This window comes from Podarcis tiliguerta (genome assembly GCF_965153285.1).
Source record: "Podarcis tiliguerta genome assembly, chromosome: 9".
NCBI lineage: Eukaryota > Metazoa > Chordata > Lepidosauria > Squamata > Lacertidae > Podarcis > Podarcis tiliguerta.
Genome location: NC_139542.1, coordinates 25,299,252 through 25,422,326, shown reverse-complemented (window position 1 = coordinate 25,422,326; position 123,075 = coordinate 25,299,252). Strand labels below are relative to the sequence as shown.

Genomic DNA, 123,075 nt, shown 5'->3' with positions numbered 1-123,075 from the left:
TGCTAATTTCATCTTGAACATAGAAAGGAGTATCCTTGCAAGAAGTCTGTTCCTGTTGTTTTCACTATTAGCTGCCTCCCTTAATAAGTAGTTATTCCTTATTGAAGTAAACTAATTGATTTTGTTTTGCATTGTTTTATTGATCTTGTAATGCACCTCATCAACTGAGTCATGTTCTGGTGGAATGGTAGGATAAAAATATTTTCAATTAATATTGATAGTCAAATCTCATTCCTTTGACATTTTTCCAGAAGGGTCTTCCATCTATTTGGTCAACAGAATGTCCAGTTTTGGAACAGGTGTTTGAACCCCTTGTTTTTCTTCATTGGAATAATATTTTCTAGCTGATTTGAATGTTATTCTTCAACAACATTGAAAGCAGACTCTGAATATTGAATTTGTATTAGAGCTTACGGACCTGAACTATGGATGGTGAACTGCATCCTTGCTGAGAAGATTATATGATAAAGACTTCTGTGATAAAACAGCTGTCAACATGAAGCATATCCGTGATTGATCATAATTGTGGGCCTCGGCTGACCAAAAGCATTTTGTATTACTCATCCATCAATTGCCTCCAAAACAAGCTTTTATATATCTAATCATATCCAGCCTTCTGCTAGATCAAAATCTACTTCTTGTTGTTGTCTTTTTCAGAGGAATGCTGGACTAGTCATTCCCTTCCTTCCTAGAAGAAAATCAGTTCTGTATTACTGCCATTCTTTAAATGAGTCATCCTTCAGTGTCCAGGAATCAGCTCTTTTACACTAAGTTGCTGCATCACACACAGTCATTCATTATAGGTTTATTCCTACAAATGATGCACCAATACAATGGTGTTGTATTGGAGCATCAATAGCAGGTCTGATCCTCTTCTCTATAGATGTATACCAGGAATGGATCTGATTCACATGCCTACTGCCTGGGCTCAGGATTGTTTCTAATGATTTGCTCATATACGATGGAATAGCCAAGTAGGGTGGGTGTTTTTTAAAAAAAGAATAATTAAATTGTGTCCTGAATATCAGCAATCTAATATCTTCATATCCCCCTTTTCTAACTTTTCCCCCAAAGGACTCTCCACCAGCTTTTGCCTTTTTCCTCAGCTGATAATGGTGTGAAAAAGTTGGGAAAGGATAGCGATCAGTATGATGTCGGAAAGCAGAATAAAAACTGATTAATATGCCACTGAGTTTTGGGTAAAACAGAATCAGGAATAAAGGCCAGGAGTACTAAACTAGGAGGAAGCACTTGGGGTTGTGTCCAACTGACAGTAGAACCACTGAAATTAATGGAGCTAAGTTAGTCATTAATTTCAGTTAATGTACTCTGAGTAAAACTTTACTATTTTGTTTCCTTTTTGTACCCCATCTGGCAATAATATCTTTCATGACAAAAGTAGTATAGTGGGACAGGATTAATCACAACGAGAACTTCAGTAAACTAACCAAGACAATCCAGATCTGGAATGAAAAGTTGGTGACTCAAAGATTCCGGTTAGGCCTTCCAGGGCCAAGAAAATGCAGGGGCTAAGTTATGGGATAGAATGTAGACCATGAAAACTTGCCAGAGTGTGCTTCGTTGTGCTATTTCATCACTATTGAATATGTACAAATACTTGCCAGATGCTAGAGAGTGGGCAGTTCCTGGCACGAAAGGTACTGAAGGGAAAAGGCCAAACAGAGAGGAAGCAGCTAACCTCAGGCGTCTTCCACAGCTAATGGGAGGAAAACATGTACATACAATAAAAGAAATAATGAAAATCTGAAGGAACTGATGCATAAAAAAGTAAAAATGAAGACAAACGCCTGGTTTCATTGCCTGCTCCTTGGGCTTCTTTATGCATAGAAAATTTGTTGTATATACAGAGCATATGCACCTCAAAGGGTGTGTAATGAGATCACCCTGATATATCCAGGCTTGCCAATTGTCCCACCCTCAGCAGGCTGCAACATACTGGGCTGAGTACTTAGCAACTCAGGTTTATCAAGCTTGGGCCGGCTCCTAAATTGGCAATGGTTTTTTGTGTGGCTCCTGCCATGTTTACAAGCAGCCACTGTCTTCTAAGCTCTATCTCTCCTTTCAACCTACTTCAGTCTCAGTGAGGCTTTCAGACTCTTGGTCTCTGAATATGGTTTTGGACCAAAGAGAGTGAACAAGTAGAGGCTTAATTCAGACATGGAGATGCTGTGGATGGAGAAACCAACCTGGTTGCAACCAGCCTTAGATAGGGTTGAACTCTCCATGAAGGACCACATAGAGAGTTTAGATCTCTTGGACTTTGCTATAACTGTGGAAGCTTAAGAAGCAGTGGTGGCCAGTGGCTTAGGCTGGTACACCACCGGCAACTAGATTTAACCTGCTTGGTTGAGGTAAAGGTAAAGGGACCCCTGACCATTAGGTCCAGTCGCGGACGACTCTGGGGTTGCGGCGCTCATCTCACTTTATTGGCTGAGGGAGCTGGTGTACAGCTTCCGGGTCATGCGGCCAGCATGACTAAGCCACTTCTGGCGAACCAGAGCAGCGCACGGAAATGCCGTTTACCTTCCCGCCGGAGCGGTACCTATTTATCTACTTGCACTTTGATGTGCTTTCGAACTGCTAGGTTGGCAGGAGCAGGGACCAAACAACGGGAACTCACCCCGTCACAGGGATTCGAACCACCGACCTTCTGATCGGCAAGCCCTAGGCTCTGTGGTTTAACCCACAGTGCCACGTGCGTCCCATGCTTGGTTGAGGTGCTTGTGCTTAATCTTGAGTTTCTGAAAAATAGGTCTAAACACCTAAATCACTTGTAGTGATACTGGACTGAGCCACTAGAGGGAGAGGGAGATGCAGGAACCTTTTAACTTCTTTCCCCTGTGTCATTTGCCAGGATACAATAAACTGATCGTAAAATTGTTTTGCCACCAGCACCACCAAAGAACCCAAGTGGGAGGAGAGGGAGATGGAAAGATTTGGCTGTGCCACTGAAACAGTAAAAAACCCAGATGAACACTTGTGGATATATAGGCCTCAGCAGTAAACTTTGCATAGCCACAATTTAGGGACATGTAAACTGCCTTTCTGCTAGTACAATATCCAAAGCAGTACATAATTCAAATGAAGAATTGCTTCTAGTTTGTTATTCAAAGTTGTATCTTTGTTGGAGCTTCAAAAAGTAGCTTCCATTTAGGGGAAAACTCTACTCTCCTGATGCATTGGAGTCAATGGAATGATTTTGCACAAGGCCACAAATGAATTTAGCTCTTAGTTCCTAAAGTAATGAAAGAAGTTTAATTCACTAAATGGGGGGTTTTTTTGTTACTTTTTTTGTGTGTGCTACATTTGCTTCATTTCGGGGAAGTAACAGGCACGAGGTATGTGGTCACATATTATCTATCACACTGGGTGTCTGAATTACTTCTTTACCATGAATTGCTATGTAGCTTTGTGCAAATGTTGGGACATGGATGGTGCTGTGGGTTAAATCACAGAGCCTAGGACTTGCCAATCAGAAGGTTGGCGGTTCGAATCCCCACGACAGGGTGAGCTCCCTCGGTCCCTGCTCCTGCCAACCTAGCAGTTCGAAAGCATGTCCAAGTGCAAGTAAATAAATAGGTACCACTCTGGCGGGAAGGTAAACAGCGTTTCTGTGCGCTGCTCTGGTTCGCCAGAAGCGGCTTAGTCATGGTGGCCACATGACCCGGAAGCTGTACGCCTGCTCCCTCGGCCAATAAAGCGAGATGAGCGCCACAACCTCAGAGTCGGCCACAACTGGACCTAATAGTCAGGGGTCCCTTTACGCAAATGTATTGATAATTTTTGACATGTCTTGATCTGCAGTACCTGTGCAACAGTACAGAAAAGCAGGGGAGCTGTGTATTTCAATGCATTATGTAGATCTATATCTCCATGATGCCATCTATTCTGAGCTTCTGTGCAGGAGAGAGGCAAACAAGCCTTCATGATTTATGTTGTACCAAAAGCATCAATGATATATTCAATTTGGCTCAAAGCCCACCCTTTTTGCCACTGTTTAGTCAAAGCCCTAAATGTCCAGGCTACAAGGAAATTCAGCTCAAAAATTAAATATCAGCTAACCTTTATGGAACAATTCTTTTTCTCTCTATAAGACCTCACTGCTGCAACCACTGGAAAAAGTGGCCCGACAATGTATCATTCTGGCATATCCTAGACAAGAGTCAGCAGCACTCTTGGTCGTTCCAAAATTTGTCAATGCTGTGCGTGCAGAGAATGTGTCTTGGTTTCTCTTAAGATTTAAGTGTAGCTCAGCTGACAGAGACTCTTTCTAGCAAGTCTGATGCCTGTTTGGCCAGGAAATAAAAAACAGCATTACCCACCACTGCCATGGCCAAATGGAATCTTAAATTTTGTTTGCGTGTGCGCGCTTTGTAGGGAGATACAAAATAGTAAAAATAGTAACTTACCGTGTCAGCATAAGTATTCATGCATTCCAACCACCTTATTTTGAAGTCAAGAATTAAAAAATATCTAGTTGCATCTAATACAAACAAGAGCCTGAGACTTTCCCAAATCCCAGCAACAGCAAAATCACCAACTAAAACTTGCCCCATGGAGATCAACACAGAAACCTTACCAAGAACATTTCCAGCACTTCTGCAATATGCTCCAGTTGGCTTTCTCTAGTATATCCTCAATAAGTTAACAGCTTCAAAGGAAGAACAGCCAGCAAGGCCTCTCTCCACCTGTGTCCTCCTTGTACACATCTAGTACAGTAAGATCCCATTTCTAATTATCCTATCTTATACTAAATGGTAGGATAATTAGAAATGGGATCTGACGCGGGTGGCGCTGTGGGTAAAAGCCTCAGCACCTAGGGCTTGCCAATCGAAAGGTTGGCGGTTCGAATCCCCGCGGCGGGGTGCGCTCCCGTTGTTCGGTCCCAGCGCCTGCCAACCTAGCAGTTCGAAAGCATTCCCAGGTGCAAGTAGATAAATAGGGACCGCTTACTAGCGGGAAGGTAAACGGTGTTTCCGTGTGCGGCTCTGGCTCGCCAGAGCAGCGATGTCACGCTGGCCACGTGACCCGGAAATGTCTCCGGACAGCGCTGGCCCCCGGCCTCTTGAGTGAGATGGGCGCACAACCCTAGAGTCTGTCAAGACTGGCCCGTACGGGCAGGGGTACCTTTACCTTTTTATACTAAATGGTAATTCTTAAATAGTAGCATTATAATTATAACTATTATTTTAATTGCATTTATATCCCACCTTTTCTTCCAAGGAGTTTAAGGCTGTATACAGCGTTCTTCTACCCCTTCTTGTTGAATCCCACACAAGAAGTCTGTGAGGTAGGTTAGGCTGAGAGGCAGTGACCGGCCTAAGGTCACCTTGTGGTTTTAGTTGGATTAATACATGGTCTTCCAGGTCCTCATCCAAAGCACTAAGCACTATGCTACACTGGCTCTCTGGACCATGTAACTTAACATTCATTTCTGTTTTCCAGGACGTCAGCTACAGCGGGGATATTATGAGAGCACGTTCAGTTATAAAACTTGCTAAGTGTTTATGCTGCACCCCTCCCCTTCATTTGCCCCTATCCACATCAAACCTAAATTAAAGAAAAATTAAAACAGTACTGAAATATTTTAACAGTGGCTTGGAAAAGGAAACTGCATTGGCACTGTGCGCTGCCTTAAAAAAAGAATGTTTTCTACAAGCCTATAAATCGCAGGGCACTTTGGCAAAGCAACTCCTACATGTCTGCTCAATTTTGTTCCTCCTACAGTACACCAGCAACTCTTGACTAACAAAGGAAAAAGTGAGAGCCAAGGGCTTGGGTGTGTGGGGTAGTTTAAAATAAAATAATTGCAACAGTGCCAGCTGTGCAGAGGAAGGTTTTTTTTTTTTTTAAAAAAATCCAATGCATTAGACCCCAGTCTCTGTTTCTAAATTGCCTTTTGGAGACCTCTTCTTCTTTTTCAGTTATAGTGTGTAATGGTAACTTTATGAGAATTGGCATCCATTTAGAACATTTGTCTTAGTTTATTTTTACATTTCAACCAGTTCCTAAACAACTATTTGTACCCCATAATAAATTCTTTTGAGCAAAATCAGAGAGATGATGCAGCCTATTTCCTGTGCTCCCATTTACACTGAAAAGTAAGAGCAAGAAAGGATTTAATAAAATGTTCTGAGAGTACAAGAGGCAAAGACATTGCTTTCATTTACAATGCTAAGATGTACCGGTAGATTGGCTCTCTCAGGTCTACAATAAGGATTCTTTGGGTCTGGAGAAAGAAGCCTCACCCATCTTAGGAAGCGTGCAACACAGCAAATTAATCTGTACAGGACTGTATAAATTCAGCAAATTAAGTTTAATATAAAATGGTCCCCATCAGTTTAAATGTACAATTCTATTTTTACCTTAAGTTTATTATTCTACTTTACTTCCACACCCACAGATTCAGCTCTTTTTTCGCATTCTGCATAGGAGGGCTTGCAAAACTTGCTGCTAACGAAGAAATTACCTAATTTTGAAAGCAAGAGCGGTCTCATTTCTACAAGTCATTATGAAAGTGTCAGAACTCTCATTCTTTATTTCAACAATAGATACCAATTAATGATGAAGATTTAGCCTTTTTATTTGGATCATACTTACACCTCAGTTTTTAAAAATGCATTGTACAAAAAACCTGGGACAAATACATATAAAAGCTTGCTTAATACATTCTAAAACAAGGCCAAGTAGCAATTCAAATGACTGTATTAACAGGAATGCACAGTGTCTTTATTTGTGTCCCTTAATATTACGAAGCAAAGAGATCATTTCTTCAGAAGAACAGTTTAATTTCTTTTCTAAACAGCAATTCATACAAGTAAATTAGATGAATTTAGTCGTCATCAGAGAAATGGATATGCTTGCTTATCTCTTGTGTCTTCGCTAGCCTCATTTTTTCAGCTTTTGCAATCAGCTGTAGAGGAAAAAAAGACCAAGAAGCATTTTCTAATTACACTGTATTGTCATTTTAATTTATCATGTGTCAGAGAAGATGAGGATTAACACTGAAACCAACATTTGCAACTATAACCTTCATAAAACAAACGTAGAACCCTGCTGATACTGGAAAGGACTGAGCAAATGTTAAGAAATTTTTAATTCCCTTTATTTCAATGGAAGACATTTAAATTGTTGAGAGCCATAGATCTTATCTTTGACAACACCATCCTCATGGTTCCTCTTCAGAATTGTAACATTTAATTAGCAAGGTACTTCTCTAATGCAAAAACACAGTGGGGCTATTCAGCCATTAATCCTGTAACCTTAAAATATTTGCTCTTTAAATAAATAATAATACTTTGGTGGAAAATGTTAATTTGAATGTTTGAAATCCTACAGCATATCTTTAAAAAGAAGACACAGATTCTTAAAACATCTTATTACAACCAATTGCAACAGGTGAAGGTAGAATGCAATGAAATAACACTTTAAGGAAAAGCACCACTATTCTTAGAAAAACAAGATGACTGACATCCAATCTCTGAAGATGGTTTGGAAACTTCAACTGGTCCAAAATGTGGCATCCTGATGGGGATGAGGCAGGGAGCATTGGTGACACCATTGCTATGCAAGCTTTACTGATTACCAGTGCGTTTTCCTACCAGCCCCAGCCAGAACCACCACGGGTCAAAGATAACGGAAGTTGGAGTCCAATGGATGGAGGGCCACATGTTCCCCACCTATGGGCTATGCATACAAAGTTTACAATTTATGCCAATGTGGTCTGAGCGTGCATTGATGTAAAATACAAGCAAAGAAGATGACTGATAAGCTTTGTGAACAACATGGGATAAAGAAGGCACAGTAGGCCAAATCATGCCTCACACAGTTCTCCAACTAACAAGAGAGCAGTGTGTTTTGCTCGCAGCTGGAGTCAGGTCCCAGGTAACTAGGCGATTTAATAGTTTCAAAAATGGGGGACTAGCTAGCGTGTTTCTCTTTGTCCCAGCAATCCTGCATTGATAGCTGCACACACTTTTGGGGTGGTTGGTGCATTCCAATGGTGGGTGAAGCCAAAGACAAAAGTGGATGGAGCAATATAGGAAACTGACATTTATACAGTTGGCTACATTTCCACCACACAGAGTTTACTATATCCTCTATTGCTCTTCCCCCAAGCAAACCAAGGGAAGTTATCACCATTGAAATGACATTTGGAGTTCTGAGAAACAAGATTTTGCAGAACACGTTTCCATGGAAAAGTGCTCACATTTTTTCTTTTTTTGTATGATCTAGGCAATATTTCTTCTAGTGCAAACTCTCAATATAAAGGATTTCATGGATGTACCATAAGACCTAGACATGTTCAATTTACTTAAATGCAGCAGTGCAAGTTCTTGCCCATAATTAAATCAGTCCAAATTCGACCTTTATAAAATTTGATTTTAGGAAAGGAGAACCCCACCATCTGACCTCAAAATCATTGTACAGCATGCAACACTGCTGTAAATCAAGTAAGGTTGTTTCAAGAGTTTCTGTTAAATAGGCATATATTGGCAAGAAAAGGCTCAGGTTGGCAGAATAGGATTGATGCTCTTCAGAACCCTTCCAGTGCTACAGTAGCGCTAATGCCACATTAGGGAAGGAGTATCTAGAAAGGAGGAGCAACTCATGAAGTTCAAGAAACACTAAATTAAGGTATTTAGCTTTTAAACATTCACCTGCTTTATTTGTATTTGCATTACAGTGACGCAAAGTCCCAAGATCGGCTAGAACATTAATAATATCAATATACAAAATCAAACTCCTAAAAAGCTCCTCCAAATCTATCCAATACCAGCATTATTTATTAAATGTCTGCTATGTTAACATTTAAATGGTTGTTTATAAGCTATGAAACGGATGTTTCTTAGAGATGCAAGATGACAGAAGAGGGTGATAGGAAAATGGCAGCTAGCTGCTGCTGCAGCTGTTATCTGCCATTTAACAGTTTGTTTTGATAATACTGCTTGTGTAAATTAATCTGCAGTTCTTTGCTTAAGGAACTCTCAAGGATTCTGGTAGAAAGTACCAGGAGGTTAAGGCTATTCACAGTATTACATACTGGGACACATGAATGGTTAAAACTTTACTTATGGAAAGAGGGTACAGATAAAATAATAATTTCTATTGTGTCTTAAAGTTATTGGGAGATATGGGTTCAGATGAGATGTATGGATTTTGTACTGTTGCTTTCAAGATTATATTCAAATGCATAACAAAAACCCTGCTTTTAAATAAGTTATGAGATTTCTTTGGAAACTGTTCAATATTCTCAAATTATTGGAACTCCACCTTATTTTCCAACTGCCAAGCATGCATTTGCACTGAAATAAGGAAGGACACAGTAACTGGAGGCAGGCAAAACACTATTTCTCTTCTATACAAAATGTAGCAGACAGAAACAAAGGCTCCATTTCCTTGGGGTAAATCCAGGATTTGAGTTCATGAAAAGGAAGATGCTAATTTACAAGGCTTTACACCAACCATTAACACTCAAGTGGTTAATGGTTATGCAAAAAATTAAAGGGTAATTAACACCACAATGTTTCCTAGAGAATTTTAGTTGCATATATTCAAAAAGGTTAAAGCAATGTGAAACAATAAGATTCAAGACTTATCAGATCACTGGGCTCTAATAATGTGTACAGTCTTAAATGTTCTGATTCTAACTTTTAAAATCTATAAAGTATTCTTAACAGAAAATTGTTCTAGAAATTACGTTTTCATGAGTAAAATACATTAGTGATTTGTTAAAGAATCACGTGGTTAAAAATTAGCAAGAAACAGTATCATTAGAAGTTTCTCTTTTAAAGAACTTGTTACTTGATTCAGACAACTCCTTAACATTTTATCAGTCTTGTGTTTAACTTCTTGTAAGCCCTGCAATAAAAGCTTTTCCAACCCATCTCCAATATTTGGGAGTCACTAAACTAATGGAGTCCTGCCAACCTAGCAGTTCGAAAGCATGTCAAAGTGCAAACAGATAAATAGGTACCGCTCCGGCAGGAAGGTAAAAGGCGTTTCCGTGCACTGCTCTGGTTCGCCAGAAGCGGCTTAGTCATGCTGGCGCCATGACCCAGAAGCTGTATGCTGGCTCCCTCGGCCAGTAAAGCGACATGAGCACCGCAACCCCAGAGTCGTCTGCGACTGGACCTAATGGTCATGGGTCCCTTTACCTTTAACCTAATGGAAGCTCATTAAGAGTAATTTAGTATCAAAGCCCAGAAATAGAAGAGCTACCTTAAGGTGTATGAATAAGAAAATGCTTGTTAACCTGATCTGATATAGTCTTCTGGAGTCAATGGAGTGATGTTTACAAGTAAAGTTTTTCACAGCTACACCACTAGCCTTTGATGGAGATGAAAATGAACAGACATCATATGAAATACATGCAGCTTCCTTATACCAAGTGAGATCAATGGTCCATTTAGCTGAGAACAATCTATTCTCAGTGGCAAAAGTTACTCAGTACCTTTATATTTTATGTTTAAGGCATTTTATACAGTTCTTAATATTTAGCTAAGTGCTTTCAGAAGTCATTTAACATGAGTCCTTACACAAGTTTACCGGATACTCTACCACTGAGCCCTTCCCCTTGAATATAATCAAGCCATTTTTTATTAAGTAAAACCATTTTTTCATCTACTCCCATGCTCTCTATACAGACTGCCAGTAGCTTTCAAAGATCACAGCTCCATTTCTAGTTTCAAAAAACTGAATCCGAGACCTTATCCATATAAAACAAGTTAAGTTTTATAAATCTGAGTTAAGATGCTTGCCCACAAAATCCAGAGTTCTGAATTGGTTATCTTACCTTCTCTGTACCCCGCTTCTTTTCTCTTGGTTGATTAAGTTTAGCCTGACGGTCCACCAAGATCTTCTGCCAGTATCGTTGTTCATGATCCCCTGAATAAAAGAATGTTGTAACTGTGTGTTATATCTGTATGAAGGAAGATGTTTTGGTTTCCTCCGCTATATCAGTACAACAACCTTTCTACAACTTTATAAAACAATTGTTAACTTTTAACAGTTTATTTCTTAAATGGAATACACGTTAATGCAGGTGTAGGGAAGACTTTGGCCTTTTAGATGTTGCTGAACTACAACTCCCATCATCCCTAGTCATTAGCTATGCTTGATAGGACTGATGGAAGTTGTAGTTCAGGAACATCAGGCGGGCCAAAGGTTTTCCACACTTGCTTTAATGCAAAGAAAAACATTCTTGTGAAGACAAAAGATGCATAATTTTATGTCTCAGCTTTCTATCAATGAGAATTTTAAAATATATTTTTTAAAAAAAATTAAAAGGAAAAGAGACACCACCAGCAGAACTTTATGACATTCACTTCTTATCACATTCTCACTCCTTATAATCTGAACAGAGTAGAGGAGGATGCAGAATAAGGGAAACCACGTCCTGCTGATGATATACCATATCCTGTTTAACACACACTGGCCTCAATCCAGCTGTTTGCAAACACAATAGTAGGTTTTTGTCCATGCTCACAGACTGAAAAGCTCCTTCAAGGACTGGGACTTCACAAAATGTCTGTCCTGCTGAAGACAGGAAATGCACTGACGTGATATCACGGGTGTGTGCTCAGTGGGCAAAGCCCAACCCATGTTTCCAGTCTTCAGTAGTAAAAAGGCAACAAAAAGGTGGTGTGTGTCCACCACCTCTGGAGAAGTAAAGTCATGATGTGATGTGTAACCTTATTGGGCTTTTTCACCAGATGGAAATTCATAATTTCTTACCCAGCCACTTATATAGGCAGAAAAAATTGGTTCCAAAATTGTATGGCCCTAGCTATGTTTAGAATACTTTTTTTTGGGGGGGGGGGATTCAGGATACAAATCACAATTTCAACAAATCTTGAAATAGTCATAAAACTGATGTGGCATGTACAAACCCAGTGAATTTCAACAATAAATCTTACCTGAAAGGACCTCAAGTTTCCAATTGTGTTTCGTCTGTAGTTCTTTATGTGATTTTAATAAAGTTTGTGCATCTTCAGGAGTTTTAAGCCGCACATGACACTCTGTGTCACCTTCCAGCAAGTCAACATAAGCAACATTAGCTAATGTTGCTAATATATCCTGTGGCAACACAAGCAAGACAAGCCATTAGAATTAAGGCTTTTATCTACTTACCACGGTGGGGAGCATTTTTTCCCTACATTTTCACAGGGCTCATATACCACACTCGTAAGGAAATACATCTCTACTATTAACTGTTTTCACTTATTATCACTGATGTGTCACGAACAAAGAAATATCTTTCCTAATGCATTTATCTGGAAGCACCATTCATGAGCCATGAAAGGGAGGGTGGGTTGACAATTACACTTAACCACAGAATGGTGATTGCAAAAAAATGCAAAGAGAAAAGAGAAAAATCTGTCATGCTAGTGCCACATGGTCTAGATATCTTCTACCAATCCAGCTCTAATACTCTACACACTCTGGTTTACAGCTCTGAACCTATAAAGCATGCTATAATTCACCAATAGAAGTGGATACAATAAAGAGTATCCTCTTATCTCTAGCTATGACCATATTGCTGTCATGAGCAATCTCAGACAGACATTTAATATTTAGAAGCCAATGTCAAGTTTGCCTTGCTAATAGCCAAGATGATAAACCTGAAGTTACAAAACAACAAGGTTAGGTTAGGGCTTTATCTTTCTCAAAGACGTATCTCAGTGCTGTCTCAGAGAAATCATTAAATCATCATAAAACTTAACAATAATGAAAGAACTTCACATACATTATCTTGTTTCAAGCCATGCAACAGTTATGTAAATATAGGTCAGTATTATCATTCTCATGCTGCAGACTACAGGGTAGAGGGATGGGACTGAGACTATGCTATTTGCTTTAAGCAATCTAATGAGTTCACAGCAGAGGAAATATCTGAACTGGAGACTTCTGCAGCTCAACTTTAAACTGCTGTTCCACACCAGCTGTCTATACTGGACTATAACAAGAAGCACTCACAAGTTTGTGAAGTTCATTACAAGTATGAACAAGGTCAATGTTTAAATTTTAAGGGGCAGAATTAAAATACTACTGTACACGCAACATGATAGCCAGGATGGAATGTCAGTTTAAACAAGTTTTAAATAAATTGCTGTTTGTTTGGGCTTCACTCCTCCTCTGCTCCTTTCAATGTGCTGAGGAAGAAACAAACCAAAGATTGGCTTTATGATACCTGTGAACCCGCACTTGTGGTTTGTTTCCCCATCAGCAAATCATAAAATCATAGCATCACAACTATAGAGTTGGAAGGTACCATGAGAGTCATCTAGTCCAACCCCTGCAATGCAGGAATATTTTTTGCTCAATCTGGGGCTCAGACACACAACCCTGAGATTAAGAGTCTCATGCTATACTGACTGAACTATAGAGGCTTGGTGGGGAAGCCATACCAATAGAAACAACTTTTACAGATAAACTCTTTCCTCAACCAAAATAGTTTGAAATCTTTTTTGCTCTGATGTAGATTTTCTCAGCCTGGTTCTTCAATTAAACAATCCTTTAGCAAGTATTATAAGGCATGTGCACACCTAGCTGGCGATCAGAATTATGAACAAAGGAAACTGACTTATACAGAGGCATACCACTAGTATATCTAGCTCAGAACTGTCTGCACCAGGGGTAGTCAACTTTCCACATGTTGTTGGACTCTAGCTTAAGGTTACCAGATGTCCCCGTTTCCCAGGGACAGTCCGTGGATTTACCCTCCATACAAAATCCTATCGTTCCTACTGAAGTTGAAAAGTGTCCCCGGATTCACTGAAAAAAATCTGGTAACCTTACTCTAGCTCCCATCAGTTCTAGCCAGCATGGCCAGTGGTCAGGGATTATGGGAGCTGTAGGGCAGCAACAACAGGTAACTGATTGGCAGCAGCTCTCCAGGGTTTCAGAAGGGGGTCTCATCCAGTTCTACCTGCACATATTGGAGATTGAACCTATGACCTTTTGCGTGCTAGGCAGATGCTGTGCAACTGAGTTACCTTGACCTTTTGAAATGCTATTCCATATTCAAAAGATTTCAAAGCAAATTACATAGCCTTTACCCCGAGGCTATAGAGGCATTACCTTGATGTGCTTCCTGCCTGGCAAGGGCTCAGCACTAATGATCTTCACTATTACGCCACCCTCAAACTGGGGGCCCATTGTGTGAACCTTTTCAACAGGAGCTGAACCATCCTGGGAAGCTGCTCATTTGAAAAAGAAGAGAGCATTCATCAAAATTTCACTTGTAACAATTTACCACTGGACAAATTCAAAATAGCACAATACCTCTCTTGGTATATTTTTTATATTGGATATATTACTAGGAATATTTCTATAAGAAGCAAAGGCAGTCCAAGAGAAAAGAATGTGAGACAGATCTAAGTAGCAGTCAAGTGTTATTTTCAAAACATATTTTTTAAAAATAAGTTATAGTATAACATGATACCTGCAACATCTAGCAACAATTAATTGAAGCCTGCACTTTCTATCTGGAAACAGAGTCTAAACAAAACTCTAAACTCTAAACTAAACAACTTTTGGTTGTTTCCCCCTCTGTTCCTCATCCCCTCCTTTGTGAAATATTTAGGTCGATGAAAAGTTCTGGGAAAACTCATCAGCTATTTTCTGACATTTTTGGTTGGTTCTAATGAAGCTGGATTTTGGAGAAACAGATAAGATTTTCTTAATATATATATATTATATATCTTAACATATATAGATCACTGTTGGTGGCATCAAAATATGCCTCAACATGACAAGTAAAGGCCCTGCAGTTTAAGTTATAAGCATGAGCAGTATATAAATAGTACCATTAATTCTAGTTATCAGCACATACAAAGCCAAACAACTACTTTAAGGTTGTATATTCACAACCTGATTGTTGTGCTCTTGTGAAGTTAACACTCTCATCTTGTACTGCATATATGGGCAATGAACATTAATTAAAACAATATGATTAACTTACTTTGCAAAGCAACATTAGGCAATCTTTCTGAATGCTAAGTGAATTTAGATAGATTTGATTCTTCTAAATCAGTGGGCAATGAATAAAGAAACTATTCACAAAGTTGGTACAGAAATGGGTTGTTACAGCGAAGCATAGCACAAATTTTATTTAGTTCTCAATATTTTTTTTGATAATTACAGTAATATTGACTACTTTGATTTCTTCAACAAAACCAGTGAAAAAAACTATGAGACCTCTGGCTTGTATCCAAAGTTGGCCCTACTTAGAGCAGACCCACTGAAATTAATGAAACCAAGTTAGTCATTTAAATGGGTATATACTGAGTGGTGCTGGACCCTAACTACACAGCATACAGAAACCTAATGCCAGAAAATTCATTTACTGATATGCAACCTCTTGGTTCTAAAGCCCAAAGGTTGATCTTGGATGCTGAACACTAGTTTATTCTTCAGTTTTTGTAACATTTCACAAGTTCTCCTGTATACATACAAATCGGTGCAACTGGTTAAAGAAAATCAATTTTGCATGATGAGAACTAGAGAAATTTTCAAGATCTGAAATTTCCCCCCTCTTAATGTCCTTTCTGCTTCCAAGAAAACACTACATACTTCTTAATATCCAAATATCCAATCACTAAACTACAATTAGCATGTCATTTCTTCTGTTAAGGATAAGCACAAGCTATGAAGAACCTCACAATTTTCTTTACATTTTCCATTTCTTGCTGCAGGCTGGTTAGGTATACAGGCATCTGTTTCCATTTCTCCAGCAGTCAACGTTTTTATTTGGGCCATTGCTTTTTTCAAAGAGGACATACTGGCTTTCTGTAGTGTCAAGTATTCTTGCTTCAGCTGCATCCATTCATTTCTAAAGTGATTAGAAAAGAGACTGGTGGATCATGCTTTTTAAAAACCACAATAACAAATCTGAACATGAGTTACTGGGTAACACAAGTGGTGAGAGTGCTGTTGCACTCCTGTCAAAAGGACATGAAAAGAGCCAAACTACAGTAGTCCAGCATTCTGTTCTCACAGTAGTCCACTAAATGCTAAGACAGAATACAGCAACCATGGCTAGTAGCATGTGGGTTTACCATAGGCATCTGGTTCACCACTGTGAGAACCGGATGCTGGACAAGATGGGACTTTTGTCTGACTCTTCTAGGGTTGTGCGCCCATCTCACTCAAGAGGCCGGCAGCCGGCGCTGTCCGAAGACACTTCCGGGTCACGTGGCCAGCATGACGAAGCTGAACTGGTGAGCCAGCACCAGTGCCGCACACGGAAACACCGTTTACCTTCCCACTATAAAGCGGTACCTATTTATCTACTTGGACTTAGGGGTGCTTTCGAACTGCTAGGTGGGCAGGAGCTGGGACCGAACGAGAGGAGTTCACCCTGCCTAGGCACTGAGGTTTTACCCACAGCGCCACCCGCGTCCCCCTTCTTAAGATTAGCAGTTACTAATAAATTATTAGCAGCCACTAGATAGTCCATGACATAATGATCAATTTCCAGTGGATCCATTAGCGATTGATTCCTAAAAGTATGGCAAAGACCGCTAGACTAGACCTTGGCCTAAACTTAAGTTCTTAAGCGACAGTACATACTCAGGATCAATACACAGAGTTTAATTATGCATTACCTTTATTAATCCTCAATATGCAATCTTACTTTGTACATTTCTACATTAAAAGACACCAGTGTATCACAGATTAATACCAAAAATGTAAAAGTAAATCACAAAGACTGGTCAACCTGCCTCTGCTAACCAGTTGAGTATTTTTTAAAAAAGGTAAGAAAAACTAGTTAGAATGTTCCCAAATCTATGGAGATAGGAACATTTCTACTGTTCAAATGCAGCTGAGAGGAAAGCCCAGCATGGAACCAAATTATATATTTACATTCATTTAACATGGAGATGTTTCTTCAAACAGCTAGAGCCTTGCTGATAAAAACACAATGGGGATAGTACAATTGAGAGAATGATTCATTGTTAACCTAATCTGTGCTATCAAATAAGCAGATATGGGTTTTATTTTGTTTTTTAAAAAGATGGTATCTTGGGGTAATAGTGTTAATCCTTGATGATGACACCAGGAGGGCAGGATGAGAGAGGAAGAAAAATAAAGATTCTGACCCATCTAGGAACATACATTCTCTGAGAGAGGGCTTTAAATAACAAATGATCTACCTAATGACTCTGAGATAAAGGCTCAATGGTACCCTTTACTAAAGTATGGAATAAATAGAAGCTTGGCCAACACTTTATTAAAGGAAGCTGAAAAGGAAAAAAAACACCAAAGCGAATGAGCAAGGTAAGTAAGCAAAATGGGAAGTATTTTTCTCAAATATGTTTATATTAAAACTAAATAATTTGCTATATTTAATGCTTTGGATAGCAAAAGGTGCTGCTTTATGTGGAACCCTTCTACTTTAACATGGAGGTGCTTTCTGTGTGTACAAAAAAAGGTAAGTGCTTCCATGTTTTGGCAGAGGTGAGTCCAACTCCACCATGAGTTGTTTGTAACTTGAGTGTTCTTGTATTGTTCAATTCAACATCATGGAAAGAACCACTGCCAGACATTTGTTTACTTGACTGCAATATCTGCTATATTCTAATCCATGTTCCAGCAAGGTGTGCAGAATCTCTGTAACAGGATATTCTAGAGAAAACTTGCTTTACCTGCCCTGCTTTCAAGATGCTCTCTGCTCCTGTAGAAAAGCATGTTTTGCTACACTGACTGAAATAGAAAACAGAAGTCTGTGCACACTTACATGCACACTTACTTGGAAGCAAATCTCATTTATCTCAGTGGGTCGAACTTCCAAGCAAATGCAGTTAGAACTGCAGCCTGAAGCAGGCAACAAACTACACAGTATGTAGTCCCTGATGAAGGAAGGTTCTAAGAAGAATTCTGTAATTGTGCTGGTAAGCTTTTGTTTGTTCAAAAAAGTCACATCTGACAGTGATTCAGTCAGTATGCTAAAAGAACTGTACTGAATTTAAAACTAGGTAATTGTGAATTGTTTGCTTCAGCTTTTTATGTATAGTCTTTATAATTTTGATAATTTTATAACTTATTTTGTGTTTTAAGATTGTTGAACAATGCTCTTGAGCTCTATGGATTATGGATATAATTTCAAAATAAAGCTGCTTGATTTATTTTTTTAAAGCAATGACGTCTATCTTCTTTCACAGGAAAAATTCTCACCTAATGTAAGGGACTACCCACTACTTTAATGTGGAAGTACTTGTTTTATTCCTTTAAAAAAGTGCTTTCATATTTTAGTGATGGCAAATCCTATTTAATCATCTTACTCAACATTACTCAATTATTTAATCACCTTACTCAACATTACTCAATTATTTACTAGCAAAAAATCCAAAAATATGGAATTACATTTATTGCATGTGGAACTTCTTCAAATAGGGTTACCAGTTCAATCGTCATACTGAAGGATTTTCTGTATTTTAACATGGAGGTATTTGCTGGCTATTTTTAAAGTAAGTGCTTCTATGTTTTAGTACTGCACGATTCCACAATCAGAAAATATATTAATTTCCCTCTAGTGAAAAGAAGGTATAGGGATTAACTGGCAAGACGTCAAACAGTAAGTCATTTTACTGGCATAAATGTCAACAGGTCTATTGGTCAAAAGGAAAAAGTAGGTATTTTCTATGTGTGATGTGTTCATTGCTGTAACCCTTTACCGTTGCTGACATGCAACTCTGTTGTGTGAAATCTGGAATTGCACTTTAGCAATGGTGATGGACTATGAGCCATGCGGATAAGGGCTATGTACAGACAATGCTTTCTTAAACATGTGGAATATTAAGTTACAAAGTTGTTTGTATTAATGCATATACAGTGGTACCTCAGGTTACATACGCTTCAGGTTACAGACTCCACTAACCCAGAAATAGTGCTTCAGGTTAAGAACTTTGCTTCAGGATGAAAACAAAAATCATGCTCTGGCGGCGCAGCGACAGCAGGAGCCCCATTAGTTAAAGTGGTGCTTCAGGTTAAGAACAGTTTCAGGTTAAGAACGGACCTCCGGAATGTATTAAGTACTTAACCCGAGGTACCACTGTAAGAGTTAATACAGAAGTGGCCATTGCTCCTATGAAGCTTTGGTATGAATAAAGAAGTATTTACTTTTGATATCGACTTCATTCACCTATATTTTACTCTTTTTTAAAATGTGCTTTTGCAACATGTATAATAAGAACGACTGCTCTAAAACTGCATAAAGTTTTATTATCAACTTCTGAAGAGTCATAACCTGGCCAAAGCTTAGAACATTGGCATCTCTTTGATTTCAACAGGAACAAATTATCATATTTAATTTATATTGCTGTATAACTGTTGAACTGGCTGAATGTGCCTGAGAATTTTTCCTCTCACTTGGATACAGCTATTTTAAAAAGGTGTGGCACAGAATGAAGAAAACATTCAAATTCTTCCATCTATGGTCAGTACCTTTTTAAGTATCTTTCACTGGCCCACAAACTGTTTTAAAATCTCTACTGGAACAAACTTTGAAGTAAAGGCCATCTAATCTTTTAGGCTCAATCCTTTGCTCAAAATGATTTCTTTGAAATTGTTAGCAAAGGATCTGGTGTACATCCTGGACCCTCCATTTGATAGTATATATGTAAGAGCCACTCACATGTACACAGATTTTAAATGTACACAGAAGGCGAATGACAAAGTAAGCATTTCAAAAGGATAAAAAGGTTCAATAAACTTGCTTTAAAACATGAAATTCTTTTTTTAAAGAGAACAAGCCATTTCATCTATCCACAATGCAATGCAAATATCAATTTCACAGTGATATAATAGGTAAAATTGATTTGTTTTACAAATGTAAAACAAGTTGCATCAGCAGAGGAGTTTTTATTTACCGTAACAGGCTAGTTTGTGTGCTTCAATAAGACAAAATATAAGCTGCAGCAGCAACACTCCTGAACTGAAACAAGTTGAATGGAAACACATAAGCAGCACTATTGACAGGTCAAAATTACGTAATATTTTTTCTCATGGGCGGTTGGTACCTAAGAACACTAAAACACAGTTCTTGTGTAGACTACTTCATATCTGGGAAGTAGCCAAACAGCAGCTTCTGGATCACAAGCAGCCCAACACTGTATTTTACTGTCAATACAGTAAGACTCAAAAATGCTTTAACATACTTTGAAAGGACTCTCAGTGGGATGACCTCTTCTCCCATCTTGTGTCTCTCTTTATGTTTCTTTTTATGTTTCCTTTTAGATTTTGAAAGAGATGTATCTTTCTTATCACCAACCTCTCTCTCCTCTTCAGTGGAAATTTCTAAGTGGAAAAGCAAAAAGAAATAGCTAACAAGCAAAGAACGGCTAGTTATAAATACTTTAGTGCCTTTCTTCCAAGGGTTTGATTCTGGGTCACTTTAGCAAACAGTCTAGCAAACTGACTACTATACTATACTATACTGACTCTACTTTGAACTGAAGAAAGAAGTTCATAGAATAACTGAGTTGGAAAGGGACCCCATGTCATTTAGTCTAACTCCGAAGGAATCTCTGAAAAATTACCCCCAAACTTCTGTTTAAATACCTCCAATGGAGGAGAGGCTATTACCTTCTGAGGTAGTCCATTCCACTTAACAACTCTTAACAGCTCTTAAGTGGCAGAAAGTTTTCCCCAATGTTTACTGGGAATCTTCTTCCTTGTAATTTGAAGCCATTGATTCGAGCCACCCCCTGGAGCAGAAGAAAACAAGTTTGCTCCATCTTCTACATGACAGCCCTTCAGATATTTGAAGATGGTTACCTCTGTCTTCTCTTCTCTAGACTAAGCATACTCAATTCTCTCACCCCATTCCCCAAATGGCTTAATTTCCAGGCCCCCTTATCTTGGTTGCCCTCCTACAATACTGTGTATATGTTTAAATATTACTTTACAGCATTATTAAATTTCTATCCCATCTTTCCTCCCAAAGGAGCCTAGGGCAACAAGCAAAACAAATAAAAAATACAGGATTTTGTTTTTCTCTCACACCTAAAACAGGCATATCTTCACAGCTAAAAATTTCAAGGGTTTCAGGAACAGAACATTTCAGCCATTAAATGCCTGGGTAAACCAGAATGTTTTTAAATTCTTCATAAATTTTAGAAGACAAGTACCTCGCCAGGAAAAGCACCACTACTCCTACCAAGAAGTACCTGCAAGTTATTTATTTATGAAAATATTTGTAATGTATTCATAAAAAATATCAATTAAGTTTGCAACATCCATCCGTGTATACAATAAAAACCGTGTAAAGCATCAACATCAACAAAGCATCACCCAGTGGCAGCCCTACCAACAGAGTCTTGCCTGCCACTCATAGGGTTCCAGATGGCCAAAATTGGGAGACACTTCTTTATAGACTTTTTGTAGGCATCTTCTATATGCCTACATGTCTACCACAATTTCCATTTGAGGTAGAAACACAGAAGGAACAGCATTTCTCCAGCTGTTCTCTCCATAGTTCATGGAATATTATGGTTTTTTGTATAAACTGCTTAGAGGTTTATTACAATCATGGCATATATAAGTTGCAAAATACAAATAAAACAAATCATAGATGTGCAAGCTGGTCTTGCATCTTAAGTAGTAATAAATCCTTGTTCACCCCACTTTAGCTTTTAATACATTGCTAACAATGGCAGGTAAGCAACAATGTCCAACTTTTACAACGCCCTTATTTTCATCTAATCTGACCACTTGAATAAGCATCTTTTTACTTGTCTGCTACTTATCCAAATATAGTTCTTCTGTTAAAATTAATTATTTCCTGGTGTCTGAATTTACTCTCTCCTCAGGTTTTAAGCTGAATTACATTTACACCACCAAGCTTATATTATCCAAAATCTCTGTACTTGGTCAGATATTTCAGTGAAATTTAAAAACAGATTATCTGCCTCTTACCTTTGGGATCCTCTGGTCCCTCTGTAGATTCCTCTTTTGTAGAATGAGCATCTTTCTGAAATGTTTTCTTTGCCTTTACAACTGACACCTCTCCATCCCCAGAGTGGCATCGTTTCCGCTTTCCTGGTCTACTTTCTCCTGAACCTGAGCTTTCCATTCTATCAAACTTCCTTTTCTCTTTCTTTGAATACGGCCGTTGGACTTCTGATGCTTCCATTTCAGAGCTCTCAGACGTTGTCCTGTGTCTCTTTGACCTACTTGTGTGTTCTGTAGTAATGCCCACATTTAATTCTTTTGCTTCTGCAGTTGGTTGCTGGGTACTCTCCTTCTTTGTTTTGGATTTTTTCTTCTTTTTCTTCTTCTTTTCTTCTATATAAAGTGAATAATATCTGTCTTGACATTCTGTATTTCAATTATTACAAATTTATCCCACTTTGCTTCCAGGGAACTCAGCATAGTATAGAGGACTACCTTTTATTTTCTGTCCCACAACATTTCAGGCTCACCCTGTGAGTTCTGTTAGGCAGAAAGATTGACTGGCCTAAATAACCCAAAATATCACAAGGTATATCACACTTATTTAACTCCAGGAGTCAGCACAATCCCAGTTTAGCAAAATCAGAGTTTGAGACTAAGTGTCATGGTTTTTGTTTTAGAAGGAGTGCTGAACAAGAGCAACTAAATAAAATAAGATATTTTCATGAAAGACTTGATACTATAAACCCACAAAGAAAGGGTCTGGTAACATCTTAAATAACTAAATAACCACTTCATGCATTTGATGAAGTGGGCTGTAGCCCACGAAAGCTTATGTCATTATAACTTTGTTGGTTTTGCTACAATTGACCAAGATAGCTTCACCTGAAAATTGTCACAATAATCCTATTTACCCTGAATATTTTCATGGCTGTAATCCAGAAATCATCCAAATCAGCCTGGCTGTATTTAATTTTTAGTTCACTAGTTTCAATGGGATTAAGCAGGTTTAACTATCCTCTACCAATCCACTATTGATATTCAATGGGCCCCCTTTAAAGACTTAAGTAAAAGTTACGATACCTTTCAAAATGAATCCAGTTGAACAGAAAAAAATTATTTATATTGATAACTGGAAAGTAGCGTAAAATAAAAAGGAGTGGAGCATGGGCGTAGCCAGGGGGGGCAGGGAGGGGCAGCTGCCCCCCATCAATAAAAATCAATATAAATACATAGCTGAGGTTCCCCACCTCCTGCCTGCTCCCCTTTACAAAAATCCTGGCTATGCCCATGGATTGGAGTACATTGGGCCATACAATGTTAACAGAAGATAAAGTAAAATATAAAGACTTGATGGACAAAAATAAAGCTATCACCTTTCAACTCACCAACTACATTGGAATCACTTGATGGTAATGCAGGTACGACCTTGTTTTTAACTGTTTTGGGAAACATCCCGGGCTTTCTTGGTGCATCTTCTGGAGGATTATTCAAGTACTTAAATTCAAAAATTAGAGAATGTAAGTTAACTGTTAATAGTTATTTTTCCACAGACACCCCTCTATATACCTTTGTATCTATAATTTGTTGCATGAAAGATATGAATTGGTTACTTTTGGTTGAAAGAAGATCATGAAGAGATGCAGGGAAGTAGCTCAGTCAGTAGAGCACGAGACTCTTAATCTGCGGGTTGTCGGTTTGAGCCCCACATCTGGCCGAAAGATTCTTGCATTGCAGGGGGTTGGACTAGAAGATCCTTGTGATCCCTTCCAACTCTACTATGATTCTAAGTTGTGGGTTTAAGCTGATTTATATTTAAATAACCACTTTCTGGCACAGATATGTACTGAATTAAAGAATAAATATAAAGGGCAATCTATGCAGGAAGTGCTTACTGCCATGAAAGTATGCATAGGACTTTAACCTAAGATACAAGTATATTCTATGTACTGCTCTTTGTCAACTATTAGCATGGTGAAGTTTAGCATTTCAAAAGAATGTGTCGTATAGCCCACTAAATTTGGTGGGACTTAGCTTTGAGTATATATGGATAGGGTTGGACAGAAAGTTAATTTTAACAATGAATTTTGCATGCTGGCCTTATAGTAAAATGAAGGTGACAGAATATAGTTGCCAATGGGAAGGAACCAGAAACTATGTAATACAAGAAAACATAATCTGCCTGATGAAGTATAAATTAGTATTTTAATGAAGTTTACATTCTTTGCCAGGACATTTTAAATCCACCGCCAGGGTAAGAAACTTGCTGTTTTTGTTAATTTCACTAATTAAAGATAAGACACATTAATATATATGTCTTTGTAAAGTTTTCAGAAATTACAGATGAGTTCAGATAATTTTGTATTTCTAAATTCTCAGTGTAGAGAGCCCGTAACATATTCTCTGAAGTTAAATAGCTATAACCACACAAGGAGTTAAAAAGTAAAATATAGGAATACAGAAGTTGAAACTGTATATAGACATGAAGCTAAATAGTAACACAGCAAACCATTATTTCAAGTTGTTCACAACTGACCTCAATTGCCTTTTCTGCCTGTTCCTTTGTTTCAAATTCAACAAATGCAAATCCCTTTGGGTCTCCGGTAGTCTTATAGCGAGGGATACTGATATAAACCACGTTGCCACATTTCCCAAATACCCTTTCAATCCAACTATGATTGACATTTTTCGGAAGTAATTCCTACAGCAAAAGCGAAAAGCAAATTATGGGTATATATATTCATGCTACTGAATGTAATAAAAGAACCATTACTTTAACTGTATGCATTAATGTCCGATTAACACAATTTGAGTGAACCACGAAAGAACTTTGGGAGGTAATTCATTCCAGTCCTGTTCAGAGTAGACACACTGAAGTTAATAAACATGACTATTTTCATAGGCCCATTTTAGGTTGCTAAGGCTGTCTTTTTTATTGTAAAGAGTAGTTAAGACTCTGACATTTGGAGAGCAGCACTCACAGGAAAGACAGGCTCTCTTCACATGTCAGCTAACATTGGAGGTCCCCATCCTTATGGTGCACAATTATCAAACTATTATTATACGTACAAGAGGGTGAACTGAGAAAGAGCTACAGACAACAAAAGTGAATTATCATTGCTCAAAGCTCCTTCTAGGAAATAAGGTTATGAAAATTGTAAGTACCTGCATAAAAGTTTAAATTAAGCCTTAGAAACCCACATGCAACAACATGATAGGCAGCACACAGATTGGTTCCATCCAAAAGACCTTGTCCTATATACCAGGATTAAAGAACCATGTTCAAGGCTTTTAACACTATGCATTCTTCATAGCTGCAGATCAAAAGAAGTAATTTAACATAATGGATTTTGCATGGTTTCACATTACTATATGCTTAACATCAAAATGGAAAAAGACTACAGGTTGCATTCTTTTGGGGGGTAATTGATTCTACAGATTTTTTTTTTAGTGGCTGTGTTTTTCATAAGCTATTTTGCTTCCATAATTTTTTTTAATTGGACACTAAATAAATGGATATCCACAAATCAAATTAGTTTCCAAGTAAACCATGTTGTAATTGAATCTTAACAAAAGAATAATTCTTTGATTAGCAGACTTGTATAAGACTTTTCTTTTGTATGTGTAATACAGAAAAGTCTCAAAAAAAGGTTGCAGTGGTCAGGAAGAGGTGATTCTCAGCTGCATAGTGCTTTGAAGGTTAAAAGCAACTGACAGCCAGTGAAGTAGGACAACCATGTTATATCTTCACACCTTACTGTTCTTCTTAGCTATCAGCTGGTATATTCTGAACAAACTGATAGTCTTCAAAAGCGGTCCCACGTACAACATAATGCAGTAATCCAATCTACATGTTACTATAGTGCACATAACTGAACAAAGGTATCCTGGTCCAAAATAAGCTTGCAGCTTGGCCAAGACAAGCTAGGTCCAATTTTGACCTGGACACACCACACACTATGCACTAGAGCTGAATGACCGCAACAGAGAACTAGCTCTACTCATGGAGGCTTCTCATGCAATTTAAATTGTGCTGGAGAAGGTGAGCCAACACCTTGTTCTTGCCCTCACATGAGAAATGTAAAGGGGCGCACACATCTGCATAGAGCTTTAAACATTTATTTTTTTAAAATCCAGCAACCTGTTTCAGTGTAAGAGTTACCACATTTGCATGGACTCTTATTCATTTGATAGGTGGAAATAGATTTTTATGCACCAAGACCTGTTCCTCCCCCCCAACAAAATAAGTTGGGCAAACCATGTACATAAAAGCTGAATGCACCAACTGGCAGAAACAAGGAGCTTTGGATCAAAACTACAAAAGTATCAAAAACCGTGACAAACAATTGACGATATTTCATTAGCCTCTGCTAAGGAGAAACTGCAGAGAAAAAGCTAAATGAAAAACATGAAGTTCAATTTAGACAAGCAAGAGAGTTCATAATTATTTAGATATATCTTACCACATATACTGTACGACTATCCACATCTTTAGGCTGCTCACCCAGTGGCTGCCGTCTTCTGATTCTAATTCCTTCTAAATCCAACTACAAGACACAAACCAATTGGGAAAGTCAGTTCCTCCTAAATCCAACTATAAGAAACAAAGCAATTAGGGAACTCTTTCCCTCAATATTTGTTTGCACTCAGACTGACACAAAAACCAAAAGACAAGGTTTTATACTTACCTCTACCACAGATGAACTTTTAACTGCACGTGCTATCAATTTTCTGTCAGTGGTTAGCTTTTTCATTTTGTTAAAAGAAACCAGAAGTGATATGTCAACATCTAGAAATAAACACATTGCAATTAGAATCATAAGAACTGTAGATTTGGAAAGGACACCAAGGGTCATCTAGTCCAACCTTCGGCAATGCAGGAATAAGGTAGGACATCCTGCATCTGATATCCCACCCTCTACTGTGATATGTAACCCTCTCCATCCCCACACGACTTCCACTGCTTCCCTTGTACTTGACATTTTCTACTATATGATACTTTTCAATGCTCGTTTCCACAAACTTACAGATAATGATAGTGGGAGTAGTCACCAAAATCCCTTTAAGAACCCACAGCAGAATATTTATTGCACACTGGTTCTCTGAAGCACTTCTATAGATGCACATAAAAACATTTGACAAAATTAAAGCAAAGTCTGCATAATAAATAGTGTAGACAATTTTGGTTCTCAGCAGCAAGAAGCATATAAACCAAATAAGATTCTCTTCCCAGGTGTTACATGATAGCAAGGTGTTTTATTTCTAAATTAATTAACTCACAACCATCTCTTGATTTTTCTATTTGTTCTCGAAGAAATCTGTCCTTGTGAAGATTGACATCGCCAAACCAGAAGTCTACTTGCTTTGCTATATCTGAAAGCACCTGTTTAACTCTAGACCTTTTCTTTTTTTCACGTTCCTTTCTTTGTTCAGTGGTTTCTTTTTCCATGGCTTTACTTCTTACAGTTTCAGTTTCCATTTCTGTCACCCTTTCACCTGAAAATGAAAATGAAATTATTATTATTTCTAGTCATGGGATTATACTGTGATCGTTTGAACCTTTATAACATTAAGCTCTGTAAAACAATGTTAAATGGGAAAGTTTTATAGAATTCTTAGCCTGCTTTCCTCATACAACAAATGTGAAGTATGTGAATGCATTACTGTACTCTTTTTATTGAATCAGAAGCTTAGTAGAAACATTTTCTCCTCTACTTAGAAGGTGGTACTCTAAACACATTGGGAACTAGACAATCCACCAAAGTGGTTTTAAACTGTTCTTGTGTTATTATGTTATGTCTTAATGTTGCTGTAACCTGCCCTGGGACCTTACCATAAAGGGAAGAAAATAAATAAATGTTAACCATTTCTCATTCAATAATTCTTTAAAGCTTTATTTTTATTTTTTAAATTCCTTAATTTTGTTTACAAATGCAACCCTTGCACAGAAACATCAGTAGTATTGGTTGCTTCCATATTATGGCCCTTTTGCACCACTGAGGCACTGCTTTCTGAAATCAGCTTAAAGCAAAATTAATAGCAGTGGTCAAGATAGCACTTAATAATATAAAGATCCTTCTAATGGTTACTCAGGTCAGTTCCACTCAAAAAAGGTTCTCTGCAAGTTTTGTCATAAGAGAGAGAAAAAGAGAAATTAAAGACCTTCATCACAAGAGACGACTTTAAAAAGTAATCTATAGTACAATCTGGTATATGTCTATTCAGAAGAAAGCTTCATTCATCATTTTAAGGCAATGGAGTATATGATTGCAGCTATAAGAGAGGATATTCAAAGAGAAGTAACAGGCTGTTCATCAAGTAGAGGAGAAAAAAATTGCACTCTGCTTCTTATGTGCACAATGTCTTAACAAAAATACAACAGCTATAATAGCTACTTCATGCAATAATCATTCTGACAAAAGCCCCTGCATCTTAAAATGCAGCAATATCTTGATGAGAGACCCTACAGACTACAACATGAGTACTTCTACATGGAAGAGGAGTGAAGCTCTTTTTCTGCTATGAGCTGACTATTCAAGATGATTAAGGTCAACATGTTTCCAATTATAGTTTCCAGTGATAAATGAGATCATGCTGTGTTTACTAGGGCAGAAATGCAACATAGGTACAACTCTCCCACTAAGATCTTTGGCTTACCAAAATGTCAGTACTGGATTTAACCACATAATGAACATAGGAAATTTATTCTAAAAACAGAAGGTACTGACCACCATACATAGGGCTAATTCAAACTTAATCACAGATGTGTAAGAACCACAATATAGGCAACATCTACATGTCATATTTCTTGGAAACTATAATACTGCAATACTGGAAACTGTTCTCTTGCAGTTATGAAAGCTTTAATAAACGATTACGACAAATTCATAGGTTAATCTATTCATGTCTGAAAGTAGGATGCAGCTTTTATGTTAAACAAAGTATTCTTTGATAATAAATTGCTGGATACAATAAGTCAGGATATGTGCATTGCTATCATGCCTTGTTTGTGAGTGTCTAAAGATATTTGGATGGTGATTTCTGGATAAAGAATGCTGACAACAAATCAGACCCTGGAATGATTCACCAAGGCAATTTCCTATTGTTGAGCAAATAATTAAGGCAAAAGGCCACTGCACAATTAGTAGTCTAGCTTCAAAGAGAATCATTAAAGCAGCTATGCAAATAGATGTCAATTTTACAGTTTGTATTCTTTTTCTAACCTCTGCCCCAAGAACACTTAGGTTCAATTCAGATGCACCATCCAACCATGATTTATCATTTGGCCTTGCACATACCTTCAGTCCTCTTAGGAGCAGTTTCCCTCCTTCACTTACTGGTACTATTCACTAACTATCGTTTTCTGTGACATCCAAATGGGTGAAGACAGTTTTACTGCATTAGAAAAACACTTCCATCTTTCCAGGATACTATCAATTTGCTCACAATATTTCATCCACATAAACATTGGTTAGCAATAATCCTTCTTGAAGTGAACCTGAGATCTTATGTTGTGTGCTCTGAATTACAGGCTTACTGTGGAACTTGGGAATGCTTCTAGGCCAGTCAATTATACTGATTCTGATACAAACTTTCCAGCTGATGACCTACTGTCATACTGTAACAGGCAAGTGTTGTTTCTTATGCACATTTCCCAACATGTCTCCTCCTCGAGATACACACCAGGTTGAAGAGAGTTCCTCATACCCCAAAATGATTAAATGTAGTGCTTATTCTGGTTTCAGTGGAATAATTCTAATCTTTGTTAGTAGCTTCCTCACCTAGATCTCACAGTTTATTTGTGTACCACATAAGCACAATTAGTCTTGCTCAGACATGCTCTCCCCACCCCCACACATTTCAAAAGTACATTTTTTTTCAATACTCCACAAAACAGAAAAATACAAAAGCAGTTATCCAACCCCCACATCCACATTGCCACATGCCAGGTAGGGCACTGGTGAGCAGTTAAATCAACTTTGGTTTCAATTTTCCCTGCCTTCGGATTGCACTCCTAATGGGTAACAAGAAATGCTACAAACCCCACGCACATTTACTCAGGAGTTAAGCCGCACAGGACAGAGCAGCATTTATTTCTGAGCAAACATGCGTACGGCTGTGTTATACATGATTTTTTTTTTCGGGGGGGGGGGGCTCTCCGGATGTAGAAACGTTGAGACTGCTGTTTCCCAGTGAGCCAGATGATTTTAAAAGCATCTGATTTAGTCTGGGCAGAGTCAGGTTCAGATTCCCACTCACTGGATAATCTTAAAAATCTTACTAGCCGAGAGTCTACCTCACAGGGTTGTTTGTGAGGACAAAACAGTGGCTGTACCATATACCGTACACCCGAGCTCCTTGGAGAAAAAGCAGAATATAGTTAACAGCTCTTTAATCAGTATTGTATTAGCATACTGTATATCATTAACTCTGCGCTTCACAAGGCGAGAGAAGGGCGACGAGGAGACCAGCAAAGCACCTGAGTGACGCGCCCGCCTCGCGTCTCCTCAGCTTTAAGAACGACCGCGAGACACATTCCCGCCGCCCCGCCCGTGACGCAGCACTCGCTGAAAGTTATTCCTCAGAGCGGCACAGCCGAGGCAAGCGCGGACGTCACTGCAACGACCCGAGTCCTTTTAAGACGAGGAAGAACGGTTCACGCGACTCCAGTTTTAACCCGCCTCTTTAGCGCTCAACCCGCTTCGGGACTGACCTGATACCCCGAGACAGGGTGAAAGATGCGGGTCAACGTCACGGACACGAGGGACAAACACCGCTTCTAAGGCCTGGAAGAGCGGCGCTCCTCTACCTTCCACGCCCCCCCCCTTCCTCTGTCACGCTGTACTGTTAAATTCTCGCGCGATGCGCGGCAGTCCTCGGCCTTCTCCGGCCCTATTGGTTACCAGGAGCTCGCTTCTGCGCAGGCGCGCGCGCGATACTTACGCATAGAGATAAGAAGTGTAGACTGACACCAAGCCTCCAAGAAATAAAAAAATAAAAAAGGTCCTTTACGTTTCCCTTTGGGAGCAAAAGTAGTACTGTTCTGTCCATAGGCATCTCCATAGTACCGACCCTATACAATTCCAATACAAATTACAGCGCAAAACCTTTCATGGAGACCATTTGGTTTTACGTTCAGAATACTGCAGAGTGAATGCTGTTTTTGTCTCGCCGCATAATCCTACACAAATTCATATTAGGTCGACGCCGCTCAATACCTTCCTAGCAGTGGAAGTGCTCAGAGGTACTCATCCCGAGAGCCACAATCCTATGCACGTTTTACTCAGAAGCAAGCTCCTCTCAGTTCAGCGGGGCTCCTCCCACAGTTTAAAACCTCGCTTTGCCGCGTGGATCTTATCACCTATTTCTCTTCCCTTCTGGGGGTGGGGCAAAGCGACGTTTCCTAAGGCGCCCGCTCTATCCGCGCCGACTCTATGATGCACGCTTCGCCATTGGCTGACGGCATTGGAGACGCTCCTCGGCGTTAGGCTCTCTCGGCTGACCCTCGCGTCGCGCAGAGAGGGCGTCATCGTCGTCAGCTGGCGGAGCGGGAAACTTCAGAAACTGGAAGAAACTGCGTCGGGTGTGGGCGGGAGAGAGAGAGCGAGGCCGAAGCGCGCGACTGCGGTCAGGGCTCGCGAGTGAGTCGCTCTCTTTTCTGAAGTCAGCCGGGCTCGGAAGCCGAGCCTTCGGTTCGTTCGTTCACCTTTTGTCGAGGGTGGCCGGGATGGGACAGCGACTTCGGGGGGCGGGCGGGCGAGATTTATTTATTGAATTTATATACAGTACCACCCTATACCCGGAGGTTTCGGGGCGGTTCACAGAACAAAATCAAAATATAAAACCACAAAATATATAATCAAAATAAAAACAGCAACAACCCAATAACCCCGCTCGCCAAGAAATGCCACCTTTTTAAAAGACATAGGATGTCAAGATTACTCGTCCTAACCTACCTCACAGGATTGTTGTGAGGAGAGAGAGAGGAAGGAAGAGCGTAGGGGGAGAGAATGACTTATGCTTCCTTGAATTCACTGGAGGAAAGCTGGGATGTAGATGTAATAATAAAATAATAAACGAAATGGCAGATGTGGCACAGTGCTGCAACTGTGAAGCCCCCGCTGTGACAGTGTTGTCACTTGCTCACTAGGATGGGGTGGGATGAGGCAGAGTGGCAGCAAGGCCTGAGAAAAGCACTGGGATAGTGCTACTCTTTCCTCGCACTGCCCCATCTCTTTCCCTTATTAAATATATTTTTCAACTGCTTGAGCGTTTTTAAAACAGTTTCAAAACAAAAATGAGTATTGGAGAAGGGTGGGCAGAAGGTTGGCTGTGATCTAAAGTATTGGTAGATATCTGGGCGATTTGAAGTAGATTGGTAAGATTTCCTAATGCTTATTGTTCGGCAGTAGCAACAACAAAACGATCCTCCCTCCCCAATTATACTAATGAAATGACAAAAGTACTGCAAACTCCACCCAGTTTGTCAGAACAAATTATGTGTTTAGAGTTCCAGAATTCTAAGTGTATGTATTTTGCACCTGTCTCTCCCTGATGGATCCCAGAGTCCTTTATTTTCTACTGGTACATCCTGCAATCTGTTGATCCCTGTTTTAGAGGAGATAAGTGTGTGATACATTGATTTCAGCAAGGTTCAGGACTTTGCCGTGCTCTCTCACTTCCCTTGTCCCCCCCCCAAACTTTTTGCCTGCTGCTGATAGTCCTTGTTTGGGGGGGGGGGCTGGGCAGAATGGGACAACTGGTTAATTCATTGTCCGAAAGACAGGTGCAGACTGTATACATTAATGGTATCAGTGCTGAATGACTTTTTTAAAATAAATGATATTTCTCATTAGAAATGATTATTCCCATTTTAGATTTGTGGTCAATGAACTCAACTAGTTAGCAGATTAATCAAGATATCATTTTATAGATTTAATGTTTTTTAAGAGAAACGTACTGTATTGAAATGTGAGACACCTTGTGGTAGTTTTATGAAATTGAGGCTAACTGAAAGAAAACACTGCTTTAGATTACTGTAGAATCTTTAAAATCAGCAAAGCTCAACATTAATTTTTAAACTAAGGGTCTGTTGTTGATACAGCTGATGAATGTCTCTCATGTTTAACTACTAAGGTATAAGTCATTTACAAACTAAACTGGAACTAAGCTCCATTGAAAAATGGACATATATAGGATTACACTGAGAAGACATAAATGAGATTGGATTTTAAATCACTTTTTTAACTTCAAGGAATTTGGATTGCAGTTAAGGAATGAGTTATAGTGTCTGTGGTTTCTGGACATTAAGTTTAATTGCTTTAAACAGGATATTATTTCTTTCAGATGGTATGAAATTTGGAAGTGCAAGCTAGCTGTGATGGCTTCTCAGGAATTTACTGTGAGTTTCTGATATTTCAACAGTATATTATATATAACAATATTCCACATACATCAGGATGACATGGCATTTTATAAACAATAAAACATCTCTGTCACTCCATTCAGCCCCAGAAAAGCCCTCTAAGATGGCTCACAATCATCAATTAAAAATATAATACGATGAAATATAATAAAAATAATTTTGAAAAGTCGCTGAAACGTTTGTTTATATATCAAAACAGGTTTTATACACACACCAAAAGACCAAAAAATCTAAAGTGTGGCAAGACGGAATTTTGAAGTCCCCTCTAGGGGGCAATAAGGTAAAATATTGATTAATGAAGTATTATACTGATACCATCTGTGGGTGTTACTGTTTTGTTGCTCAATGAAGTACCATTCTTCTATTTTTCTTTCTGTTGTGATACAGGCAACTCTATGTGATGACAAAGGACAGGTTTTGGATAGCATATTTGTGAAGTTCCAGGTACATGCTTTTTATTTTCCTTAATTTTTTTTTACTTAATTAGCAATTCTGGAAGACAGGTTACTTGTTTAGTTGATCCAAACTCTGCTGGCTTATCTTGCTCACATTTGTTGAGGCCCATGGAAGGGAAAGAAGAAAGCCAGCAGGGTTTTAAGTGCCTGCTGTTGCTGTCCAAAGTGCCAGGAAAAAACACAGCATTTTTTTTGCAGTCATCTTCCTGGTGCTTTGCACAGCAGCAACAGGTACTGATATCCTTTTACACCCTTCCTCCTTAGGGATAGGTGTGGGTGGGGATGAAGCTTTCTTTTTCTCCATTGTTGAGGATGAAGGAAGAAATGAAAGCTTCAAACCTTCAATTTGGTATATATACACATTGTGTTGTATTAATGCATTATGTGTTGCATTCAGTATGCATTCATATATACTCACTACTACATATTTTTCTCTTTAGGTAAAGCCGGGAGATGATTTAGAAAGTGAGAAATATCTAATCACGGTTGAAGCTGAGAAAACTTCTGAAACTGGTTTTAGTGATCAGCCAAAGAACACAGAAGTACCAGTGCTAATAAGAAATCATTTGAAGTCTTCTGCCTCTTCATCTCTGCGTCTGCCAGTTGGCCTAAAACGAAAACATACTGTATGTCATTCTTTCTCCCTCTCCTTTTTACTCACACAATGTAGAAGGAAGCCTTTTGAATAAGTGAGAGAGATAGAGATCTATAGCTAGTTAGATTTTTTTTGGGGGGGGGGGAGCAAAAAAACCTCTGATTTTTTACTATTTGAACTGCATGTGACAGTTTCATAGATGATCATTTTTATCCCTAGCCTCTTAAGTACAAAGAGTGTTATAATATAAGGTGTTCCAAGTCACTTACTGTATTGCTCCTTGGCTAACAGTGGTACCTTGGGTTAAGAACTTAATTTGTTCTGGAGGTCCGTTCTTAACCTGAAACTGTTCTTAACCTGAGGTACCACTTTAGCTAATGGGGCCTCCCACTGCCGCTGCACCTCCGCCACACAATTTCTGTTCTCGTCCTGAAGCAAAGTTCTTAACTCAAGGTACTATTTCTGGGTTAGGGGAGTCTGTAACCTGAAGCATATGTAACCTGAAGCATCTGTAACCCAAGGTACCACTGTAGATCTAATGCATAATCAGGCGAGTGAAACACAGTAAATGGCAGTAAATTGTGCAAGGGGATCCATCAGCTATAGAGCAGGAAGTGCTTTGTGGACACTGATTAATCGAGTGGGGTGACCATGCTCACTGCTGGCTGAAGGTTAATCTTGGGGGAATGTGCCTCTTGGTTGTAAAATCCATACAATACATGGAACTTCACATCATTGTTTCATGGTGCTCAGGTGGGGGCCCTCTTTACTATTAAGGAGATTGTAAAAGCTACTTTATTCTACTTAGATGTATTCAGTTTTTGTTACATAAGAAACACACGCTTTTCAGTCTTTTTAGTTTAGCGATTCCGTAAAATATTGCATAATAAATACAGAAATATAGTACATATTTCTACTTCTTAATTCTAAGACTTCAATTGTTAAACTTCCCACAAACTGAAAATCTTTTCTTCTTAGGGTTTCCAAGGGCCACGGCAGGTGGAAAAGAAAATGACAACAATGGAAGTATCTGCAGCAGTAGCATCACCTTCATCCAAGGATCCTCATTCATCCTTCCCTTCTCAGTTCTATGCCAGTTCCCCTTTATTTTCTGTCCCCTACAATACGAAGTTACACTCAGAATTGAATCAGAACGCTTTCAAAGTGAATGGCTCAGATGCTGATTCTGTCACTCCACCCGCTTTTACTCATAAAGTGGTACAAAGTAGAATCCATAGTACTGATGGTGAAGGTGGTGAATATTTGAAGCCAGGATTTCAACTGGATAACGGAATGGCCAAATCAATCTACCATGCAAGTAACAGTGTGGCAGTTTTGCAGAATGCCAGGAGTAAAGCACAAATCTTAGCAATTCTGAGCGGGGGACAAAAACATTCTAAAGTTTCAGAGGATGAAACTAATATATCATTGGGAAATCAATCACCAGCATTGATGAAATCAGAATTCCATCAGGAAGGCTCACTTTTATCTGAATCATCAAGAAGCACAGAGTCTTTCTGCAAAGAAAAGATGGCATCTCTTTTGAGCTCTGCAAACAACACAACCAAAGAAACCATTAAATACATAGCACCACTGCATTTCTCAGAAAAAAATGTAAAAACAAAAAGCCGATGGGATGTATATTTGCCATTGCCTTTAGCCGAAAAGTCTCCTGACAAAGTTGAGGGAGAATACAATGATAAGAATGCTAGCGATCTTCAGGACTTGAAGGAAGATGGCACTGATAATAGGAGCCAATACACTGAGGACCATAAAAAAAATCTAGAAGTGCCTGTTTCCTTGAAAATCAATATGTCTCCTGTCAGTAATAGTTCTGTCAAACACCAACCACATAGTATTGTACCAGCTGAATCAATCGTGTGGAAAGAGAATTGCACAGTTTTATCATCTGTTGGTAGTATGAATTACTCAGATTGTAATGCTGATAAACTCTCCACATCCAATAAATGCACAGAGATTGATAATTTGGATCAGCCACAAAATGAATCTCATCCAGTAATATGTTCTGAACGTTTCTCAAATAATTCTGCAGATGGAGAGTTTGGTGACACAGAAAAGCAGTTTATAGAGGTTAACTTCAATCTGTTGGATACACTAGAGTTTAGTGACACAGAGGATGGAAAACTTCATACCAACCACACATTTTCACAAGGTTCAGCATGCTTTAAAGAGGAAACTGAAGCACCATTTGAGACTGGTGTTCAAGTGAACAGTAACATAAAAACTTGTAGTAGTCAAGGGGAAGATAATGTGCAGCCCACATTTCTGCAAGATGGAGGGGTGAATTGTGTCTCAGAATGCCAGTCACTGCAAGTTTGTGATGAAATCTCTGAGGAACCTAACAAGAAGGAGGAAAATAGTGCAACTCTTCCATTTCTTAAAAAGCTGCCACATTCAGAGGCTATAATTGTTGATGAAAGGGTAGAGACAAATGCAATAAATATCCAAAATATATGTAATCACAGAGATCTTGGTACAGACTTGTTAATGGTGAATGATATGGACTGTGATGTGAATGATAGTGAATATCATAATCCAACAACTCGTCTTGGAAAAGGGAATGTTCCTGCTATTTTACATGGTTGCCTCATGGACAAAAGTAATGAAGAAGGTATTGAGGTTGAAGCAGGTAATTCCCAACCTAGTTCCTTAGGTATTTGTCATAACAACATAAAACAGAGCAACCATTTGCTAGTTCTCACTGAAAAATACAATATTTCTCATGGTTCCCCTCAGTATATTTCAGACAAAAATGATGCTGCTTCAGAAAAAAATCTGGATTTAAGGCAACTCCCTCATCCCTTAACTTGTGAGACTTCAGATGAATCACAAACGGATCAAAATGAAAATGCAGTTAATAAATTGGATTTTTTTAACAAGTTCAGTAAATATGATGGAAAGGATTCTATTTGTGTTGAATCTTCACTTGACTCTTCAAGCCTTCCCCAGCTGGTAAATGGTTTCAGCCTGTTAAAATCACTTACAGAACATAGCACAGCCTTAGAAAGCCTGCAAATGATAGAGGAAAGTACTTCTTTGCTACCGAGGGAGAGACTAAGAAAAAAACAAAAGCCAACAGGACCTGAAGGTTATTAGCTTCTATTATATTTTTTTTAGAATTTTGTTTTGAAATATTGATTGCACTTTTCTACTGGTTTTCTTAGTTCATTTTTCTAGTATGGAAATGTATGGAGAGCTAATTCATTGTCAAAAGCAGTTTTGTTCTGCATGTGAAACAGTCTCCTTGATTATCCTGAAATAAAAGAGATAATACCTTACTTTAGAATAGGGATGGGGAATCTGTAGCCCTCCAGATGTTGTTGGACTTCCAACTCCCATCATCCCTCCACAGAGCATTCCTAAGGAAATGTCTTGTCCATGGTGAGATCATGTTTTGCTATACCCAAGGTTTGTTATTGGCTTTCCAATAGGAGTTTGGGTGAAGCAAACCACAATCCACTTTGGACATAATGGTAAGCTAGGGATCATTGTTTGGTTTTTTTCATGTGCTTGTGGGGAGGAGCAAAACAACCAAGTCCAGCAACTTCATGGTAAACAGATATGGTTTACGGTAACATCAAAACAAGACCAGTGGATTTCTTTGCAGCATGTTTGTCACTGATGTGGCTAATAATGCTAAAGTAAAATATGTGTAGTTAGCACCTAACATTCCTATAAGCAATAACATTGACTTTGAAAACATCACTCAACTTGAATGCAAGATAGATCTTCAATTTTTTTTATCACTGAACTAGCTTCATGACTGAGGCTTATTGTGCTTTTCTTTCTTTTGTAGCTATGCAACAGTTTCCTGAAGTTCCCTTTTCTGAAGATGTGCAGATAACATCTTGCCTGCATTCTGCTTCTCCTAAAATGGTAACCTTTTTGGACTTTGTAATTCATCACTAATAGCTTTTATGTAAATATCCCATTACACAAGCTGAAGGCCCATCTACTTGTATGTATTTTCCACCTCACTGTCGTCTTCTGTGTTCCTATCAGCCACCCCCTCTGAACGCCTGAAAACTGGCTGCAGAGAGATAGAGGCCCTCGACAGCAAGTTTTGTGAGAAATTGCCAACACTACTGCACACACATTACTGCATAAAAATAAAAATAATAGTAATCATCATCATAAATTGTGGGTATTGGAAAAAACGTATTTCATTTGATAAGTTCACTGCATCATCGTGTTAAAGAAAATTTTGAGATGAGATGGTTTGTGGGAGAGGATTGCAGTAGGTAAAGGACAAGATAGAACATTTGCTCTACTCCAGTATGGAAATTCATTTTTCCTACACAAATGTAAAATAGATTTGTGGGGCTTTTGCTCAGATATAGTTGGTTTAAGAAACCATAAATTGTATTGCCTCTCTGCCTTCTGAAGGCAATGAGCTGGTTGTATTATATCACTGCATTACAAAATGAGACTGTGCTAAGTACAGAATGGTGCATCCTTCTCTTGACCCATTTCTGATCATTTCCAGGATACTTCCTCAAACACTGATGCAGAGAAGCCCACAGCAGCTACAGTAAACATGCTACATGACCAGGTTCCTTTTGAAGTGGCTGACAATCAAACGAAGGTATAGCTTACAAAGAGATGACTTGGAAAACCTCCCACAGCCAACACCTCCAAAACTTTGACTGCCTCCATGCACCTCAGGACCTTCTCAGACTACTTTTGAAACTGGAATTTTTAAACAGCAGTTTGTAATATGACCTGGAGGGCCAGGTGTTCAGCAATAAGAAGTAAAAAGTTCCACAGTCTGTGCAAGCTCTTCAGCACACCTAAACAAGCTTTTGGATCCTGGGTACTAACTCTTCATTGACAGCATTAAAGTTGCCATCTCATCTCTTTATTTTATCATTGAAGGCTAATTTTCAGTGGTATAATGAATAAGTATTCTTAGGATGTCCTCCTAACCTCTGATGTTGATGGCTGAGGTTTGCTTAGAATAGTTGTTAGGCTTCTCTCATCCAGCAGAGATGAGTAGAAAGCCCTGGGGTGGGGCTGGAATATGGATCTGTTGAGTGGCCCAAAACCCAGGCTTGTTGGCTCCTGGCTGGCATTCCAAAAATGTGTGACAATCCACCTCCCACCTTCTACCCTGGCAGGCCCAAGCAACAAATGCTTTGTGCTAAATTGTAGTTCTTTGTTCTCCTATGATTTCCTTTTATTAATCTATCTCTTAAATATATGTAGCTAGTTGAATTTCAAGGGTACCAAGTGAGAGGATCTGCAGCTAGTGAGATAATGATGAGAGTACCCTCTTCACATCTTAGATGGGATCCACAGGCTGATATGACAGAATTTGAACTTGCTACAAAGGATGGCTGTTTTTTCTCAGCCCAAGAACTAGGCAGCCCTGTGCTGCCTGGCTTTATTCAGGTAAACTGTAGAATGCTTTTTATAGAAAGCTTTATTTAATCAATGAACATATGGCAAAAATGTGAAATAATTTATTAAGTGATCATAAACGTGTTTTAAAAGACTACATGAAAGTTGCAAATAAGGACCTCAGTTGGCCCATTCCTGACATAAATCTGTCAATGACTTCTCTGAAAACGCGTTCCTATACTTAATTCCCTTGGTCCTTCTGGTGCATTAAACATCTTCCTTAATATGTACGTGGTGCCACCTTTTAATCCCTCTTCAAAATTCACTGTTTCTGCAAACCCTTGTTTAGTCTGAATTTTCATGGGGTAGTCAAAAACAATTACGTGTAGCTGTACCTGCTCACATCTGTCATTTCCTAGGCTTCTTTCTCTCTTCATTTTGTTATTTTTCCCTGTGTTGATTTCAGATTTTCTCCTGTTTTGGGGAGTAAGGACCCTGCTTTCTTTTTTTTTCTTTTCTTTTTTCTTTCTTTTGCTTGAAACTCTGTAAAGCATTGTTTGAAATTTCTGTTGCATGACCAGAAGCCTGTTCATGTGATGTTTGGGTATCATTCATTATCATTGTTTTGTTTTTGTTTTTTTTGTAATTAAAAGTAATGTGAAAGATCTAAGTGCATTCAACTGGGTGTGCTTGATTTTTTAGCTTTACAATTGTTTCTCTGCCGTCTTCACAGCCTCCTGACGGCCACTTTTCCCCAAATTCAAGCAGTGAAAAGGCAGTGATAGAAGCAGAAGAAAACGATTTCCTGGTGACAAGGGTATCTCCAGATTTACCTATAGACAATGCAAAAAGCTTTTTCCGTAAGAATGTTTTGTTTGTTATTGTTGTAAATAATGGTTGTGCCAGCAAACATAGCAAGGGGGGAAAGTATGCACCTTTGTGCAAAAGTTGGCTTGCAAGTGTTGAATACCAGAGTGATAGATTTCAGATTCTTATAGCCTTGCAATGAGATAATATGTACATTCTGAGCATTCTCAGCCTGCTTTGATTACATGTACATATTGTAAGCTTATAGACAATGGGATTTGTTTTTCTGACTTAGAATTGTTATTGGAACAAATGAATTGGGCTCTGCCTCCCCACCCCCCATGAGTGGAAGAGATCCTTCTGCTCATAGAAGGACATATTTTGTGAGTTCCATTCTTCTTCTATGAACAGATGCTTCTTTCATTCATTGAGTTTAAGATTAGGATCCAACCAGTGTTTTCCCCATACCTCAATTATTTTCTCCAGTACAAAACCGTTAACAAGTGAGAATCTAAAACATAGTGTTCTGGTGTACCCCCAGCTCATAACAAGAGTGCTCCTGTTTAGGATCTCAGCTACCCTAGGAAAGGAGTCCTTTATGAGTTGGTGAAAGGAGGAAGGAGACTCCTTTCCCCCATCCTATCCTTCTGAAACCTTCCCCTGTTGTTGTTGTATATCACTGAATGGCACTGGCTGAGGTCTGACTATCAGCACTGAGCTGTCCCAGGTAGAATACAGTCGTACCTTGGAAGCCGAACGCCTTGGCTCCCAAACAAATCGGCTCCAGAATGATCAAAACCTGGAAGTGACTGTTTTGAACTATTTTCAAAAGCTGAACGTCCAGCACAGCTTCTGATTGGCCGCAGGACATTTCTGCAGCCAATCAGAAGCTGCGCTTTGGTTTTTGAACGGTTCCAGGAGTCGAATGGACTCCTGGAATGCATTCTGTTCAAAAACCAAGGTACCACTGTAATTAAGATACACATTACTATCCACATCAAGAACCTTTTCTCAGTTAACTGGCTATGCTAGATTTGTCTTAATCTTTTAAGTAAGAAATGCAAATGCAGCCAAAATCTTTGCTGTAGAAAAGTCAAGATTTAAGGAAATCGGAGTAGAGCACTCAGGAAACTTGGAGAGAAGACATTGTTTTGAATATTGACACTTTCTAAAACTCTCTGCTTCATAGAGATGGAAGAGTCCAGCTGCCCAGAAGATGATGATACATCTATACTCCTACTGCCCCTTAGAGCACGAACTCCAGTTGTGACTGTACCTGTAGATGGAGAAGTTCCTGACTTAGTTTATTCCAGTGGAAAGACATGTGAGCGAGGCCAGCAGTCCTTTGGTTTCTCAGGAATAAGCATGTATGGCAAGTCAAAAATATTAGGGCCTGAGGACAGGATGTGTGAAACCTTTGTACATGAAAAGTGTAGAGAAGAAAGACATGGGGCGATCACACAGTCTGCATTCCCTAATGTATCAGAACAAAAGAGACAAAGCAAGTGGCAGAAGTACCAAAACACAACTCATAGTGACTTGAGAACTCAAAACAGCAGCGAAGTGGTCATGACTGATGACATCCGAGCTGAGAGTGCCTTTGGAATGCCACTGCATGACATAGGAGAGGGTTGGAGTCATGCCATCAATGAAAGCCCTCCAGACTTTGGGCATCCGCAGATGCTGAAAAGCATGCTTTGTAAACAGCAGCGAAACTTTAGCAGCCAAGATTCTGTTTCAGAAGGACAGAAACTTTCTCTGCACTTAAATCAGAATTTTTCCACTGAGGAAGGACTAAAGGTGCTAGGTCAGCTGAATTGCCACAGTTCAACCAGACACACCAAGGTATATAACTGTTCACAAAAGTCTCAGGAATAGATTTTGCCAAAGCAGTTTCCAATAATAGTTGTGAATATTTGATAGTTTAGTCATATGTTCATCTATAAAGTGGTTTGTTTGTTTTTTACATGTTCAAGTAGCATTTATGGCTCAATTTGAAATATTATATAAAGGAAATCAACCCTGATCTTGCATTTTTTTGTCTACATCAAAAAATATTTCACTATAGAACATCAGGTTCCTGACAATGCTTCTCTTACAAAGTCCTTGACCACCCACAGAAGTGGCCCAGTGAAGGTGGGAGTTATATGTCCTTGTACTGCATTATAGTCCTTAGGGTTGCTGCTTTTCTTGATTGCAGAAATGTAAAAGGGGCTTGCAAGCATCCTCTTCCTCTTGTTCCTGCTCAGTGTTTTGACTCAGCAGTGCAGCAAAGAACTGGACTGTCTCCCCTTGTATATGCATTGTCATGTAGTGCTGCAACCAGAGCAATCTCACAAAAGTCCCCTTTGCTATTCACAAGATATCCTGCAGGTGGTGATGTATTTGAAGAGAGCTGAAAACCTGTTGCCATAGCAGTAGTTTTCCCACAGCTATGGTACAAGTCTTTGCTCACCCAATCACTAACTGTGGCTCTGAGAAATGGAGAAGTAAATAGGCAGAAAGAATGCAAACATGAGTATAAAAATCCCCATGATTGCAGTTTGTGGGATATTTAATGTCAGTGTGGAATAAGAGGGTGGTCAGTGCTCTAATTCTAATATGATATGCCTGAATATATGTTACCCATGTATTAAATCAGATGGAAAGGAAATATAATTTTACATGCATACCTTTTATTTATATTTCAGAACACCTGTGAATTGTTCTTTCCCAGTATAGAAATGGTGAACTCTACCAATGTTCCTAAGAGACAGATGTATATCCCAGCTGAGTTTCAGTCTCCTGCACATTATAAGCAGGTTTTTACTTCTGCTTTGATGGGTATGACTAACACCTTTAATTTCCACATTGCAGTACATTCACTGATGGTTGTTCTTAGGGGGCAACAAAATCTGAGATAAAATATTGAGTGAGTGTCCTCATAACAGTTTTTTCAACAGTTGCCACAGGGATTTGGCCTTCAAACCCACATTCTCAGCCAGCTCTGTGGTTGCCTGTGCAGTCTAAATTGCACCATCTCAGAAAATCTCATCTGTGCATTGTTTTCATTTTTGGTTAAAAGCACTCAAAGGGTCTCTGTATTTTAATGGAGAAGCAATGCTGGAGAAGCGGATGTTTAACTGCTTTGTTCCATACCACTTTCCCAATCTAAATTGCTTCTTGCAAGCTGCATTTCTCTCTCTCTCTTCCCACCCCCACCAACCAAGATTAACAAAGTTTTAGGGGACCAATTTAGAATGGGTAGGAGGATTAAATTTCCCATAATTGCTGTTCACCCCAACATTTAAGTGCAAATTTGATTATAAGTGCAAATAAGACCACCAGGAGTTCTAACTATGGTTCCTCAGCATAATACGTAGTTTTCCTTGGGAAAAACAAATGGCATACCAAAAGATACATGACTGAAGCAAGGAGTTCATAATATACAGTATGTTACATATGAAGTACGAATGAGAAAAAATTATAAAAGCCACAAACCCATGGATAAGCAGAATGCAGGACTTTGGCTATATTTAGATGTTTCATTGCCAGTGTTCTGGGAGTAGTTGAACTGCAGTTGCTGAGCTTGGAAAACCTTCAAAACATTTGCTATTGTTTAAAGTATTGAACCTAAAATTGTGGGAAACGTATTTGATTCTTCCTCTAAGTCAGCAATCACTATACGGTCAAATAATTCCAGGGTGTTTCAGCCACTGCCTGAAGACAATTCGCAAGTTGTTATTTCTGGGGAGCCACTTTGTGGTAACTATTTAATGACTTCATTTATGAATTGCTTCCTATGCAACGTTCTGAAGTGATTTATCCATAAAAACATCAACAAAAAACACATTTAAAAACAAGATCAAGTGCAAAACAGGTATAAACTGGGGGCAAAACTCTCCAATTAAAAGGCTTATTGTAAAGGGAATGTCTTCAGTAGGCACCTGTTTCTCATGTAATGGGAGTTCCAAATGGTTGGTGCTGCCACACTAAGGCCCAATTCCTACAGAGTATAGAATTGGCTTCCTGGTTGGGTACATAAGGGGTGAGATGGTCTTTTAGGTACACTGGTCCCAAAGTGTGTATGACTTTCTACCAGTCCCTTGAACTTAGCCCACTGACTAACTGGAAGCTAGTACAATTCTTCCAGGTGTGGTGTAATATGATGGTGATATTCTGCCCCAGTTAGCAGCCAAGCCACTGCATTTTGCACTAGCTGCAGCTTCTTGAGCCAATCCCACAGGTAGTTCCACATGGCACATTTCAGTAATCCAAACTGGTGGTTACCAAAGCCTAGGTTTTAAAAGTGATTCCATTACCTTTAAAGAGTCGCAATGAGAAACTGGTTAGATTTCTGGAGGAGCTCAAATTAACAATATTTGACACACAAAGGAGTTGTATTTACAGTTAATAGGTTTTCCCCACTACACTGAACTTTTTTTTTAAAAAAAATACTTTTTATTGTTTCTATTTTGTGTAAAGAACATTTAAACATATTGCTGTTTGAGCTGTCGCAAAAACTACACCGAGCTCTGGAAAAAGTAGATATATCCTTCTATACCTCAGTGAAAAGAGGGCAAGGACAAGAGAATTCAGCCCCACTCTGCAACCACAAGATGGCGAGTAAACTTGTTATGGTTAAAAAGGAAGGTCGAAATAAGGTAAGTTTCTTGTGTAATCTCAAGTGTACTCTACAGAAATATTACAATACATGCTGAAGGTCATTTCATACATAAGTCCATAGATTTATATATTTTTGTAAAACTGAATGGTTAGAATATCTAAATTGCTGCATATAGAATTGTGTTTAATGAATGAGCTTACATTTTTATCATATACATCAATATTATTAAAAATGATTAATTACTATGACAGTGGGGGGGGGGTGGACATCATAATAATGAGATGCTGTAGTACCCCACTCATGCTAATTTATTGGGATTGAGGTCCCCCTGATTTCAATGCAACATGTTTCAGAATAAATGGATTCAGGGCACAACTAGATGTAATAATGGGTTGCATTACTATTTTTGTTTATTTAGCTGCTAAGCATATGCTATGTTAGTTTTCAATAGTGTGATTGTTTTTTTTCCAGGTGTTGTCCAAAAAGTGGGGGGCTATTTCAGGATCTGTTAATCTTGGGAGTGTTCTTAGTCATTGATCAATGCATCTAGAACTTAACGGGATATGACTTTTCAAGAGTACTATCCACCCAATGTCAAGCTCTTTTAAGGCTCATTTATGTCAAGGGGAATTGGGAATGCGTTTCAAGATGTGAGAACTGTAAAGTGCCTAACTTTGGCTGAATCGTGGATAAGGGATAAAACTGCAGAAAGTTACTGACATAGGCAAGTGGGCTAATGATCTGTATTGCCCAAATTCTAAGCCTTAAAAAATGATAGGCAAAACGACTAAATGACGAAACAACATACCGTAAGTTTTACCAGGTACAGGGGAATCCCCACTTGAATGCAATCAGCATGTGCTCTCCCACTTGCACGCATGCCAAGAACAGTGCTGAAAAGGGGCAGGCGCGGAACAGGGGAATTTCCACTTACACATGCCCTGATACGGAACCCCCGAATAAGTGGGGATCCCCCTCTACCCCACAGGGGAGCTGCAGAAAGAATATGGTTGGTCAAGGGAGCCATGGACTACCAAAGGTTGAAAACCTCTGCCAGAACTGTAGACACAGAAGTGCTAAACAGAAACAACGCAACAAAGGCAGACAATTTCAGATCATGGGTGCCACCATAGGGAATAGCTTTCCTGTGGTTACTGATCTTGCTGTTGAGGAACCATGGCTCTATGAAGCTTAGTTTTCCCTAACTTTCACAACCTTTTTCAGAAGTGAAGTTTAATACTTTTAACGAGCTGGTGTAGGGTGGTCAGCCTGTTCCATATAACTTAGCTTTTGGGCTTTCATTTTGTTCTAGGGCCGCCTTTTCTACGCCTGTGATGCTCCTAAAGGTAATCGATGCAATTTTTTTAAGTGGCTAGAGGATGTACACCCTGGACAGAAGGAAAGTAGGCCTGGTGTTGTACTTCACGACACAAAGAGTATTGGAACCTACCTCAGGAGTCAAAATGTTTCCCTCTATGAAGAATGCCAGCTTCTGATGAGGTATGTTAACTAAACATGAGTATTACTGCCTGGCTCAGTAGAAATTGAGCTACTGGTCTGACATCCATTAGAGAAAGGTAATAATCAAAAATGTTCTCTGCTACTTCAGACTTGACCTTTTCACATTATTTTGCAAAAGTGTCTGTATAAAAAAAAGCCCCAGTATTACCTGAGAGTATCAGGGCAGGTAGCGTGGAGACCCAGTGAGATCAAGGCAATGGCACAGATTCATAGAGCTACTTTACCTCAGCTTTAATATTTGTTATGCAGCATAGTGTTCAAGAAATTCTTCCCTGAAACAACTTGAGTGTATGAAACTGTTTGGATACTTTTAAATCATCATTTCTTAATATTAATGAAGAGTTTAATAGTTATTTAATCAATATTGCATGTGGTATGTGTGGTTGTTCACATAATTTAGTTTTTTTTTTACTCTGCTGCAGTCTTCTGGTAAATCAGTACTTGTGTCAAATCTAAAGGCAGCCCAGAAATCATAATGTCTTATTCAGTATATTTCTCTCTCTTTTTTTTAATAGGAAAGCCTTTGATATTCAAAGGAAACAATTTGGTAAACTGAAGAAATTCAATATTGCAAATGCGAACCTTGATTGCGATTCTAAGAGCAAATTATATCTTAAGCTGAACCAAAAGGAGCACTCATCTGCATACAGCAAAGGTGGGTGGACTCTTGTCATCTTACTGTAACAGAGCAAAACGTAACTAAAACCATTGATATCACACATAGGAGCCTCAGTTATTTTGAAGTATATTCACATTAAGATTTGTCTTTGGAAATACTGCATATGTGTGTATATGTGTACATATATCCATTTTCAGGGTGTTGACTTGCATAGAGGAAAGGATTTCCATTTCCAGTGTGGCCTGATTTATATAGCTCATACATAGTTTTCTGTTCAAAGGCATTGCACCCTGACCTTTATGCTATACGTTGCTTCTGTCTAGTGAAATGAACTCATTTAGGAAAGTGGTGCCTGAGACTGTATAGGCAGTCCTCTCTCTAGTTCTAGTGACCAAACAAGATTAAATGGTAATATGTCTTGCTAATTAAGTTTGAACAGCGTTGTTTCCTTTTTTAAAAGACACATGATTCTCACGCAAATGGATGCAGCTTTCAAAGGAATACCATATCAATTTCATGACACAGCACCTGTGATGAAAGAAATACTAATTAATCTTAGTATAAGATGTAAGAGAATACATGAGAACACTTACTACTGACTGTGTCAGAAAAGTGAGATATGTGAAGACTACTTGTAGCTCCTCGATACTTTGGTTACTAATAGATTTTGTAGCTTCAATCCACGGTTAGCATAGCACATCTTCAGTTGCAGTCTTTTTTTTTTTTTTCTTGCAGGGGTTGGGGAGGGACCACTATTCTAGATATATCAAATAATTGATAAGGCTGTCACTTTGTTAGAATTAATCCTGGTATCCTGGAATTGTCCTTTTGTTTGTGCCTTAATTGGTTAAAAAGTGGGTTATTGCTACAAGTGGATAATCTACATATCAATTCAATTTCATTTTATAAATTAACCTGTGTAGGCAGTTGTCATAACTCCCCACCCCCATTAGTGCAAGATTGAAGTGCCACGCAGAACAAAAATTAAAACAAACCTTGGGGGAAAGCTCTACAAACTTAAATAGAAATCTTGAGACTACGTTAATACTTAATATGAAAATAGATATACTGTACAATCTATGTTTCTATTCAGAAGTAACCCCCATTCGTTCAATAGGATACATAGGATACCTAGTATTGCAGCCAAAATTTACCTGACACTGTTTAGTTAAAGAAGGCAAAGCACACAAGACTCCTCTGGAACAAGCAGAATTGGAAATAAAAAATAAGATGGGACATAACTTATTTTCTGCAAAAGACTTAGTCCAGATTTGATTTTGTCCATTCAGAAGCTGGTGATTTGATGCAACTGATAAAACTCATTTACTCATTGACAGATGATCTTTGGGTTGTTTCCAAGACTTTGACCTTTGCACCCTTGGATACTTTCATTGCAAGCAGTGTTTTCTACGGACCATCCTCTAGCAGTGAATTGGAGTTGGTACCTCTCAAAGGTTACAGTCCCTCAAACTGGCGCTCAAATAGTAAGTACACCCAACTCTTAATATGCTATGAAACTGAATTATCAATTTCTCAAACTTTTGGTATGCAAAAGGGAAAAAAGCCCAAGAGAAATGATGGCAAGATGAAAGATCTAATAGGCATGAAGGAAATGCCCAGAACAATTTTTTAATTGCCATAGAGATGTGATGCTAAAAGTGAAATAATGTTAATTTGAAAAGCTTATTAAATGGTATTCATATATTTGGCCCTTGAAAGTTGAGTAATGTTTTCATTTATTTAACTAATCCTAAAGTGAGATATCTGGTAGCTTGGGGAGAGGAGGAAAGCAGGGGTGGAGATAGTGTAATAATGAATTGGGTAGAAACACAATTGATTACCTTTCATGGAGGATCACAGACATGGCTGAAAGTGTATGGACAACATACATAGTGACAGATATAAGAAACAGGGGAACTAAGTACAGTGGTACCTAGGTTTTCGAACATAATCCATTCCGGAAGATCATTTGACTTCTGAAGTGTTCTAAAACCAAGGTGCAAAGGGTGGCCGGCAAATTCCATGGAGAAAATTGAAAATAACTCAGCAGAAGCTGTTTGACTTCCGAGGTGCATTCGAAAACGGAAGCATTTACTTCCGGGTTTTTGGCGTTCAAAAACCGAAATGTTAGGCTTCTGAGACGCTCAATGGGTAGTATCTGATGCATCACAATGCAACATATGAACCCTCCTATATGGGTTCATATTAGTAGTGAGTGGAGCTATAACAGGCAGAGAAATGCAGAAATGTAAAAGAATTTATTTAAGTCTTGCAACAGAGATGGTATGAAACAAATTAAAGCCTTGTTTTAAAACACAGTGAAAAATCATACTCTATTTGGAGTGTACATATTATAATTACCTTATCAAAATAGAATACCTTACATTGGTGTGAAGGGGAGCTTTTTCTAGTACAATACAGTGGTACCTCGGGTTACATACGCTTCAGGTTACATACGCTTCAGGTTACAGACTCCGCTAACCCAGAAATAGTGCTTCAGGTTAAGAACTTTGCTTCAGGATGAGAACACAAATCGTGCTCCGTCGGCACGGCAGCAGCAGCAGGAGGCTCCATTAGCTAAAGTGGTGCTTCAGGTTAAGAACAGTTTCAGGTTAAGAACGGACCTCCGGAACGAATTAAATACTTAACCTGAGGTACCACTGTAGTAGGTACAAAGAGTTGAATCTATATTGAGATCACAGTGGTGGTCAAAGGGTTGAATCCCCATGCCCTTTCTCCAGCCAGGGCCCTTAATCCAGATTAGTCCCCCTATGTCTGCTATTTACTTTGGGGGGGGAGGGGGCAAACAGTCATGCAAGTGTTAATTTTCTGTAGCCAAGTACATTTAGTTACTCTTCTTCCTTGTAACATTTCTTCTTCTTCAGTGATTGTTCATGCTTTGCTAGTTTGCAACGCTAGTACTGAGCTTACAACTTTGAGAAATATAGAAGAAAACATCAGTTCAGGCACTTTACCAATAATGGAGCATCTGCTAACAAAGTAGGTAGCTTTACTATCTATATTTCAATTCAGTTTTTATAAACTGTAGATTGTACTATCATTTGAAATAGGTGGGAAAGGATAATGTTTTATGCTGCATAGAATGAACATTGCAAACTAATTTCTCTTTGGAAATATACAAGATAAGACTGTGCAGATACTATTAACAGCATATGTTTGCACTCACTGTGTTCTGGCAATTTTCTGAAAACTAAGAAAACTTTCAAAAACCAAAGTGGAATGTATTTGTTTTAGTAATTTAAGCACCTGTAGGTGAATTGTCGTAGCTGCAAGATTCTGTATATTTAAAATCAGACAAAGTAGGCGATGATGATATTGTTTTGGTTAAGTATGACTTTTAAGAGGAGCACAATTTCCACTGCTCATCTGTGTGCATGTTCAAACCCCCCTCAAAAAAGTATTGAATTGAGGTGGGGGTGGGGACTGAAAAGCTGGCAAGCTATTTAGATAAAAAGTAAAACAACTTGAAATGTGTGAATGTAGAGTCATAAAGATCGTAATTTATTTTAAAAATGGATGCAGATTCATACATTTAGTGATGTAAATAAATTTCATTTAAAACCTTATAGCTTAGTGATATTCAGACACATTGAAATAACTTAAATCTATTGAGTGGGTCTACTCAGAGTATAACTAATGTTGGACACTGCCTTTTCACTCTCTCCTGATTTAAATCCTTTAATTAACACAGGTGTGATTTAATTATATGACAATTTGCCTCTAAATGTACCCAATATTGTACTTTTTAGGTCTTTTAAAGCTTCTAGTAGCCGAGTCAACAAGCAAAAATTTAAACCACCTGCCTTAAACACAAATACAATAACTACGGGAGCCCTGAGTCCAGAAACTATTATAAATCTGGCAAACAATATGATTCAGACATTTCATCTGAATAAAGATCAGGCTACGGCACTGATTCAGATAGGTGCCATGATGACATTGCAAGGAATCGATACAGAAACTGGGAAACGGCAAGCCCTTCCAATAACAATCATACACGGTAAACTGTTTTATGCGAACTTAAATAGCTTGCTTCTACAGTTCTGTCTTTATTTCAAACATTTATTGGACTACCCTCACTTTGCCGGCAACTCCTCATTGCACCACCAAACAAGTGGTCAAGTGTGCCTCCAGCAAGAGCCCATGTTCAGCAGCCCATGGAAAGTCCTGAAAGAGGGTGCTGTGGAGAGGAGGAGGGCTTGAGCTGGCCTGGGGTCTACTGTTACTGCTTGATGATATTGGACCCAATTTGGATCTGATGGCTCCATTGCATTGGCTCCAGTGTTGCCCAACGCTTCTCCTACCCCACCCTTCCACCCAGTGTGAGCAGATGGACTGCAAGGACCCATCACCCTGTTAAGTCCTGCCAGTCCTCGGTGGGGATTTACATTGTAGCACCGTAGCTAAACTACTGCATAAATTTGGGCACTCCAGAATCATTGCTGGCCCCATGGCAGAAAAACATTCCATGCTCCTTAAGTTAAGGATGCTCTACTTGCTGTTGTTATTATTTTTAATAATCTACTTCCACACACGTCTAAAGGTGATATGCAAGTTATAACAAAACTTAGGAGAGAGTTTTGTCTCAACTTGCCACTATCACAGCACACTCAGATGATTTTGTTAGTGAACTTTCAACTGTGGTACCCATTACTCTTTTTGTTTAGTTAGTTACATCTATGCATATGTGGTTAAGAATATTTTATATGTTATTTTGCATTTACTTGGGCTGAATCTCTGATTTCTCTACATACAGGTGTGTTTGGATCTGGAAAAAGTTATTTGCTGGCCATTGTTATCTTATTCTTAGTACAGATCTTTGAAACCGGTGAAGGAACTGATGGCAAAAAGTCGGTGCCATGGAAAGTACTGCTCTCTTCTTCCACAAATGTTGCTGTGGACAGGGTACTGCTTTGGTAAGTACATACTGTTCTGCATAGGACATGTTTTGTTTTTCTCTTGCTGCTTCAATAATTTGCTTGCATTGTTAACTCATAAACTCTGCCACCTTCCCTGGATCCTTCAAAGTAGCACAATGTGTCTTCCACTTTCCTTGTTAGAGATGTTGTATAGAAGGCACTTCCAAACTAACTTTCGAAAGCAACCTTTTGTAGAGTTATGAAAAGAATACCACTTTTCACTGTATGAATGGTGTATCCATATTGCCTTGTATTTTTTTAAAGCTACATGCAGATTTTGGGGGTGTACAGGGCGGGGGGAGAAGCCCGGTTGCACCAATGGGAGTCCTTCTACTGGCTCCTCCTTGTGCTTCAGGTTAGTCTGTCTTTGTCCCTGAAGCAGTCATTTGGCTCCTCACCAGAATTGCTACCATTGGTAGAGACTTTCTCCAAAAGCATTGGCATTCTCCAAGTTTGCATATGAACATTTTCCTGTTTTAAAACTGGTGGGTAAAGAATAAAGAATGTGGAAAGATGAAATTAAAATAAAGGTGCTAGAATTCATTATAATAAATGTTAGTTCGTGTCTTTTTCCTTCCCCCACAGCCTCCTAGATCTTGGATTTGAAGAATTTATTAGAGTGGGAAGTATTAGAAAAATTGCTAAGCCAATTCTTCCTCACAGGTAACATGCCTAAAATCTTCAGCCTGTTTGTTGTTATTTAATAGAACATTTTGTGTGACATATATCATTTGAAAGTGAATGAAATACCACATACACTGAAAACTTGAATTAAGTCAAATTCCCCAGCTGTAATTTTGCTTGTGTGAGAGAAACAATAGAAGCAAAGTAAGTTACTCATTTAAAACTTGGGCGCTGTAGTTGGTCTGCCACTTAGCCACAGGCAAGACATTTCCAGGCCAGTATATTGTGTGTTTTTGATAGTAAGTTCCACTCAGTTCCTTGGAGTTGTTGGTAAATAAGTATGCATATGGCTGCAATGGTAATCTGACTGAGGCTTGGTTTGCCCTCTTCACGGGACCCCTGTTGAATTGTGTTTTCTACTAGTTGGCTTGTAGCCAAGCAGGGTTTGCGTAGAGACCCCAGTTGTATGACCAGTTCTGCCTCGTGGAACCTATACAAGCAGTGGCCACAATTTGTGTGATCTTTCCAAGGCACCACGAGTATACAAAATCATATTGATTAAGCTATCGGCTTCACACAGGTTTAGTCAATCAACACTTCCATGTAGCCCTGTGCCCTCTTACCAGTGGCCATGTGGGACCATCAGGAATCTAAACCAGACTTACATCTTCCTGACATTTAAAATGGGAGTAGTACTTACTCCATACATTCCCACACATACACTGCATTGGTCGTCAGAGCTTCTTCTCCATGTGCTCCCAAGCAGCTCTCTGAAGTAAGGCAGGTGGTGATGAAAGGGAATATCTTTTTGGTAATGACACTCCATCTTTGGAATTCTCAACTCAGAGTAGTTCATCTGATGCCTTTCTTCTTTGTCTTTGTACCAGACAGATAGTTTTTTTTTTAATTTTCCCCAAAGGGCCTACTTTTTCATCCTGTGTTTTTAATCTTCTGCCAGTTTTACATCTTGCTGTGCTGTACTGCTGTTTTGTCATCTTGATTTTTTGTTTTAATTATGTCAATTGTTTCAGTTTTTATAAGTCATTCTGAAAGCAGCTGTTGATAGGGAAATGTATACATATTTAAATAAAAAAGATGTTGCTGGATTGTTATCACTACAGAATGTTTGAATGGTCCTCCATATAAAAGAGTCCCTGCAGATACAAAGATTTTTTTCTGGCAATCCCTGACTTGCTAAATTTTGGGTGCAAAGGAGGTGGGTTTTTTTTGTTTGTTTTCTGTAAACATGAGGGAGCATTGAAACATTTGGTCCCTTTTTGTATCATTTGCAAAATAAAGCAAAGTACAGGATCTGCACATGGCGTCTTTTGTTACTATCTTAAGGAACCTATTTCTAGATTTCATCACCAAACTACATGGAAAACAGAAGGGTGTCTTTTACATATGTTTCTTACTATGACTACATTGTTTTCATTCAATATTATTATCTACAATTGAACAATTATCTACAATTTAAAGCTTGCATGCTGGCTCAGGATCTGAAAGTGAACAACTGAAAGAATTGCATGCTCTGATGAAGGATGATTTAACCCTAGCAGAAAAGATCTTTGTAAGAAAGACCATTGAACTCCATAAGCTGGGAACCAACAAAGCTCTCCTGCAACAGGTGAAATAAAATTAAGTGGCATAAGATAAGTACGTGCTGTACTAATGTTGTACAATGATGGTGGAATAAAATCATGCTTGTATCCAATGGTGGTGTGAGTAGGCAGCAGCTCATGTGACCGGTCTTCTTCTTCTCCTCCTCCCAGTTGTACCAGCTCCCAAAACCCTCTCCAGAAGATTGGGGGGCTCTGAACAATGGGGGCTATGGGGTATGGGACTGCAGTGTGAGGATGGAATTACTCAAAATTGAGTTGGGGATCTTGCACTGGTGTAGCTATTGCTGGAGCAAGATCCTTTGATCTGAATGAGTTTCCCTACACCTACTATTGATTTGGATCGGGATCGTAGCTGTGGCAAAAGGTGAACATAGGAAGCTGAGTAAGACGACAGTAAATCACAAGAAAGCTGGAGGTAACTATTAGCAAAATAAGATCTGCTCAGGAGTGTCGGGCCTAATGAGTACAGCAACTCAGGTCTTGCTCCCATGAAGCAGTTGCCGAGGCTAAAGGTGCCTGCCTCCCAGCCAGCTATGTCACCTTCTCTCCAGGGTTTTCCCCAAGCAATTGGAGACTGTGTCTGTTTTTGCTCCTCACACTTCATGCCTCTGCTGGTTTTTGGAGACCATTGAGGGAGGGGAGCTTGTCACAACAAGAAGAGGAGACACCCATGCCTTGTCACAAGCCTGGCCCATCTCTGCCTCTTGGCCTCTCTCCTCTTCTGCTTCCATTTCTGGCTCTGATTCTGGACTTCTCTCTTCTCACTAAGCCCTGTTACCTCTTCAGCTGTTACCTATCCTCCTCCCAGTCATCTCCCTCTTCTCATTGTCGTCCCTTCACCAATCCCCGGGCTGTGAGCCTTCTTCCCTTGGGGGTTCCCCAGCTGGTTCGTCCCACCATTCCTCTGCATCCAACCAGTCCGTGACACTGCCATATACAGTGCCAGACCATTGGTCAGTCTAGCCCAGTCTTGTTTATTCTGACTAGCAGCAGCTCTCCAGGGTTTCAGCATGAAACTCTTAATCTCAAGAGTCATTGGTTCAAGCCCCATGTTGGGCAAAAAGATTCCTACATTGCAGGGGATTGAAGTCAATGACCCTTGTGGTCCCTTCCAACCCTACAATTATGATTCTGTGAAACCACAGTGCCATGACCCCTCTACCACTGAGCCTTGATCCCTTCCCCTTGCCACTACAGTGGTACCTTGGGTTAAGTACTTAATTCGTTCTGGAGGTCCGTACTTAACCTGAAACTGTTCTTAACCTGAAGCACCACTTTAGCTAATGGGGCCTCCTGCTGCCGCCGCGCCGCCGGAGCCCGATTTCTGTTCTCATCCTGAAGCAAAGTTCTTAACCTGAAGCACTATTTCTGGGTTAGCGGAGTATGTAACCTGAAGCGTATGTAACCTGAGGTACCACTGTATCTCAATCACTTTTGAGATGTATGAGTAACTTGTTTTAAGCATTAGAACCCAAAGCATATGGCTATATGAAAGATACACACGGGACTTTTTCTTTTTTGCTCCCCCCATAACATAGGTAAGGGTAGTGGGAGCTACCTGTGCTGCCTGCCCATTCTCTTGCATGAAAAATCTTAAATTCCCTATAGTAATTCTCGATGAGTGCAGTCAGATGACAGAACCTGCATCTCTTCTTCCTATTGCAAGGTATTTCCTCTTTTAATATTACAACTAATTGATGGTTGAATTTCTTATCTTATTCTTGTATGTATTAAAAAGCTTATGATCTTGAGAAAATGGTTTAGTCAAAATAGACTGACTAAATGCTCCATGCAGCAGTGCATAAGGTCTTATGCAGCAATGACTGCAGTCTGCACTAAATATATCAAATGATGTAACTGGAATAAAGTATGTAGGTCTCTTCTTCACCAGTTTTATGAATTCCTGTAAGTTGTCTTAAGTGTATGCATGCAGAATTAGGAATGTTGCCATTTTGAATATTTGTTTGTTCAGATACTTTTGTCACACGTGGAAAGGAGACCCAGGATAGTGGGGCTGGGAGAGGGCAGTCAGTCCCAGGTGGGATATGCAAAGTGGTTGAAAAGATCTGTTACTTAAATCATGAAGGCAAATAACCAGTCACAGTCCTGGCAAATTTTAGCAGTCCTAAGCCCTGGTATTTTTAATAAGAGGGTTAAGCATGTATTTAAGTCTGTTCTATTGAAATTCATGATACATAGAATGATGCTTAAGAGAGCTTACATTTGGCTGGAACTTGCCTATTTTTCTTTACAACTAATTTGTATTTGGTTTTTAAACAAATACAAGAACCATTAAACACTCATCCAGCAATGCATCTAATGATGTTTGTTTTATCCATTGACTTTAGACATAAGCTTACACATCCAGTGTTCAAACATAATTACTTAACGTAACCCCTCCACTGAGAAGATTGAGTGGCTGATATAGCATGGTCTTGAATTTGGTCGTGTACACAGTTAAAGAAAGAGGTCTATATTTCTTGGAAAATTATCTCTTTCCATTATGCCTTTATTCACCTTCCTGTGTCTGGTGAAACTCAGACATTGCTGTATCCCAGATATTATTTTCCCATGTGTTCAGAGGTATTTCAGAGGTTCTTTCATTGTTGAGCTATCGCTAATCATGCTATGGTCAGAAAGAAGCCTAATAGTTCTCTGTGGTGCAAGGTAGAGCCCAAGTCTATGTCTAAAGAGAGTAGGGCCAAGGCAGGACTTGGAGAAAGAGGTTGGCTTGTGATTGCAAGGAAGATGAAAGCTTAATTCCCTGTAGTTGCAGCCACTGACTGCATTCTTAATTATATTATTTCGTTTTAGGGCACTAGGGAATGAACTTCATTTTGCACAATGGTGTAGTTGATGTTAAAACCTAGGACTAAAAGGCAGCACACACATTTTAAAAAGAAAATAAATAATGTGTGATGGTCAAAAGTGGGGTTTTTTTATAGGTTTGAGTGTGAAAAGCTGATTTTGGTTGGAGATCCTAAGCAACTGCCACCCACTATTCAAGGGTCTGAAAGTGCACATAGTAATGGTTTGGAGCAAACCCTCTTCGATCGACTCTGTTTGATGGTATGTCTTGCTATTTATCCTGAAAAAGATATTCCTCCTATGATGCTAACCTTATTATGTGATAGAACTTTGCTTTCTTAACTTAATTTTGACGACATTCCTCTCTGTTCCATGCACAACGTCCAACCCCATTCTGGGAGCTGCCAGGAGGAAGGTCTATGTCGAAAAGTCGTCTTCTGTGCACTGCCTTCTGCTGGCATTTCTCTTGCTCAAACTCACAACGACTGGCTATAGTTGTGACCCAATGACTCTTACTCATTTTGCTCTCTGAAATGTACCAAAAGATATAACATGATCCTAAAAATATAGGTAGTTTTTAGTACTGGTATGTACAGCCTGACAACAACTTCCTTTCCCCCCCTCCCTCATAGGGACATGAGCCAATATTGCTTAGGACGCAGTATCGTTGTCACCCTGCTATATCTGCTATCACCAATGACCTGTTTTATGAGGGGAGCCTGCTGGACGGTATTTCTGAAGCAGATCGAAGCCCTCTGATTGACTGGTTACCAACACTTTGTTTCTACAACGTCAATGGCTTAGAGCAGGTACATGATATATTTATGTTTAAACTGTTAAGATTATATCATGCTTTATTATTGCCAGAGCAGTGTTGGATTATTTGGGACAAGTTGGTTACAAACCAAGGCATCAGTTTTGGATTTGAAACTTGCTTGTTTTTGAAGGTGCAATACAGTGTTTATGTAGCAATAGAAGAAGAGGACAATAACCCCCACTGTTGCTGCTTTTCAGTAGCTGGCATTTGGGGCACAGAGCCTCTGAACCTAAAGCTTCCATAAAGCCATCGTGACTAATATCCATTAATAGACTTCTCCTCTATAAATTTGCCCATAACATCTGCCTATCCCCTTTGTTCTTTTATTTGCACATGCTACTAAAGCACAGTCCAGCTTCCACTTTCCCAGGGCTTAATTTCCATAGCTTTTCCAATCCCTTACGCAGCCAACTAATCAATATTTTGACCTTGAAATCTTTTTACTTGAATTGAGACTTGGATAATGCAATGCTGCTTTAGAATGCTTATCCTTCTGTTTGGGGATAAAAGTACACTTTGGTTAAAAATCATATTCAGGATGTTGTTCAATATGTAGGCCACAACACTCTTCTGAAGCTTAAATCCTTTACCCAAAACTACATGGAAGGAAGCCTCAAATCTTGCAGTCAAACACAGGACTTCTTTGATCATCATTTGTGATGATCTACATATGACTGAAAGATCATTTAGAAATGTGGAAGGCTGCTTTTCTATGAGTTATTTGGCCATTTAGCAAAGGGGTAAATAACGTTTTTGACCTTGGAGGCCAGATCCATCGGTATGTCTCCCCCCACCCTTCCAAGTGGGCCACTTTGACAGGTGGCCTGTGCACCTGTCAATCACCTGACATCACCATTTTTCCTTTGCAGCATGGCTTGTACTCAAGTTCTGTGGCAAAGAAAGATCCCAGCAGAGCTTGAAAACAGCATTGTTCAGCTGAATGGCACTGTTTTAAGTCCTCTTTGGGGCAGGGATTGGCTACCTTCAGGCACTCCTGACTGGGAGTGCCTAATGGTAGCTGATCCTGAAGTCACCACTGATCAGCTGGTCACAGCTGACTTCCAGCCCCACTTTCCACAGTGATCATCTCCAGTTGGGAGAAGGAAGCTTTATCTCTGAAGTAGCTCCCATTCTGGGCAGAGAGCTATATCACTGGAACGACTTAATTTCATGTGGTGAAACGGACACTGTTGAAATGGCTTTGCCTGATGGGTGGGAGTTTCTTCACACAAGTATACAGCATTCCACATCATTTCAAACCCATGTCTGTCAGCATCGCATTGGAAACTATCGCAAAGGCTACATGATAATTAGACCGAAATTATTATGAATTAAGTTTTTTTCTTTGTTCCCCCAACTGGGCCAGATGATATCTCATGGGCTTTCTTACATTACATAATATATGTCTGTTTCTTTTTCTCTAGGTGGAAAAAGACAACAGTTTCCACAATTTGGCAGAATCATTTTTCACTGTCAAATTAATCCAGTCTCTGATTGCCAGTGGAATAGAAGGAAACATGATTGGAGTAATATCCCTCTATAAGTCACAAATGAGCAAGGTATATGTTGCACACCAAAACACATTTCAGTAAAATGTTTATCAGTACAGTATTGATGTAAAAATTAAATTTAGTTTTCTGTTTTAATTTTCTGTTTTCCAACAAGCTTTTTCCTTGCTTTCTTATTGAGACCTTCTAACTTTGCTAAGCATCATTACGTTCAAAACTAACTAAAGGTTAATTAAAAATTACCCTTCTTTTTACAGACAGATTACAATTTCTCAATAAGCATAGAAATGATTATACTTCAGTAGGGTGATAATTAAGGTTCAAAAGGAACCTTAATTAATATTTACATTTTGCATGTCTGTTTGTTGTGAGCAAGTTCAAAACTTAATTGTATCAAGTTATTAATAAAATTTTATTTTAATTTTATTTAATTTGCAAAACAATAAATGTAATTATCTGGATCTGTTTTTGTCTACAGATTTGTAACTTGCTTAATGCTGTACATTCAGATGCTTCCCAAATTAAAGCAGTCCAAGTGTCCACTGTTGACGCCTTCCAGGGAGCAGAGAAAGAAATCATTATATTATCCTGTGTAAGGACAAAACAAGTTGGCTTCATTGATTCAGAAAAGAGAGTGAACGTGGCATTGACAAGAGGGAAGCGACATTTATTAATAGTAGGAAATCAAAACTGTCTAAGCAAGAACAAACTATGGAGATGTATCATTCAGCACTGTGCAGGTAAAGCAGCCTACTTTTAAAATATAGCCAGCTATGGATATATTGTTCCCAGAGAATCTAGTGCAATAAAACATAACCTTCTTTGTGTGTCAATATTTGTAAGTTCATTTATTATTGGTGTGGTGTATGTGTAACTATTGTAACTGTTAGGTTGATTCTAATCATGTTTACATTACAAAGTCACACTGATTTAAAAATACTTACAAGTAAATATAGTCCTTAGTTGACTTTTTGGCACCAGCTAAAACATTAGGTTTCAGCTTTAACAGGCATGGCAGGCTGTTGTACAAGAAGCCCAAATCCAAACCTCTCTTGGGTGTGTAGATGCTTTGTAGATTCTTGTACTAGGCCACTCTGTTTAGTGGCTAAATATTAAAAACTAAGATTGCTTTAATATATAATTATACTGTTTCACCACAGGAAGAAAAAATGGATTACAGCATGTTAGCCAATGTGAGCAGCAACTAAATGACATTATTAAATCTTATGTGGAAAGGAAGAAGGAGGAAGAAGAAATGAACAAGGAAAAGGAAAAATCTAAAAGAAAATCACTATCACAAAAAACGAGTGATTGTGCTGTTTCTATGTAAAATATTTTAAATACCTTGAAAATCAGTGTTAAAACTTGTTAATTGTTTTATGTCCCACCAATACTCTAGTTAGCTTTCCCCAACCTGATGCCTCCATCAGCCCCAGACACGAGGTTAGGGAAGGCTGGTCTAGTTACATGCATCAAAAGGTACACAAAAGGCAGTGAAAATCATAGATACGATCACTAGAAAGTGGGCTTTTCCTTTGAAAATGAGCCTTTTACTTATATGTAGTTCTTTTAATTGTTATAATGACATTTTAAGTACTCTGGAATAAAGTCAGGATTTTAAAATTGCATTTATTGTGGAATTTTTTTCCAACAGGGAATTAAACTTTTAGATGGATTTATCACGGGTAGTATCTGAATAGGCTTTGTGTTTTATATAAAATAGTCTTATGGATGAAAGCTTATTGAGAAAAGGACAAAAAAAAAGCTGGTGGCAATTAAAAAAATATTCTGCAGGTTGAGTTTATCACTCAACAGGATAGCTCAGTCAGTAGAGCATGAGACTTTGAATCTCAGGGCTGTGAGTTTGAGCCCCACGTTGAGCAAAAAGATTCCTGCATTGCACAGTGTTGGGCTAGATGTGGTCCCTTCCAACTCTACAATTCTGTGCTTAGATTGAATACATACTCTATTGATCATCATGGTATGTTCTACAATAGTACACCTAATTTCTGCAGCATATTTCTACTGTGAGGTTGTTGGGCTGTTCCCATGCTTTAAAGCAGCAGCCTTTTACATTTGCAGCCATGTCATTTCCACCATAGATTCTGACAACTCCTTGTAGGCTGTCTGAGACTAAAACACTCTTTCATAGCAAAGATTGAAAATCATTTTGAAAAACCACACTTTTCAGTTCATGAAGTTCCTAGCTCTAGGTTTCATTTTCGCTTTGCCTTACTTTTTGCAAGGCCTCTTATTTTTCTACTTTTCTTAGAAGATTTTCCTGCAGTGGAGGAGGGAATCCTAGGATGGGTTGCTCCTTCCCCTTTTGCTCCACTGGGCAGGATTATTCAAATGAAGATTGAGTTGCCCAGTGACAGTGGCAACCCCTCTCCAGTTTCCTTCATGCCTGGCTTCATGGCAGGTTTCATCACGACAAAGTTCCATCTTTTATGGTCCGGCAATTTATTCTCTTCCCACCTCATTATCTTGCCTTTGCAGAGCTAGTGGACTTTGCAGGAAAGGGAAGTTCCTGTTGCCATCTGGGATACCTTTTAAGCCGCTTGTGAGCATGAGCTCTCCTGCCTTCCCACTGGGCTGTTCAACCATGGGATTCGCAGAGATGCTGGGAAGGGGAGGAAGTCGCAAGGCAGTTTTTAACAAGTGTTGTTAATCTTATTCTTGCATTTCTCACTTTTGTAACACCAGTGTGAAACCTGATCTTTTAAAGATTGTGAAATTAGCACGAGCTCCTGCTCTAATGGGGGACGCGGGTGGTGCTGTGGTCTAAACCACAGAGCCTAGGGCTTGTCGATCAGAAACTTGGCGGTTCGAATCCCCGCGACGGGATGAGCTCCCATTGCTCAGTCCCTGCTCCTGCCAACCTAGCAGTTCGAAAGCGCATCAAAGTGCAAGTAGATAAATAGGTACCACTCTGGCAGGAAGGTAAACGGCGTTTCTGTGCGCTGCTCTGGTTCTCCAGAAGCGGCTTAGTCATGCTGGCCACATGACCCGGAAGCTGTATGCCTGCTCCCTTGGCCAGTAAAGCGAGATGATCGCCATGACCCCTGAGTCGTCTGTGACTGGACCTAACAGTCAGGGGTCCTTTTACCTTTACTGCTCTAATGATGGGTTAACTTACAAACCCCCGCATATCTATTAAGCACTTCCCTGCACAAATGCTTCCTTCCCTTCCAGTTTAGCATGCCAAAGCCAGCAGCTTAGAAAGCTGGTGTCTGAATGCAGGTAAATATGATCAGTTGAGCTGTGTAATCCTAACTGTACTTATTTGCAAGCAAGTTCCATTTAAACTTCAGAAAAGTTGGACACCCGCTCCCTCCACCCAAATAGATAAATCTATGGGCCACAAGCCTGTGGAAAAATTAGAAGGAGTATCTTAAATTCTTTGTAAAGTTAACATTTCTACAAAATAATTAGTAGGTACATAGTTATATATTTCAAAATCTTCATAGTACTTCACATGTATTATCTGAGTAACCCTAAATGATTCCTGTGTCTTTCTCCCCATAGGGCAAATACCAGCTTCTGGAGGGCAAGGGAAGCAGTTTGCATTGGGAAAATAGCATTGTAGGGAAAGGGTTAAAATCCCCTCTGCTAGCTCTATGGCATGTATTGAAACTGCCCCATCAAGCACAAACTTTTCAAGTTGATTTTTGAAAAGCAGGAAATCCTATTTCCCAGTACACTATGGAAAAGTAAAAGAGAGTAGTGTAGAAACTTTTTAACAATTTCTTTTTTTAAAAAAATGTTCTCTGCTTTCTCAGATAGTATTTTATACTAATACAGTGATTTATCTTGTGGTGATCTCCTAAAACTCTTAAATTTTGTTTTTGTTTTTTAAAGTTAAAAAACATAGATTAAACCTGATGTTTCTCATAAAATAAAGACCGTCCATTAGGTGGTGCCAGCGTTCTCTCTTCGGTCCACACTTTAGTGCTGAGAGAACAACCAAGGGTCATCTAATTTTTAAAAGAAATGAAGAAAGAAAATTTGCGTAATCTCACATGAATTTAAGATAATTATTCAGATGCGATGCACGTCTGTTGCCAACAGAGACAAGTTGTTCTCAGGAAAACTAAAACTTTATTGCACTCTTAAGACTTTGTAGGCTATCTGCGTTTCTAGAATGAAAGTAAGCTTCACTATCACATTTTGGTTATTTTTAAAAGGATTTCTTTTAGCCCAAGCTGCTGCTGAGGCCACTAATAAGCGAAGTGTGGAAGAAGAAGGAATAGTCAAGGGATGAATAGCATCTTTTAAATTACTGGTGACACCCCTGTTCCAGCTCCCTAAAATCTCAATCAACAATCCATTAGAACTCAACAGGAGTAAAACTAAATCCTCGTTTAAGTGTATTTATCCGATCTCTTTTCTCTCTTTCAAATGCTAAATCCATTTCAGCATATGCCCCTTCTTTCTCTCGCCTTTCTCTAAAGGCTGGCAGCCTATACTTCTCTTGTAAATATGAAAGATGCTAATCATATGACATATCACGTCTCAGTCGGAGCTTGGAATAAAGCCTTGAGATTTGGGATCATTGCCTCCAGACAACAGCTTCATCAGCCGGAAAGTTGGTTTTTTTTCTCCTTTCCTTCAACTCTCAATCCCTTCTTTGTCTGGGGGAAAATGCAGCCAACTCAAGCTACCCTGGCCATATGGTTCACTCTGTATTTTCTTAGTCGAATTCTGAATTGTTTCTGTGACTTGCTAAGGGCTCCCCCCCCCCTTTTCTTTTTTTGAAGTGTGTATAAAGACATAGACGGCCTACTTGTATGGAGACGGCTTTTACGGAGGTGCTGCATGATCTTCATGCGTCCATTTCATATAATCTGCCGCTATTTTGCAGAAACTGCTTTCTGCTGCTGAATGCACTTTTCATCTGTACCCAAAACGGCCTTGATAGTAAGTCCCATTCATTGATTTCTAACACTTTCCATGAGTGTTTCATTCCATGTGATGTACTCTGAATGATGGAGGTGTGTGTGTGTGTGTGTGTGTGTGTGTGTGTGTGTGTGTGTATATATATATATATATATATATACCTGTCAGATTTTCTTTCCTCTCCCCCCCTCCTTTCTCTCTCCTCTCTCTCCCCCCCCCCCATATCTGTTTGTCTATATCTCCTTCTCCTGCCCCCTCCTTCCCCAAGGGCCCTTTCAACAAATCATTAAATTCTACAGAGGTGGTCAAGCCAGGCCTGCTTTTCATGCATTTGGGAAAAGAAAAGAGTCCTTGAAGTTTAGAAGATGCCCAAGGAAAACTCCTTGAATGACATCAAAAGAATGGGTTTCCATAGCTGTTGAAGCACGAGAGCCATGTAAGCTACACAAAGGCGGGTTGGGGCAGTGGGACTGTCCCGCTGCTCTATCCCAGCACAATTGGGTCACTGAAATAGGGAATTAATTACCATTGGAGAGTGGGCAGCCCATTCACCACTGCCTGAGTTTTATTAAACGCCAATATAAATAACAAAACAACTCTTGTGGCTGCACTATTCCTACACGCCAAAGGAAGGATTAGCTTGGGGATTAACATCTTAAAGTCTATGAGACTTTCTGACTCAAGGCTCGGAGCTGGTAATCGTATTTGTCTCCTGGTTCAGCGATTAGTGCTCTCTCACTCGCACCTTCGCCTGCCTGCCCAGTGTCCCTTTTTGCAGGCTTGTCTCTCTGGGCTTCTGGCTGCTTCTCTTCTCACAATCGGCTGTTCTTTTGGCCACATCTATAGAAGAAAGGAAAGGGGAAACTGCGTCTTGGCCGTGCAATCCTCGAGTTTCTGGGAAAGCAGGGTGGGGCGGGGGAGCTTATTGGGGTTCCTGGGGAGGGAAGAGCCTGCCGCCCCGGGAGGAGAAAGCGAGGGAGGGGCTGGAGTTTAAAAATCACTATGTGGAGGGCTGCACCTGCCATGCAAATCGGGAAGCAAACAATCAGAGAGCTACCACATTGTGGCCCTGGCGGGGAGGGAGGGGGGGAGCAGAGAGAATAGTTGCAAGTAAGGGATGCCTCCAAGCTACATGGGTATAGGCATCTCCCAGTGAGACCAGGGAAGGGCGCCCATCTGTCAAGCTGTTTTTTCTGCAAGGAAAGTAAAAGAACATTGCTGTGCCCTCCTCCATAAAAAAAACCAACACATTTATCTGTTGTATGTCCCTGTAACACTTTCCCTATAGTTTTTGAGCCTGGCTTTAGCAAATGGGTATGGAAAAAAATATGTCATTACTAGCTTGTGTTCAGTATGTAAAAGATGTCCTAAGGGATTTTTCAAATAACCTTTTGGTGCATGCACAGAGGAAGCTTGTTCCACAAATGAGCCAAATTATTTTGCCGAATCCGAGACTGAGCCCTGTCAGAGCTGGTCACATCTGTGCCTGCACTGAAATTAAGAGTGGTATTCAAGTTTTACTCTGAGTAGACCTTTTGAAATGAATGGACCTAGCTTAAATAAGCCCTCGTTGCTGCAGGGTAATTCAAGGCAGATTCTCATGTTCTGCTTTGCACCTGGAAACTATAAATAAAAAATATCTGCACCCTTCTTGAATATTGAAGATCTTTCATAGGCAGGTGTAGATAACAGTATGGGGGCAGACCGTGTGCAATTCATCTATGCTTCTATGTATTTTAAGAGGAGAAGTGGTGGCTTTTTTTACAGATAGCTGTGGACCAGGGATCTCTTAAAAAATCAGTTCTCAGGCATGGAAAAACAGCACTGGGCATCATTCAGAATGGGTGAGATCATGCGACTGGAACAGTTGCAGAGGCAAATAACCTCCTTAGTTTTAAGAAATCTGGTACATGTGGTTATATTTGTCTCCCACCCTATACCAGAGTGGGAATGTACTATCTGATAGTTCCCCACAAAGCCCTGTGAAACAGATTTAAGCCTACCAAGAAACAGACTTGTGAAAGCCACCCAGTAGTAAGTGTCATGCCTGGGCAAGCATTTAAGCCAGGGTTCCCCTTGTCCTACCTAATACTCCTCTGAACTAATTTTCTGTTGGAGTTATCCAGTAGATAAACCTCATTACTTACTTTTGAGTTAAGTTTATCTCCATTTTGGGGATGGAGAAGAATCCTTCCCCCCCCCCAAAAAAAAACAATGTTGATGATAATGACACAAGTATTTGTTCCTTGCCAGAATCCTTCCAGCATTCACCAACTTCAGCCCTCATACTATATATATATATTAAATTATTGGTTTAAATAGTTATACACTGTTATGTGGGCATCTCAGGGTGGTGTAAAACAAGATCATAAATTGCAGTATCAGTACAATCAAAACAGTTAAATGCAGCAAGATAAACCATCAAGTAGACTGTAAAAATAACCTTAAAATACCATGATGGCTAGCCAGCAAAAGCCATGGGAAGCCAAAATATTTTCAGTGTAGCTCTGTTGGTTTGTGTTTGCCACCAGAAGAAAAGACCAGGAAATGGAGGATAAGGCTATGCTCTACCTTCACTGAATGCTAGTTGCTAGAAACCACAAGTGTTATACTCAGGTTCTGCTTTCAGGCTTCCCATAGTTGGCTTTCCGTCTTCTCATAGGCATTTAGTTCTGAGAGCAGGATGCTGGACTAAGGTGGGCCATTGGCCTGATCCAGCAGGCTCTTTTTATGTTCCTCTGCCTGGTTGATGCCAAATAGACACCTGTCGGTTATGGCACAACCAGGAGGATTTCCATGGGTAATCTCAATTTTCTCAACCTGCTTGCCCCACCTATCTTACAGCAGACTTTGGTAGCTGCTGCTGCTGGAATAGATTGCCCTATTTGCTCTATGGGTGATTTCCCTGCCTTTCTGAGACCAATATGATAGGGAAGTACAACCTTGTTTTATATGTATTAATGTAGTTAAAGCCTCATAAATATGTCTGACAGTGGTATTAACAATTGCTCTGCTGCATGAAAACTGTCTTCTGCCCAAAGGCAACTGCAAACCACAAGCGGAAAGCACTTAGTACAAACAATAGTGTTTTAATTTCTCATGACCTGGATATATTAGGATGAGAAAGTTTGCTTTACCCCACAACCATCACACACAAGGGCTTTATAATGTTTTAAATGGATCCATTTATTTCAGAAATGTGCAGCAAGCAAGCTGGTGCTGCCTGCCAAGTGCTGAACTGTTTGATCTGTCTCTGCATTTTCTGTTCTAACTTTCTTCAGAAATGTTCAATTGACTTACTTTTTTATTTTAATTAAATCTTAGAGTCTGGGCTCCTTGCTGGCCTTGGACCCCCTAAAATCCTACCCCTTTTACCTGTCTGTTGGTGCCCTGTCAGAAATTAACAATATGAACAAACAATTCTTCGCCCAAAGCTAGGTTATATAATTTAGTAACTTTTGCAGACTTATTTTCAAGGTTGCTACAAATGTGCATGGCAGCCAATCCCTGTTATATACAGACTATGTCTATAAAATATAGAATGCAAATAAAATATAGTGAATATATATTTTAACAAGCCTATACTAGCAGTGCCTTTTTTTTTTTTTAGGGGGCACTCATTTTTGTTAAAATGTATGGCACTTACTGTAACAACTTCATGGCACCTATTTTTCTAGAAAAAAAGCACTGAATGCTAGATATGTTGTAACCTAGAACAGATCAACTCAGCGGGGACTGAACTGTCTCCATTGCTGCAGTGCAGAGGCTAAGCAAACCTCCAAACAGAGCTTAATTAGTCAAGAAATCTCTGCCAAGTGCTAATTAATTCTATGGTAAATCCAGAATAAAGATTACATCTGAGCATATGCAGAGTGCCTCCCCATCACCAGTGAAGAATCAGAGCCAGTTCCTGTGCATCTTCAAATTGAGCACGGCTTCCAAGTCAGAATGTCTGGCCAGCAGAAAGACTCAATACCAATCATTTCTCATTTTAAAAATTAACCACGGAAGTGGTATAATAATAAAGTTTCTGATGACATGCAGGATAATTTTTCTCTTCCTGCTCCTGAACAAAAGACACTCCCTTCACATTTGGGACCAGGAGACAAATCTTAGAACTGTAGCAAGCCTTTATATTTTCCTTGCAGAACTGACCACTGCAGTTCCATTCTTTCCCCTCAGTAGGCCTCAAAAGCCAAGAAGGAAACATGGTGCAAGGCCTCTTCCAAGGGGGCTCACCAACACCCCCTGCAGGAAACCTTTCAGTGCTGGCATGAGTGGAGGGACACCCTGTCGCATCACACAACTTGGGCAGCCGGATCGTGGTTTGGGGTCTCTCGGCAACAGTTTAAGGTCTTTCCCCTATAAACTTTAAGGTCTTTGAGGTCGCGCCGACGTTCAAGCTTCTTAGGCACCACAAAGGCTTTTCTAAAGGTCTCCCTGCCCTGTCCTCCCAGTTCCTTGCCCTTTCCCTTAAATCATTTGTGCTCTCCCAGTTCTTGAGCCTTGCCTGCTTTGGCCTTTTGTTGTTACCCTAAAGGAGGATTGAGCCAAGCGAAAGGGGCTGGAGTTGAACAGTTTGACCCTTGCTGGACAGTTTGGGTGCTGGGATCTCTCTGTCCTTCTGTGCCTCCCTCCTGTCCATCTATCTCCCCCCCCCCTCCAACTCCTTCTTGCTTCTCCTCCTCCCTCTTTGCATAGCCGTTCAGCCTCATTTCACCAGGCCGCACTTTAGGGACCACACAAGTGCCTCTTCAATTCAGACAAAGTTAAAAGACAGCCACAAACTCCAGCCGCGTCTATTTGTCTTCGGTCACGTTTGGCTTCAGACTGAGGACGAACTGAAATAAGACATTCTCAGTGTCCCCCTCACCCACCCCTCCTTTTCCATGTCCTCTCTCCAGACCTGGACAAAATGGTGTGCAAATAAAATAAAGACCAGGCTAGCCTAGACAGAGCAAAAGTAACCATTGTTAGAACAATTCAACCTTTGAGATTTCATCAGGCTGGGGTGTGGTCTGGGGTTAACCCAGCCTTGGCCAGCCTATGTGTGACCAACCCTGGGAGACCAGGGTTTGAATCCCACTCGACCATGAAGCTCACTGGGTGACTTGGGGTCAGCCACCGCCTCTCAGCCTAACCTACCTCACAGGGTTGTTGTGGGGATTAAATGAGGAGATGAGAAACATGTACAGTGGTACCTCGGGTTACAGACGCTTCAGGCTACAGATGCTTCAAGTTACAGACTCCGCTAACCCAGAAATAGTACCTCGGGTTAAGAACTTTGCTTCAGGATGAGAACAGAAATTGCACAGCAGCAGCATGGCGGCAGCAGGAGGCCCCATTAGCTAAAGTGGTACCTCAGGTTAAGAACAGTTTCAGGTTAAGAACACACCTCCAGAACGAATTCTGTTCTTAACCCGAGGTACCACTGTACGTGCTATCTTGAGCTAATTGAAGGAAAGATGGGATATAAACTAAACAAATAAAACCTGCTATCCTCCAGATGTTTTGGACAACATCTATCAACCCTAGATGTGGAATGAAACATCTGGGGGCACCAGCTTGGTGAGGACTGGGTTAACTTGGTGCTGGTTTCTTGCCCTAGTGCAAACCCTTCCAACTGTAGAGTCCCCTATCACAGAACTTCCCAAATAGGATGCTCACACAGCTAAAGAAATGTGCCAAAAAATGAGATGGTACAGTGCAATCTTATAAGTAAGTAATAGACAAGTCCACAGGTAAGTCCACTGTTTGTTTAAGATTTATACTATATTTTAAAAAGCCAATACGATTAAAAACACAGCCCAATCCAATGAAACAGCAATACAAAACAGGAATTAGGGGATTCAAGCACACGGAACAGTGTCTGATCTTATGAGTTGGGAAAAGCAAATGTTCAGCTGACATTATTCACAGCTAAAGCTGCTCACTTTTATGCTCACTTACCTGAGAGGAAGACCCACTGCACTCCATGAGACTTGCTTCTGGGTAGGATTATATTGTGTGTTTAGGATTGCAGCTATAAGATACCATCTTCTTAAGGCTGTACTCTTAACTCCCACAGACCTGACATTGAATTCAATAGGACTTACTTCAAAGCAGACATGGTTAGGGTTGCACTGTGGCCCCATTTGCACAATACATTTGCACTATACATTTTAAAGCAGTATCATAGCACATTAAACCGTCATGACTTCCCCCCAAGATTTATGGAAGCTGTTGTTTGTTATGACAGTTGAGTGTTCTTAGGAGACCCCAATTCCCCTCAGAGAGGTACAATTCCGAATGCCCCAAAATCCAACAATTCTGTACAACAGCTATAAAAGAAATATGCAAAATAACTAAGCAAGTATTAGAAATCACCCCAGAACTGGCCCTACTAAACATCTTCCAAGACAATAATGCCCACTCACATCACAAGGAACTCATAACCCACCTACTCTCAGCAGCCAGAAACATCATAACCAAACACTGGAGAGACCTGTCAGGAGTAAGCATGGACCAAAGGTACCAAATAGTATGGGAAACAGCCTTCCTAGAAAAATTAACCAATAAACTGAAACTGACATGGGGACAAATAGAAGAAGATGCCTTTACCCCGGTATAGCTCCCCTTTATCACATACACAGCCCAACAAGAATCCACCAACAGCATAGGAGTCAGTATGGCAAACCTGATCCAAAACACCCACCTAGCCCACTCACACATAAAAACAAAGTTCACTACAGCCAATCACAAACAAGCAAACACACCCTAGGGCCAACCCCAACCTCTCTCACCACCAAAGGAACACAAATAGCAAAGAGAATCAGCACAAGTGATGCTGACACAAAACCCCACGTATACATTAAATAAAATAGAAACATCACCACCCGACCCCGACCCCACTCACCATTCCCCCCTCCACCTTTTTCCCTCTTCTCTTCCTAATGTAACACTAATGTCTCAACAAATGAAACTGATCTGTAGAAAATGTAACACTAATGTCTCAACAAATGAAACTGATCTTGTAAACCACGAAATAAAAATAGATTTAAAGAGAGAGAGAGAGAGGTAAAATTCCCATGGTAGCTGAGGGTGCAACAACTCTCAGCTCCCTAAACAATATACACTTCCCAGAATGCATTGGGGGAAGCCATTACTGTTTAAAAAGGCATCCTAGTGCTTTAAATGAACTCAGAGTAGACTCACTGAAATCAATGTACTAACTTGTTTCACTTGGTCTACCGTCTACTCTAAATGTAACTTAGTTGGGTTACCACCAGTAAGTTCCATTTAACTCTGTGACATTTGTCTATGAATACTCATGTTCAGGTTTGAACTGAAGGCTTTGCAATCCAGATCTTTCATCCAGCTAAGTCAACGCGTTTGTTGCAACTAGCTTACTGTGGGATTTCACATTTATTTATTACAGGAATAGTCAAGGCGTTGGACTAAAACTCCCATCTTACCATTGGCCATGCTGGCTGAGAGTGATGGGACTTGTAGCTCAACATCTGGAGGCAAGCATCACCTTGGCTAACCCTAGTCTACTGTGATGCTTTTTAATTAAACTAATTTAGATTTTAAAGGCATCTCATTTTGTAATCGGTCTGACAAGGTTGTGAACTGATACGAATGCTGTGCAGAGAGACATTCCTTCCAGTGTCATGTCAAAAGCAATGTCCAACAAGAAGGACGTGAGTGAGCACTGTGTGTTTTAAGCAGACATATTTGAGTTTGGTTTTTGAGACGCTGCCTTTGCACTTCATCGGAGCCACTGAGGTCTAGATTGCACTCCTATAAAGAGTGAGGGTGGCTTAGCCACAAGTGCAGTGGGAATAAAATAAAGCCTCTTTCTTTGTCATCTTTTTCTAAAAGTTTGCTGATGCCTGGCAGGACTGTGTCTGGTTTAATTAATCCCGTTGGTAGAGGGTTCCAAACACAAATATGTTGAGCACGCGTGAAGCTTAGTCTCTGTATAGTTTGGCACCTCGTGAAATAAGTCCGCCGTGGTGACTCCTCGGATGCACACCCCGATCCTTCCATAAGCATGGCTTTACTGCCATTCCTCGCGGACCTGCCTGCACTGCGCCTGAGCTTGCGCCCGGCGCGCATAGAGGCTGAGCAAACCATCCACACTTTCGTCGCAGCCTCCCTCCGCAGCCGCGCGTCCCTCCTGCGCCCCGCACGCTTTGCCAGACCCCGCGGCGCTGGACCGGAAAGGCCGAGCCCATTGACCTTTGGGGCAGGTCGCCAGGGCCCACTGCGCCTGCTCAAGGCGCTTGGCCGAAGAGGGTGGTCTGGGGGTGGGGCAGCCGCTTAGGGGTTTGCCCCCACCCCCGTGCTTTGACCTAGGGGGTGTCAATTCGTGGTGCTTCTCCTCCCCTTCCCCCCTTCCCCGCCCCACCTTATGGTTTTAAGAAGAAATTATTTATTGGGGCGCGTCTAAAAAGTGTTATGCTTCATAAATTTGTAGCGCGCTGCCAAACAAATGTCTCAAAGCGACTTTGGATTTTCTTTTTTAAGCGTACAATGCAAAATTAAACTACATCAACACATTTTAAAAAAACACACACCAAAAAGCATTAACTAAAAGTGCTTTGAGCGTGTTTTCAAGTACCTAAAAGGATGGGGGGGGGGGGTCTGTTGTGATCTCTTACGCGCTTGCAACTTCGCGTAATCGTTGCATTTTGATGTGCTTGTCCCAAACCAGCTTCAATCCGAATTGGGGGAAAGGGAGCTAACTGCTCTTGAAGCCAAGTAAAAGCGATCTCATTAATTGGATCCATTTCTTTTTTTAATGCCATGTTTAAAAATAATAATTTAAAAAGTGCACAGGGGAGTCCTAAGGATGTTTACTCCGAAGGAAGCGTGTTTGCAGCTTTAGGCATAGGGCTTTTAAGTTCTTTTGTGTGTGTGTGTGTGTGTGTGTGTGTGTGTGTAATGATGACCAGCATATCCAACTCCCCCAGACCCTTAATTTTGTTTGTTTATAATTCGTTGAATAATGCATATTTAGGTACAGTTTCGATTTTATTTTGAGCGCTTGTTGAGTGTGGTTGGATCATATTCTCGAGGCGAATTTTTAACGTTTAGAAGTTGCGATGAATACTAAATAGCTAAAATACTAGCGTTTGGGGAACCCCATAGTGTACCTGCACTACAGGCGCCCAAGGTGTGTCGAGGAAGAGAATAAGGCATGTCTTTGGGTGGACCACCCGGGGGATGTCTCAAATGACTTGCGGGTCATATAGGAGGGATACCTTTCACCCAAAGGTGGTCAGATGTTGGAGGGTATCTAACAACTCTCATTCCCCGAAGGAATGATTTATGTCCGTTTCGTTGAATCTCGGTATCCGCAGACTCTTTATTGGTGGCGGATTTTTTAAAAAGTCAATGTTTAAGACTGGGAAGACATTTTGTGTGTGTAAATCTTAAACTGGAAAATAAGAATGATAATAATACCCTTTCAGGAGCCATGCAATCCAGCGCAATCACTCCTAGGCTACAATCCTAGTGGGGATAAGCCCTGTTGAACCTCTGGCTAACAACTGTTGTTGTTGTTGTTGTTGTTGTTGTTGTTGTTTTTCTGCCCGGACACTGAGGTCCAGCTCCGAGGGCCTTCTGGCGGTTCCCTCGCTAGGAGAAGCCAAGTTACAGGGAACCAGGGAGAGGGCCTTCTCGGTAGTGGCACCCGCCCTGTGGAACGCCCTCCCACCAGCTGTCAAAGAGAACAACTACCAGACTTTTAGAAGACATCTGAAGGCAGCCCTGTTTAGGGAAGCTTTTAATGTTTAATAGGTTATTGTATTTTAGTGTTTTGTTGGAAGCCGCCCAGAGTGGCGGGGGAAACCCAGCCAGATGGGCGGGGTATAAATAATAAATTGTTGTTGTTGTTGTCCCACCTTCATTCCAAGGAGTTCTCAGTGGCATACACGCTTTTCCTCCCTCCATTTTTACCCTCAAAGCAGCCCTGTGGTGTAGGCCAGCCTGAGAAGCACTGACTAACCAAGGGTCACCCAGTAAGCTTGACGGCCGCGTGAGAATTTGAACCCTGAGCTCCCAAATCCAACCCTCTATAGCCCCACAAGTATGGGGCCCCGCTGTTCATAACCCATCACATTCACAACCCGTTCCCTTTGAGACTCTTGTTCCGCAGAGGCCCGATGCTCCTTCCTCCTTCCCCGTCCGGCTCTGGCCGCTGCCTCTTGGAGGCGCGCGTCGGCGTCGTTCTTCCGCGCGGCCCACCAGGCAAAGGGGGACAAAAGGGACAGAAGTTCGGACCAAAATTGCAGAGGAGGAAGACGCTTTGGACAGCTCCTTCCTTCGAGGGCCAGGAGGGTCCCTGCGGAACCGCAGAGTCTCGCCACCGAATCCGTTTAGCCCGACGGCGCGCACAGCACAGCCTGGAGGGAGGAGGAAAGGCCAAGACGCCACCGCTCATTTGCCACTGCTCGCTCCGCCTCCGCCGGTGAGAAACCCTCCACCGGCTCAACCCGAGAGCAGACCCGCGCCGTCGGGCCCTGAATGGGGGGGGGGGGCGCCGAAGGCGCTTCTTCTTGGACAGGACTTATTTGCTCGCGGCAGGTGGAGAGGCGGCAAAGGCAGCTTTTCCCAGCTCCCGGGATGCCCCGACGATGGCGGAAGCTCCGTCGGTCGTGGATGATAAGAGCTCATCGAAGTTTTGGAATAATTTCTGGAATTTCTAAGACACTAGGCACGGGTAGATATATCCCTGCCCGTAGGTTTAGCGCAAACAACCATTTAAAACGGGGGAAAGGAACCCCAAAAAGTGTGTGAGTGTCCTGCATCTTTTAAAGGCGCAGGAATCTTCCTGGAATTTTCCTGCGGCGACCCTGCAAACGCAGGACTTTGATTTGCACATGTGACTTCCCCACCACTCCGCAACACATCCATCTGCGCATCCCTTCTATTCAATAAATCAAAGTTCGTTCTCTATCGCAGACAGACCCACACACTCAGCTCACACACGTAAGAACTTAGTCTTTATTATACCAGCGTTCAGCCTTGGAGGATATGGCGGAACAGAGTTTCTAAACTACTATTTATAGGGCTCCGTTGACTAAGCAGGGCTAGCCCCTCCGCTCACTTGCTGGGAATATGAGAAAGGAGCTTCCCCTTTGGAGAACGTGCCTTGCTTGTTAGGCAAAAGAAGTTCAGCACCGCATAGGCACTGGAAGTTAAAGCATGCGACGCAAATACAGGCGCACACAGCCCAGTTTGTAGCTCCAGCTTCCTATAATTCCTACCCCGCCACACATACACATATTTAGAGAGGCACTTAAAGTGATTTTGAGTCTGTTTCCACCTGCAAAAGACAAAAAGAAAGTTTTCAATGTTCTATGCAGTTTTAAAACAGACTGATGGGCCATGTGGGCTTTGCAAGCACATTTCAAACTTCCTGCATTTTTGTGCCACCTGTGAACAGAGTTTCATTTCTCTCTAGTCCTCCATTCTTTCTTTCTTTTTCCTCACGGAGTTCTACACATTTAGAAATTACTTTTTCATGTCGTAACTTTTCTCGTTGAAGCCGTTTCACCTTCAATTCCCTCTTTCTTTGCTCTCAGGTGAAACTGAAAAGGTCTGGAGAAAATCTTGTAAGTTTCACCTACGCTACCCCTGCATTTTCCCGTGTTACCGTTTTCTTCCAGCTGCTCCCAGGAGGATATCAGAAGTGTCTGCTTTTCTTTTCAGTGTATGTGCACCAGCGTTGGTGGCACAGCAATGCTTTAATTTTTGTTAATGAAGAAACTGATATGGTATCATTGGTGCTGGAAAGATAAAGGAAGTGGCTTGTGATAGAAAGATACCTAAGGTAACAGAAGAGCAGTATGGACCAGCATCTCAGGATGCAGTGTGGGCCAGTAAGGAGATGGAAAGTGGTCTGTTTCTCCATGAACTGGAGGTGGCACTGTGACATTTAAAGAGAAAAATCTTAATTTGTGGACATGATGCACACTAGGTGGGAACATTTGCCACCTGAAAATGGGAAGATGATTTTGCCCCGCATAGCAATTCCCTCCTTTTTCACCGGCAGCCTCAGTTAACTGCCCTGCTTTCCATTGCAATGTCTGGGTGGACTTGGCCAATCTTAACATTTGCTGTCCAACTCGGAGCACCCATTTCTTGTCTACCTCAACTGTCTCAACCAATGGTCTCCAAGTCTTGCTCAAGGAACCTTCCTTCACCTTTGGTCACACCTCAGTTGACTTTTTAAAGAGAATGCGATGGACATGAGTATAACTTGCCTAAAACTAAGAAGAAACAGAGTTGTGTATTTCATCACAGCTTCCCCCAATAATTAAAGAAACTTCTCTAACCTTTCTCAACTTGGACTTACGTTCAGTCTCATTCTCCAGTGGGATCACTTTTAGTATTTTTACATTGTCCCCCCGGCGCTATTTCTTTTTTCCTACTTCCTCTCCTTGATTCTTTTTATCCTGCTCTCTCATCCACTTTATTCCTCTTCTTAAAAAAGATAATACTAATAATAATACTAGAAAATGGTGGGTGCTGCTGCCAGTGCCCATACCAGGAAAATGAGGGACACAGAAGGACAAATTTTATTTAGACATGAGCCAGTTGTGTCCCACAGGTTACGATCTTGCAAAGAAAAATAATAGTATGCATTAAGGACAGGAGTCGAGCAATTGGGGAGGCAGTGGGGATGGCTGTTTCCTTGTAGGGGGGGCGATTTCCGCCCTCTGGCACTGTCCATGGCTCTTGCTGGTGTGCTTGAAGTGTGCCCTAAGTCTGGCTCTCAAAACACCCACCAGCTGAAGAAAAGTGGGCTACCTCCAGGTAGGCAGTCACCGAAGACCACATCAGCACAGCCCCATGTCGTTATGTGAAGTGTGACTTTTTGGATGACGTCGAAAGGGGAAAGCTATTTACGAGTGTTTCAGTGGAAACCAATTAATAAAGAGCTTTTAAAGAGCACATTAACACTTAGAACCCTGGAACGAGATCAACACGCCCCTTCAGGTCTTTGTAAAACTTTTAACAGCGGCATGGCACTTTCGCCTGCTCCCTTTGGATTTGGATAGCTTTCGCTTTCGAGCAAGGAAGTCAGCTTGTAAACGCAACCTTAGCTTCTAATTTGGACGGCATGTGAAAAGTACCCATTTTTCACGTAACCACCTGCGCGGGGTGGAGAGACTTGTCCTTGCCCTTACCTGCGCCTCCAACTACACCCCCCCAACAGCTGGAAAAGGGGGACTTGGTTACCTTTCTGCCTGAAAGGCAAACCCGGAAAGGGTGTTGATGGGGCGAAATCCTGATTTCAAAAATGCAACTCCTCCTCAATTCCACCTGCTCTGCTTTTGGTTCAGAACATCCGAACAAGCCTGCTCGGGATGGCGCAAGCCACCTCCCGCACCCCGTCTCTGATGCTGAGGTGGGCAGAGCAGGGCGCCTCTTGCGAGCCGCCCCTTCGGGGTCTGAGGAGTCAGCAAAGGGGAGGCTGAAGCCTTTGCGGGACGCCCTTCCTCTGACTCCCCCGCCCGCCCCCCCACCCGGCCTAATGAGCTGCTGAAAGGGAGCAGGTTCCAGCGCGCGTGGCTAGCGGGACTCTGCGATTGGCCAGCTGCGCCTCGCGACCCCCATTCATTAATAAATTAGCGGCACGCTCCAGCCGAGCGCAAGGCACCAATCGCACCCCAGAGCCGTCGGGGCTGCGCCACACACTTGCGAGGGATCAGATGAAAGCGAGAGGGAAGGAGGGGAGGGGTCGGTGGGGTGGGTGGGTGGCAAGGGGGCTTGACGCGGAGGGAGGGGAAGAGAAGCAACCTCCTAACCAACCCCCCAAAAGAGAGAGAGAGAGAGAGGGAGAGAAAGAAAAAAAGAGAGATGAGTGATGATAATGAAATGAAAAGAAAGACTCGACCTGGGGAGAGAGGGGGGGGGGGAGGAAGAGCCGAGGAGGCCCTGGGGGTAGATTTGATTGTTGTCCGGGGGGTATATAAGGGGTTTTAAGGAGAGTCGTGTGCCAGACGCACAGCCACGGAAACACAAGCAGCTTCGCTTTAACTGGAGGCGAGGGGCGCGTGCCAGCAGCTCGCCCCGTCGGGCTTGCCTTGTCTCTTGCGCACGCACACGCGATCAGCAACACCAAACTCTCTCCCCCCCTCCTTCCGTCACACCGGCAAAGGGGTCTGGAGCCACCCCAGCGCCCGGCAACAGTGGGACCCTCTCCAGCAAGCAGGGAGGGGAGCGGCGCGGGGCCAAACCCGGGCTGCAGCTTTTGCACCGAGGGGGCGGTGCGAAAAAAAAAGGAGAGCGCGAGAGACGAGCGACCCGACGCATTCCCTGGCAAAAACAAAAACAAACCCCAAACAAACTCTACGCAGCGCGCAGCAAAATCCGACCGCCTCTAGAAGGAGAGCCAAGTAAGTCTCCGATTCTCTCGCTGCGCGCTTGGATAGAAGCTGGGATGCATTTTGTTGGGGTTGTGAATTGACTGGGGTTTTTGTTTTTTTGTTTTTTGAGTTGCCGGCGAAAGTCCAGCTAAATTGGCCAAGCGCAATCGCAGGGGCCGCTCCCCGCCTCCCACCCATTAGCACTTAGATGGGGAGGCAGCGGGGGTCCTTTCCTTCTTCCAATAAAGTCTGTCTGGGTTTCGCTTTCCTTAGTCCGCTGTTGGCACTTTGACACCCAAACGCGGGGAACAAATCAGAGGGGTCGTTTAAAGCCCCTTAAGTGCTCTACAGAAGTTTACGGGGCTTTGCTAGAAAGAGGGGTACAGGCCATATCCGTTCATCAGGAATGGGCGGTGAGTCCCATCTCTCCATCTCTGTCCGCCTAGTTTGTTCCGGATGGCGCGGTAGCTTAGTTGCTAGAGCATGAGATCCTAAATCCCACAATACAACGTTGGAGCAAAAGACTGGGCATGGCAGGGGGTTGGACGCTATGGTCCCTATCGACTTGAAAGGGCCCGTTTCTGGGCATGAGCAGGAAGTAAAGAGTTACGTAGTGTGAGGCGCCGTCAACTTTTCCGGCTTGTCAAGCGCTCAGCACGTGGAGTTGGAGAGACTAACTGGCAAGCGAGCGCCTCCGCGCGCCTCTTCTCCGGCCAGAGGCTCCAGGGAGATGGACGCAGCGGACGCGGCAGAGCTGTTTTATTTTAGTACATTAATTGTTATTATTACAGGATGAAATTTGTATACCGCCTTCATCCTCAGAGCTCAAGGCGGTTCACAACACAATCCAACTCTGCTATATAGGGTGGGCGGAGCGGGCAGCCTTGCCAGGGTCGTCAGGTTCATTTCGCTGATCTGACCGCTTCTCTTCTTGCCTCTTCTTCCTTCCAGGATGTTTGTGAAGCCGGAAAACCTGGAACTGAAGGAGGAGGAAGCGCTGCTGCTTGGAGCCCGCTCGCCGCCCGCCTCCTCCTCTTCTTCCTCTTCCTCCTCCTCCTCCTCTCTGACGCAGTTCTCGTCCGGCTCCGAAGGGGAGGACGAGGAGGAGGAAGAGGCGTCCCAGCCCCTCTCGCCCTCGGGGCCGGCGGAGGGCGTCCCCGGAGCGGCTTCCGAGCTGGCTCACCTGCGCCACCTGGGCCTGAGACGCCACGACTGCAAGCGGCGCTCGACGGGCCGGGCCCGGAGCGGCTCGCGGGCAACCAAGACGGTGGAGACCGTGCAGCGCCTGAAGAAGAGCCGGCGCCTGAAGGCCAACAACCGCGAGCGCAACCGCATGCACAACTTGAACTCGGCACTGGACGCCTTGCGCGAGGTGCTGCCCACCTTCCCCGAGGACGCCAAGCTCACCAAAATCGAAACGCTTCGCTTCGCGCACAACTACATCTGGGCGCTCAGCGAGACGCTCCGTCTAGCCGACCATGGCGTCGGCGGCGTCGGTGGGGCGGCCGTGGCGGCAGCGGCGGCCGCCTTCTCGGAGGCGGTGCTGGGCAGCGCCGACGGCAGCCCTTCGCCAGCCTCGTCCTGGAGCTGCACCACCAGCCCGGCCCCGTCGGCTGCCTCCTCTTCTTCTTCGACGTACAGCTGCACTCTGTCCCCCTGCAGCCCTGGGGGCAGCTCCGCCTCGGAGCTGGACTACTGGCAGCCGGGCAAGCAGCGCTACGCGCTGTCCAGGGACCTCATCTGACGCCCCAAGGTTATCCTCGCTCTCGCCCGGCCTCCCGGTCAATGCTTGACGCTGAACTGTCGCCGTCGAGCGCGGCGCGCAGGCGCCCGCTCACCAAACAAGGACCGAGGGATTTGGGCGCGATCCCGGGGAGAGTTCGGCCCCTCGGGCTTCCCGGAGAGACGTGAATGTCTTGGGTCTGTCCTCTCCTCCCTTTCGCCATGCCAGCTCCGCGTTGGCCGTGCCTGGCGCGGCATCTGCCGGCTTCCCATCGCCCGCCTGGAGGCTGTGGGAATTTCACCTGTCAAACCAAACTTTCTCTTTCTGATGTGCACTTTCCCACATTGGCCAGGCACAATGTCTTTTGTCCTTCGCCTTCTCCCTCTGACACACTCACGCGCTCCCTCTCTCAGACGCACACATTTCTCCTTCCTCGACGCCCCCATTCCCCATTTTGCCATCTGTCTCTCCGATGATTTATCGGAAATGGCTGGATGGAAAAAGGAGAAAAAGAAAGTTTTGGGCTCTGTTTTTGTTTGTTTGTTTGTAGATCGGGTGAGAAGTCATTGTATAATTTGTAGGTTTTTGTCACGACTGAATGCAAGCGTGGAAATTTAGGCGGAACTCTTTATTATAAGGGTTTGTGGGGGGGTATAGAGGTGGGGGTCGGAGTGGGGTGGGCGCTGAACCAGGAGGGGAGACTGGCTCATGTATTATTTATCTTCTCGACCCTTTAGGGGGAGAGGAACTCCTCCGTCCTTTCACCAGTTTACAAAAAAATCTCAGCAGACTGTGAAAATCCCAGCAGACACGGAGCATTACCCGCAATCAACCACCCACGTGTTTGTTTCTATTTATTACAAAGGAAAAGATTTCATGGGGGAGGGGGGGAGACGTATTTTCCCCCTGTATATTTCAGAGTTTATTCTAGTATGTATTTACATTTCTCAGAGCAAGGACATCCTTCTTGAAAGGAAACAGATATATAAATAAAGTATATAATTTTCATAAGATGTGCTTGGTGGTGATCCATGACTTTATTTCTTGCAGTTGCATTTTAATTTCTCAGTTACTGGTTACCCTAAGTAGATATTCACCTAAGGCTGCTTAGCAAATCAGATTTAACATGAACCAGAAAGTAATTCCTACCTTTCAGAATGGGATTTGGCATGAACTGGGTCAGGCTGTATTAATACTATTTATCTGCTTGGCTAAAGGAGAGAAAGCAAGATGTGTGTCCCTTTAAAAAGCCAGTAGCAAAACTTTCTCTGATGCACCTCAGGAGATCTGGTTTGTACCACAAACAGCATAAATAAGGAAGTTTATGCACACATGCCTAAAACACACACACACACACACTGAGTGAACATAAGAGCCACTCTTTGAAAAATCACACATCCAGACTCACAAACCAGTTCAGCTGGATAACTTGGATTCCAGCTGACCCACCTCCATAAGAAAGATGAACTATTGAGAAATATGCCAATTCTACACCAATGGAAGTCAATCTAATGATTATTCACTGCAATGGGTTTAAAATGGTTTACGTCCAAGTGGTTGTGGCTTTTTGACGTTAAGGATCGAGAAGCTGTTCCTAATGTGGTTCATTGGTCCCTGAAAGGGGCCTAACGCCAGAGTTAAAGCACTGTAACTGAGATATATGTTTATTTGTTTTAATAAAAATATTACTGGCCCGCCCTTCTTCTTGACTAGCAGGCCTGCTGGCCTAATTAGATCCTGTCCAGATTCTAGGGCTGTCCTACAGTATAGACTAGCTGTATACCGAAGATGCTGCTATAAATCGGGGGCTTGTGCTCCTCTGTATATGGAGACTAGGCCAGGCTGTGGTCAATGTGCAGGTGGCCTCTTTCTAGCCACTACTGCACCATGAATTGCTGTGTCTGTGTGGCTCTCCGTCTCCCTCATCATCATCACATCCATGGATGACTCTGTGTAGAAGCACTCCCCCCCATCACTTTCCACCTAGTTTCTATGCTTGTGTGTGTACACTGTATAGCAGGATGAGTTACAACACACCAAGACCCAGTGGCAGTCACCTGGGGGTAAGTCCCATTAGAACCAACCGAATTATTAGGCTGCAGTGTCAGCAGGCAATCATATGTCACAAGGCAATAGCTTCAGCCCCATTGCTAACACATTTACAGTTCTAGGAAGTAAACCTAATTGATGCCTACTCTTAATGCAATTGTACATATACCCATTCAGAAGTTGCATTTAATTCAGTGGGACTTCAGGGTATGTACAGAGCTGCAGCATTGTTTGTTCATTTATGTTTCACATTTATATCCTACTTTTCTTTCAAGAAGCTGAAGGGGGTGTGGATGGTTTTCTCCCTTCCCATACCCTATCTTCACAACAACCCTGGAAGGTAGGCTAGGCTGGCAGTTGGTGATTATCCGAAGGCGAGCTTCATGGCTGAGTGGGGATTTGAACCCAGGGCTCTCAGGTCCTAGTCCAGCACTCTAACTACAACATCACACTGCACTATATTTGCAGAGCAGCACATTGGCACCCCAGTTCCGGGACAAGTCGAAGCACATCGATCCAAGGGTCCAAATTATTTTGGCATCTGAGGTGGAAAAACCCACAAACACCTCTCCCCCTGCCTGGTAGGAGAAAAAAACACACCAACACTTAAATAAGTTGTTTCCCTTTCATGACAATCCAAATTTTCAGAGGGCTGCCTCACTCCGCTTAACAGCAGGGCGTGTGTGTATATGTGTATGTTTACACAACCTCAGATCATATTAACTTCGGGGAATTCTACGTTGAGGTCTTCAGAACGTCTGAAAAGGGCCCATCGCGTGTTGCCACCGGCTGGGAACAAAGGAGTGAGAGTGATGCGTTTCGTCGATTGGTCCCTACGTGTTAATCTGGTGCCAATCAGAAAGCTGCTCCAAGCCAGGGGAGAAGGAGAAACAGAGAGAAAGGCAGGGAGCTCGCTGCCTCCCTTCGTTCAGCTTTATCCCTTCTGAATGGGCTGAGTGACAATTGGCAGACGCGGATCCTGGGCGCCTTGTCCCCGCACGCGAGTCCTGCCGAGGGCGAACCGCCCCTCGCTCCAGGCAGCAGACTGACAGAGCGGGATTGCAGCACACACCGTCTCTCTCTCTCTCTCTCTCTCTCTCTCTCTCTCTCTCTCTCTCTCTCTCTCTCTCTCTCTCTCCAATACCCCAGACCAAATGACTAGACGGCAGAAGGACAGTGACAGAACCACCAATTCCAAGGGAAAGCCGGATCGGTGGGACAAAAGGAGACCGACCTGAATCCCAAGCTTCCCTTTACAACCAAGTCCTCGCAGGGCGGTTTCACGTGTGGACGACCCTTGTCAATACAACCCTACACGTGTCTACTCCCTCTTTTCCTCTGTTTTGTGAGCGTGCCTGGGGCAGGTGTTGTTGCTTAGTCGTTTAGTCGTGTCCGACTCTTCGTGACCCCATGGACCAGAGCACGCAAGGTAGTCCTGTCTTCCACTGCCTCCCACAGTGGTCAAACTCATGCTGGTAGCTTCGACAACACTGTATAACTCGTCCTCTGTCGTCCGCTTCTCCTTGTGCCCTCCATCTTTCCCAACATCAGGGTCTTTTCCAGGGAATCTTCTCTTCTCAGGAGGGTGCCAAATTATTGGAGCCTCAGCTTCAGGATCTGTCCTTCCAGTGAGCACTCAGGGCTGATTTCCTTAAGAATGGAGCGGTTTGATCTTCTTGCAGTCCTGGGACTCTCAAGAGTCCAGCACCATTATTCAAAAGCATCCGTTCTTTGGCGATCAGCCTTCTTTATGGTCCAGCTCTCACTTCCATACATCACTACTGGGAAAACCATAGCTTTAACTATACGGACCTTTGTTGGCAAGGTGACGTCTCTGCCTGGGGCAGCTATGGCATTGGAGTTACAGATTGAGCTGAGTCACTGAGGCACCAAGTCTAGGTGAGGAGGAGTGGCCGACCAAGACATTCTACTGCCAGAGGCAAAAGGTGACTGAGCACTTCTATGTGCAGAAGCAGACTAGAGTGGCAGATAAATCTTAGTTTAACTCTCCTGAGAGGACTGCAGCCTTTACAGCTTTAGAGGGCAGCAGGCTTGCTCAATGGGCACAGGGCTGCGTGAGACACAAGGCTCTGCCCTCAAGTACTTAACTGCCCTGCCCTTCAGCAGCATTAATTGGAGAGGGGTAGGTCTTGGTAGTGGATGATGGGGATTGTCAAACATGCACATGAATGAATGCAGCTAGTGTAATTTTTATTTTAATCAGTGAATTCATTTATCAAGAACCAATGGGACAAGCGATTTTGATTTTAAGTAGTAGTGAATTAATTTATCAAGAATCAACAGGACAAGCGACTTACGACTTATTTATTTGCAAAAGTTTATTTATTTATACCGCCCTCTTGCAAAACCTCAGGGGAGTGCACGAGACGTCAAAAACGTCTGAGAGCTGTAGGAAGCAAGCATTAAAATGACTGGCCACTCTAGGGACATTTTAGACTCTCAATGGGGCATATTATTTCAGCTGATTTCAGCGGGAACTGAGCACAAAGTGAAATAAGTGAAAAGATCCAACCTATTGTGCTGTTGTCACTGGAAAGCCCACTGTAGGAGTATTGGACAACAACTAAGTTGTGCTTGTTGCAGAATGTATAGAAATGGCTTTTTTGCATTCTCCTGGAAGCCACCCAGAGCGGCCAGGGAAACCCAGCCAGAAGGGCGAGGTATAAATGATAAAATTATTGTTGTTATTATTATTATGACTTATTCACACATTATGCCACATACCTGCTTAATCTGATGTGTGGTTAACCTTTCTTTAATAGTCTGCAAGAGGAGACAATAAAAAAGGGGAGTTTACCCCAAAGTAGTATGGTTCTCTATAAGGGGCTCCTATTTTCGATACAATGATGTTGCAGAAAGGTCCCTTCTCATATGGTTTTCTCAGTTTGGCCTAGCCTGATTTCTTTCTTTTTCTCTTGCATGGACCACACATCGATCATTGCCACTACATCATCACAACCACCTCCCTTCACATTTCCCCCTTTCCCCCTCACATGCCTGTTCTACACCAGGGTCTTCTGCTTTCTAACTTCTGGGCATCAGCACCTGGAAATCTTTATTCAGCAGCCAATTCTTGAGTAGCCATATTAATTAAATAAAATGTGCAGCTCATGCATCTAGTAATCTACTGGATTGGGACCCAAGAGTATAAAGTTCAATGAAAGAAAGAAAGAAAGAAAGAAAGAAAGAAAGAAAGAAAGAAAGAAAGAGAAAGATGTGTGAAAAGAGAATTAGTGAAATTAGGTTAGTCCAGTTAAAAAATACCAACCCTTTTTGAGCCTTGGGCTAGAAGTGATCGGATCTATTGTTTCCCACCCTAGCAGGGGGTTTATTGTGTGATAAATAATTCTCTCCTCACCCAACCCTTTTAAAAGTGCATATTTGCATAATCACTGCTTTGATGTGAGCAGCAATCTAAAGCTGAGACCCAGAATGGACAAAACAAGAGCCAATCTTTCACTACCCTGACAGCGTGTGGACCTGTGTGTCAGGACCAGCTTTACACACTGCCTTTAAAACAACCATGCTATCCCTTTTAATGATTAAACCCTGAGAATGCTAAGGGGAGATGTGGAGGGGTCTCTTCGTCTCTGTCTCTCTCCTAAGATGAGACATGATTGTCCTCTGTTTCACCTTCAAGTGGACACTGAAAAAAGGACTTTCAGCTGGTGTCTGACTGCGTATCTTGCAAAATGCAAAAATGGAATCATGAATTCAGGCAGCTATGAATTAAAGGATTTGAGCAGAATTCTGTATTACACGTAAGCACATCTAAGCCCTATAACATTCATGGGATTTAAGCACTTTGAGCTATATTCTGATTTCTGTATTTTGTCTGGGAGGTGGAACATCCAAGACCACTGTTGGTTGCATCCATTCAACAGAACCTTCCATTTTTGCTCTTCCTCTCCTCACTCCATGTGTGTACCCCAAATCCATTTGGGGGGCATGCAGGGAGAGAAGAGGAAGGAGAAACAACACTGCACAAGCAGAAGTCCTTCCACAAATGGGGCAACATCACTGGACGCAACCCCATGCCTTCTTAGATGCCTTCTGCTTGACTCCAGCATGGACTTCCCTAGGTAACAACAAACCATTATCAATGAATAAGCAGGAAGTTTCAAAGATGGGTTTTTCTTCAGACAAATCTGTGGCCTGTTATTGCTCACTGAAGTGCAACTGTTCCCTTTCTTCATTATCCTCACTGATTTTGCAATATGTAAATATAATCAAATGACATTGATTAATGTTAGATGATTAATTGGTTAGGATTCAGATGTTTATTTAATTGATCAACAGCTCTTCCTCCTCATCTCTTCTCCCTTCTGTAGCGCCTTAGAGTGTTCAAAGCACTTTATAAAGTGTTCTGAGTAGGGGGCAAGGTTAGTCCATATGCCCCAACCCCTTCTAATTCCTGGATCCAGCAACATTTAAAATGTAATGGAGGATTCAATTTGTGGAATAGCCAGGCCAACTTCTTGGTGAGGTAATGACCACCAAGTATGGATCATTAAGGTAACAAAGGAAGTGGCTTTGTGCTAGAGAGAAAATGGTTGCGCTTGTAGTTAGAAGGACAAAAGCCAGAGTTGATTAGTGTATGAGCTAGAAGCTAGAAGCAGGCTGCAGGTAGAAGCCTGAGAAGGAGAGACATGCTTGATTTCTGCTTGAATCCAAGGCTATGGCTATGGGAGAGGAATGGCATTCTGGGGTGTAAATGCTGTGATCCCCTCCACCATAGGCTCAGGTTGTACAGATATGCAAATAAACCTAAAGATACAACAGTCTACAACTGTCCCTTGTTCTGGGTAAGAGCCTAGAATCCCAGGACTCTCGCAACGCTTGGAGATTGGGATAGTGTGCAACAATACATTATTTCAGTAACTGCTGCAAGAAATCTGAAAAGGTTGAGTAAATAGTATTGATCTTCTGATTGAGAACCAGTGTGATTAAAAGTTGGACTAGGACCTGGCAGACGAGACTTCAAATCCGCACTAATCCATGAAGCTCATCTTGGACCAGTCACCGACTCTTAGTTTAATTGCACAGGGTTATTGTGATGATAAAATGGGGAGAGAGATGTGGAAGATCAGCAGTCTAACCCAACACATGCATATTCTTGCTAGTTAACATGAGAAGGGGCTAACACCACAGAGCTATACTGCTGATAGGCAGATACTCAGACCATAGAAATACAATTGGTAGAGAGGGATCTGTATGATGTTATTTCCCCTGCTCCCTGGGAGAGGGAGGGGCATATAGTGCTCCCTGTTTCTCTATCCTCTCTCTCTTTCTTTGGCCAGCAATGGTTGCAGATATGCCTCTGCTTGCTCCAGGTGCACGCCTGAAGTTGGTTATGCTGTAAATCAGGCATAGGCAAACTCTGCCCTCCAGATGTTTTGGGACTACAATTCCTGTCATCCCTGACCACTGGTCCTGTTAGCTAGGGATCATGGGAGTTGTAGTCCCAAAACATCTGGAGGGCTGAGTTTGCCTATGCCTGCTGTAAATATAAGTATTTTGCCTGCATAGTTTTTACTGCTGCCATTGCTCTAAACCAATAAAGGATTATAAGAAAGCAAGTTATATTTTTAAATTTGCTTCACAAGTTTTGCCTGAAGCGGGGTAAGAAGGGGGAAGCCAGCCTACTTCATAGCTGGACTTGCTCAAAACAGGGTTTTTGCAGCCTAATTCCTATGCTTTTAATTTTGCTGCCAATGATGGGATTTTGAAATTCTGTTCAGCCCACATATATGGGAGCCTGGAAGGATAAATTGCAATTAATATATCCTCTCCTACCCATTAAAACCCATCCCACAGGAGAACCATGTATGCCATCCTGAGATCATTGGATGAAAGTTAGGATATTATAAATGTATAATAACTGACTAACTAAATATTACAGGTGAGATAAGTGAGGCACAAATGGTTCATCCAGATTGTTTTGGGGGGGGGGGTGTGCTCTTGAGCAAGATGTCCTCTGTGGGTCTCTTCTCTGAGTGGTCCAGCCTCTTCCTTGTCACTGTCATCACTACTCATTTACTTGCTATCTTCCTCTGGGACCAATCTGCACACCTGGTCCAGATGGTGTGGAAGGCAAATGGAGGATGCTGCTCCATCTTGCCAGCTTTATCCCTGCTTGCATGCTTGGAGAGGACAAGTGAGCAGGCCATGTGAGCAGGTGGCTTTGGAGGTCAGCAACACCCTCCCCCCTTTTGCAGGCTGTGAATTTTGGCAGATGCCTAATGATGCCAGCCCCTGATGACCCTCACCCTGGTGGAGGCTAGGAGATGGTGTCTCACCTAAGGCCACCTAGTAAGTTTATGGCTGAAATAATATTTGAACACGGAGCTAGATTACACCAGAATGGCGGGGAATTGTCTGCTTTGTTACAGACTATAACAGCTGCAATACATCAGAACATGGAGCCAAATGGAGTTTTTAGTGGGGATTCTGTGTGCTTAGGCTTCTATTAGACTGTAAAATGAGGAGATCTGTTTCATTATTTAAGTTAATGAGGGTAGCGAGGAAGGATTATATCCCACTCCCATGCCAGCCTTTGCTATTTTGATTTCTTGTTTTCACAATACAATAAAATTATATCTAGCCAGGATTTATGTTGGGGGGCAGAACCTCAGTTAGTTAAGTGTTTTTATTGTTTTACTTGATCTGGGGTGGGGTGGGGAGCTGCCCACCTCCCCCCTTGGCTACACCCATGCTGATGATCACAGAAGTGTTGCCTGCACCATGCATGAACAGCACATGTGTGAACCAGTCAACAATCAGATTTTGTGCATCCCAGAATCCACATGTCTCTGTAGAGAACCCTCCCATTTATGAACATTGCAGATATCTTGACAGCCATGCAGTTTGGAGGTTTGGGAAGCTGATCAATCTATAGGGTATGTGAAGTGCAAATAAACTTGGGCTTACATAGGCCTCATAAAGCATAAAGGTAAAGGTACCCCTGCCCGTACGGGCCAGTCTTGCCAGACTCTAGGGTTGTGCGCTCATCTCACTCTATAGGCTGGGAGCCAGCGCTGTCCGCAGACACTTCCGGGTCACATGGCCAGCGTGACAAGCTGCACCTGGCGAGTCAGCGCAGCGCACAGAACGCCGTTTACCTTCCTGCTAGTAAGCGGTCCCTATTTATCTACTTGCACCCGGAGGTGCTTTCGAACTGCTAGGTTGGCAGGTGCTGGGACCGAACGACAGGAGCGCACCCCGCCGCGGGGATTCGAACCACCGACCATGCGTTCGGCAAGTCCTAGGCACTGAGGCTTTTACCCACAGCGCCACCCGCGTCCCACTCATAAAGCATACATGCAGCCTATATTTACCAGATAAAATGGCAAAGAGTACTGCAGCATCTTAAAAAGTTTACTATGGCAAAAGTTTTTGTGGGCTAGAGTCATTAGATAGATGCCAGCTTCAGAGTTATTTTTTCTGGTTTGTATTCAGCGTTAATAGTATTAACACACCTCATAAATGGTCTCAAAGGTGCTTCTTAGTATCACGTGCAATAGGACATGTCTAGCTTTTACAGACTGGGAACGGTTGTTGGTGCCCCACAAGAATGTTGGCGTGGGCTTGGTTTCAGATGTGTGAGAGGGGATATAAATGGACAACTGTCAGTTCAAAATTACGGAGGGGAAATAGGGGCCGCTTGTTTCCATAGCAGCTCTTTGCCACAAAAGCTTAATTTCTCCTGACAAAGAGGTCATCTTCCTTGAAAACATCTTTATGGTCCCTTTGTGTATTATGCTTTTGGTATAAAAGCTTCTCCACACTGTCAAAGCTCAACTGGCAGTTCTATGTCTCTCAAGGGGGTTTATTGCCCTCCCTGGCATAAGAATAGCATTGAGAAGCCAAACCTAGTGCCAGCTCGACAAAGGCCGAACCCCAAGGGGCTGTGTGTGCTTTCTTTCAAGTAATGCATACATCTCAGAGCATATCGCCATAATCAAAAAGAGTGTTCCTGATCTACAACCATAATTTGGCTGTGTAATCTTAAACAAAGATATTTCCCCCACCCCCTTTAGACAAAGCCAGTAGCCGGGGTGGATTACCATCGCTGTTGATCAGCTGTTTGTCCCTTCGTTTTCTGTCGCTGATCACAATGCAAAATGAAATGTCGGAAGCCAAACATCAAAGCCTCAGAGAAAGAGAAACTCAGTCCGTTTGTGACCTTAGAAAGAATTGTGCAATAATGCTTGCTTCTCCTCCATGTGGGACCAACATGGATAGCTGGCCCTGATGAATACTTGAGGTTCCCGACCCCTGTGGTTGTAATTCGTGGGCAGTCATTTAATTTTATCTTGATTCTAATTTCAAGCTGTATTTTAATCAATTGTTTGATTGTGTTTTAATGTATTTGATATTTTATGTTAGCCGCCCTGAGCCCTGTCTTGGCCGGGGAGGGTGGTGTATAAATAAAAAATTACTTACTTACTTACTTACTTACTTACTTACGTGTCATGGCACAGAGCAGAATAGCAGTTTGCTATTTGATGGCCTCCACACTGCCATGGCAATTTATGGATTAGGTCCAAACATGTTCTCACAAAGCTGTGAGAAATTTGCTCTAGAGCTTAAAGTGAGCACCACTACGTCTTCTTCTCTGAGCATATTGATACTACAAATGTACATTGATTTTGCACCTTGTTGGCAGACATAACTTTCTCAAAGCAATGCAATCACGCACGCACACACACATAAACACAAGCCCCTTGGCTCTCTAGTCCTCAGGGCTCTCCTCAGGCCACACTCCCTCTCCCTAACTTGTTTGCTCTACTGCCACCGCCCGTTCTGGCTGCAATGTGTCCATGAATAGTAATTATGCCTTTTACTTATCTGGAATGAGAGATACATGGGTAGAAGAAAGTTCTGGGTGTCTGGACTGCAGCTACTGTACAAAAGAAAGGGGATGCGGGTGGCACTGTGGTCTAAACCACCAAGCCTCTTGAGTTTGCTGATTGTAAGGTCAGCAGTTCAAATCCGCACAACAGGGTGAGCTCCCGTTGCTCTGTCCCAGCTCCTGCCAACCTAGCAGTTCAAAAGCATATCAGCGCAAATAGATAAATAGGTACCACTGCAGTGGGAAGGTAAGCGGCATTTCCATGCGCTCTGGCTTCCGTCATGGTGTTCTGTTGCACCAGAAGCGGTTTAGTCATGCTGGCCACATGACCTGGAAAGCTGTCTGTGGACAAACGCCAGCTCCCTCGGCCTGAAAGTGGAGTTGAGTGGCGCACCCCATAGTCGAATTCGACTAGACTTAATCAGCCAGGGGTCCTTTACCTTACAAAATAAAAAGTCACATCTATTGCCCCCCACTTTTTGCCTTACCCCCCCCCCACTGACCTTCAGACTGAAACAGGTTCCACCCTCCTGCCCTTAAAAAAATACTGGGAATTGTAGTTTGGGGGATTCTGTGCTAAGAATTCTGACCCTACTCCTCACAGAACCCCAGTTCCTAGAAGGGATAGATCTTCAACCAATCACGGTGATGCGTCTTCTGCCATATTTTCATTGCCGGCAGTCTGAGGAACTAGTGCCTGCTGTACATCAACGCAGTCATTCCTCATTTGTTTGCGTGACAGAAATATGTATAATGCTGGCTCCATTCAAGCCATCCCAGTGTTCCTCTAGAGCTTATTTCTGCCTCTTCACGGAATCACTGATGATCTCCAGCCACACATGAGACCGAGGCCTTCACTTGAGAGTGTCAACAGGCCTTCTGTTTCACATGGCTGAAGTAATCAGATAAACTCAGCGTGAAGGAATAAAACAGAGCCAGGAGCGAGGCTGGCGGTTAAATGGGAGCTAAGCCTGTGTTTTCTAGGCGAGCGCCGAAAGCTTATTGGGAAGATTTTGACTCTGTGGCAGGCAGCTCAGGGCAGCTGCACTCAACCACACAATTGGGCAATTGAACAAGAGAAAGGAATTGTGTCCCCTAATCTTATTTTCATAGGTATGAACAATATTGGAGAGAACTAGATGCTCTCTTTTGACCGATCAAAACACCCACCCACCTAAGTAGCAGTTTTGCTTGCAAAATGTATGAGCCAAAACAAATTTTATTTCTACACTCAAATATATATATATATATATATATATATATATATATATATATAAATTCACAAGCAATAAATGAATGGTAGCACCTCTAAATTCCCCTTCATTTGAAGAAAATGTCTGAATGAAAATGTCCCAAAACCTCATAGTGAATCAAGGATTAATCTGACTTGAGCAGATTTAAGCCTTAGTATTTGTTTTTCCTGCCCGGTTGAATATTTTATTTTAAAATGCCCAAGGTGCAATTCAGCGCTGGGCTATTACAAATGTTATGTCTGCGCAAGCCAGATGGAATGGAAACCCCTCTCCTCCCCCAGCATGCTGTTCTGTGGGTTCTCCTGACCCCCCCACCCAGTCATTGTGGGGGGACACAGAAGGGAGGAAGTAGGAAGCATCGTTGTACAAGTGGAGGTTCTTGTGCAGGGCTTCTGCTGATGGGCCATGATAGGTGAATCCCATCTGCTGTGCGCAACTTGGACTTGTGAACTGTTCACATTTTTGAAATGGACTCATTAGCTTGGACTACAATCTCTGTAAGTAAAAGGAAGGTACAAATATGAGGACTTCAAAATCTGGTACTTTGTTCCAGTTTGGTCTGGCCAATTTAATCAACTCACCATCAGAGTTCATAATAATGACCCTTCCTGACATTAAAAACAAACACTGTTGCCCTTGCTGCTTGAATTTAGATGCACTGCTTCTGATTCCGTTTAGCATGCATCAAAAATATAATACTCAACTCATACTCTGGTCTAATGGGAATACACGCTGTTATGAATGTCTGAAACCTTCAACTCTTAAGACAACCCTGCAAGTGAGGCCAATATTATGTTCATATTACAAATGTGAATGTTGAGACTGAGAGACACCCCTCCTCATGTGTTCACATAACATGTCCCAGGGCTCTATGGTCTAGCCCCGTCCCTGGCATGCTCAGTAGATACACCCCAGCTCTACTCATCTGGCACCCATGAGAAAGGGCCCTGCATGTGTGCTACTCTATTTACAAAGAGTCTAATCACACCAAGTTGTGGTCTCCTATTCCACTCAGGACCCCCTCTTGTGTGGAGAAACTGTACATGCATACGTCAGCATGTCGACAGAGCCCCATTCTCCCACACTGCATGTGTGGACAGTGATGTGGCAAGAGTAGGAATTACCTATGCGGTTGCACGATCCCTTTATGTTTTATCTGATGACACTTATTGCTATTTATGTTTGCATTTATATTCCACCTTTCCTTGAAGGAGCTCAAGGTGTTATGCATGGTTCTCCCCAGCCCTGGCTCAGGAAGGGGGCGCTGAGGTTGTCAGGTTGTCAGCTTAACTCTCATGCCTGGCCTGTACCACAGCAGGACCTTTGCTGGCTATGACCTGGAGGGGCTCAGCAGTAGGGCTGGGATGTTGGTGGAGCATCAGATAGCATGCCAGCTCCCCAATGATCACTGATCCTCACTCTATGCCTAACCAGTCTGTAACCTATGAAGTTGTGGCCTGTTTTTACCCATATCTGGTATATATTTTCCACTCCCAAAAGCAAAGCTCCTTTGCTTTTGGTGCACAACTCACACAAGCTCTTGAAATAGGAAGCCTGTAAGGTGGCGCTGTGGGTTAAACCACAGAGCCTAGGACTTGCCGATCAGAAGGTCGGTGGTTCGAATCCCCACAATGGGGTGAGCCCCTGTTGCTTGGTCCCTGCCCCTGCCAACCTAGCAGTTCGAAAGCACATCAAAGTGCAAGTAGATAAATAGGTACCGCTCTGGCGGGAAGGTAAACAGCGTTTCCGTGCACTGCTCTGGTTCGCCAGAAGCGGCTTAGTCATGTTGGCCACATGACCCAGAAGCTGTACACCAGCTCCCTTGGACAATAAAGCGAGATGAGCACCGCAACCTCAGAGTTGGCCACGACTGGACCCTAATGGTCAGGGGTCCCTTTACCTTTACAAGCAGCCATAAAGTTCACCGTCTCTGAGCTTTTGCCCATTACAAGCAGCTACAAGCATGCCCATAAGAACTTGATCCAAAAAAGATTCTTCAAGCAGTGGATGGGCTTCCCAAGCATGACAGTTGATTTTAGGACACAACCCACAAGGGTGTTCTCTGCCAAAGCCTCATTGACAATTTGTTTTTTTAAGAGTGTTGTTGAATATTATTAAAATCCAAATTCATAACAAAAGAGAATGGTAATACAATTATAGTGCTCTGGGAGGGGATCAGCCCATCCATAATGCAGTCTACTGTCATAAATTTGTGCTATGGGGGGATTTTTAGTTCATCTTTCTGAATTATTTTAATTATGGATTGGTTCTTGCTTGGATCTTTTCTGTCTTGGCCTCTTGAGAATTGCTCCATATTTTCTGTGCTGGGGACTTGGAAAGAGAAGGAAATCACAGCAACTCGCTGAAAATGGTTCTTATTGGCATGGGCAATTGATAGTCTTAAAGCTTCTTGGGATCAGAGTGTTCCCCTTACTCCTTTTCCCTTTCTCTCCTGCCTTTATTAAAAAAGGGAAAAAAGGAGGAGAGCATGGGCCATCACTGATGGAATATTTACCTTCATGAGTATTTTAAAAAGTTAATTACTGCTCGGAGCAAGTTGGTCTGGCTGTCCTGAGCTGTCTTTTATTAGTAGACTCCTTCATTAATTCCCTTCGCTGGATTTGCTGTTAATAGCTGCCTGGTCTCAGGCAGCACAAAGCAGCATCTGTGCCATTGAGCAGAAAAGCGGGAGTCAAGCAAAGGGATTGGGGGTGGGGAGACGCCGTTTACAAATCAACCCTGATTAACATGATGGCCTACTCTAGGGGGGAAACTGCATCCCGCGCCCATCACCAGCTTCGAAAACATCAGTTTGGACTATGCCTCTGCTGAGATCAACTGGTGCCATTGAGCCAAGGAAGGAGAACAAAAAGACCTTACTACCCAACCCCTTGCATGTCAGAGGAGGACGTACAGCGTAACTGAATGGAAATGTCACCAGACTTATTGGATGGGGAAATGATTAAAATGGGCAGTAATGGCCCAAGATGTCTGTTGAAGAAAAATGAAAGGTAATAATACTGATCCTAAAAGCATTGCTTGGGAGTCAAAAAGAGCCCTGCCCTACTGAATGGGTCTATCGAGGATCTATCAAGTCTTGACATCCTGTTTACAACAGGAGACACACCAGATGTCTCCAGAAAGCCCAGAGCTCGGTTGCATTGACTTTTAAGGAACTTATATCCACATAATGACTGTATCCAGGGAGCCACCTGCACATTTGGGTCCCATCGTTGGCTCTGGAAGGCAAAGACCTGCGGGTACAAACTATTCTGTAGTCGATGATGAAAATTAATGTTTACACTTATTTTAATCCTTCGTAAGACAATGGCCAGTTGTTCTAGGATCGGAGTGGTAGGAACCAATGTTTTTGAGGGGAGAAAGGCTAGTATTTCTTTGAAGACCAACACTGTCAGCTGTGGCCAGGACGAGAGTCATCATTCCTTAGGCACAGTCACTGAAGTTTTTTGGACTTGTGGGGATTTCTGTAAAGAATGTAAATTTGGGCCACAGAGACGAAAGGACTTGTGAGAAGCTCCTAAGCCTATAACTGTCACTTCCTGCTTCTCTCAATGCAGCTCTAGGAGGACGTGTTAGATACATGTTACACTTGGTAGGTCTTGTGGGCCAAAACTGATCACAGGAAAATAGACAGAGCGCCATACAGTTATACCCCACAATTCCCTATTCTCTTACTGCTACATGTTGCTGATGCAACATTGCACTGGTGCAGGGAAGGGTTAGGGTCTTTCTCAGGGAAGATGACAGAGGCGGCTGAGAGTCTCAGCAGAGCGTTGCTCATTCAGCTCCCGCCTTGCAGATGGACGAGGAGATGATTTCATCATCATAGCTGATTACACCCAGGCAATGTTTAATCCAAAGGGGAATGCAGGTCACCCTGCCGCCTCCTCTCTGCCTGTTCTTCAAAATGAATAATTAACACAGTTTCCCTTTTAATTGTTATCCTGGATTCATGCATGCTGAGAAGCAGCAGCGCTGCAAATATTAGTGCACTTACTATTCAGGTGGAGAATGAAGTGCTGTGTAATTCAGAGGATAAGTGAGATTGACACGGCCTTGACAAGTTGGTTCTGAGATGAATACTAGAATCCTGCTACATCAGGGTTGTGCTCTCTCCCTCTGTCTCTTCTGCCCGCCCCCAGTCAAGATGCTGACCTGGTAAAAAGAGGTAATTTCAGCAAACTGGTTTTACGGTGTGCAAATTTGAGCATCTCAACATGATTCAGGTGATGTTTAATGAGAGTTTTGTACTGTTTTGTTACTGCTTTGTAGTTAGGTTTTTGTTCAAATACCCTGTGCTGTGTACGTGACATTATAAACATTGGGCAGCTGAGATTAAATGCCTCCTTAGCACTCTCAGTGAAGTCAGTAGCAGAAATGATCACCTTCAGCTGGGATTTCCCAACTCTGCACTTGCAGAAGTGTATTAGAAATGGAATTTTTTAAAAAATATATAACATTGGGATTCTAATGTGTCATTTCATACACCTTGCGTTCCAAATCTAAGCCTTGCCATCCATTGGGGATCATTAATTTTAATCAAAGGAACTAAAAATTAGCTAGGGATTTATTCCAAGTGTTGCACCCCCCCCCCCGAATAAAAGCACTGCTAATTCTTTTAGCTTCAGTTGTGAAATCTGTTGCTACACATTGGCCTAGTGCTCTCAGAAATGGATGCGATAGGAATCGTTTGTCCTCCAAATTATGGCACTTCATACTTTAGGCTATCGTGAGGTGATGTTCCTCACTCTCACCAAACATTCAGACAAGTAGAAAACTATTATGGCACCCAGACTACAAGACTTGAACCTACCCCTCTGACATCTAGTGCAGGAATTCTAATTGCTTGTATAGCGGGACATTTAGTTGCATGGTGCCCCACCTGAATTGGTACAGTCAAGACCCAAGTTTACCACTGGTACAGTCAAGACCCAAGTTTGGCTTTGTAATATTTGCATCTTTTATATTACTTCAGGTTACTGCAGCTATATCTTCTGAAAAAATAACCCCGGAGGGTGGTATTCAAGTACGTTTTACCTAGAGTAGACCCACTGGAATCAATGGACATGCCCAAGACAGGTGCATTATTTTAAATAGATCTACTCTGAGTCACATTTAGTTGGCTACCACCCATAGTATATTTATTTAGAGGCCCTGTTGGTTGTTATAGGACCATGCCGGGCAGGAATCACACAGTTCAAAGTCCCCACAAAAAACCCTCAAGTGGTAGATGGTAAAGGAGAAGTTGGCGCAGTGGTCTAAACCACTGGGCCTCTTGGGCTTGCCAATTGGAAGGTCGATGGTTCAAATCCCCACGACTGGGTGAGCTCCCATTGCTCTGTCCCAGCTCTTGCCAACCTAGCAGTTTGAAAGCACGCCAGTGCAAGCAGATAAATAGGTACCCCTGCGGCAGGAAGGTAAACGGCGTTTCTGTGCGCTCTGGTTTCTGTCCTGATGTTCCGTTGCACCGGAAGCGGTTTAATCATGCTGGCTACATGACCTGGAAAGCTGGCAAACACCGGCTCCCTCGGCTTAAAAAGCGAGATGAGCACCACAACCCCATAGTCGCCTTTGACTGGACTTAACCAGTCAGGAGTCCTTTACCTTTACTTACACGTGCATGTATTTCTTTAAATACCTGGGAGTCCTGCTTGGACCAGGCCCCAACAACATGTCTAAGAATGTTTAAAATTGTTGTAGAACACACCTACATAATACAAATCAGTATAAACTCTAGGCAACACACACTAAAACATCAGCTTTTCATCTGTGTCGTGAGACAATTCTGAAAAAAAGAGAATCACAAGGAACTTCTTAAACATCCACTGAAGAAAATCAATTAAGGATGAGTCTGATCAGAAAAGGTTCCTTCTATTTTCCCTACACTGAGAGAAAAATAGAATGATTTTAGCTTTACAGCATTGGTTTAGGAAACTTTAGCAGTTTCTTCCTGCGGCTAGAGCATCAGCAACTGTGACTACTTGTTTAACACTAGTGTTTCTCAGTGCATACAGGGAATGGTCTTTCTTGGCTGTGGAACAAGATAATTGACATAATCTTCCCAGGAACATGTGAGCTGTCATGTATCATTTTAATCTGTAAAACCCTGGAGCCGAGTGTACCGTCACATGCTGATTTTACTATTCTATGCGAAAGTGACTCTGGGTTCATTGATGGATTGTTTGCTCTCTTTCTAAAACAGTCAAGATGCTGAATGCCCTCGGGTGATAGACAGTGTGCAATAGGAACGAAAGCAAAGCTGATGGCCCAGTTCAAGTTCACCTGACAAAGCTGGAGCAGTCTGCAAGTGAGACTCTAGAAAAGGATTATTCACACTAGCATTATATTTTGTGAATGCATTTTTCTCCCTTCGCAGCTGCAAAGCTTCCCGACCCTGAAGGTTTTACACACCATAATAAAGAGATTTAATTTCTCTCTCTCTTTCTCTCCCCAGTTTTCTACTCTTTACACCTAATTTCTTCTCCGGCTCTGGACTGTGACGGGGCATTTGTATATCCAAACAACGCAGCACACAAACATCACCTAGAAAACAATAGCAGCACGAAGCAGCAGCACAGAAAATCTCAGCTCCCTGTAAGTTGCAGAAACAAAAGCCAATGGTTTTTGTTCAGCCTAACTTTGTAGTGGGGATCTGTGCGTCCATAAAATATCATATGCATTCAACATTACTCAAAATGCCACAAATAATCATACGCCTTTTCAAAATGCACTCTACAATATTATTATTTTTAAATGTCATTGTTTCTTAAACATCTGCTGAAGAAAATCAGTTAAGGGTGAGACTGACCAGAGAAGGTTCATTCTCTTTCCCCACCCTTACACAGCAAGATATATTGCGAGCCCTTGCGCTAAACCTTGTCCCTGGAGCCTACCCCCCCAGGAATGAGACATGACAACAATGTATGGGTTTAAAATTAGGCCACAACTTTATTGAATTTCAGGTGTAGGAACCTTGGCTTAGGCCTTGGAAGGGCAGCCAGGCGTTGTGGGAGGGGACTGTAAAGGAGTTTGACCTTCTGATGCCACTCCAGGGTCAATCAACCCTTTAACGGGCCCTGCTAACACCGCCGCATGGAGGTGCATGAAGATTCTGCCCCCATCACAAAGATAGACTACAGAATACCAACAAAGCCTAAAACCGCCACCCGAGACCCCAAACTGGGGACTCGCCACCAAGATACCTGCAGCTGAAGGCCCCTCCCTAAAGAGAAGGGCTGTGCCCTGCCAGCCATCAATCCTCGAGGCCCTGACACACATCGTGCAACCAAAGGTCGTTACTGGTTGGGTCAAATGTACTCCACCCACCCGAAACAGCTCAGAATTGTCCACTTGGGTGGTGAATGGAGACACCGCTGATTTGGCATGTTATGCATGGCCCTATTAATTTTTTTGCGCTGTATAATTGATGTAAGAAGGTTTATTGGCCCCTCTCCAGCACTGGCAGGGGAGGAGTTCGAACCAGAGAATGGTCATTGCCGGGCATAGGGCATGCACGTTATCAAGGTCTGTCTTCACAGATAGAACCAGGCTGATGCCTTTTTGCACTACCAGGTCATTCTCTCCCAGGTGCAGTATCAATGCCTCTTGTGGGCCATGGGCAGTGACAGCTCTGCACAGCATGGGCATCAGCATGACCCAACACATGCCTTGTTGTCCCATCCTGGAAAGAAAACAAAGTGAGCCTGGGCTAAAGAGCATGGTCCTTTTCCGGCCCTTGCCCTGCCCATTGGCTCGCTGAGATGGGGGCGGGGCGACGGCCACCCTGTAGCCAAAGTGGGTGGTACCCTGGTCCCAGGAAGCCCTGTGCAGTGTTGCAAACCCCGCCCACCTCTTGGAGGGGATGAGCGGTGATTATTGTTTTCATAAGAGTGCATCTTTATGTGTGAACCTCTATGTGCAATCTGAAACCCAAACACTAATCCACTGCCATCCTAAGCATGTTTACTCAGAGGTCCTATTCACTTCCAAGGAATTTGTTCTATATGGGATTGTAACGTCAATTTCACCAACACTTTGCTTTAAATTAAAGAAAGTATTGTGCATGCAGCCCATACAGGTAAATTATGGGCCAGGTAAAGTATTCAGGTAAAATTTTCTCCTTTGAAGTAAGACTAAGCGTCTTTACTGTTTCTATTTCGTGCATACTTAATGTACATCTCATCCACAGCATGGCAGGAACCTGTTGTGGTTGTAAAGTTTATTACACACAGAAAGAGCCAGTGTGGCGTAATGGTTAAGAGTGTTAGACTATGACCTGGGAGACCAGGGTTTGAAACCCCACTCAGCCATGAAGCACACTGGCTGACCCTGGGCCAGTCAACATCTCTTAGGGTAACCTGCCTCACAGGGTTATTGTGAGGAAGAAATGGGGAGGAGGAGAACCTTGTACACACCTTGAGCTCCTTGGAAGATAAAGGTGGTATTCAAAAGCATGACTGGATCCGACGATGGAGGCAGAACATAGCCATCGTGGCTGGTAGCCACTGATAGACATATGCTCTATGAATTTGTGTTCCAGGAACCTTCAACCCTGCAGCTTTCCCCAGAGGTCTGAGATTAATAAAATGCCCATAGCAGATGATAATGATGAGCAGTTAATAGTCAATGGTGCTTTGCCGCAAAGAACTTCAAATACAATCCTGTTCAGGTGTTCCCCAGCAAGAGGAACACAGATTATCTAGCTCCTGATGGCCCAGCTCCATCACCCTCCATGAGCTTGTGTTAAATGTCTGTAGTTTAGTGACAACTGCACAATTTAGAACCCTCTTCATGCATAAATAGCCTCTAATGTGTATCAAGCATCACCAATGGTTTGATCGCAATCTTTAAGACTGATTCATATCCTATTGAAATGAGTTGGTCATTAGGCATGGTGGGTTTCTCCAAATGGCAAAGCAGTACTTGTGGGGCTGCAACATCTTACGATAGATCTTGCTTTATCGTAACGTATTGTGTTGCGCCAATCCCAAAAGGTGTAACAGCCGAGCGGCAAAATGGGAGTCTAAACTGAACGAACAAATGACGATAGATGGAGTTGAGTGCATAGTGATGCAATCACACAACCATTTATCTGCACAAATTCAGCCTGCAAACTGCCATCTCACATTCTGGCAGGCATCCAGGGTCATGTGAAATGGCCTTTAGACCTGCTCCAAAGAAATCCAAATGACAGGGGTGGCATAAAACAGATGTCTGGTCTATAGCAGGGATCCCACCATTGTTTTACTTTGGGAAAGCTGCACTGATAGATACTTTTAAAGAGGAGTGGGGGGAAGTCTAATGGTACAATCCACAGGGAGGTTCTCCTGCACCGGTCCTAGTGAAATGAATGGGTGCTATGCATGAGCATAGCATTGCTTTTGTGTCGTTCCAAATTCATAGCACTGGGTTTTGTGAGGGAGGATGCCCCCTAATGCTGAGCTTTGGGGAGAGGAAGAGCAACCTCTTATATTATAATATTCCTCAGTGAATGCTTGGGAAGTGCAATGGCTGTAATTCTGCTTTTTGCTTCTTTCCATTTCTCCAGGTGGTAGCTGACAAAAAGTCCAAGGAGGTCACATCCATGAATTACAAGCTTTGATCTAAAAACACAAAAGATTGCTTCATAAGTAGCAAAAAAGAAAAACGCGACAGCTGCTTTTACCCAGGGCAAGCACTGTTGATGCCTGTGGACAGCACACATACCACAAAACATTCAAAGAGGACGAGTGTCAAACCAGCAGCGGTTTATATCCTATAGCTGTGAGCAAGAGAGCAACCCCCCCCCTCCACCCATTTGCAAGAGCAGCAAATGAAATGGAAGTGGTCATTGTAGCAGAACAGCTACTGCATCCATCCCAGCATTGCAGAATAGATCTGTGAGAGTGGGCAGATTTAAAATGCTGTCTGGGAAGTTGGAACAAGAAGAGGTGATGAATGAAGGAATTGGCTGAAAAGAGTAGTTTTTGACAATATATCTGTTCCGATAGCTGGAGACTTTTCTGCTCTCTACTCCAAAAGGTGTTTTATTTTTTTAAAAAAGCTAAACCACCAAACAGTTCAGTACAAATGATTTATATTTTCCCCTAGCTCTGTTTCAGTCACTTTTCTAGAGAATCTTCATTTCAGCCTGTTTTACATATTTTTAAAAAATAAAATAAAACACAAAGCACATAAGAAGCAGCCAGCTTGACCGCTATATCATAGCTAGAACATCCAGTGCTACAAATTCTCTAGATTTGTGGTCAAAAAGTGACTTGAAATATCTTTTCTCAAAGTCTCCACTGAAGGTCTAGTCAATGAAAGGCGTCTGCAGATTTCATTGCATTCTCTGTGCTGATTGTTGAAGAAATAGCAAATCCCTTTCTTCCCAAAGTTTGTCAGGCATGATGCCTCTTTCCGAGAGAGAGAATGGATCTGGGGGTCAGTCAGGTAGATGAGGCCTTTCCCATTACCAGTCACCCAACCTGTTGAAAAGAAAAATATTAGTTACAATACTGTTGTTGAACTCACCAGGGCACAAGCCTGGGCAATGAGTATGGAGGTCCTGGGCTGCCCAGATAACAAGACCCATCTCTCAGCGCCTCTGGTGTGGTCCAAAGGAAAGCAGAGCCATACATTGGGCAACAGCTTGGCTGCAGAAGTTGCTGGAAGAAGGCATGCAAGGCACCATCCCACCACCTTAGGGACTCCTTTGGGTTTACTCCTTAGCCTTTCCTTCTCCCAAAGATACCCCACAAGGCAGCAGAGGTTTAGGATCAGAGTTTCCTTCTCCTAGATGGGCTACCTTCCCATGTTGAAGAGCCCCACCTGCCCCTCACTTCCCCCTACACCATGTGCAGAAAACTGTCTTCTTGACCATTGGACCCTCCTATTGGTCTCATCCACTCGATCTGCCAGAACCTGTCTTCGCATGCAGGGGAGATTCCTAACTCACTGAGGGTCTGAGACCCATAGGCAACCCTCATCCGGTTTAGCTGTCCAGTCAAAGCCGTTTCTCAGGGTGTGGCCACAAGGAGTGCCAACTTGGCCCCGCAACCATGGGTGCCTGGGGCCGTGGATGCCATGCAGCGTGCATGGCCCTGGCACCAAAATTTGTGGGTGCCTGGCCCCTTATAGGGAATTTTGTGGGTGCTCTGGCACCCAGGGCCCCAGGGAGTTGACACCTATGGTGGCCGCTGTTGCATGTTGACAGCTTTTAGGAGCCACAGGTGAGTGCAGGGTGGGGACCAAATGTGGACAAACTACCCCAGAAGGAGCACGACATGTCCCCCACCAGAGGTACTACCCCTTCCCTAGCACCCTAAGTTAGAATACTGATTCTAAAAATACACCCTATATGCATTCCATTTCATTTTCTGCAAATCTGCTGACTACAGAAATTACTTGTTTCATAGGTTTGTACATGCGCATGCAAAATCTTGGTCTCTGTTTTGCTTTGGGGGGGGGGAGATCTAGTGGTTTAAAAATAAATAAATAAAGTACCTGTTTATGCCTGCATAATGTATTTGAACAATTTCTATACCACTTTTACATTTCCAAAGAAATCTCTAAGTGGTTTACAACTTTAAAGCATTAAAAAATATATCACAAAATATCAAAAGAAAATGTTATGAATGAAAATCAAATGCAAAAATATCCACATTTAAAGCAGCACCTATATCTATAGTCCCTAGACAGAATGAGATGACTATGTCCATGATAACTGGGAATGCTGATTAGGTTTTAAGCCAATACAGTGAGCTGCTGAAGTAATTTGCTCTTTTTCCCCCAAGTGACATTTAACATTTTCTTTCTTTTAAAAACTTCAGTTCTGAATATTCATATCCAAAAAAAGCTTTTATAAGAGTTATTTTTGAAACGGGTGGTGGTGGGAGCAGCTCAAGACAATCCAATAAAATACTGTAGTTCATCATTTGACATCTGGCAGTACAAACCTTGTAAATCAACCACCACATCTCTGCCTTGGGAAAACTCATAGCAGAAATGGCCATAAGCGAGTCCATATTCTGTGGCTTTGTATTCCAGCTTTACCACTTTGGTGTTGTTGGATAACTTCACAAACTCTCCTAGAATATAAGGCTCCACACTCACACATCCTTGTATAGACTTGCCTTCTAGTACCTGGGGAACAAAAAGGGGATTGTGACGTGAACAGCATTTCAGCCCACTGCTTCTGCATGCTGCTTTCACTAACTGAATCCTTTGCAACCTTCTGCTTGCTCCTTACCAAGAGAACCGCCGATGGGATATAGAAGATTTGTGTTGGGATGTTTTGCTCATACAGCCTCTTGTTGAATTCTGTCACGTAGTACTGGGCAGTCATTTGTCTTTCCACATCACTGAAATGGTGAAGAAGCTCTTTTTCGTCTTTGTACTCTTTGCCAACGTATCTATGAAAAATGTAACACACACTGACAAGAGTGGTAGCGGCAGCAGCAACATCATACTGTATCCTGCCTTCGCTCCAAGGAGTACAGGTTGTGTACATCAACCTCCCATTCTCCATTTTATTCTCACAACCATCCTGTCAAGCAGGTGAGGCTGAGAGACAGTGACTGGTGCCAGTGGGGATCTGAACCTTGGTCTCACAGGTCCTAGCGGTAGGACACGTGTATTTAAATGTCCTCCACTGAACATAATGAGATAAGGTGACCACGCCTAACAATGGTTATTCCCTAGTTGGTTCCACTAAGTTCAATGCAGTTTACTACCCATAGTTAGGACTGCAACTGAAAAAAGTGGTAAGAGCAGTTGGACAGCAGAATGGACTCCCCCAGAAGATGAGGGACTCTCCTTCCTTGGAGGTTTTTAAGCGGAGATTGGATGGCCATCTGTCATGGATGCTTTAGTTTAAATTCCTGCATTGCAGGGGGTAGACTAGAGGCCCCCAGGGTCCCTTCCAACTCTACAGTTATGGGCTGTGGAAAGCTTTGCCTACTATCAAGCAAACACCATCCATACTTTGTTTCAAAGGCCTGCTTAAGTTTCTTATACGGTGGACACTCGAGTTGTGAACATGATCCGCGCGGGATGCACATTCACAACCCACAGCATTCACAACATGCATCTGTGCATGCGCGGGTTGCGATTTGGTGCTTCTGCGCATGTGCAAAGCATGGTTTAGCACTTCTGTGCATGCGCGACCGCCGAAACCCGGAAGTAACCCGCTCCGGTACTTTTGGGTTTCGGCGGTCCATAACCTGAAAAATGCAAGCTGAAGCAGCTGTAACCTGAGGTATGACTATATTAACACAAGCCTTTTCTGATGCATAGCTCAATCCATCTGTTATTTCCCATCCCTGTGCAGAATCTGGCTAGGTATTTTCATGCTGTTTTGTGGATGCATTATGTTCACTGCCTAGACTCCTTATTTATCATGTGGGATCTAAGCCTACAAACAAGCACATAACTGCCTGGACTGATCAAATTGTCACGCTGGTTTGAGCGATACCTTCCCAGAGTTTCCTCTTGGTGCAGAAAGTGTATCCAAAAAGCATTCCTTTGTCTGCCTTTCTTTGCTACGCTCAGGTAGTCCCCAATATATACAGCAGTTTCCTGTGCAGTCCACAGCCCAGATTTCTTGGAGAATTTCAAAAGGAGGGCGGCTGGAAAAGAAGACAAATGAACTGACAACTTCTTCAGCAAAGGGTTGTTCCGTACCAGTAGCCAGGAATGAAACAGCAGAGTTAAACTGTTCTCTTGCTAGGATCAATGTCCTTTTCCCAGACTGAGTCACAGAGAAATGACATTTCGCTCACACCCATAGGAAGTTGCATTCATTGCTGCAGTGTGTACTATTACAGTCAGTTTCGTCTATAAACAAAAGGTGGGAAAGGCAAGGCAGGTTGAATTGTTTTTGGAAGGGCTGCAAAGTGGGAAGGCATTCCTCACAAATATGTCATGGAGTAGCAGAACCGACCGTTAGAACAAAAAGCAATGCATTTTTTAAAAATTGCTAGCAGGGAATGTGAAATTACAACAAAAGCATTCAAATGATCCAAAATGATCAAGGAAATGGAGTGACTCCTCTGTGAAGAAACATTGCAGTTTTGGACTTTTTAGTTTAGCGAAAAGACTTTTAAAGGCGACATGATTAGAAGTTTATAAAGTTATACTTGGCATGGACAAAGTGGATAGAGAGAAGCCTTTCTCCCACGTAATACTAGAACTTGTGGATGCCTACCACAGTTGAATTTTGGAAGATTCAGGAGAGATAAAAGAAAGTACTATTTCACACAGTGCACGGCCACCAACCTGGATGGCTTAAAAAGAGGATTGGGAAAATTCATGGAGGAGAAGGCTCTGAACGGCTGCTAGCCATGATGGCTGTGTTCTGTCTCCACAGTCGGGGGCAGTAATGGTTTTGAAGACCAGTTGCTGGAAGCCACAGAAGGGGAGAATGCATTTGTGCTTGGATCCTACTTCTGAATTTCCCCAGTCATCTGGTTGGCCACTGTGAGAACAGGATGCTGGACAAGATGGGCTATTGGCCTGACCCACCAGACTCTCCTTATGTTCTTAATCAGTATAAAATAAAAGGACTTTCCCCCACATATAGCATAGCAGATAGAACAGAATCACAGAGTTGGAAAAGGGACCCAAGGGTCATCTAGTCCAACCTCCTCAAATGCAGGAATCTCATTGTTTTGAGAATTTGGAGGCCAGCAGTCAAATCCCATCTCAGTCATTAACTCACTGACAATCACTTCACACCATTTACAGGTAAGGTACACAATACCAGGATCTGTCCTTGGCATAAAGCTTGCCAAAGGCTGATCAGAAACGAATAATTTTCTTTCTTGGTCTTGAGTTCTTTGCACAGGCAGTGTCAGTCAGGCTAACCCAGGGGTGGATAACTGCAGCCCTCGAGATACTCAAACTCCCTGACCATTTCCATGCTGGTTGGGGCTGAAGGGAGCTGGAGTCCATTGGCATCTTAGCATATTAACATAGCAAGGCTAAAAGGGACTTTCACCTGGGTGTGTGCAAATGATTTGAATCCCGTCTTTCTGTTGTGACAGGTGAGGTGGGGGGCACCTGAACAGATTACCCCTGAGGGAGGCAAGTGTGCTCTTGTGCAGCTCACGCATGAATCAAGACACCTGAGTGCTTGGGGCTTGTAAACTACAGTGGTACCTTGGGTTAAGTACTTAATTTGTTCCGGAGGTCCGTTCTTAACCTGAAACTGTTCTTAACCTGAAGCACCACTTTAGCTAATGGGGCCTCCTGCTGCTGCCGCGCCGCTGGAGCACAATTTCTGTTCTCATCCTGAAGCAAAGTTCTTAACCCGAGGTACTATTTCTGGGTTAGTGGAGTCTGTAACCTGAAGCGTATGTAACCCGAGGTACCACTGTAGAATGAAAATCTGTCCCTCCCTGAAAGCAGCACAAAATGCTTGGGATTAAATAATTATAAGGGTGCATTTCGGAAACCTCTACTTACAGTGCGCTTTACCGAAGAGGTTTGGCTTGAAGAGCCCTGTATTCTTCATTCTTTCCATTAGCCAAGCATGGTCCACACCAGACAAAAGCCTGCCATAGTCATCCTCACTGAGAACGCGAGCCAGTAGGGTTTCTGCTTTGGCCCTCTCCAAAAAGACAAAAGAGCTGCCGCTAGAGTTCAAAAATGAAGGACTCCCCAATTCAGAAAAACTGCTGGAAAAGTGGGCTGCTTTGTACCATGATTTTAGAGAGGAGCTTGAACTGTGACTGCTGCTCAACATGTTCCTTAGCTTTTCACCGTCATCTTCTTCCGTTGTAGCACAGTCACTGGACTGGTTGACTAATGGCTGGTTCTTTGTCCCCAAAGGAGAATTTGTGGCCCCAGAGCTGTGATGTGGTTGATCTCTTGCTATGCAGACGTCACTAAGACGACCTGCTGACTTCTTTCCACATTCACTTGCAAATTCACAGTCTTCTGTTGTCTCTGCTTGCGGGTCAATTTCAGATACTCCAGTGGAGCTTTCTGGAGGCACTGCAGAGTTCGATTTATTAATCCAATTTTGAACAAAGCGGTCACGTTCCGGTTTGGGCATGCTACTATTGATGGAGGCAGGTGTCCTCCTGGCATCAGGCAGGTGTGAATTCATCTGTGCATCTTCAGTAGTGTCCACAGTTTCTCCTTCTGGGTCAACAAATAGCCAACCATGTCTAGATATTGATTCTATTATATTTTCTGTGCTTCCTTTCCCAATGCTGCACAGATTATGGTTAGAAATGGCACTGGAGTCCTTGCTCATGGAATCCATTAATGAAGATGGGATAATGGGATCTTGTTCAGAAGTGGGACTCAAAAGATCATTACTGTTTTGGGGGTTGGTGCTACTGGTTTCTTGGAGTGTCTGCTTCAAAACATTCTCTGCTCCCTCTACGTGCTCCTTTCTGAGATTTGGGTCTGATTCTGTTACTCTGTGAGTCCTGCCTATATTATTCTGATAGGGATGTGTTAAGGAGCCACAAGAGTCATTCTGAAGCTCTTGAAGAGAGAGCTGATTAGTTCTGGAAAACAGTACACATGGATCTGGCTTTTGGCAGTTCTCTTCAGCATCTTCGGTCAAAGCTGCAGAACATTCTTGCTCCTTACCTCCAGTAGCCTTTTGTTTCTGTACCTTATCTTGGGGCAGTTCATTTTCATTGCAGTCAATCTCCTCCCAACTAGTAAAGGAACTCGATTTGGAGAATTTGCTCCAAGATCTCAATGAACTGGAACTTTCACTCCTGTTATCAGAATTACTTGAAATACCACCAGTGTGTCTTTGACTTCTTTCTGAAGGAATGCACTCTACCTCTTCATCAAGGGCAGTGGCATGGAATAATTTCTGTGGCATCTGCTCCTTAAAACCCTCACGATTTTTCCTTCCTTTTTGTGAAAGCGAGATCTTTGCAGAGTCTTTCCCATGATGTGACCTTTCTTCAGTGGTACACATGGTGTCCATATTTTTGGTTTCCGTTTTCAAAGCTGTTATACAGGCTCCTGTTTGGCTTCCTGATTTCATCTTGTAGCTGTGGCAAACACTTCCATAAACTTCACAGACCGCTGCATGATGCTGGGAATACATTTCAAGGACTTTCTCGAAGCTCAATTCACCATTCACAATTGACTTTTCAACACCAGTTTTGTAGCTATCTGGAATGTAGGACTTGGCATCTGAGTTACAGAAATCCTGCACATTTAAGTGCTCCTTAACTAACATGACAAGGCACACTATATCCTTGGCAAGCTGTTCTTTGTCCCGCTCTTCAGTATGTGATAAATGACTATAAGCATACAGCTTCTGTAAGGCTTCCTGGCACAACTTATTCACTTGACTAAGTCTCTCGCTCTCACCGTAGAGCCTTTGGTGCACTTTTGTAAGGCAGAAAGCTGCCTTGATAAAACTGTGGAGCTCCTGTTTGCTGGTGACTGGTTCTTTGTCCTTCTTACTAAGGAGACCAATTTCAAAGGACTCCTTTGCTTCGGACAAATAAAACTTCTGCTTTGCGGAAGGGCATTCGCTTGAATGGCTGTAAGACAGCAAGCACATTCCACGGATATTCTGTAAAAACAAGTACAGCTGAAATGAACAGGATCTTACAGATTCATGCATCAAATTTGAAACTCAGATCCTATAAAGAATCCTCAAATTTGAACTCACACCACTACAAAGGTTTTGAGAATATAGCTTTTTCCAAATGATTTTCAAGTACTTGTTTTTTCTGTGTTTGATCAGTTATGCTTGAGTTAAACTTATTACACACCGAAGGAACACTGAGCAGCTTTGTTCTGAGATATCTAGCAAAAAAAATCCATGCTAGATTTGTGCATTTGCTAACGGAATTTTCAATATAAAACTTTGCAAAGCCTATTAATCTGAGGGACTGATTTGTGTATGGTGTTCAGTGGGATTGGGGTGGGTTGGGGAGCAGGAAGAAGCTATATTCTCAAAACCTTTGGAACTTAATCCACAGATAAGTGGGGTATGAAGTACACTTCTTCTGCAAAATGCTTTCCTGAAGATACCCCCTCCTTCCCAAAGAACCAAAAGATAGATTGTATAACTAGCAGCCTTTACCTTCCAGTTCCACTCTCTTTATTATCCAATGAGTTTTCAGTTAAATCAATGGGACATTAAAGGGGTATGAATGATAGGCAACAGTAAATGGTTTGTAGTAAGCAACTGCTCCAAATGAACAGGTTTAACAGTATAAAAGCCAGATGGCATTTCACTTGCACCACAACTTTTCATCTGTGTTGCATCTGAATTTGGAATGCACATCCTGATTTTACATGCACACAGCAACATATTGCAGTAGTAGATGGCAGTGAATAATCTTCAGTACAGGGAAGAAATAAGAATATTGGGTATCACACTTACGACTGCTGTGAGCACAAACAGTGGTGTGAACTGGCTGAAGGCCGCTGCTAACTTGCATGCTTCAGCAGCTGAAAGTAAACGGTGGTCAAACTCTTTCAGAAGATTCTGTTGAAACGGCAGGAAGGAAATGTAAGCTTAGGCAGATTGCTGTCCGTTCATCTCTGTGTAGATAAGTGAGTCTATGTAAGGTAAAAAGGTAAAGGACCCCTGGATGGTTCACTCCAGTCAAAGCCAACTATGGGGTTAAGGTACTTATCTTGATTTCAGGCCGAGGGAGTCGGTGTTTGTCCACAGACAGCTTTCCGGGTCATGTGGCCAGCATGACTAAACTGCTTCTGGTGCAACGGAACACCATGGTGGAAACCAGAGCACATGGAAACGCCATTTACATTCCTGCCTACTTGCACTGGCATGCTTTCGAACTGCTAGATTGGCAGAAGCTGGGACAGAGTAACAGGAGCTCACCCCATCATGGGGATTCAAACCGTCAATCTTCTGATTGGCAAGCCCAAGAGGCTTGTGGTTTAGAACACAGTGTAGACAGATGCCAAGGTTTAAAAGGTACCCCTGCCCGTACGGGCCAGTCGTGTCCGACTCTAGGGTTGTGTGCTCATCTCACTTAAGAGGCCGGGAGCCAGTGCTGTCCGAAGACACCTCCGGGTCACGTGGCCAGCGTGACGAAGCTGCAGCTGGCGAGCCAGCACTAGCGCAGCACACAGAAACGCCGTTTACCTTCCCGCTATAAAGCGGTACCTATTTATCTACTTGCACTTAGGGGTGCTTTCAAACTGCTAGGTGGGCAGGAGCTGGGACCGAAATATGGGAGCTCACCCCGCCGCGGGGATTCAAACCACTGACCATACGATCGGCAAGTCCTAGGCGCTGAGGTTTTATCCCCAGCACCACCTGCGTCCCCATGCCAAGGTTTAGTAACATCTAATTATGGCCTTATGTTTGAGGGCTGGAGTACATGACATATTCTGTGCTTCCTCTCTCCATAATTTTATGAGAGAACAAACAACAAATGGCTCAGCACTTGGCAATTACTTTTGCCAGGGAGAGGCAATGAGGAGTAACTGTAGCTTAGTGCAGAAGGGCAAAACTTCAATCTCCAGTTTTAAAAAAGAGGATCACATAGGAGATGGGAAAGACTCTCCCTGAGATCCTAGACAGCTGATGCCAATCAGAGTATACAGTACTGGTATGGATGGACAAATAATATTCTCCAGAGTAATCTGTTTCTGTTGTGGAAAAGTGAGCTTCAGGTACCACACAGAATCTCCCTAGTCCCTAGGGAGCCAGTGTGGTGTAGTGATTAAGAGCGGTAGTCTCGTAATCTGGGAAACCGGGTTCGAGTCTCCGCTCCTCCACATGCAGCTGCTGGGTGACCTTGGGCCAGTCACACTTCTCTGAAGTCTCCCAGCCCCACTCACCTCACAGAGTGTTTGTTGTGGGGGAGGAAGGGAAAGGAGAATGTTAGCCGCTTTGAGACTCCTTAAAGGGAGTGAAAGGCGGGATACCAAATCCAAACTCTTCTTCTTCTTCTTAGTCAGGGATGCTGAACAAAGCACACACAATTTTCAGCAAGCTAAACAAAGTTCATCTCAAATACAGGAACAGTTACCAGGTGAAACTGATAGTTGTTTTTAAACTGGTTGTAATCGTTTTCACTCATCGATACAAAGATGTCAGCCAAGATACCCAACGATGTAGCAATTCCCTGCAGGAGACACACACAAAGACAAATTGGCGTTTCACTGCTTCCATTGCAGATTACTTCTCTAAAACACAATAATCCATTCCATAAAGCACAAGAAGCTAAAACACACAGGGTGTTTCCAAATGGGATTAGGACTCCTCATGCATGCAGCATCAACACATCCCTATCCATTTAATCCAGATTCGCTCTTTCCATAGAAAATCTGGTAAATTCAAAACAACAACAACAACAACAACAGACTTGTTGCCAACAACCCACTTGCAATAACGAATCCCTGTCTGGAAGCACCCAACATCTCAGGCTGTTTTTACATTGTTCAGTTTCTTAGTGGAAAAAAGGACAGTCTACTTTTCCACTGCTTGTGAAGGACTTGGGTATGTTTGAAACAGCAAGGACCGCTCTTCTTCACCAGCAGATCCCTCTGTGAAGGACTACCCTTTCTGTTGTTCCTCAGTTCCTGCTAAAAGGTTTGGAGCAAGCTGCTTGTCTAGATTGTCTAGAGGAGCAGAACAAATACTGTCAATAGCAGAAAACACTCATTTTTAAAAAAGAAAATAGTACATACATTACCTTTTTATCTGGCTGGGGAAGTGTGAAATAACCTAAAATTGAGGCCCAAATCAGCTCTGCTGCTTCATACCACATCCCTGAAACATACATACAAAAATGAACGCTCAGTTATTGTAGTGTTTTTTTTTAAAAAAGAAGTGATATTTTATAAACTTACTTAATGTACTTGTACTTAGTAGGGGTAGGGGAGAGGTTTGCCAAACATGAACTGAACCATAGCTATCATTCAAAAGTTACACTTGTCCAAATTTTGTGTTGCCGTTTTCCAACCCCAATATGTGTACGTTTGGGGAAAGTGTACATAAGCATTTACTGGTGAAAATAATATACAAAGTACATTAGAAAAGATGGTTTGCAAAATTGTGTATGATACAAATTTCCAAAAGGGCTTTTTTAATAATAAAAAAACCCAAACAAGTGCAGAAATGTGAATTTAAGATTTGAAAAATTGGAAACTGAAATTGACAAAAGCATCCATTCCTTACAACTTAATGGAAATAGGATACTGGACAAGGTGGACCAGTAGCTTAATCCAGCAGGCTGTTATGAGCCTGATCATCACATAATTTCACCATTCCATGCCCTTATTTTTTATCCTCTGCAACCCAACATCTTGCAAAGAAGGAGGAGAAGGAGAAATTTGTAAGTCTTAATTTGGGAAGCAAAATTAATATGCAAAGTAAGCAATTTGAAGCAATTATAGGCATAGAATTTGGGTCACATTAGATTTTTCTGTTTTGCCAATACATTTTGCTAGGCATACAGCTGATTTTTATTTAGGAAATGAGGAATATTTCGCAGCTAGAAAGAACACAATTATGAGAAATGACTCCTGCACTATCCTCAGAGAACTGAACGGGAACTGAAAAAGATCAGGTGAAACCAAAGAATGCATGAATCCTACCCAGCTTTTGCAGAATCTGTCCTCTAATCTGTACACAGACAGACTGAACAAGGATCCTGTCACTTTCTTTTGAGTACTTCCACACACCTGAGAAACAGAATGAAAAGAGCAGTTGAACACACTACAGTGTTTGGGAACATAAAGAGGTAGAAAGGTGAGGTAAATATATATCCAAGACCTTTACAAATTAAGAAAAACAAAGAAAGAAGCTGTCTGGGACAGGAACACATTAGTCTGGCAGTGGCTCTGCTAGCAAGGTGGCAATTTTTTGGGGGGAACATTTATAAATAATAACTCAACGTGCAGAAGCCACAAATTATAGATACCTGTTGCTCCATTGTCATTAATAAGACTGCTAAGGATATATTCAGCCTTTAACAGTTTACCTAGAAAGAAGAGGAAAAACAAAGCTATATTGAGGCAAATATTTCAGTCTCAGAGTTCAGATAGCAAAGGGTAGAGTGGGGTTGTAGTAAAGAAAACGTATGGGAGCCCAGTGTTGGGGGAAGTGGCATTAGATAGCAGAGCTCACAAATAAGGGCAATTATATTTGACGCACATACTATTCCTGAGATGTAGTGTTTGAAATCAGATGATCATTTCATTTTATGTAAGCTATTTCCTTCTAAAACTGTATTCATCATCAGCTTAGCTTTGGCTTTTCCTTCCTAAAAAAACTAGGAATATGTATTTTAAAATGGGCCAATGCCATTCATGATCTTTGTGTACTACCAAAAGAGGAACGAAGAAAAAACAACAGCCCTCAATTTTACATGAGTAGGTTAACTGCATTATTTGCACCAAGTGGCCATAGTGCATGTATATGTGTGTGCATACACACACACAGAGAAAATACCAGATCTTTAATCATCTTTTTGAAGGCTTTTGCTCAGAAGTACAGCAATTCACAGACCCCCGTTTGAAACAGCAGGGCAGATTTGTTAGGAGACAAAAGCTCCAATTAGTATTTTCCACACCCTTTCACAATTTTCTCTGCTGCTTCTTTCTCTCAGAGACCCCTTTATGCTAGACACTTTGTGCAGGCCAGAAGAGGTGGGAGGGAGATGGAGCGGGGGTGGGGGGGGTGGGATGGGGTAGATGGAGAGTAGATGGCAGGCAGGAGCAGGGTGTCAGTTTAAAATGATGGCTCAGGATCATAGGAATGTCATCTCCAGAATGGGACAAAGTATCCTCTTGAAAGTCAAGCAGCTCCTAATTGGGACTCGGCCGAGAAACGGAGATGGTGGTTGGAGGGGGGTAGCGCAATGAGTGTTTCATTACCTGAATTTACAGAGACGCGAGCTTGGCGAATCACCAGCTGAGGGGCAATTGGTGTTGTAGGTTGGAGCTCGTGCAGCCTTTTGGCAATCCGAAGGAGCTGGCTGGAGCCATCAACCCAATATAAGAACCGGTCAATCAGGAACACAATAGCAGCTGCTGTCACATAGTCCCTGCTGGCAATGGAGGCTTTCAGACAAACCTGAAAAGAACACCAAACGAATGTGATGGTGAGGAGCAACCAGCTCTCAAATTGGAACCGTTTCTAGGGGACTATCCATGAAGTATGTAAATCATCAGGCAGCGGGATGGGGTAGAAATGTTTGTTGACTTGCTTAGCTGAGAAATGTGTACACCCACTTTCAGCTACAGGGCAAAGGAGGGATTGGGGGTGGGATATTGCTTCAAACATAGAAAATTGTCAGAGGCATGGAAGGGAAGTTCAAAAAAGCTTTAAAAATTGTGGCATACTTTACAATACTCTACCCTGTGATAACAACATTTTTTTGTACTCTCTCTCTCTCTTTCTCCTCCTGCCCACCGCAGCCCAGTTTCTAAAATAAAGAGCCAGGGCTCAGGCATTCATTAAACGATGACACTGAAAGACCGAGCCATGGAACCCACACAAGGTTGGATTCAGGCTCACACTATACTTAGTTACTAGTGAAATAACTGTGTGGGTGTGTACAGTGCTCCCAATCTTAGATAGGATATTTTGATTATCAACAAATTTTACTTTAATTTTAACCACCGCCATCGATTCATTTTCATCCCAACCTTCTTCCAAGGATTTCAGAGTGTTTCATCTCATTTTAACCTCACAACCAACAGCTTAGACCCATCAGGCTCATCTAAGTATTAGATCCTGGGCCTTCCTGATTTGTGTCCAACATGCTACCCACTAAATGACACTGTATCTTGCAACCTTATTTAAAAAAGGAAGAGGAAGGTAAGACACTCCTAAAAAGTAGACCAGTGATCTGTTTTCAAGAAATGACCTACATATAGCATTGAAATTAGCTTAAATAGGAATTGGGGGGGGGGGGGTGTGTGCTATTAAAAGCCATTGCCTTCTGATTCTCAAGGGAAATGAAGACTTTTGTGGTGTCAATCAAGTTCTAAACATCAACAAGTTGCATTAATATAGCAGTAAAGGCTACCAGATCAAACACTCCTTTGTACATCATAAAGGAGCAACTAGGTCAGCAGTCCAACGTTTTCTCTTTGCAGGTGACCTTTAATGATTTTTTTAAAAATAGCATTAACTCCCTTGGTATCCCCCTCAGAGGCTGATCCTTCTCCCTGGCATGGAGAATCAGCCGCACTTATGAAGGAACGTGCTGTTAGGAGAGAAGAAAGGCCAGCAGGCTAACTCTGCGGCAGTATACAGAGCCTTCATGGGTGCTCAAGAATCCCTGCAGTCATTGTGACATCTGCCCAAATGCCCAACTTGCACCTTGGGAGAATGGCGTGTGAGTGCAAGTGCGTCTCAGCTTTCCTCTCCTCAGCTGGGGAAAGATGAGACGAAAACTCCTGCCTGCTGGAGCCTCAAGTTTGATTTGGTAACACCTTCCTTGGGATCAAATAGTAAAGGTTAATCTGACGAAGGGAAATTTTACTTGGACTAAAATATACCAGTACTGTGGCTGCAGTATGAGAATATTACCTTGACACAGAGCTCAGTGGTCACTCTGATAGACACATGAAGCCAGACCCCCTATCCAAATATTTATTTTCTGTGCATACGCCTAGTGTCCACTGCTGGAGAAGGCATTTGTTTCTTAGTGACTTAGTGACTCATTGAGAAAAGTCAGTTACCTGACTCAAATTCTCTAGTGCTTTTGCTGTTTAATTGGTAAAAAGAGAGTAATGCACCTATAACTTAAGCCTGCCTGGAAGCCAGTGTAGCAGTAAGGAATGTACTCCATCAGCACAAGGAATAATGCTTGCACAACTGAAGTTCCCTTTCTCCTCCCCTGTGTTCTGCCAAACTGTTCCAGGGGTTTTCCCTATGACAAGCTCCCTCAGTGAAGATAGGATCTTCCATGCTTAGGGATTAGTAAATTAAAACACTACTACTACTTCTACTACTACTACTACTACTACTAAAGAAATAGGATCTTCACCTCACAAGACAGAAAACTCACATTCCCCCCGTTTGCTTCCATGTATAAAGCCAAATTTACATGTGTCCATGCAGCAACCATAAATACACAATATCCCTGTATCCTGTTTCATTTGCAATTATGCATCCATGTGGATAGTGTCATAATACAGTTTAGTCACTAGGTAGCGCTGCACTTAGTTGTTATCTCTGTGCAATCAGTATCTTCCTGTGCCTGTTCTTGCTTGAGAGAGACAGCTTCCTCACCTGTTTACAGTAGCAACCGGTGTTGTCCCCTGGCTTCTTGACACTGTCAAGTGTCACTGTCAGTTACTGAGAGGGAGATGGTGGAGGACAAGGCTCAGCACAGTATGGGTGCAATGATGGAGCCAATTTGACATTTTCTTCACTGCCTTTCTGCTCCCCATCTTGGTAACTGGCAGTGACATGCAGCATTGGGAAGACAGGTGAGCAATACTGATGACTACTGCAAACAAGACAGGTAAGCAGTGCTGTGCTGCCCTATCAGATGCTCCTGCCCATTTGTCTTCTACCTATCCATGGCAGCATTCACTCTTGCCATGTAAAGTGTGAATCAGTCTTCAGAACAGCAATGATCTGGCATAACCGGGCAGAGCAAGGAGCTGTCCATTGGGAACTTTCAACCAACAGTGCTGAAGGCTAGGCAGCACTTCTAAAGACGTTGCAGGATTAAATACTGAATTCTTGTATAAAAAAACTGGGAGAATCTAAAGTATTCATTTCCCAATTCCTGGCTTTGAGACCCAAGCAACACCTATTTTGGCCAGTAATGTCTACCACTAAGCTATCATTTTTACAAATGGGTTGAGCATTTGTAAAAACAATGTAACATGAAATACATAATGTGAAACCAGCTTCATCTGGTCTTGATTTTTGACAGTGTGTACCGTATTTTGTTTTGTAATAAATGGAAGAACTTTCAAATCTTACTCTGCCTTAAATTGCATAACCAGGGGAAACTCCTCTCAACACCAAAGATGATAAAAATGAACAAGCTAATACAAAAGAGAAAGAATTGGGAAGCAATACTCATTGTCAATTTCTAATTTACACCTGGTACTATGAGCATCAAAAGGGTACTTTGCCTTCAGGCCCATCAAAACAAGGGCCTCCACTGGCAACTTTCTATAAAGTCCCTGGGGAAACCAGCATCACACACTGGGAGACATTGTTCAAAGAATTTGGAGGTAGCTCCAGCCATGTGATAAACTAATCAGATGTAAAAATCAACTTCTGGCAACTAATTGCTTGATCTTTACTTTGGGTAAGCAGGTAGGAGATCACATACAAGCCATACAGGTATCTGAATCATTGCTTAACATGCTGGGTTCCTGTGTATGAGCGTGGTTTTGGCTAAGGACTATAGTACTATTTGGAAGTTACAGGAAGAGTCAGGTAAAACTTGATAATGGTATAAGCCGCCTTTTATCTTGTCAGATAAATAGACCATTCCACTAGTGTGCTGACACTGACTCGCCCAGCATGAAGTTTTGCTACTGGAAAACCTTTAAACTGAATATTTCAGGGACTGAATGTAGCACCCTCTCCATCCAAATCACGTGGCAGAGGAACAGCTCACATTTCCCCCCCCCCCCCGCCGCCCCCCAGAAGAGAGACTCTCATGAATGACTCAATAAATGTGTGAAAACATTTGTGGTGACCATCAGCTCCAAGACTAGGGATAGGTCGGTGATGTTAGCCTGTCAGAGAAAAAGATTTACACCCTGTGGCTTGTTTCAAATCATAGACTATGTATCTTGAAGAAACTGAAATAGCCATAGTGTGAACAACTTGAACAGGAATGCCTGATATTTGTTTACCTCACCAGACCAGTTGTGAACAAGTATTCACGGGCTGACTTATGCTTCAAAAACTGGTGGAAATATATTTATTTATTTGCAAGGAGGCATGCTTTTGCAAAGAATGACACTTGAAAGGGATTCCCATTTCTTTGTGTGCATGTGCCTCTTGACAATGGAGGGATCCCTGTCTTTAAGCACCTGAAAACGAACACTGCCAGCGACACATTTTTCTCAATGCTCCGGAGTCTACCGTATATTTAAGCACTGAGCCATTGCCTAATGCATTTTTTTCTTTCTGCTTCTTCTCCTCCTTCCCTTAAGAGATTGGAACACAAAAGCATGAGAGAGGGTGACCTACCAAACAAAAGAGCCTTTGAGTTCCTCGGAAAAGTAGACTTGGAGGAGGATGGAAGGAATCCAAGTGGCCCTATTATTTCCACTTGCACTAATTAGACATTTTTCTGTCAGCTATTGAGCACCGCTGAGAGGCCAAACTCACTGAATTCATTTCTAAAGTGTTTACAGAAGTTTGCATCTGTTTGTGTCTCTTCAGGAGGAAAATAAGCACTTCAATAGCATTGTGAAAAATCTAAACCAAGTATCCTATTCTGGAGGGCCGGGCAGCTGCATAATTTAACTCTCTGCTCAATGCCGAAACCTCTTGCGTCCCTCTCCAAAACCAAATGGACACAAAATGAGGAAAAGTCAAGACAGGGTGAGAATATCAGCTGCTTTTTCTTTCCCCGAAGATGGCGTGCTGTGTTACACACCAATACATTTTGCTCGGTGTCAATTGTTTGAAGTTATAACCCTGTTCTCGTCCCCTCTGAGAAATCATACCTGACTTTTTCCTTGGCTCCCAAGTCACACAACAGTTCCTAGTCCACAAAAATGCTGCCATGTTAATGGAAAATGTAGACCAAAACCTCCTTCCCATAAAAGCATAAAATGAAAGTAGGTCAAGTTCTGTGACAGCAATTCCAGGGTAAAAAGATAGACTTCACACATAAAGCCTAGAAGAGGCAACACACATTCCCCTCCTAATATACACATATGATGGATACAGAGCAGGAGCAGACAGTGTGGTAGGATGTCATGCACACCTTACCTCTGGTTTGTTGCTGCTTACTAGAAGGGAAGTGGGGAAAGAGGAAAGACAGTGGTGTGGCTGGTGTGGTGCAAACACACTGTCAGGAGTACTGGAGAGGCTTTGCCAGTGTGTTTGCACTGTGTCCACCTTGCCCCTCCCAGTAAACAGCAGTGAAGCAACCAACTGGAGGTCAGATGTGTAGTGGCATCCCATCATGCCATCCACTACTGGTACAGATAGCAATATTTCAGAAATCTGAAGCAGAATGGGAGAGCTGTTACTGCCTATGGGTCCAGACATTTATGTCTTCTGTCCTATTATAGTCTCTGGTCAATCGGTTTCGCAGGTCTAAGACCCTGCAAAACGTGTTTGAAGTGTTGTTAAGATGCCAACATTTCTGAGAGGGATTGCATATCAGAAGCATGCTGCCAGAATCACCTCCCTTCAGCAGAACAATGAAAAGCTTTCCTCTCCTCTTTTTCTGGCAGTGTCCTGTAGAAGCATGATGAGACTGAAAGTGTGTTATCCTGGTTCGTCAGAAGTATACTTTGTCTCCATATGTGAGTCAAACAAGACAGAACGGCGGCCATGCCTGAGGTGCACATGCAAAGCTATACTGGGGAAAGAGTGCTTATTTACTTTGAGAAAAGCCGATCTCGTAACTCTTGCTGTCTTAGACCAAAATGAAGAATGTATAAAATGACCTTCAACTGGCAGATGAGACACAGCGGAAGTTTCTGCATAATTTGTATTTTGAATTGCCACGAATGGCTCACACAATTCATAATGTGCTGACTGATTCACTTCCAGATTTCTCCCACCACAGATTAACATCTGCAATATCCCTTGCCTTTCTGGATGACAGACATCACCTTGGCCACAGGTCCATCCCACCTATTAAAGTTGTTTGCCTTTAGATTTGATATAATGTGTATCCAACCATATACCACAGAAGCTCACAATTCTTTTGCTAATTTATGTTTCTGAGGGACAGGAAAAAGTCTATTTCTGACCTTGCCCAACCTCAGTTTCTTTGCAGTCCCACTGAAATGTCATCCTGTCTTTCTGCACCTTACATAAAAGCTTTTGATCAGAAGTGCACTGTTGCATCTGCAGCTCCTGAACATAATTTTATTTTTTTTAAACAGCAACAACCCATCAAGCCTACAACCCCAGGAGGAAGACACTTCATGGACAAAATAAAAAAAAATATGGCAACACAGAGATATAACCAAAATATAAAAGAAAGAAAAGGGTTCTGATTTGGAAATTGCGATTAAGGGATTTCTGTATCCATGCCAAGAGAGAGAAATAGAAGTGCACTTTGCCTGAACATCTGTTTCTACAATGTCAACCTAGGATGTGTAATTGAGTTTAGGGGCACAAAAGGAACTTCATGGCTGGGAAGCTGAGTCAGGTGGAGATGGAATTAGATTTGCAGAAGATTTCTATACACCAATTATAGGGGTTCAGGGTGGAAATGCAAAACAGCCTTTACTGAAGGGCCTTTGCGAAAATGCCCTGAGTGGACGGGTGTGCTGTTTTCATGGTTTCTCGCATTAGTGGCCTGGTTCCTCCCAGCAAAACACCTTAATGTTTGGGTCTCAGCCTTAGGTTCAATGCCAGGATACCTTGTTTTTGCCGACAACTGCAGCTGCTCCCAGGAAGGGAGAAAACACTCTCTCTCCCAGAGCCATCTGGCACTGAGGTACGGGACAAAATGTGAATATACGAAATTGCTTGTGCAGAATAAATTAGGAAGATAGAAGCAGATGAGGGTGGAGGAATTTTCAATGAGCAAGAATTAAATCATCAATAATTGAGCCTAGAGGTTTTTTGGTTTGTTGGTTTGCTAAGACTAGGAATGAACGGCATTGCTAACTCATCCAGGTACAGGGCACTTGGGATGTATTAAATGGATGCAGCAAATGGGGGTAGAAACCTCTGCAATATTTTTGAGCCCACCTACACAGGAAAAGAGAGTATTTAATGCAAGTAATACAAGCCCCCACTGAGCATGTAGGCTAGAGAAAAGTGTGCCTTGCTTGCTTCATAGTTTGTGAAAACTAGGAGAATAATGAGAAGCACTGCATTATAGAATTGGCAGAGTATGCCATTATTATGTTTTTATCCTGCTCTTCCTCCAGAGCTCAGGGTGGTGTGTGTGCATCCCCTTTTATCATCACAGCAACTTTATAGGGTAGGCTAGATTGGGACGCGGGTGGTGCTGTGGGTAAAACCTCAGTGCCTAGGACTTGCCGATCGCATGGTCGGCGGTTCGAATCCCCGCGGCGGGGTGAGCTCCCGTCGTTCGGTCCTAGCGCCTGCCAACCTAGCAGTTCGAAAGCACCTCCGGGTGCAAGTAGATAAATAGGGACCGCTTACCAGCGGGAAGGTAAAC

The 123,075-nt window shown here is 42.1% G+C and overlaps 4 protein-coding genes across 21 annotated transcripts in view; 2 read left to right on the top strand and 2 right to left on the bottom strand.

Moving 5' to 3' along the window:
- Positions 1-6,579: 6,579 nt before the first annotated feature.
- On the bottom strand, positions 6,580-31,292 carry LARP7 (La ribonucleoprotein 7, transcriptional regulator). Of its 11 annotated transcripts, none has more exons than XM_083457347.1 (14): positions 31,137-31,250; positions 27,199-27,414; positions 26,946-27,031; positions 26,607-26,707; positions 26,382-26,465; positions 24,455-24,619; positions 23,307-23,415; positions 21,943-22,311; positions 20,184-20,322; positions 15,687-15,856; positions 14,104-14,222; positions 11,940-12,099; positions 10,817-10,908; positions 6,580-6,934 (listed from the first exon to the last, which is right to left on the bottom strand). In XM_083457347.1, the coding sequence occupies exons 4-14, from the start codon at positions 26,670-26,672 to the stop codon at positions 6,854-6,856; spliced, it is 1,554 nt and encodes a 517-aa protein (XP_083313473.1). In that variant the 5' UTR covers positions 26,673-26,707; positions 26,946-27,031; positions 27,199-27,414; positions 31,137-31,250; the 3' UTR covers positions 6,580-6,853. The 11 variants fall into 11 exon arrangements, with proteins under 11 accessions (XP_083313473.1, XP_083313481.1, XP_083313474.1 ...); XM_083457355.1 differs by lacking the exon at positions 31,137-31,250 and adding an exon at positions 30,632-30,811; XM_083457348.1 differs by lacking the exon at positions 31,137-31,250 and adding an exon at positions 30,632-30,811 and having other exon boundaries at positions 15,699-15,856.
- Positions 31,293-31,381: 89 nt separating this feature from the next.
- Positions 31,382-61,249, top strand: ZGRF1 (zinc finger GRF-type containing 1). Of its 4 annotated transcripts, none has more exons than XM_083456997.1 (27): positions 31,410-31,610; positions 33,265-33,319; positions 33,543-33,623; positions 33,731-33,787; positions 34,239-34,424; positions 35,372-37,502; positions 38,211-38,290; positions 38,901-38,999; positions 39,620-39,805; positions 40,488-40,614; positions 41,751-42,406; positions 43,252-43,384; positions 45,026-45,204; positions 46,480-46,667; positions 47,204-47,343; positions 48,645-48,791; positions 50,193-50,307; positions 51,078-51,328; positions 52,085-52,244; positions 52,833-52,910; positions 54,351-54,498; positions 56,032-56,159; positions 57,439-57,562; positions 57,934-58,110; positions 59,543-59,677; positions 60,105-60,366; positions 60,787-61,249. In XM_083456997.1, exons 2-27 carry the CDS (start codon positions 33,299-33,301, stop codon positions 60,954-60,956), a joined length of 6,159 nt encoding a protein of 2,052 aa, XP_083313123.1. In that variant the 5' UTR covers positions 31,410-31,610; positions 33,265-33,298; the 3' UTR covers positions 60,957-61,249. The 4 variants fall into 4 exon arrangements, with proteins under 4 accessions (XP_083313125.1, XP_083313123.1, XP_083313122.1 ...); XM_083456996.1 differs by having other exon boundaries at positions 31,440-31,559; XM_083456999.1 differs by lacking the exon at positions 39,620-39,805 and having other exon boundaries at positions 31,382-31,610.
- Positions 61,250-78,306: 17,057 nt separating this feature from the next.
- On the top strand, positions 78,307-80,787 carry NEUROG2 (neurogenin 2). Its single transcript, XM_083457600.1, has 2 exons — positions 78,307-78,918; positions 79,840-80,787. Exon 2 carries the CDS (start codon positions 79,841-79,843, stop codon positions 80,630-80,632), a length of 792 nt encoding a protein of 263 aa, XP_083313726.1. The 5' UTR covers positions 78,307-78,918; position 79,840; the 3' UTR covers positions 80,633-80,787.
- A 22,019-nt stretch (positions 80,788-102,806) lies between these two features.
- ALPK1 (alpha kinase 1) overlaps positions 102,807-123,075 on the bottom strand; it is a 62,454-nt gene continuing 42,185 nt past the window's right edge. For 4 of the 5 annotated variants that reach the window (XM_083457091.1, XM_083457088.1, XM_083457089.1 and 1 more), the window contains 11 exons: positions 115,640-115,838; positions 114,685-114,744; positions 114,359-114,445; positions 113,455-113,531; positions 112,789-112,884; positions 111,165-111,269; positions 108,254-110,345; positions 106,263-106,416; positions 105,039-105,201; positions 104,746-104,932; positions 102,807-103,275 (listed from right to left, as the gene is read on the bottom strand). In XM_083457091.1, coding sequence (XP_083313217.1) covers positions 103,031-103,275; positions 104,746-104,932; positions 105,039-105,201; positions 106,263-106,416; positions 108,254-110,345; positions 111,165-111,269; positions 112,789-112,884; positions 113,455-113,531; positions 114,359-114,445; positions 114,685-114,744; positions 115,640-115,838 — 3,465 coding nt within the window. In that variant the 3' untranslated portion in view covers positions 102,807-103,030. Of the gene's footprint in view, positions 103,276-104,745; positions 104,933-105,038; positions 105,202-106,262; positions 106,417-108,253; positions 110,346-111,164; positions 111,270-112,788; positions 112,885-113,142; positions 113,532-114,358; positions 114,446-114,684; positions 114,745-115,639; positions 115,839-123,075 lie in introns of those variants that run through there. The other variant, XM_083457092.1, reaches the window with a different exon arrangement.

Excerpts from the sequence above, each read along its gene's own strand:
- LARP7 (XM_083457349.1), bottom strand. The coding sequence starts at position 27,397 with ATGGAAACTGAAACTGTAAGAAGTAAAGCCATGGAAAAAGAAACCACT. Across the intron at positions 23,416-24,454 it reads AGGCAGAAAAGGCAATTGAG|TACTTGAATAATCCTCCAGA; the intron begins GTCAGTTGTGAA and ends TTTGAATTTAAG. Across the intron at positions 20,323-21,942 it reads GGGACCAGAGGATCCCAAAG|AAATTTCCACTGAAGAGGAG; the intron begins GTAAGAGGCAGA and ends TTTTCCACTTAG.
- ZGRF1 (XM_083456997.1), top strand. The coding sequence starts at position 33,299 with ATGGCTTCTCAGGAATTTACT. Across the intron at positions 52,245-52,832 it reads GTGGACAGGGTACTGCTTTG|CCTCCTAGATCTTGGATTTG; the intron begins GTAAGTACATAC and ends CTTCCCCCACAG. Across the intron at positions 59,678-60,104 it reads ATAAGTCACAAATGAGCAAG|ATTTGTAACTTGCTTAATGC; the intron begins GTATATGTTGCA and ends TTTTGTCTACAG.
- NEUROG2 (XM_083457600.1), top strand. The coding sequence starts at position 79,841 with ATGTTTGTGAAGCCGGAAAACCTGGAACTGAAGGAGGAGGAAGCGCTG.